Here is a 121,896-nt window from a genome sequence, read left to right as displayed (position 1 = left end):
TCCTCTGTAACTACAATCTCTTTAACTCCACCCCACTAAAATCCCACCACCCTGAAGGCTAGACGTGAGGCCCAATCTATCCCAGAAAGGTGTGTTAATCTCACTCCTGGGAATCCAACAATATCACCTCAAACTAAACACAGACTGAGGTGGAAACTTTCCCAACTCATTCATTTTTAAATGTGATACCAAAATGTGACGGCCCACCAAAAAAAGCGATAAACTCAGAAATGGCAAATAGATTTAATGCAGAGTGTCAACTTCAATTGATTGATAGTGGCTGCCTAGAGTGCTGTGTTGAGTAGGTTTCTGAGGATGCACCCTGGCTTGAAGAGAAAGACTGGCAGGATTAACAATATCTGAAAACACAAGTAAGAGAAAATAAAAGGGTCAATTGACATCCAGCAAACACGAACGAATAAAATGCCAAAAGCAGTGTCTTGGCACACTCTCCACATCATTCTCCAGCTTGCGCCTTCCTAGAATCATCCAGCTCCTCATCCCAGCCCCATAAGCCCCAGATGTCCCCACTGAAACCAAGGCAGATACCTGAAATCTCACTTGTAGGAGAAACCACAGGCACCAGAGCTGCCACTGGTGCTGGCACCAGCTCCACCAAGGCCAGCGAAGAGCCCAAATGTGAGAGTGGCGGTCAGGCTGGCACCAGCACTGAAGCCACCACTGGTGCTGGCACTGGCACTGGCACTGTTATTGGTACTGGTACTGGCACCGGAGCTGGCACTGCCACTCTCTTGGGCTTTGGCTTTAGCTTCTGCTCCCGCCTGGATCCGGGCTTTGGCCCAGGGTCCAATATCAGCTTCATCCCAGTTGCAGGGCCCGGCAGCATTCTCCGAGCCAAGCCCAATGCCCATTCGAGCTCTAATCTCAGCCCTCGCCTTGGCTTCAGCTGCAGCCTCAGCTGCAGCCTTCAAATCCGCTTCCATCGCCTCTCGGTACTGAGCTGCCCATTCCTTGGGATCCTTCTTTTGTACCTGAAACAAAAATAACCATCAGAAGGACCACAGAGGGATTAAGCCATAGTAATAATACAGTATTACTATGTAAATAACCATCAGAAGGAGCATAAGAGGATTAAGCATCTACTCTTTATGCTAGGCGCTATGCTACATGCTTAGTGTAAAAAGGTAAGAGTAATAATACAGTATTACCAGTAATTATGCACCTAATATTCCATCCCTGCTCTGACATTTACTAGCTCCATGACTTTGGACATGTCACCTACCAACCTCTCTGGGCCTCAGTTTTCTCATCTCATCTGTAACAGGGCAATGACATATCAGGTTTTAAGGCTTAAATGATTCAGATAAAGTACCTGTTACAGTGTTTTGACAATTAACAGAAGCACCAAAACATTCAGATTTGAACTTCAGACTGCTCTGCACACAGCCTGCCCCAGCCAGGGGCACCCCATGCTCTTGACTTGCCGAGCTCAGGCAGCTCTCCAATTACCTTGCAGGCAAACTTGAGGACTTTCATCTTGCTGGTCTCATAGTAAGAGCGCAGGCCCCAGAAGAACTCATATTCAGGGGGATTGCTATTGGGGACTCTGGCATAGTCCAGGTACCTTGGAAAGAGAGGTTCAAAGCCTTTATTTCTAAGACCATTCATGGCCTACCCATGCATAGACTGGACAGGCTCCAGATGGCAACATTATCCACTAATTACTGCAGTCTTTCTTCCAATATTGAGCCCTGTCCCACTGGTCTTGACCAGAAGCCACACAAAGGTGTGGGGGGACATTTGTTCATAGGGAAGCCACAAGTTTGAGGCCCTCATCACAATGACCCCAGACTCCTGTTGGGTGTGTTGTAAACAGAGGAGCCATTCTTTGGGCCCCCTGCTCTGAGCACACCCCACTGCAAGTGTCTTGACCTCAGACTGGCCAAGCCCGGAAAGGCCACCACAGAAAATGACCGGAAAGACTACAGAGGAAGAATCGCCAATAGCAGCATGCTTCACAAACGTTGAATTCCTGACCCTTTGTGTGTGTGTGTATGTTTCTGTGTGCACATGCGTGTGGCTGTGTGAGTGCTCACATGTCCTCCAAGGACCAAGGATAGGTGAGCCTTGGCCAGAAATTCAAGAGGACTGGACTCCAGGCCCATACCAGTTGTGGGCCATGCTCAGATCTCCTCTCTCGGAGCCCCAGGTCTCCCAACTGTAAAACGGGGAAGGGATGATAGCTGCAGGGTAATTATGAAAATGAAATGAGATGTACAAGTCAACTCCCCAGCATGGTACCTGGTTGCCTGAAGCTACCATTCTATGTCATTTCTTTATGGAAATTAATTTCTATGAAGCTCTAGTTAGCAGAGTAAAAAGAACTAAGGCTTTGGAGCTAAGTTCTAAACACAACTCTTCTACTTGCTACCTGTGTATCCCTGACCAAATGACTTCGTCTCTCTAAGCCTCAGTTTCTGCATACATACAGTGATGGTAATGATAATCCCTCCCTTGCAGAACTGGTCTCAAGACAAATGTTGAGGTATATGTAACAGATCAGGAAACATGTGCTGCTTCTGTTTCCCATCACCACCCAAGGAATAATCCACCACCTGCATACACACAAATATGCAAATACATACACACATAGACACATGCATGCAGGCACCATGGCTTTATCACTCAGTTCTGAAATAGGCCAAATGCATGGAACACATGAACACCAGACAGATACTTACTTCTGCTTCACAAACTCATCAGTGATGAGTTTCTTCACGTCCCCAAAGAGTGAATGATGTATCCTGAGAGAAGAAAAAGAAAAATAAATAAACAAATACATTCACTCAAGGTTGTGACACTTCCCAGATGTGGGCAGAGGCATTTCCAAGATAGAAAAGAGGTTTCCAGCACAAGAGGGAAGCTCCATAGAAGCCCAAGAGACACTGACAGAGGGAGCAGAGAGTTCAGGACCATTTGCCCATCATCCACCCAGGTCAGAACCCTGGGCCCTCTACCCAGTCCAGCACCCCACCCACTCCACCAGACCACCAGACTGATGCAATCCTAGGACCATCCTCTCTTGCCAAAGGACAACACGGACAGCAAGCGCTGAGAGAGCCCAATCATACCCAGGGCGCAGCCCCAACTTGCGCAGCACCTCCCAGATGACAGCTGCGAGGGGAGGCAAGAGGAGACAGGGACAGAAATTGAACACATGGAATCCAGACCATGGCCACCCATTCAGCTGCATGCCCAGCCACTCACCCTCACTGGACCGATTTCCATTCATGAAGATGATGCTAAGAAGCACCATGAGCAGACCCAGCTTGGGTGAGTCCTTAGTCCTAGAGAAATAACAGGACAGAGAGGTTTACGTCCAGCAGCCACCACAGACACACCAGCCAGCTCACTAGGCTAACCTCTCCCAGATGCCTCAGATACAGAATTCTGCCCAGTCTCTGCTTCCAGCTCTATGCCACCCTGGGCAAGGCACTTAGACTTGCAAGCCTCAGTTTACTATTCAGTAAAATAGAAAAATCATATTCTCCCTTCCCTGGGTTTCCAAGAAGACGGAAGAATGGCTGTCAACCTGGTACAACACAAGCACTCAGTCCATGTGAATCCCTTCTTTCTCTCCCAGAACCTTCAGCCCCACTGACACTCCTGCGCTTCATGCATCCTGATCCACCCACACCAGGAAGCCCTCCTTGAGAACCACTCTGCCAAGGCCAGGCCAGGCACCCAGTAGGAAGAGGCAAGCAATGACAGGCCTGCTTTCCTGGGAAGCTTCTACAGAAACAGCAAAGCTGACAGCAGGAATGTCCCACCCCAGGCTCCTACACCCTTCAGTCAATCATAATCAGGCATCACTCCTGTGAGCAGGGCTCCAACTATGCATGGAAACTGGGACGGGGCTTTTGAGTCCCTGCCTTTCCTGACTCTCTAAGAGGATGGGGGAAGTAGGACAAAGAAGGGGTAGCAGCACATGGCCAAAGCAGAAGCCCCCCACACCTCAGCCCTTTCCCAGCTTACGTTCCCAGTATGCCCGCATCAGTGGGCTCTAAGGTGCTGAGAAGAATGTACAAGTGGTCATTCTTATCAATTTCCTTCAATTGAATCCCAAATACCTGTGGATGGGAAGAACAGCTTGTGAGATGACAAAATTCAGCTTCTGGGGCATGCTGCAGCTCCCTATGTACCGAGGAGTTTTGCATGTGTGAGAAATCAGTGAGATAATGCACACAAAGTACATAGCTAAGTGCCTGGCACCCAGTAAACATGCAGCAAATGTACTATTGTCATCATCATCTTTGCGATGAGTGGGAATCTAGGGAGACAGAGAATGGGGAATGAAAGGGAGAGGTGAAATCTGAAATACATGGCATGAGCTGTGGACAGAAGCCAGGACTAAGTTGGGTGTCTTGGGTCCTAACTGTACTTTTACCATTGACTTGCTGTGTGACCCATCGCTCATCTACACCCCTCCCTAGGCCACTGTCTGCCCCTCAGCATAGTGATGGAGCTAGATTAGCAGGTCTCTCTGGTTCCCCTGAGAAGGAACTTGCACATTTTTGTTCAATTCAAGGCTTCCCCACTGTGCCCATCCCCCAGGGCTGTCCCTTCACCTTCTCCAAGGAATAGCCTGCTCGTTCAATGATTTCAGGGTACACATCAGTGTATTCTTTGATGATGTCCTTCAGCATGTCTGCAAGGGGAAAGTGGTGTAAGCACCTGACTGAAGAGATGCCAGGTGGCCCTGATGCCCAAGCTATAGACTCTTTGCCAACCACACCAAGGGTGGCATAACCAGGTTCTGCGCTTATCAACAGAGATGCTAGCACTGCCAAATTAGAACTTTGGGAGGACAGAGATACAAGCATAAGAGCAGCAGATATCCCCAGCACAATGATGCAAGGGCAATGGAGGGCAGAGCTCAGGGTAGAGGGAGGATTGGTAGGACTTTACCTGAGCGCTTGATGGGAATCTTCGTCTGGTCTTTAGCCAAAAGGTACTTCACCAAATCATTTGCCTGGCAGAGTAGAAAAAGATGGAAAGACCAAAACAAGTTTGCTGAAAACTTGAGACGATGGCAAAGAAAAGGGCAGCCAAGGCAGTAGAAAAGGCAGAGTAAAAAGGACAGAGTTCTTACCCTCCCTTGCAAAAGGGCCACATCCCGAGGTGGTGGTGCTTCAGGCTCTTGGGATGACTGGAGCTTGGCAGCTCTACGGCGAGCCTTGCCCCTACGGGCTTTAGGTGATCTCAGGGAGAGCAAGGCTCTCCGGGCCCAAGCAGCCAACCGAGTCCTTGATGCCCTGCGGGCCCAAAAAGCTATGGGACCCCTTGAAGCCCTGCGGGCCATTGAGGCCATTAGGGCCTTTGAGACCCTTCGGCCACCTGTGGTTCCAGAAGCCTGACTCTGATCACTGCTGCCATCCTCTTCCCCATCCAGATGCTTCACCTGCATCAACAGAAGCTCAACATCACCAGATGAAACAGGTGGTCCTTTTCCTCTCCCTATCTCTTCCAGGAAGCACCCGCCAATCCCATCCCTGTAGTAACAGCCTGACTTAATAGATGTTGGCTATGCTGAACCCTGGGTTTGTTTCTCACTGACTTCCAAGCAAGTGTTTCATCTGCCTAGCAGGCCAGGAGCAAACCAAGGGTGGGCGGAGGCTGAGTCTTCTTCTCTTTCTGTGCCCACTACTGGCTCTGCTTGAACCATCCCTAGAAAAACTGCTTCACCTCTCTGGAACTCAGCTTCCTTCTCTATAAAATTGGGGCTATGAGAATTACTTTCAGGATTTAATGAGATAACCTGCATAAATGTGCTTAGCTCAAGGCCTAACACAGGGCAGCTACTATGTAAATATAAACTGCATTATATTCAGATTGCAGCTATGTGTATTCCTGTCTCATCTCCCCATCAGTCTGCAAGCTCTCTGAAGACAAGAATTACATCACATTACTTTCAGTGCCCCCCACAGCCCTGATGAGCACAGGGATCTTTCTAAATGTTTGTAGAACAAATGAACCAACTGAGAGGAGAGGAGTAGAAAACGAAGGGTGGTGACTGCAGAGGTCTTACCTTTCGGGCTTTCTTGGCTTTGACCTTGGGCCGAGTATCCTGATTCTCCTGAGACTGGGCAGCTGCACTCTCAGGCTCAGGTTCATCTGCTGGGGCCTGAGAGGCAGCAGCCTCAGTCTCCTGGGCCTTAGTATTGACCTTCGTATCAGCCACACAGCTGACCTTTTTGGTCTCGGTGGCAGGCATTGTCACAGCCTGCGGGTCAGCATTCTGTTTCTTGGTGTCAGCTGCTAGACTCTTGTTTTCAGCTGCCAGAACCTGGGTATCAGTCAGCTGAGTAGTAGATGAGGCCTGGGTGGCAGGTGCCTCCTGAGCCTCTGGGGTCTTTGAGACCTCTGTGGCCTTTGAGACCCCAGAGGTTTTTGAGACCTTCACATCCTCTGAGACCTCCGGTGCCTTTGAGGCCTTCGGTGTCTCTGGGACCTCCACATTCTGGGTCACTGTCAATAGAGTCTGCATCATCGAGCTACTGTCCTTTTCTGAAGCTTCAGCCTGCAAGAGGAAGCAGGGAAGTTCACAGACCTTCTCCCCACCCCCAACTAAGCAAATGGTTCCAAAATTCCAAGGCCACACTTCTCTGACCTGTACTCGTACCTGCGGTGTGCTCTGACCACCTCAGCCGAACAAGGCCTCCCTTTCCTCTGAGCAAGAACTGAAGGCAGAAGAGGGGCCCGCCCACCTTCTCTCCCTCCCTCCACTGGGCAGGGGGACACCCAGGCAGGAAAGTAGGTGGAGAAGGACAAGGATGGGAGGGGAAGAGCCAAGGGACTTGGGGCAGCAACAAGGGCTGGAGAGGAAAAGCAGCTGGGGAGAGGACAGAAAGAGGCCTTACCTGGAAGCTAGTTAGACCCGCACCACTCTCGCTTGTGTCAGACATGTCTCAATTTGGCCTGGCAAGAGCTGAGCCTGAAGAGGAGAAGGCCTGGGTCAAGTTGAAGCCCACTGAACGTCCTCTCCCCTGTTGTGCCTGGAGGCTGATCCTTACCTTCCGTAGGTCCCCAATTCCAACCCCCTCCACCACCCACAACGACTCCGTTCTCAGATACAGGAATCCAAAGCTTCTAAGTCTCAATTCTCTGCAGCCGCACCCTCCCCTTCTCCAGGAAGATGTGCCAGCGCGGCAGCTCTGAGGACCCCGCCCCTTTTCCCAGTGCACCCCCCACCCAGCCGCAGGTCGATAGAGCGCATGCGCGTCGGCTGCAGGGCCGTTCTCAGCCCCGCCCGCTTTCCCAGCACGAGCCCTTTCTTTGATGTCCACCGTGCACATGCGCATTCAGCAGCTGGCTCGTCTCAGTGCTGGCCCTTCTCAACACGCCCCTTTCAGCGACACATAGTGCGCATGCGCAATGATCGTGGTCTCAGTCTGGCACTCTGCCCCGACACACGCCCCTCTCCAGGTCCGCAGTACCATTCGGTCCCGCCCCCTGCCCAAGAAGCCTTCCTCCAAAATTGTCGCAGTGTCTGGTGGGCCCGGCCCCTCCCCTACTCACGCCCTACCGAGTCCAGTGTCTCTTGGCCCCGCCCTTCTTCCTAACACGCCCCCCTCCAAACAGGCGCATCTTGGTTCCGCCCCTTCCCTATTACACCCCCTCCTCAAATAAATATTGAGCTAGTGATTCCATCTTGGGCCCGGTCAAACCGGGTCCAGTCCCCTCCCTTCCCAGCCGGATGGATCCGGTACGATCCGATCCTCATGACAGGTTTTCTCCAGATCCCAGAGGGTGCGGCCGACCCCTAGCGGGGCTCTCATCCAAAAGCCCGCCCGGCTGCTCACCTCGTCCTCCTACAATTCCCGAGAACGTCCACTCACTCCAAGCCCCTCCGAAACTCAGACACTGCCCTCCCTTCTCTAGGCCGGAAGTGGTCCCGCCCCTTTCCGCCTCCCTAGGGGGCCTCCGTCCCAGCCTGTCTGCCCCTCCCCCGCTCCCTGCTCCTCATTCCTTATGCCCCCCTCCGTATTCCCTTAGCCTGGCTCCTTACTCCCTATTCCCACCTCACATTTTCTATTTACTCCAGAATTCCCTCTTCCCATTCCTTACATCCTCCTCCGTGTTACGATTGCACACCCTGCCCCTCAGTATTCCTTAACCCCTCTCTGCATCCCCATTCTCTTCTCTGGATCACTCCCCCTTAGTGTTCCCCTCCCTCCTTGTATTCCTCGTCCCCCTCCCAACATTCCTGGTTCCCCGTTTTTCTCCCCTCCTCCTCCGCTCGTCTCTGCTCCCAGTCTATACAGCCTACCACTTTCTCAGTCGTCCTCATTGCCTACACACCACTCCAGGTCACCTCTGCTTCAGCTGCAGTGGTGCAGTAAGAATTGCTCATCTGCCTGGCTATGGGTTCGAGGGGTCTGGAACCACTGTATGACCTCCATAAAACCCCAGTCTCAACGCACCTCACCTTGTCCTCCAGCGAGTTCGGGATGCGTCTGCCTTCTCTAAGTCCCTCTCGAAGTCTCAGCCTCCTGGACTAGAGCTGCAGACAGCCCAACCCAGCCCAGCCCCTTTCCGCAGCCCCCTGCCACCCCCCCTCGCCTTCCTCGGGGGTGGGGCAATGGGGCCCTGCTCAGGGCTGTCTGACGCCAAAGCCCATGTTTATGCCACTGTACCAGGCTCAGTCTGAAACTCTTCCAACCCAAACCGCCCCCGAAAGAAAGTCATTCATTGAATTTATTTTTATATCTTCATTTTTTCTTATTACAAAGGTAATATGTTGTTGTTTTGTTGTTGTTGTTGTTGTAAAAATTAAAACAATGCAGTAATATATAACATACCAATGAAAGGCCACTCTTATCTTCCAGAAATAACCACTATTAACATTTTGCTATCCAGATTTTTTTTCTATTCGTATACTAATTATTCAGGTTCTCTCTCCGACAAATGGTACACTATACATACCTTCTGTTCTGCGACCTGTTTTTTTCCAGTTATATATAAAAAATCTTTCCGTTAGTGCACATTTTTCTAAACAGTTGCATGATCTTTTCTTGTATAGATGTCCCATAATTTATTGAACCAGTCCAGTACACATGTACATTTAGATTGTTTGCGGCCCATTTTTTTTATTTAGGGTATTTTTTGCTAGCTCAAATGCTACAAAAAAGTCTTCCATTTTGATAACAAAAGATACAAAATTTGTCAACTTACTCCTAAAAAGTACATGGAATAACGTTCCCACCAACAATGTCTCTCGTGTACGTGTCACATATTACAAATATTTTTCATGTTATTTATGATAATTTTTGCCAAACAAAAATGTTTAATTATTATGTAGTCAAATATATCCATTTTTCCTTCATCACAACTGGATCCTGCTGCTTGCTTAAAGATGCTTTTCATGTTCCTATAACAATCCCTGTTTTTTTTTTTCTTGAAGCACTTTTGTGGCTTTATTATTTACATTTAGATGTTTGATCATTTCAAAATTTATTTTCTATACGGATTCAGCTTGATTACTCTCCAAAATCATAGTCTCTTACCCCTACATCATGTGCAAACTAATCCATCTTTTCCCTCTCTGCTTTGAAATGGCACCTCTATCACATAATAAATTCACATAAGCAATTGGATCTATTCAAGAGAACAAAATAAGATGTAAAATAATAGGAAGTAGATAAATCATCATTAATTACTGGATATATAAATGCAGACCTGGAAAACCCAAGAGCATCAACTAAAAAGTGATTAGAAACCATAATAAAATTCAGCACAACGGTTAGTTGTGGAAATAATATTCAATGCCTTTCCACATATAAATGTAATTCAAATGGACACAAGTCTCCTGCTTTATGTGGTCACCTTTTACTGTGTAAATAACATATCATGAATCCCTATGTTCTATGGATAATTCAAGATAGACACACACACAAATTTCTTGCATATTCAAGGCAGGCTTCTGTTTTCCTGTCTTTTCTCTTTCTCTGAATTGTTGCTTTCTCCAAGTGTGTGATATCAGTTCACCATGTTCTTGCCTCCCAGATTTTCTCCCTTATCCACACTAGACATAGCGCCTCCTTTTCTTCTATTTCTGGCATCTCAAATTCCCAATCCCTTCCAAATCGTGGCAAGTTGGCAAGTTTTGAATGCCAAGATAAGGACTTTGGTCTTGATCCTGAGAGCACCCAGGAGTTATTAAAGGATTCTAGGCAAGGATACAGCATAGGTTTGTGTTTTAGAAAGAACACCTAGCTGCTATATGGAGTATGGAATAGGTGTTGTCTTGGAAACAGGGAGAGTACTTATGCCTTTTGTAGTCATCTAGGTAAGCAATGATTGTGCTTTGACCTAGAGTGGTGGCAGGTAGTGAGAAGTGATTGAATCGAGGAGATAGTAAAGAAGTAAAAAGTAATTGGACTTGAGTAACTGAAGACGAGTAGAGTGTCAAAGGGAACTCTTGGCGATCTGATTTGAGAGATTGTGTGAATGGTAACTCCTCTCACTGAGATCAGGAATACTGAAGGAAGAGCGGGTTTGAGGAGCAGGTTAGAGGAGAACTGAACATTGCTTTTAAGGCACCTGTGGCATGTCCATATGGAAATGTACCACAGGCAGTTGAATATACATGTCTGAAGCTCAGAGAAGTGGTCTAGGCTGAGGCTATAGATCTAGGAGTCATCAGTACATAAATAGTTCTTTAATTCATGAGAAAGGGCAACAGCACCCTGGTGAATGCACAGTGCTAGAAGAGACATGGGCCCACGGAAGAGCCCTGCAGCCCAAAAGCACCTTTGGTATAGGTGGAGGAAAAGGAACTTATGAAAGAGATTGATAAGGAGTGACCAAAAAGGCACAGAGAAAAACAGGAGAGGGCTGGGCGTGGTGGCTCACACCTGTAATCCCAGCACTTTGGGAGGCCAAGGTGGGAAGATCACCTGAGGTCAGGAGTTCAAGACCAGCCTGGTCAACATGGTGAAACCCCATCTCAACTAAAAACACAAAAAATTAGCTGGGTGTGGGGGAGCACACCTGTAGTCTCAACTACTCGGGAAGCTGAGGCAGGAGAATCGCTTGAACCTGGGAGATAGAGGTTGCAGTGAGCCGAGATTGTGCCATTGCACTCCAGCCTGGGTGATAGAGCAAGACACCATTAAAAAAAAAAAAAAAAAACGGAGAAAGGAGTGTCACAAAAGTAAGGAAAGAGATTGTTTCAAAAGGAGGGAGGAGTCAAGGTCAATAGTGATGAATGTTGCCAAGAATCAAGAAAAGTAAGACCTGAAAAAATGTCTGGGGATTTTGACGATCAAGTGGTGGTCTCTGGTGACCTTGGAAGGAATAGCTTCAGTGCACATGTTTGTGGCATAGATTGCTAATTGCTTACCCTGATATCCATGCTCTTCTTCTTCCTTAGTAATAAGCCATCTGATTTTTAGCTAGATACATAGCCTCCCAGAATAAAGGCCATGAGGACTAGGGTCACACTCTAAAGATACTGGGTTAATAAACTAAAAAGAACCTGGATCCATAACAATTTCATGAAGCCAACGTGAACTGCCTACCTCTGGGTTTCTTTTAGGTGAGGCAAATAGATATATGTCTTATTTAAGCCATTGTTATTTCAGAGTCTATTCCATGCAGCAGTTTCCTGATTACAGTGAGTTGAGATATGAATAGCAGGTGAGGTATTCATGACAATGGGTATGGAATGCTTTCCCAAGAAACGCTTGAGTTTGATTTCAAGGCTCTCCCAAAATCCAGCCCTGACTGAGTTTCCAGCCTTTTTCCTGCTGTTTTTCTGAAAGTACTAGATATAGTTGCCTATATTCCACCTAAACAGAACACTTCACTATTACCAGATATGCCCTGCCTTCTCTTGCCTAGCAGCCTTTGTTAAGCAATTTTGTCCCCATGGGGAAGACCCTCTGTTACAACTACACTTCTGGTATATCTACGCTAGGTTACAACCTCCAACATTTTAAGTTTCACAATGTTTTCGGTCCCACTTGTGGTCTTTGGGATCCTGGGGTAACTTAAAGGAATACAGAGTCAGAACCTTAGGAGATATTATTGGATTCAGGAAGTCAGGAAAAATCTCAGTCCAAATCTATCAGAGAGGCATTCCCAAAGATTGTCAAACCCAAACTTCCCCAGACCCCTCTCAATTCCACCACCTTCATAACATAATACCATTAACACCCTTATCTTATGACCTGGGGATCAGAGGGCAGGAGGCAACCTCATCAGGGGAGAAAAGACAAATTAGTTCATAATCTTTACCCTTTGACCAGAGAGATTTCCTCCCACCTTCTCCTTGTGAACTCTTGGAATCTTGATCTTCATCATCCACCCATAAACTCTGAAGAACCTAGGTCACTGGGTCTCAGGCCCATTTCTAGCACCCATAGATCAGTATAGAAATATCTGAGATCATATAGATCCTACATATCAACTAAGAGGAAAGATGAAAGGCTGTTATCAGGCAGCTCTGTTCTGGAGATAAGGAAAGGCAGGCTAAGGATTGCTTAATGCGGAATGTCGAGACGGAACTGTCTAATCCCACAGGCATCCAAGACTCCAGATTCCTAAGCTCAAATGGAAAGCCCAGAATATCCCCACCACCAATCCTATCCTAGCACATTTACCTTCTCCCAAACTATACAGAATCCATATCTCTGAATTTTGGAAAATTTGGGAGAGGGTAGCAAAGGTTTCCTTTTAAGGCTGCCCATCACTTCTTTAGTCATTTAAACCATGCAGCTCAGCATAGAAATCAACTTTAAATTGGACATCGAACTTTCTTGTTCTTCAGAGTTCCATAGCCATTCATTCCTACCATTGGGAAAGGCCTAATAATTGTTCCTTCTCCTAGGCCCCGTGCCCCACCCCTGTTGGACCCTTTCTGTCCCCCAACAGGCTGGCAACTTCTCTCCTTTCCATTTCCAGGCTCCTATGTCCTCTCTCTCTCTCTCTCTCTTCCCCCCACCTTCCCCAGGGTCTCACTCTGTCACCCTGGTTGAAGTGCAGTGGTGTGATCCTGGCTCACTGCAACCTCCACCTCCTGGGCTCAAGTGATCCTCCCACCTCAGCCTCCAGAAGTAGCTGGGACTACAGGCACATGCCACCATGCCCTACTAATTTTTAGGTTCTTTGTTTGTTTGTTTGTTTGTTTGTATTTTTGGTAGAGACAGGGTTTCACCATGTTGCGTGGGCTAGTCCCAAATTCTTGGGCTCAAGTGATTCGCCCGCCTCAGCCTCCCAAATTGTTGGGATTACAGGCATGAGCCACCGTACCTGGCCATGTCTTCTTTCTTGAGCTGCTGGTGAAATCTCATTTTTCCCCTTTTATATGTAGGGCAATTTAGTTAACTTCGTTTCACTCTAAGCCCTAAGGGCTACCTTTCCACAGCAAAAATGACATTTTGTTTAACAAAAGACAAATTTCCCATAGATGAGGAAACCTGCTACCTACTTTTGGACTAACCCTCATTCTCCCCTATTCTCTGTATATTGAGTCCTTCCTCAGCACAAGCTTGTGAGCTATGATTAGGCCATTCAACAGAAAATGAGCACCAACTATGTATTAGACACCTCTACAGAGGTGGCCCTTACTCTTAAGGGGTTTATTTTTATACTGTGTGAACATTAGCCCCATTTCACAGATGGCAATATTAAAAGTGAGAGAAGTAAACTGCCCAAGGCAAGGCGACCAATGAGTGGCACAGAGAGGACTTGAACCCAAGTCAGTGGAATATCAAATACCAAAGCCTTAACTACACTATACTTTGTCCAATGATTTAAGTCCCAGAATACCCTTTCCAACACTCTTCACAGACATATGCTAGGCACATTATAGTATGTTTTTCATCTGTGGAGGCACATCTCACTGAATATCCATATGCCCATTTAGATATTGTCATAAGGTGTCATAGAAAATATAATTATTTCATTGTTATGAGATCAACATGCAGTTTTTAACATTTGATTTTTATGAATTCCATGCTTGTACATGACAACAAATGAAATAGGACAGAAGATCATATGACAAAAACTAATAGTCCCCTGCCTCAACCCTCCCCATCTCCATCCCACCCCTTCAAAGCCAACCTTTAACAGTTTTTAGTTTTAGCTCTACTGTTGGTTCCCTTTACAACTCTAGATAATGTGTATGTAATGGTTCTTTAAAAAAAAATTAGACAATATCCCAGAGATGGCAATAAGGATTTTGTTTATGTACAGTGCCTCACTTTTCCCTCTACTCCCCTGCAATGGTTAACACTGATGTTCCTTTTTTGTTTTTGGTTAATTTTGTAACTTGAAAAAGATATACTCAGACCTCTATTTGTATTCCATCCATTTCTGACAGACAATTTTGACTCCCCACTTTTTAAGACAAGGATATTGTAGCTACAACCCTCCCCCTGCCCATTCAATGTCCCACATTGTCAGTTTTATCTTTCCTTTTACATTGCCCTGGCTATTAACATTTACATTCTGTTCTACAGCCACAATCAGATCTTCCCTGCTTTGTCTCTCCAGGTTGACTCTATGACCTGAAACCCAATAAACAGCATTCACATTATCATGGCTATGTAAATATTTTTCAAAATCTAGCCAAGCAGTGAGCCTGGAATACACTTCCTTCTCTTCAAGTTCATGGTCACAATCTTTGGGCCTCTCAGAGGAGAATGTTTCTAGCATCGAAGTCAAATGGAATCTTTCTTTTACTCTTATCAGCTGCTCATAATCATATTACATTTTATTTTGCTTTGTATTTGGCCAAGACTTTCTTGAATAATCACACACACACACACACACACACACACTTTCTAAAAGCCTTCCTTTTTTCCTTGAATTTTTTTGTATTCACTCATTCAACAAGTATTTTTTGAGTATCTACCATGTGCCAGGTACTGTTCTGGGAGATTAGGCTAGGGCAGTGAAGAAGACAGATAGCAATCCTTGGCCCCCATGGAGCTGATTCTAGTAAGGGAGAGAGAAAAGATAATAAGATAAATCAGTAAAATGTATTCAAATTAAAATGTGTTGTAAGTGCTATGGAGAAAAATCTCAGTTTTAAGTAGGCTGGTCATAACAATGTGTTGTATATTTCAAAATAGCTAGAAAAGATAAGTTGAAATGTTCCCAACACATAGAAATGATAAATACTCAAGGCAACGGACACCCTAAATACCCTGACTTGATTATTACACATTCTATGCATGTAACGAAATATCGATGTATCCCATGAATTTGTACAAATATTATGTATCAATAACAAAAAAATTTAAAAATAAGTCAATAGGTTGGTCAGGGAAATACTCACTGAAAAGGTAGCATGTGGGCAAAGACTTGCATAAGGTGAGAGAACTAACCAAGTGGATGCTTGGTGAGAAAACATTCCAAGCACAAAAAACAGTCATTGCAAAGGCCATGGAACAGGATCATGCCTGGCATTTTTTTCCCCATGTCTGGCATTTTTTAAGAACATAATGGCCAGAGTTGCTAGAGTGATGGAGGAAGGCAGGAAGGGAAGTAATAGGAAATGGGGTCAAATGGGTAATGAGGGCTTGCCTCACTGACCCCTCTCACATAGGACCATGTAAGCCACAGGTGGGATCCACAGGAGAGTTTTAAGCAGAAAGGGGACAGGATCTGACTTGGGTTTCAAAAGGATCCCTCTGGTTGTTGTAAAAACATACTGGTGGGAGGCAGAAAAGGGGAGGATGAAGGCTGAAGGAGGAGGACCAGTAAGGAGGCTGCTGCAGTCTTTGCTTGAATTGGATTCACTGCTTCCTGGATTTGCTGTTCTGGGCACCTGTGTGGAGATCCTTCTTCAGGTGTAGGAAATTATTGTAACTTCTAATATATCTATTTTTTGAGACAGGGTCTCACTCTGTCTCCCAAGCTGGAGTATAGTGGCACAATCATGGCTCACTGTAACCTTGAACTCCTGGGCTCAAGCAATCCTCCCGCCTCTGCTTTCCAAGCAGCTGGGATTTACAGATGAGAGCCATCACGACTGGCTATTTCTTTTCACCTTTTTTGTTTGTTTGTTTGTTTGTTTGTTTTTTGTTTTTTGTTTTTTGTAGAGTCAGAGTCTCACTATGTTAGCCAGCCTGATCTCAAAACTCCTGGCCTCAAGCAATCCTCCCGCCTCAACCTCCCAAAGTGCTGGGATTACAGATGTGAGCCACCACATCTGGCCTAATACATTTTCATTAAAGTTTCCTTCATTGTTTTGTTTTCTCTGTCTAGAAAACAAAATTATTCCTATTATTCAAATGTTTAATTTGCTAGATTAATCCATCTCTCTTAAATTTTCTCTCACATTTTCTGTTGCCTTGGCTTTTTTGCCCTACATTCTGGGAGATTTCCTCATTTCCTGGTCCTGGGAAATTTATTACTTCAGTAACTTATTTTTAATTTCTAAGGAATCTCTGTTTTCTCTGATTGTTCCTGTTTTATGGCATCTAGTTCTTGTTTTATGCATGTTGTATCTTCTTGAATCTTACTGAGAATAGCATCAATTTTTCCCCTGAAGTTCTCTTTTGTTTCCCAGATCCTCAAACTGCTCTAGGGTCAGTTGTTCTATTTGTTTCTTTTAGTATTTTGCTTTCATGCTACAGGCTTCCTTAATTTGCTTGAGGCTCCTTGGCTACTCATTCATATTTAAGAGAAAAGGACTGGGCAGTTGATGGGAGTTTTCTCTGTTGCAGAGCTGTTCTCTAGCTAAGAGCTGTTCTCTAGCAGACCTGTTCTCTAGCTAAGGCTCTCCCTCATGAGGAAATCCTGAGAGGAAACTTGGTGTGGACTTGTGGGAGGTAGCAACCGACAGGTTTGGGGACCCACAGGTGCCAGAATGAGAAGACTTTGTTGTGATGCCAAATGGCCTAGGACAAATCTGAGTGTTCCTGGGGTAGTTTGTAAAATGTCGTCAGATATTTTGCCCCCGAGAGTAAGTACTGGAGTTGTCCGTGCTCCCTGTATGGATGGGTGGAGGCGGGAGGGCCAGAGTGGCAGGATTCTGACTGAGGCTGATAGTCCTTGTGTAGACCTTCAAGTACTTTCCTTTTTCTCAGCCCCATTTCTCACCCCTACCCTCCACAGGACCTGCAGATCCTGAGTCCAGAGCACCTCAGTTCCTCCTTTCTCCCTCCACTCAGATCTCCGAGGGCAGGGAGGTTTCCACACTTTTGAACTCTGTCATGCCTCATCCTGCCCTCCTCCTAGCAGCTATTTACTGATCACTTACCATGTGCCAAGCATTCTAAAAGTACAAACTCAACCTTCATAAGAACTTTATGAAGTAGATGCTATTACTATTCTTATTTTATAGATGAAGAAACTGAAGCTACAGTGAGGTTAAATAACATGCTCAATATTATACAGTCAGTAAGTGGCAGAACTGAGATTCAAACCCAGGTGGTCTGAGTCCAAAGCCTGTTTTGAAACCACTGTGTTATATTCTTTCTCAGTCCTGCTCCAGCCTGTCTTGGCCTCTAGCTATTCTAGAGATTGTAAGTCTTATTATGTCTGTGGGACCCCTAAATTGTTATGGGATCCTGAGTAAGTCCCTCCAGGCACTAGGCTAAAGTCAATACCAGGGAAGACCAGTATTGGGGGCTTGCCTTGCCAATCCCTCTCTCATCGCAGCTACCTTTTTAAGATGATCAATGCTAAGTGACCTTTCTCTGGCCCCAGTTACTGGGCTCCTGTGGATGTTTATAGGAAAGAAAAACCCCACCCTGAGCCAACACAGCAAACAGACAGACCCAGGGCTCTGGTATGTTTAGTTTCCATTCATCTTACAGCTGGATGAGGGAAAAAAAGGAAGCATGGAACTGGCCCTTCTCCAGGCAAGATGCCAGCCCCAGCTCCTGGACAATCCTGGCTTGTGTGAGCCTCAATGCCACATTCAGAGCCTTCCCCACCCTTCAGGATGGTCCCTCCCTCTCAAGAGAAGGGATACCTGGAGGTTTAAAAGAGCAAGGGTTTGGAGATCGGGCTCAGATCTTCTGGATGTGAACAACAGATCTAGGCCAGAGGTGGCATCATGTCTGGGTGGAGGTACCTCATCTGTGTCAGCTTTTTGCTGACCATTCTTCTTGAACTGACATACCAGGGACCCCCTGTCCCTGCTTCATCAAGCACAAAGGTCAGTTCTGGGATGAGGGAACAAAGCTTGGGGATTTGTGATAAAATTAGCTTCTTGGGGGGAATTTGGGAAGGTTATTCAGTGTGTTTCTTCAGTCCTATGACTGAGAAGCTAGAGCCAGAGAAAAGAGGTACTATTTGCTAAGCACATGTCAGGTGCTGCACCAGGGGTCCCAGAATTATTATTTCATTTAGTCTTCACAGCATCTCTGTGAGCTGGGCTATATTATTATCCCCGTTATAGAGAAGAGAAAACAGGTTCCAAAGTTAAGATACAGGAAGAGGCAGAACCAGAATTTGAACCTAGGTCCGTCTGATCTCAAATTGTCCCCATTTCCCACTGTCCCATACTGGGAAGGAACTAGCTGTGCATCACGTGTGGGTAGATAGAGGGACCATTACCTCAAGAAAGGAGAGGAAGAAGATAGATATTGTACTTGCTGTGTGCCCTCATCATGGATGCCAGATACTTACCATGCTTGCAGTGCATGATTGTTCTTATAAGTGCGACTCTTTACACCTGAGATCCTAAAGAAGAAAAAAATCAATATTTATCACAGTGCCTTGGACAGAGTAGGATTCAATGAATGGCGGCTGCTCTGCTATATTCTAAAGCCTTGCTACTCAAAGTGAAATCTGTGGACTAGCATCAGCATCATCCCGTGGGAGCTTTTGAGAAAGATAAAATCTCAGTCCTCACCCCAGTCTTGCTGAATCAGAATCTTCATTTTAACAAGATTTCCAGGAGATTCACGTGCACATCAAAGTTAGAGAAGTCCAGAGAGGTCCCTTGATCTCTAATCTTCTGTGAGTCTTGGGTTCTGAGACTTGATAAAGCTTGCTGAAGTAATCAGGCAGTTCCACCAAATGGATGACAGAGGCTGTTTTCCCTCTCTAGGCCTCAGTTTATCCACCTATATACTTTGAGTCCTGTGTAGGAATCTTGGGTTCCCAAGTACTAGCCCATCTAGGCTGAAGACACAGTCTACCTAAAACACCTCCTCCTGTCTTCTCTCTCAGTTGTTAATGACAAGCTATTCCATGCACTCCACGGTGGTGTCTCGCTACGCCCACACCTTGGTCACCTCTGTCCTGTTTAATCCATATGCTGAAGCCCATGAAGCCATCTTTGACCTGGATCTGCCTCATCTCGCCTTTATCTCCAATTTCACTATGTAAGTCTGCTTCCAAAGTCACCACTTCATTCATTTGTGCATATATTTGTTCATTCGTGTGCGTATTCTGTCAGCTGAGCATAGTGATTAAAAGAATGCACTCTGGGCCGGGCGCGGTGGCTCACGCCTGTAATCCCTGCACTTTGGGAGGCCGAGGCGGGCGGATCACGAGGTCAGGAGATCGAGACCATCCTGGCTAACAAGGTGAAACCCCGTCTCTACTAAAATACAAAAAAAAAATTAGCCGGGCGCGGTGGTGGGCGCCTGTAGTCCCAGCTACTCGGGAGGCTGAGGCAGGAGAATGGCGCGAACCCGGGAGGCGGAGCTTGCAGTGAGCCGAGATGGTGCCACTGCACTCCAGCCTGGGGGACAGAGTGAAGACTCCGCCTCAAAAAAAAAAAAAAAAAAAGAATGCACTCTGAGATCAGACTTCTTGAGTCTGAATCCTGGCTCTGCCAGTTTGGGACCCAGGGCAAATTACTTCATTTCTGGGAGTCTCATTTTACACATCTACAAAATGGGGATAAAATTAGAATACAGTTTCTTTTTTTCCTTTTGTTTTTTGTTTGTTTGTTTGTTTTTTTAACATGGAGTCTCGCTCTATTGCCCAGGCTGCAGTGCAGTGGCGCAATCTTGGCTCACTGCAACCTCCGCCTCCCAGGTTCAAGTGATTCTCCTGCCTCAGCCTCCCGAGTAGCTGGGACTACAAGCGCATGCCACTACGCTCGGCTAATTTTTTGTACTTTTAGTAGGGACGGGTTTCATCGTGTTAGCCAGGATGGTCTCAATCTCTGACTTTGTGATCCACCCACCTCAGCCTCCCAAAGTGCTGGGATTGCCAACGTGAGCCACTGCACCCGGCCAGAACCCACTTTCAAGGATTAAATGAATTAATATACGTGGAAACGTATGCTAAAATTAGCTCCAGGCACATATTAAGTAGTTGATAATATTAGCTTTATTGCTTTTTAAACAAACATTTCCTGGTGCTGACTGTGTGACTTACACTGTGCTGAGTCCAACAGAAAAAGGAAGGTGAACTGCATATAGTCCCTAGTCTCAAAGAGTTCACAGTTTAAGGGGGGATATTAAAAAGGAAACTGGCCCAGCACAGTGACTCACACTTGTAATCCCAGAGCTTCGGGAGGCTGAAGTGGGAGGATTGCTTGAAGCCAGGAGTTCAAGACTACCCTGGGCAATATAGCAAGAACCCATCTCTAGAAAAAAAAAAAAATTAGCAGGGCATGGTGGCGCATGCCTATAGTCTCAGCTACTCAGAAGGCTGAGGCAGGAGGATTGCTTGAACATGGGAGGTTGAGGCTGCAGTGCACTTTGATATCTGTACTCCAGCCTGGGTGACAGAGTGAGACTGTCTCTAAAAAAGAGCGTTGGGTTGGGGAGCAGTGAGTAGATTGCTTTAATAAAGTATGCTGGGGAGAAAAAGAAGTCTGAATGTGGAATGGTTAGAATGGTGAAGTGGATCAGAAGACAATGGTGCGTTTCCTATTCCCAGGCTGGTGGAAAAAACCTCAGAGAGATAACACCTAAACTGAGGCTTGAAATAAGACATCTTCACCAGGCAACCAGGGTGAGGGCAGGACTGGAGGAATCCAGGAAAAAGGAATAAAGGCATAAATGTTCCCTCAATTAGGGGAACTGCAAGTACTTCCGTGTCGCTGTACTGTCAGGGACAGACAAGAGGTAGAAGAGTGGTAAAAAAATGAGATGTAAGAGACAGAGAAAGACTAGGTTGTGGAGGACTTCCAATGTTAGAACACCTACTTGGGTCTCACTTAATGGTCTCCAAACCATCTTATGTGTTTGCACACCTATCAGGAAAAACTTGATCATATACTCCCAAAACATATATACTTATTCATTTACGCATTATATAAATATTCTGCTGAGCAAATATATTAGGTATATTATGAAGCATATAAAATATTAATCCCTAAAAGATGAGGAAAAAGCCCTAAAATAGAGTGTGAATATTATTTTCCCACTCCCTCTCGATTTGTCTCCAGCATCCCCTGGGACATGTGCACCCGTCTTTAGAAATAAGCGTGGGCCATAATAAGGAGACATGGCAAGGTTTTAAGCAAGGAGAGGTGATTGTGAAATGGTAGTGGACTGGAGGGGCCAGCTAGGTGGCCAAGAGCTGAGTAGGCGAACAGAGGCAGAATCCACGTAGGGGATGCTGAAGGTGGGAGCAGGACAGTGGTAGTGGATGTGAGAGACCATCGAGGGAGAAACAACCTGACTGTAGTGGAGAGTAAGTAAATATAGATGGTGTTTACCTTTTTTCAGCTTATTAGACCTGGTAGATGATAGTACCCTGTTGAGGTGATAAACAAGGGAGCTGGAGCAGATAAAGAGAAAGCTTAGTGGGGCCTCATTAGCCAGTATCACACTTTAGTGTGAATTACAAAAAGGCCCCTGGATTTGGGTAGAGGGACTATCAGATTTACCAGATTAGTGAGCCCAGCACAAGCAGAATATCCGCCCTTGTTCAGCCCCGCTTGTCCCTGTTAGTTGGGAGGAGGTTCTTGTGCCATCAATAATCTGTACAACCTCAAATGCAGCCCTAGGGTGGGCCTAGGTTGTGCCATCAAGAACCTCCCAGCACTTCCCCTGGAGAAGGATTGGGTTAGAGGAGGGAACTGGTATGGAGTCAGAGTCAGGGAGTTTGGGGGAGAAGTGCTGAGGCAGTCAAGGAGGGCTCCCTGAAAGCAGGATTTCCATATGGGTAAGATTTGAAGGGACCAAGATCATTGCATGTTGGGACCCAGGTGAATCGAGGACTGAAAAGAGCAGGCATGGGTCTGGAGTATGGGGGGCTAACCAGAGAAGCTGGCAGTCAAATGATGTAACAGCCAAGTAGTCAGGCAGAATTTCGATTTTTGCTTCAATTGAAAAAAACACCAAAAGAATTTTTTAAAAAAATTAAGCAAAGCAGGCTGGAGGAAATGTTCTTGGGCAGACTCTGTGGAAAGTATGCTGGCTGGAGGCAGCACACACACAGAGGCCCCAGTGTCCTGCTGCCAGACCAGCTCCACCCTACCCCCCTCACACCCCAGGAGACCTTGGGAAGGTGCCAGCTCGGCCCACCCCCCACACTAGCCCAGCCACAGCAATACTCTGTTTCAGTTGCCTAGAAACACTTCTTCCCTGAGTGGTCTCTTCTGCCACCTGCCTATCCTCCCCCAGTGTTTCTGGAAGCTGCTGCCTTGGTCAAGCAACTTTACTGATACCTGTGCCTCAGTTACTCCACTTATAAAATGGAAACCGTTGTACTCGCCTCCTACAGAGTTGCACTAACTTTCTCTAGGACACCCAACTATCACTCCTCAAAGGCCAGCTCTGAGCCATCTCTCCCCTTTTCAAGATTTGTCCAAGACTCTCCATTCTTCATGGCAAAAAGTCTTTGCTGCTGTGTGAGCTCATTGAGTCTTGTGTTCAAAGCCCCCTATTCTCTAGGCCCACTCAACCACTCCAACTTTCTCTCCATACTTCCCTTTCCTGCCCCTCCACTCCAGCCAAATTTAACTACTTGCTGTCCCCTGAAACACTTTCTGTGTTTTCTTGCTGTCTGTCCAGGATGTCCACTCCACAAATAATTGTTGAGCACCTCCTCTGTTCCAAGCCATATTCCAGGCACCAGGGGTACAGCAGCAAATAAAGTGGTAAGAAGTCAGACAGATTGTGGATGTCTTCTAAAGATGGAGTTGAAAATCTCTGATGGATTGGATGTGGATTGTGAAACAAAGAGGAGAATCCAACATGACTCTAAGATTTTTAGCTGAGCAACTATGTCCTGAAACAAAGATACCAGAGGAGGAGCAGATTTTGGAGGGGAGAGTTATCAGGAGCTCAGTTTTGGATATGTTCAGCTTGAGGTGTCTATGGAACATTCTAGTGGAGATGTCAAGTAAGAAATTGCATGTATGGGTCTGGAGTTCAGGGCACAAGTCCACACTGGAGATACAGATTTGGGAGTCATCTGTATATAAATGGTATTTAAGGCCATGGTGCTAAATGACATCTCCTAGAGAGCCAATGTAGAAAGAATAGAGGACAGAAGGGGAGAGGGAGGGAGGGGAGAGGATAAAAGGTTGACAGCAGAGCCTTGGAGTGTTCCAAAGGTTTAGAGGTTAGGAAGAGAACGAGCCAACAGAGGAAACTGAGAAGGCATGGCCAGTGAAGATTATTTATCCATATCCTCCCTGTCTTTCAGGCCTAGCTTCAAGGCCACCTTCTCTAGGACCCTTTCCTGAAGACTTGGCCAAAAATGTTCTCTCCCTTCTTTGAGCTTCTTTTCCCTTTATTACCTTCCTTCGAGAAATGAGGAAAATGGGGGTAAGCAAGTCTGCTTGTAACTCATCAGTCTCTGAGCTCCCTGAGGACAAGTCCTCCTCCCTAGTCAGACCCTGAAGCCTTTGCAACAATTTGCACACTTCTTTCACAATTTTTACCACTTTTACCACCCATAGTATTTACTTAATATATTTTTATATTAATATGGCCATATTATTTACCCAATATATTTTTTCAACAGTTATACTTTCTGAGATGATCTGAGTTAGTCTTATTCTGAGCAATAATATCTATGAGATCATGGGTTTAATGTGCTAGTTGTATTTTAATAAACATTACTGTAAATGCATAACAATTATAACAAAAATATTCGATTATATCATACCTAAAATTATGTTGTGTGCCAAAAGGTAGAATTTATTCAACACTTTGGGAAACACAAAACTCTAATACCAGATCCACCATATGCTGTGTGGCCTCTATTTCCCCATATGACAAATGGAGATAATGATAACTACTTCACTCTGTATCTCCCTCTCCTTTCCTCTTCTTCTCTTCTTGCCACTCACACTGGGGCTTTATGGCACTGTGTTGTTCTTTCTCTTTCCCTGTCTCTATCCTCCTCCTCTTTCTACCTCATGTGTCTCTTTCTCTGCCTCTGACCAACTCTTTATTTTCTCTGTCTCTGCTGTCCCTCCTCTTTCCTGCCCCATTAGGACCATCAACAATAAAGTCTACATTGCAGAAGTCAAAGAGAAGCACCAGGCAAAGAAAATCTATGAAGAAGCCCATCAGCAAGGAAAGACAGCTGCTCACGTAGGCATCAGGTAAGGCCCCATCCAGTCCAAAACATGACTTAATAATCTTAGCTGTGTGATAAGGGGAGATGCACGTTCTCTCTGGTCCTCAGTCTCCATCTCTGCAGAGTGGGGACATGACCTCTACTTCATAGGATCATGTGAAGAATATGTGAGTTAATGAATATCAAAGCCTGTAACAGGGTGGGTGTTCAATAAATGGAAATTTATTTCCCCATTTCCACTTTTCTACTGTCAGCAGATTGTGGCTTATTTAAGAATTGGCACCTTCCGGGAAGGTTATATGCAAGTGAGATTTTTCTAAATTGAATTTTGTTTCCTGAGTTCCATTCAGCAGGCAGAAATGTATTGTCTTCCTTCAGTGTTCCCTCCCAGCTTCCAAGAGAGTTTCATGGAGCGAAAACTTTAGCTTTGGCTCCAGCAAACTGAGTTACTGCCATATAAACAAGCTCCTTCAAAAGCATAGGGGAGGGGATAGTGGGAGGGTCTATTTGAAGGGGATGAGGCATTGTATGTAAATTGAAAACTCTTTTGTAAAATGAATCATTAGACCCTAGTTGGTCTGTTCTATATTCAGATCTTCATGGACTAAGTTCCCTTGAGGGTGGACCACCTGTGAGATAATTTAGCAAGCAGAATATTTAGGAGGCTGAATGAGGGAGGGAGAGAGAGATTGATAAGTGGATGCATGGATGACGGACGATGGCCAGTGACTCAGTTGAACCAGAAGCCTAGTCAGGTCTGCTGGGACCAGGGTTGGGGGGAGCAAATCTAGGTCATCTAACAGCCCCTGTACTCCTCAGAAGATCCCTTTCTCTTCCCACCCTCCTCCTTTTCCTGCCTAGGGACCGGGAATCAGAGAAGTTCCGCATCTCCACCAGCCTGGCAGCAGGCACAGAGGTGACTTTTTCCCTGGCCTATGAGGAACTGCTTCAGCGTCACCAGGGCCACTACCAGCTGGTGGTGAGCCTGAGGCCCGGCCAGTTGGTGAAGAGGCTGAGCGTAGAGGTTACAGTGTCAGAAAGGACAGGCATCTCCTATGTGCACATACCACCCCTGAGGACCAGCCGCCTGCGCACCAATGCCCATGCAAGTATGTGGGCAGCACTATAGGTCACCCATCAGACTGGCCTTCACTGAATGAAAACCTTCCCGATTCCACTGGGTTTCCCTCTAGTGCCACTTCTGCTCCGTACTCACTGCCAAGTTCTTTCCTGATTCAGTGAGAAGAGGGCATGTTTGAAGGTGAAAATATTTGGATTTTAACCTTGGCCTGGTCCTTACAAGCTGTATGACCTGGCACATTACAAACTTCCCAGACTCTTGATTTCCCTAAAAAAAAAATCAGTGATAAGGGAGGGTTTGCTGGGTGGGCTAATGAAATTAAATCGTGTGTTAACCATGCTGAAGGCTGTAGAAGCCACACTGGCCAAATCATGCTTTTCCCTGGATCCCCACTGAGAATGGCAGGACAGTGGGCGCACAGCAACTGCAGGCTCCCTGGAGGACACCATCTCAGGCCCTGAAGGGAAGAGAAGCATCTTGCCTCAGAGACTTGCTTCAAATATCACCTAGAGGTTTTGGAAGGCCAGACTGGCTACATCAGAATCACAACATGGGCTTCTAGAAATGCAGATTCCTGGAGCCAAACCTTCAGGGTCTGGTTCAGTAGCATGGGGGTGGGGCCCAGGAAGCTGTGTCATCAACTAGTCTCAGGCGACCTTGATGTCCAGTCAGGTTGGAGAATCACAGAGCTTGCCTGCTCACCTCATCTGAGATGAGAGGACAGACGCAGAGAAATCCCTGGCTCATGTGGCTGCCCCTCCAAAGCTGCTTAGCATAGGAGGTCCCAACTCATTCAACTGTTGACCCAGAGAGGCACTGGGGTGGACAGTGGATGTAGCAGACACAGACAGACAGAGACTGGATCCAAATCCCAGTGTTGACACTCCCTTGATGTGGGACCATCAAAGCCAGTCACTCCACTGCTCGACTTCACTTTTCCCATCTGTAAAATGGACAAGATGCCATCTACAGCTCAGGACCATTGTGAGACTTTGAGAGAATTCCTCCCTCCCAATTACGTGGTGAAGAGAAGATTGCATGATCATTGTACCCGTTAGGACTAGGTGGCACTCACTGAGATGCAGGTATGGCTCCAAATGCTTTACATGAATGGCCTCATTTATTTCCAACAGCACTGCCTATGAAGTAGGAGCTGTGGTCATGCCTGCGCTGTAGATGAGGAGCCAGAGGCCTAGAGAGAATGAGTCGCTTGTCCAGGGACACACAGCAGCAGCCGGGAGCTGGGCCCACAGGCCATTTGAGTTCCTGCAGTCTGCATTCTTCAGCCCTAAGCTATAAATGGCAGGTCCCTCCCCCATTCGCCTTAAAGGTTAAAACAGAGGGTAGAACCAATCCTGTGGGGGAGAAAACAGAACAAAGAGCTCTGAGAGGAAGGAAGCCAAGGGAATGTATGTGAGCAGGCGCCTCAGAGAGTATGGGGCTCAGTGTGCCCCTGAGCTTCCTGACAGCTGTAGCAGGAAGGGGGGGGCAGAATTCCCAAGTTTCCATTTTCTGGAAAAAAGGAGGCACAGTGACATTTCTAAATGGACATTTGTCTTGGATTCCAGAGGACTTGCTCTTGTGGCCAGCTCAGCAAACATCCGGGACTAGAGATTCATCTGTTATTTCATGAGACTCTAAAAGGCTTGTTCACACACGTGATGCCCAAAGTCAGAAGGAAGAGAGGGAAGAAGAAATATTAAATCAGATCCAGAGGACAACCTTGCTAGGCTGCTGTTTCCCACAGCAGTGGGGGGATGGGAGGAGACCTAGACCTTGTCTGTGTGTCTGTCTGTCTCTCTCCTGGACACACTCTTACTGCACTGCCTCTCTGGGAGGAGATGTGGGCTGCTGGTCTCTGGACATGCCATGCCTCCAAAGACTTGGCCCCAGGTTGCATGGAAAATGAGGCAGGGTGAGGTTGCCAGCGAGGGCCACATTGCCAGGGCCTGGGAGCTGAGGGCCAGGCTGGGTCTGTCCAGCTGGGCTCGATGGAGGAGGCAGAGAGGAGCTGGCTGTGGGACTGGGAGAGGAGCCTGGGGCAGGTGGAAAGATGTTGTAGGCAGGAGGCACCAGAAGTTTTGGTACCTCCCCAGATAGTGCCCCTTGTGCTGCCCTTTCACTGGTTCTTCTGTCTAGCGAGTCCTTCGTACCATGCCGTCCCAATCCTCCCCACCCATACAGGTGAGGTGGATTCACCCCCATCTACCAGGATCGAGAGGGGAGAGACCTGTGTCCGAATCACCTACAGCCCGACATTGCAAGACCAGTCGGCCATCTCTGGCTCAGGCATCATGGCTGACTTCCTGGTTCAGTACGATGTGGTCATGGAAGACATCATTGGAGATGTGCAGGTGAGGGGGCCTGGGAAAGGGGAGAGAGGATGGGCTCTGGAGTCAGACAGGCCTGAGCAATGCTCGGGCCTCTCCAGCTGTTCACTCCAGTTTCCCTAGGGATAAGCGAGAGCTAGCAAACAAGGATAGGCTGACGTGAAAAGACACATGGCTTCAACCTGGAGAGGCACATCGAATCCCCCAAAGGATTGTAGACCTGGAACTGTCTCCAGTGAATCTAGTGCCCAAAGGACCCATCCCTGACAGAATCAAGTCATAGCCTACTCAAAAACAGTCCTTCTGCAAAGTAAACCCTTGGCCACTAATTGGGCATCTGTTTTCATGGGCTCTCATGCATTCTGCAGCTCCTATACTCTTCTGTGTTCTCTTGGGCTTCCTTGCTCTCTGTCGCCTTTTAACAATCCTTATTGCTTCAGTGAAGCCATCTGCCTAAACAGGGAGCCCTTCAACTGTGAGCCTCCACATTCATGAAGAAAGAGCAGAGGTCCCACGCTCTTTCAGATGAGAAAGCACAGAGCACTGATCCCAGGGCCCCGGCATGAGCACAAAGATGGTGGGGCAGCCTGAGACATCTGGTCCCACTCTGCCTCTCCCACCACAGAACCCTCAACCCCAGCACACAAACCACCCTCCAGTTGCCCCACACCACACCACACCACACCACACCACACCTTTCTCCAAAACACCCGAGCCTGCCTCTCATCTGTGTGAGCATTTGCTCATGGTGGCCTCTGCCCTGAGAATGACTTCTTCCTCCCTGCTCCACTGCTCGGCATCCTCGTGTTCCTGAAACACTGCCGAAACACCTCCTCCTTGATGACTCCATTCCACCAACAATTCATTTGTCTACCCTGGACTAAAAGTGTCCTATCGTTAAACCTCTTCTCGTGCAACATTCATTCATTCATATGTTGAATGAATATGTGGACTAGGCCAGTCCTGTACTCATTGACTCTGACAACTCACAAGGGAGTCGGACACAGCCACTCATCTCCCTCTGCCATCACCCCATCCTGAAGCACCCAGATACACAGAGCCTTGACAGTCATCAGATGTTCTAGTGTGTGTGTAAGTATGTCATGGGTTCTGTGGGGGTGCCAGTAGAGGGGGGTTTCAGGACCATCATCCTAAAGGAGTTGGAATTTAAGTAAGCATGGGAAACATGAATTGGATGTATCCGCAAGTCGGTCAATAAGGTGAAGGGAAAGGCATGCAGAGAGAAGGAACAGCATGTGCAGAGGCAGAGAGGTGTGGCTCAGTCTGTTGTGTAGGGGGAATAAAAGTTATTCTCCTGCCAGGATAGGAGCTGAGGGTACCTTGCCAGCAGGTGGCAGCAGGGCCTTTAACCTGGTGTTTTGTCATGTGGGTGTGTTTAGTTCTTGGAGGTACCCCTCTGCTCGCTCAAGCTTTACCATCACCACAGCTGCTTGCAGTTGAAATATAGATGGAAGGCATTGACCAGTACAACCAGGAACTTCCATACACTGTGAGCTCTTACCCCTCCTGACACCTGCCAGGAACACTCAGTTCATCTCCTACTTCCTATTTGAGTGTGCCCTTTGTTCAAAGCCCAGCACATCATCAGATCATCCACCCGGCTGGGGCTCACTGGGCACCTAATCTGTGTCATACCTTGTGTTGGCCGACATTGGGAACCCAGAAGGGTATCACATACACAGCCTACTTATCGTTTCTGAGTGAGACACAAAAACCCAATACTGACACTAAGGTAGACGTGTCCTTCCCATGACACACAAGGTAGGATAGAAGCCATAATGAAGAGGAAAGGCAGTTCCAGAAGGTTCCCTGAAGGCGACTAAGGCTGACCTGTGTGTTATGGAATGAATAAAAGTGGGCCATGGGACGGGGCCTGTGGGAGGGAAAGGCATTCCAGCAAAGTGGGGGCGGCACAAGAAAAGAAACAGGCTGAAACTCACCAAACCTGTGTAGGGAATTGCAAATAGCTTGGCGTTCTGGAGCAGAAATTTGAGATGAAAAATCCAAAGAGCCACATAGAAAGCTGGAGAGTCCTGCAGGGCAACAAAAGGAACATGGGATTTGTCCTGTAGGTGAGCAGGGAGCCATGAGAGAAAATGACATTGTGAGGTCGTGTTTACAGGGTCTCAGCCACTGCCTCCAAGCAGCATGAATGGGAGAGGTCACAGTAGAAGAGGGAAACCTGAGAGAAATGAGACCTGAGCTTGGGCTTTGTCAGTTAGGGATGAAGACGAGGGTGGCCTGGAGAAGTATCCAGCAGAGAAAAGCAACAGGAGGCTGATTGGCTGCAGGGAATGGGGGCCACCCAAGGACTGAAGGCAACACTCAGATTTGTCTCCAGAGTGATCATGTGGATGATGGTGCCCCTGACCAGGAAGACATAAAAGGGCCACGTCGGGGCAGGACAATGAATTCATTGCTTGGGCAGGATGCATCAGAGGTTTCTTGAAACATCCTGGGGCACAGGTCCAACAGTGAGTGTGCACCCACTGGTAAGGGCCAACTGTGGGAGCTCTAGACGGGAGAAGCGATGTGGATTGATTGGTAGGGGTCCTGTGGTGGAAGCCAAGTGACAGAGGGAGGTCACCCAGGGAGCATGTGTGGAGCCAGAAGGGAAAATCCCTGAAGGTGAAGCGGCCCAATGCAGCAGCTATGGATACCCTCATCAACTGCACACAGCCTGCCCCGAGCCCCAGTCCCCAGCAGTTCACTCCATTGAGCTGCACCAGCATAATATTTTCTTTTCATGCTTCGACCTGACAAATATTGGGAAGCACTGCGAAGGGAGTGGGCAGACAGAGGCGGTAGGAGAATAAGGAGAGTTCACTGTCACAGATCGCAGGGAAAACTACTTTTGAAGATAGCAGAAGTCATCCATGTTCAGCTGTGATGTTCATGGGTGGGGAAGGCAGTCCCAAGAGACTCAAAATACAGACATTGGGTTTGTTTTTTAGTAAAGTTGTTACTTTTAATTTTTGAGGGTACACAGTAGATGTACATGTTTATGGGGTAAGTGAGATGTTTTGGTACAGGCATGCAATCCGTAATAATCGCATCACAGGGTACCCATTCCCTCAAGCATTTGTCCCTGTGTTACAGACAATCCATTCATACTCTTTTACTTATTTTTAAATGTACAATTAAATTATTATTGACTATAGTCACCCTGTCGTGCTATCAAATACTAAGTCTTATCCATTATTTCTCACTTTTCTTTGTACCCATTAACCATCCCTGCCTTCTCACCATCTCCCCACTACCCCACTACCCCCAGTCTCTGGTAACCACTCTTCTACTCTCTATCTCCATGAGTTCAACTCTTTTATTTTTTAGATCCCACTAATGAGTGACAACATGCGAGATGTGTCTTTCTGTGCCTGACTTATTTCATGTAACATCATGATCTCCAGTTCCATTCATGTTGTTGCAAATGACAGAATTTCATTCTTTTTTGTAGCTAAATAGTACTCCATTGTGTATCTGTACCACCTTTTCTTTATCCTCTCATCTGTTGATGGACACTTAGGTTGTTTCCAAGTCTTGGCTATTGTGAACAGCACTGTAACAAAAAGGAGGGTACAGATATCTCTTGGATACACTGATTTTCTTTCTTTTGGGTACATACCCAGAAGTGGAATGGCCGGATTGTATGATAAAGCTCTAATTTTTAGTTTATTGAGGAGCCTCCAAACTGTTCTCCATATGGTTGAACTAATTGACATTCCCACCAGCAGTGTATGGGAGTCCCTTTTCTACACATCCTCGCCAGCATTTCTTATGGCCTGTCTCTGGGATAGAAGCCATTTTAGCTGGGGTGAAATGATATCTCATTGTAGTTTTTGATTTTCACTTCTCTGATGATCAGTGATGTTGAGCACCTTTTCATATGTCTGTTTGCCATTCGTATGTCTTCTTTTGAGAAATACCTGTTCAAATCTTTTGCCCTTTTTTGATTAGATTTTTAGACTTTTTTTCCTATGGAGTTGTTTGAGCTCCTTATGTATTCTGGTTATTAATCCCTTGTGAAATGGGTAGTTTGCAAATATTTTGTCCCATTCTATGGGTTGTCTCTTCACTTTGTTGATCATTTCCCTTGCAGTGTGGAAGCTTTTTAACTTGATGTGATCCCATTTGTCCGCTTTTACTGTGGTTGCTTGTGCTTACTGGGTATTATTGAAGAAATTTTTGCCCAAACCAATGCCCTGGAGATTTTCCCAAGGTTTTCTTGTAGTATCAATAGTATCATAGTTTGAGGTCTGAGATTTAAGTCTTTAATCAATTTTGATTTGATTTTTGTATATGGTGAGAGAGAGGTCTAGTTTCATTATTCTGCATATGGATATCCAGTTTTCCCAGCACCATTTATTGAAGAGACTGTTCTGTCCCCAATGTATGTTCTTGGCTTCTGTGTTGAAAATCAGTTCACTATAGGTTAGTGTATTTGTTTCTGGGGTCTCTATTGTTTTCCCTCGGTCTATGTGTCTGTTTCTATCCCAGTACCAGTCTGTTTTTGTTGCTATAGCTCTCCAGTATAATTTGAGGTCAGATAATGTGATTCCTCCAGTTTTGTTCTTCTGGCTTAGGATAGCTTTGGTTATTCTGGGTCTTTTCTGGTTCCATTTAGATTTTAGGATTGTTTTTTCAATGTCTGTGAAGAATCTCTTTGCGATTTTGATAGGGATTGCTTTGAATCTGTAGATTGCTTTGGGTAGTATGGACATTTTAGCAATATTGATTCTTCCAATCCATGAACATGGAACATCTTTCCATTTTTTAGTGTCCTCTTCGATTTTCTCTAACAGTGTTTTATACTTTTCATTATAGAGATGTTTCACTTCTTTGGTCAAGTTAATTCCTAGTATTTAATTTTGTTTGTGGCTATTGTAAATGGGGTTTCTTTTTAATTTTCTTTTTCAGATTTTTCACTGTTGGCATTTAGAAATGCTACTGATTTTGTTTTGTTGATTTTGTATCCCGCAACTTTCCTGCATTTGTTTATCAGTTCTAATATATTTTGTGGGATCTTTAGGGTTTTCCAAGTATAAGATCAGATGATCTGCAAACAAGGATAATTTGACTTTTTCCTTTCCAATTCGGATGCCCTTTATTTCTTTCTCTTGTCTGATTGGTCTAGGTAGGCCTTCCAGTACTTTGTTGAATAACAGTGGTGAAAGTAAGCATCCATATCATGCTCCAGCCCTTAGGGGAAAGGCTTTCAGTTTCTCCCCATTCAGTATAATACTAGCTGTGGGTCTGTCATATATGGCTTTTATTATGTTGAGGTATGTTCCTTCTATCCCCAGTGTTTTGAAGGTTTTTGTCATGAAGAAATGTTGAGTTTTATTAAATGCTTTTTCAGCATCAGTTGAAATGATCGCATGGTTTCTGTCCTTCATTCAGTTGATACAATGTATCACATTGATTGCTTTGCATATGTTGACCCATCCTTGCATCCCAGGGATAAATCCCACTTGGTCATGATGATCTTTTGAGTGTGTTATTGAGTTCAGTTTGTTAGTATTTTGTTGAGGACACTCACATCCATATTCATCAGAGTCATTGACCTATAGTTTTCATTTTTTGATGTGTCTTTGGTTTTGGTATCTGGGCAATACCGACCATGTAGAATGAGTTTGGAAGTATTCCATCCGCCTCTATTTTTTGTAATAATTTGAGTAGGATTTGTATTGGTTCTTCTTTAACTGTTTGGTAGAATTCAGCGGTGAAGTCATCAGGTCCTGGTCCTTTCTTTACTGGGAGATTTTTTTTTTATCATGGCTTTGATCTTGTTGCATGTTATTGTTCTGTTCATGTTTGAATTTCTTCATGCTTCAGTCATGGTTAGGTTGTATGTGTCTAGGAATTTGTCCATTTCTTCTCGATTTTCTTTTTGTTAATTTAACTTTTAAGTTCAGGGGTACACATACAGGTTTGTTATATAGGTAAATGTGGGTCATGGGGGTTTGTTGTACAGATTATTTTGTCACCCCAGTATTAAGCCTAGTACCCATTAGTTATTTCTATTTTATTATTATTATTATTATCATTATTATTATTTTGAGACAGAGTTTCACTATTGTTGCCCAGGCTGGAGTGCAATGGCACAATCTCGGCTCACCACAACCTCGGTCTCCTGCGTTCAAGCGATTCTCCTGCCTCAGCCTCTTGAGTAGCTGGGATTACAGGCGTGTGCCACCATGCCCAGATAATTTTGTATTTTTAGTGGAGATGGGGTTTCTCCGTGTTGGTCAGGCTGATCTCGAACTCCCGACCTCAGGTGATCTGCCCGCCTCCAGTTTTGAAAGTGCTGGGATTACAGACATGAGCCACTGCGCCCAATCCCGTTAGTTATTTTTCCTGATTCTCGCTCTCCTACCACACTCTACCCTCTGACAGGCCCCAGTGTGTGTTGTTCCCCTCTATGTGTCTATGTGTTCTCATTATTTAGTTCCCACTCATAATTGAGGACATGCAGTATTTGTTTTTCTGTTCCTGTGTTAGTTTGCTAAGGCTAATGGCCTCCAGCTTCTTCTCTGTTCCTGTTAAAAACATAATCTCATTGTTTTTAACGGTTGCATACTATTTCATGGTGTATATGTACCATATTTTCTTATCCAGTCTATCACTGATGGACATTTAGGTTGATTCCATGTCTTTGCTATTGTATATAGTGCTGCAATGGACATACGTATGCATGTGTCTTTATAATAGAAAAACTTACACTCCTTTGATTATATACCCAGTAATGGGATTGCTGGGTCAAATGCTATTTCCGATTTTAGGTTTTTGAGGAATTGCCACACTGTCTTCCATAGTGGTTGAATTAATTTATGCTCTCACCAACAGAATTTAAGCATTCCCTTTTCTCTGCAACCTTGCCTGCATCTGTTGCTTTTGGACTTTTTAATAGTAGCCATTCTGACTGGTTGTGAGATGGTATCTCATTGTGGTTTTGATTTGTGTTTCTCTAATGATCAACGATGTTGAGCTTTTTTTCATATAATTGTTAGCCGCATGTATGTCTTCTTTTGAGAAGTGTCTGTTCATGCTTTTTCTTACTTTTTAATGTGGCTGCTTGTTTTTTTTCTTGTAAATTTGTTTAAGTTCCTTATAGATGCTGCATAATAGACCTTTGTCAGATGCATAGTTTGCAAACATTTTCTTATGTCTGTTCACTCTGTTGATGGTTTTCCTTGCTATGTAGAAGCTGTTTAGTTTAATTGGATCCCACTTGTCCATTTTTGCTTTTGTTGCAACTGCTTTTGGCGTCTTCATCATGAAATCTTTGCCCTTTCCTGTGTCCAAAATGGTATTGCCTAGATTGTCTTCCAGGGTTTTTATAGTTTGGGGCTTTACATTTAAGTTTTTAAACATCTTGAGTTAATTTTTGTATATGGTATGAGGAAGGGGTCCAGTTTCACTTTTCTGCAAAAGATTTGCCTGTTATCCCACCACCATTTACTGAATAGGAAACCCTTTCCTCATTGCTTGTTTTTATCAGGTTTGTTGAAGATCAGATAGTTGTAGATGTGTGGCCTTATCCTGGGTTCTCTAGCCTCTTCTAGATTTTCTAACTTATTGGCATATAATCGCTCATAGTAGGCATTAATGATCCTTTGAATTTCTGCAGTATCACTTTGTAATGTCTACTTTTTCATCTCCGATTTTATTTATTTGGATCTTCTCTTTTTTTAACTAGTCTGGGTAAAGGTTTGCCAATTTTGTTAAACTTTAAACAAAAGAAATCCTTTTAGTTTCCTTGATCTTTTATATTGTTTTCTTCATTTCAATTTCTTTATTTGTATTCTCATCTTTATTTTTTGTTTCCTTCTACTAATTTAGGGTTTGGTTTGCTCTTGCTTTTCTGGTTCCTTAAGATGCATCGTTATGTTGCTTACATTTTTCTTCTTCTTTGATGTAGGCACTTATAGCTATAAAGTTCCCTCTGAGAACTGCTTTTGCTGTATCTCATAGGTTTTGGTATGTTGTCTTTACATTGTCATCTGTTTCAAGAAATTTTTCAATTTCTTCATTGACCCACTGTTCATTTAGGAGCATGTTGTTTAATTTCCGTGTATTTCTATATCTTCCAAAGTTCCTTTTGTTATTGATTTCTAGTGTTATTCCATTGTGGTCAGAGAAGATGTTTGATGGTATTTGAATTGTTTTAAATTTTCAGTCTTGCTTTGTGACCTGATATATGGTCTATCTTTGAGAATGAATCATGTGCTGAAGAAAAGAATGCATATTCTGCAGCCATTGGATGAAATGTTCTGTAAATATCTATTAGGTTTCTGAACTATAGTGCAAATGAAGTCCAATGTTTCCTTGTTGATTTTCTGTCTGGAAGATGTCCAGTGCTGAATGTGTGGTCTTGAGGACTCTAGTGATTGTCATGTTGGAGTCCATCTCTCCCTTTAGCTCTAATAATATTTACTTTATATATCTTTGTTCTCCAGTGTTGGGTACATATATTTTCACAATTGTTATATCCTCTTGCTAAATCGACCCCTTTATCATTATATTGTTACCTTCTTTGTCTCTTCTTGTAGATTTTGTCTCTGTATGGCTCCTCCTCATCTTTTTTGTTTGTTTGTTTCCATTGGCATGGAATACCATCTTCCATCCCTTTATTTGTAGTCTATGTGTGTCTTTATAGATGAAATGTTTTTCTTATAGGCAATAGATCAGTGAGTCTTATTTTTTTAATCCATTCAGCCACTCTATGTCTTTTGATTGGAGAGGTAAGCCCATTTACATTTGATGTTATTATTGACAAGTAAGAATTTATTCTTGCCATTTTGTTATTGGTTTTCCTATTTTGTTTTTTTGTTTTGTTTTGTGGTCTGCTCGTCCTTCTTTTTTCCCTTCCTGTCTTCCTTTTAGCAAGATTATTTTCTTTGGTAATATGATTTAGTTTCTTACTTTTTTATTTTCTGTGTATCCTTTGTATGTTTTTTGTTTTGAGGTTACCATGAGGCCTGTCAATACTATCTTATTAACCATTATTTTAAGCTGATAACAACTTAACACTGTTTGCACTAACAAACAAGCAAAAAGAAAACTAATAAAAACTCTATGCCTTAACTTCATCCTCTTGCTTTTTATTTCTTTGTTGTTTCTATTTGTAATTTCTTGTACTGTGTCTTGAAAAGTTGTTTACTTAGTACTTTTGATTAGGTTATCATTTAATCTTTCTACTTACCATGAGAGTGGTTTATATGCCACTGTTACATTGTTATAATATTTTGTGTTTTTCTGTGTACTTACTATTACCAGTGAGTTTTGTACCTTCAGGTGATTATTTATTGCTCAGTAATGTCCTTTTCTTTCTGATTCAAGTACTCCCTTTAGCATGTCTTGTAGGACAGGTCTGGCAATGATGAAATCCCTCAGCTCTTTTTTGTCTGGGAAATTCTTTATTTCTCTTTCACTTTTGAGGGATATTTTCTCCAGATATACTATTCTAGGGTAACAGTAGTTTATTCCTTCAGTGTTTTAAATATGTAATGACACTCTCTCAGCCTTAAAGATTTCCAATGAAAAGTCTGCTGACAGAAATATTGGAGATGTATTGTCTGTTGTTTCTCTTCTCTTGCTGCTTTTAGGATCCTTTCTTTATCCTTGACCTTTGGGAGTTTGATTATTAAATTCCTCAAAGTAGTCTTTTTTGGGTAAAATCTGCTTGGTGTTCTGTCACCTTCTTGTATCTGGATATTGATATCTTTCTCTTGGTTTGGAAAGTTCTCTGTTATTATCCCTCTGAATAAACTTTCTACCCCTATCTCTTTCTCTATCTCCTCATTAGGGCCACTAACTCTTAGATTTGCCCGTCTGTGGCTATTTTCTAGATCGTGTAGGCATGCTTCATTGCTTCTTATTTTTTTTTCTTTTGTCTCCTCTGACTGTTTATTTTCAAATAGCCTATCTTGTAATTCACTAATTGTTTTTTCTGCTTGAGCAATTCTGCTTTTAAAAAACTCAGGTACAGGCCGGGTGCAGTGGCTCACACCTTTAATCCCAGCACTTTGGGATGCTGAGACAGGTGGATCACTTGAGGTCAGGACTTTGAGACCAGCCTGGACAACATAGTGAAACCTTGTCTCTACTAAAAATACAAAAATTAGCTGGGCATGGTGGCACATTCCTGTAATCCCAGCTACTCGGGAGGCTGAGGTGGGAGAATCACTTGAACCCAGGAGGCAGAGGTTGCAGTGAGCCAACATCGTGCCACTGCACTCCAGCCTGGGTGACAGAGGGAGACTCTGTCTCAAAAAAAAAAAAAAAAAAAAAAAGACTCTGGTGCATTTTTCAGTATGTCAATTGCATTTTCCAGAATTTCTGCTTGATTATTTTAAATTATTGCAATCTCATTGCAATCTCTTTGTTACTTTCATCTGATAGAATTCTGAATGCCTTCTCTGTGTTATCTCAAATTTCTTGGAGTTTCCTCAACACAGCTATTTTGAATTCTCTGTCTGAAAGGTCACATATCTCTATTTCTTCAGAATTGGTCCCTGGTGACTTATTTAGTTTATTTGGTAATGTCATGTATTTTCCTGGATTGTCTTGATACTTTTAGATGTTCTTCTGTGTCTGGGCATTGAAGAGTTAAGTATTTATTACAGTCTTCACAGTCTGGGCTTGCTTGTACCTGTCCTTCTTGGGAAGGCTTTCCAGATATTCGAATGTATGTATATGTTGTGATCTAAGCTGTATCTGCTTTAGGGGCACCCCAAGCCTCGTAATGCTGTGGTTCTTGCAGACTCATAGAAGTATTGTCTTGATGGTCTTGGACAATATCTGGGAGAATTCTTTCCATTACCAGGCAGACTAATTCGCTTTCCTCACTTTCTCCCAAAGTCTCTCTCTCTCTCTCTCTCTCTCTCTCTCTTTCTCTCTTTCTCTCTCTCTCTCTCTTTCTCTCTTTCTCTCTCTCTCTCTCTCTCTCTGTTGTGAGCCACGTGAAGCTGGGGGTGGATTGACACAAGCACTCCTGTGGCCACCACCTATGACTGCGTTGGGTCAGACTTGAAGCCAGCGCAGTACTGGGTCTCACCCAGGCCTGCTGTAACATGTCCCGGCTTCTGCCTATGTTCACTCAAGACCCTGAGGCTGTACAATCAGAAAGTGTCAAAAACAACCGGGCCTGTGTCCTTCACTTTGGGATAGTGAGTTCCCTCAGGCCCTGGGTGGATCCAGAGGTGCCATCCAGGAGCCAGAGACTAGAGTCAATCACCTTAGAATTCTACCTGGTTTTCTATTGTCCTGCTGGTAAACTGGCAGTCAAACCACAAAATACACTTCTTCTCACTCTTCCTTCCCCTTTTCAAAGGCAGAAGAGCCTCACCTCATGGCCACTGCCACCACAACTCACAAGGAATACTGACAGATAACCACCGATGTTCCCTTAAGGCCCCAAGGTTCTTCAGTCAGCTTGTGCTATATGCTGCCTATCCTTAGCCTCACCTTTCAGGGCAGTAGGCTCTTCTCTGGCCTAGGGGAGGACCGGAAGTTGGATTCTAGGCCATCCAAGAGCCAATGCCTAGAATCTAGGACCTTAAGAGCCTACTTGGTGCTCTACACCCTTGTGGCCAAACTGGTACTTAAGCTTCAAGACAATGTCCCATTTACTTTATCCTCTGCTTTTGTAAAACATAAGCACTCTCTCCTAATAGCCACTGCAGCTTGGAATGTGCATCACCTAAAGCCAGCAAGTCTCAGAGTCTCACCCAAGGCCCTCAATGTAGTACCTGGGCATTATTGTTGGCTATTCAGGGTCCAAGCGCTCTTCATTTAGCAGGTGAAGAATGCAGCCAGAACTGGGTCCTTCCCTTCAAGGCAGCAGGTTTCCTTCTAGCCCCGAGTGTGTCTAGAAATGTGTTTTGGGAGTTAGGGCCTGAAAAAGGAGCCTCACGACTCTTACTGGTGCTCTATCCTGCTGCGGCTGAGCTGGTATACAAGATGCAAGACAAAGTCTTTTCCACTCTTCCCTCTCCTGTCTTCAAGCAGAATGAAGGGGTCTCTTTTGGAGCCACAAGCTGTGGAGCCTGGGGTTAGAGGAGGGGTGATGCTAGCACTCACTTAACTGCCCCAGCTGGTGTCTCAGTAGGTTGTGTGCCCCCTAAGTCCACTGTCTCTGGGCCCAGTTCAGCACTAGGCCCCTACTAGGAGTTGCTGTCCTTGTGTCTAGGCTGTCTTTCAAGTTTATTTGGAGCCCTAAAGCACTTTAGCCCATGGTGGCAAGGCTTGCAGGAGCTCAAGTGCCAACTGCTGACATGCTGACATGGGTAATTCATGTGTAGCTAGGACTGTTTTGAATGCTTCCTCCATATGCAGGCATCAGCCGAGTTTGGTTCAGTTTTTTTTTTTGTTGTTTTTTTTTGTTTGTTTGTTTTTTAGTGCTCTAAGAGGGCAACACTGAGGTCAATGCCTCACAATAGCTGCGCTCTCCCTCCCCTAACACAAAGAAATGCTCTTGCACACCGTGCCTCCTCTGCTGGGGGCAGACTTGGAGGGTGGAATAGGGGTGGTGTCAGCAATTCAAGACTGTTCTTTCAGTGCCTCTTTCATTGATATGAACTTAAAACCAGGTACAGAGCTTTTGGTTCTTTTGAAGGTGCTTATTTGTGTGTAGATGGTTGTTAAATTGGTGTCCTTCCTAGGGGTACGATTGGTGGAGCTTTTTATTCCACCATCTTGCTTCACCCCTCTTCCAGCCACTGAGTTTGGAGGCAAGCTAGTCACGGTTGCCTTTAGTGAGGGAAGTGTCTATGCGGGGTGGGCACAGTAGCTAGTCTGTGGTGGTCCCCGGGAGTGATCTTCATTTGAGCCCATTGAGGGTGCCCACTTTCTCAGCCTGTGATGCTCCAGGGAAAAAAGAGGCTAGAGAGAAGTTTGGGAGTGGACTGGGACAAGAGCTAGTCTTAGTGCATGGAAAAGACAAAACAATTCTATATTTCAAGGAAGACCCAGTGGGGTACATGTTAAAGGGGGTTGGAGAGAGTGGACCTGAGGAGTACTGGAGGGGCTGGGCACTTGGAGTGCATGGGGTCCAAGGCAGGACCACCTTTCCTTAGGCTGAGGGAGGAGGTGTATGGGGATGTGGACCCTGTAGAAGGGTGGGGTGGGCAGTCAAAGTGTCCCTGGCTCTGTGCTCTTAATTCTCTCCTTGAGTCAGGTAGGTAGGATGGAATGACTGCTGAGGTGACTGGGAGAGGTTGGTGAGCAAGGTCCTGCCCGTGGGTTATGTGATAGGAAGTGGGGGCCCCGGTGGGCATGGGATCAGGGAAAGGTAGGCATGAATTTCCTGGGAGCTCTCACCAGCCCAGGTGTGGGAGGTGTGCAGAAGCCACTGGGTTCCGCTCTTGGATTGGGCAGTTGTAGTGTGGGTGACACAGGCCTTTTTGAACTGTACCAGAGTGCCAGCATTAGTGGAGACAGAGAATGCAATTGCACATGTGAATTAATTCAAAGGCTGGAATGGAGGGGAAGAACAGGATGTCCTCCCATCTCCTCTTTCCCCCTGAGAAGGAAGAGGCAATGTCCAGCCTTGTGGTCAGAGAGTGCCTGAAGGGCAGAGAGGAGCAAAAGCCTGTGACCCTGGGCAGAGCCTCCTTCAGCTTCAGGGGAGCACAGACCCTCAGCCAGCGCAGACATCCCTGAGCTGAGCTGAGACTGGTCCTGAGGGACCTTCCTAGCCTCCCTCCCCTTCCCTCAGCTGTCCCAGCCCGGAGGCTCAGCAGAGGGAGGAATGGAGTGGGGGAGGGGAGTCAGCAGCCAATCACATCCAGGACAGCCCAAGGCATCTGTACCTGGTGTAACCAATCCCCTCTGAATAAACAACTCACTCTGCTTAGGCTCCCTCCTCCTCTCCCTGCTCTGCCCAGCAACAGCAGAAAGGTTTTAGGAGGAGAGGGAGGCCCTGCAACTCCCAGCCCCTGGCAGCAAAGAGCTGGGCCCCAGGCTCACTCTATACAGGGAGGTTAAAACAATACTTGAAGTTCCTGCAGCCCAGGCAAAATATCCCTAGGGACCCTTAAGGCTGTGCAAGCCCAACTCTCTCACAGACAGGAACTCACATATTGCAGAGATCCTGATCCTTGGAGTGCTGGGCTACAAGCCTGTCTCATTCCCTCCACAGCTCTGGGGCAGGCCCCGGGATGAAGGTCTGAATGGCAGAGACGTGGTTCTGGTGAAGGAGATGGACAGTGAGCAAACAGTCACACACATGCCTGTTTAGAAACAGTGAGAAGTCCTGGAGTCCTGGGAAACAAAGCACAGTGTTATGCAGGAAAATAAGAGGGGACCTGATTTAGATTGGCTTTCACAGTCCTTCTTGGTTTTACTTTTTTTTTTTTTTTGTCCAGATTTACGATGGCTATTTCATTCACTATTTTGCCCCCAGAGGCCTTCCACCTATGGAGAAGAATGTGGTTTTTGTTATTGATGTAAGCGGCTCCATGTTTGGTACCAAGATGGAACAGGTAACAAGGATCCTGGAAGCCTTTCTTAGTCCTAGTATCAGAAGACCCAGAAAGCAGAGAGTGTGGTAACAATGGGACCCTGGGAGGAGAGATTCCACCATCCCATGACCCTTGAGTCTTACAGGCTTGGGCCTACCCTACGGTCCTGGTATCTTACCTAACAGGAGCCTGTGGACCTGGAGCCACAGAGTCCTAAGAACATTGACACATTGGTCAATGTGAAACCATTGAGACCCTCAACCACAAAAGCCCAGGGTCATATAGGACCCTCAAGCTAGAGCACCCTAGGATCCCAGAATCCAGAAGCAAGAAAACCTTAGGTCACAGAGACTCTGAGTCTTCCTGAGGCCACAAGGTTTTGGGTCTTTGCTATTTTTTTTTTTTTACTTTAAAGGCCTAATAGTATAGAGTAGTGGCATTATAGAGTTAGAAACTATAGAGTCAGGAGCAATATCAATTTTAATCTTGTTGCACTTCTACCACTGTGCCCATGGGTCAGAGTTCTGAGGCCGTAGACCAAGCACGCTTTGACTTTAGCCCTTGAATCCATAAAGTTCTGCAAGCAGCATTTCATACCATAATACCCTGGAGCTTTTTGTTCTGGTGTCTTGCAATTATATAACTTTTGCTCCTTAATCTTTCAATCACATAGCCCTTGGGACCTAAGGCTGAGTTTGTTTTACCAGAGTCGAGCAACCTGGGGAAAAATGGGTAGTACCCCAAGCCAGCTCCCCAGCCCCAGTGTAGCAGGAGGGATCTCCCCAAATCCAGCCCTTTCTTGCCTTTTTGTCTCAATCAAGAGGGGTAAAATCTCAGAAACACTTGTAAAGTTTCTATATCAGGGACATCAATTCACTAAAAGACTGAGACCTCCTCATAAGAGTATAGAATGCTTCCTCTCACTCCACACATTATCACCACATCAACTGGGCTCCTCGACAATAATGGAAAGTTACAGCTGATAGAACTACAAGCCCAAACCCTATTTAAGAAAATGTTACTAGGGAAAACCAAAGACAACAGAAGCAACAAAAATACGGACACTAGAAGTAATTTTGGCCAGGCACGGTGGCTCCTGCTTGTAATCCTAGCACTTTGGGAAGCTGAGGTAGGCAGATCACTTGAGCCCAGGAGTTTGAGACCAGCCTGGGCAACATGGCAAAACCCTGTCTCTACTAAAAATACAAAAATTAACAAGGTGTGGTGGTGCACACCTGTAGTCCCAGCTACTCAGGAGGCTGCCTTTGGAAAATGGCTTGAGCCCAGCGAGTGGAGCTTGCAGTGAGCCAAGATCGCACCACTGCTCTCAGGCTGGGGCAACAGAGCAAGACCCTGTCAAAAAAAAAAAAAAAAGTAGTAATTTTAGCCTCTGACACCTAAAACTGCTCCAAACAGGAAACATTACCTAACTCATAGCCAGATAAACTTAAAACCCCACACTAAATGCCATTTAATTTCCTTTTACCTGATATATCATGTCTGGCTTTCAACCTAAAATGAGAAGGCATGCTAAAAGGAAAAAAAAACACTGTCTGAAGAGAGTAAACAAACATCACAGCCAGACTTCAATATGTTAGAGATGTTGAAATTATCAAACAATTTTATTTTTTATTGAAATTTTTTTTCCAACTTTTATTTTAGGTTCAGTGGATACACGTGCAGGTTTGTTACATGGGTAAATTCAGTATTGCAGGTGTTTGGTGTACAGATTATTTTGTCACCCAGGTAATAAGCACAGTATGTAATATATCATTTTTCAATCTTCACCCTTCTCCAACCTTCCACCCTCAAGGAGGCCTCAGTGTCTGTTGTCCCCTTCTTTGTGTACATGTGTGTTCAATGTTTAGCTCCCACTGATAAGTGAGTACATGTAACATTGGTTTTCTGCTCCTGCATTACCTCACTTAGGATGATTGCCTCCAGTTCCCATCCCTGTTCCCACAAAGGACAGGATTTCATTCTTTTTTATGGCTGCATAGTATTTCATGGTGTATATGTACCACATTTTCTTTATCAAGTCCACTATTGATGGGCATTTAGGTTGATTCCATGTCTCTGCTATTGTGAATTGTGCTGCAGAACGACTTATATTCCTTTGGATATATACCCAGTAATGGGATTGCTGGGTCAAATGGTATTTCTGTTTTTAGATCTTTGAGGAATCGCCACACTATCTTCCACAATGGTTGAACTAATTTACCCTCCCACTGACAGTATATAAGCACTCCCTTTTCTACACAACCTTGCCAGCATCTGTTGTTGTTGTTTTTTAACTATTTAATAGCCATTCTGACTGGTGTGAGATGGTATCTCATTGTGGTTTTGATTTCCATTTCTCTAATGATCAGTGATGTTAAGCATTTTTTTCATATGATTGTTGTCCACATGTATGTCTTCTTTTCAGAAGTATCTGTTCATATCCTTTGCCAATTTTTTAATGGGTCAAACCAAGAATTTTTAAACCCATGATTAATATGCTGTGGAAACTAATGATAGAGTGCACCACAAATAAGGACAACACATGGTAATGTAAGCAGAGACATGAAAACCCTAGGAAAATAAAAAGGAAATACTGGATATCAGAAATACTGTAACAGGAATGAAGAATCCCTTTGATTCACACATCAGTAGACTGGACATGGTTGGGTAAAGAATCAATGAGCTTGAAGATACATTCATAGAAATTCCTGAAGCTAAAAAACAAAAATAAAAAAGAATTTTAAGAAACACCCTAGAATATTCAAGAATTGTGGAACAATTTTAAAAGTGTTACATATGCATCATGGAAATAATAGAAGGAGAAGAAAGAGAGAAAGGAACAGAAGAAATACTTGAAGTAATAATAGATACAAATTTTCCAAAATGAATTATGCACACCAACCTCAGGTCCAAGAAGCTTAGGAGAACACAAAGCAGGATAAATACTAAACAATCTACACCTAGGCATATCATATTCAGACAGCAGAAAAATCTTTTAAAAAGCCAGAGTAAAAAGTACCTTACCTATAGAAGAGCAAAGATGGGAACTATATCAGACTTTTCTTCAGAAACCATGGGAGCAAGAAGAAAGTAGAGTGAAATACTACAAGTGTTGAAGGGAAAAACCCACCAGCCTAGAATTCTGTATACATCAAAATGATTATTCCAAAGTAAAGAAAAATAAAGACTTTCTCAAACAAACAAAAATTTTGGGAATTGTCACCAACAAACTTGCTTTGCAAGAAATGTTAAAAGAAGTTCTACATAGAGGAAGAAAATGATATATCTCAGATACTTGGATCTACATAAAGAAAGGAAAAGTGTTAGAGAAGGAATAAAGGAAGGTAAAATAAAATACTTTAGTTTTCTTATTAGCTGACCTAACAGATAATATTTTTCAAAATAATAATAAACAATAATGTATTTAGTGAATGTAGCTTATGAATAAGTGAAATTGGTTAATGAGAGTAATATTGTATAGGATGGGAGGGAATAATTGGGAATACTCTGTTACAAGGTACTTGCACTATGCATAAAGCTGTATAGTGTTATTTGAAAGTGGATTTGGATTGGTTGTAAATGTATACTGTAAACTCTAGGGGAACTGCTAAAATGTTTGAAGTCTAATGCATATGCTAAGAGAGAAGATAAAACAGGATCATGTAAAATGTCCAATTAAAACTAGAGAAGCCAGAAAATAAGTGGAAGACATAAGAATAAAGAATTTTAAAAGAAGAGAAAACATTTACAACTATGGCAAATATTAAACCAACTATGTCAGTAACGACTGTAATCATAAATGGTTTAAATATACCAATTAAAAGACAGAGACTCTCAGTGTGGATAATAAAATAAGACCCAATTGTAGGTTGTTTATAAGAAAACCACTTTAAATATAAAGACACAGAGACAGACCAACGAAACAGAAAGTTAACAAGGATATCCGGGAATTGAACTCATCTCTGCAGCAAGCAGACCTAATAAGACATCTATAGAACTCTCCACCCCAAATCAACAGAATATACATTCTTCTCAGCACCACATCACACTTATTCCAAAATTGACCACATAAGGTGGAAGTAAAGCACTCCTCAGCAAATGTGCAAAGACAGAAATTATGGCAAACTGTCTCTCAGACCACAGTGCAATCAAACTAGAACTAAGAACTAAAACTCAATCAAAACTGCTCAACTACATGGAAACTGAACAACCTGCTCCTGAATGACTACTGGAGTACATAACAGAAATGAAGGCAGAAATAAGATGTTCTTTCAAGAACCAATGAGAACAAAGGGCTGTACACCAGAATCTCTGGGACACATTTAAACAGTGTGTGGGGAGTGTGGCACTAAGTACAAGAAAGCTTAGGAAAAGATCTAAAATTGACACTCTAAACCACAATTAAAAAGAACTAGAAGCAAAACAAACACATTCAGAAAGCTAGCAGAAGGCAAAGAAATAACTAAGATCAAAGAGCAGAACTAGAAGGAGATAGAGACGCAAAAACCCTCCAAAAAAATCAATGAATCAGGAGTTGGTTTTGAAAAGATCAACAAAATTGACAGACCGCTAGCAAGACTAATAAAAGAAAGAAAGAGAAGAATCAAATAGATGCAATAAAAATGATAAAGGGATATCACCACCGACCCACAAATACAAACTACCATCAGAGAATACTATAAACACCTCTCATAAATAAACTGGAGAAAATCTAGAAAGGAAATGGATAATTTCCTGGGCCTTACACTCTTCAAGACTAAACCAGGAAAGTTGAATCCCTGAATAGACCAATAGCAGGCTCTGAAATTGAGGCAATAATTAATAGCCTACCAACCAAAAAAGTCCAGGACCCAGATGGATTCACAGCTGAATTCTACCAGAGTACAAGGAGGAGCTGGTACCATTCAGCCCTGAAACTATTCAATCAATAGAAAAAGAATCCTCCTAACTCATTTTATAAGGCCAACATCATCCCTATTAAAAGCCTGACAGAGATACAACAAAAATTTTAGAATAATATCCTAGTGAACATGATGCAAAATCCTCAATAAAATGCTGGCAAACCAGTTCAGGAGCACATCAGCTTATCCACCATGATCAAGTGGGCTTCATATAGGATGCAAGAGGCTGGTTCAACATTGTAATCAATAAACATAATCCAGCATACTTAATAGAACCGAGGCCGAACTACATGATTATCTCCAATAGATGCAGAAAACTTTGACAAATTCAACGGCTTCATACTAAGCGGCTCAATAAATTGGTATTGATGGGCATTACCTCAAAATAATAAGAGCTATTTGTAATAAAGCCACAGTAGTCATACTGAATGGGCAAAACTGGAAAAATTCCCTTTAGAAAACTGGCATAAGACAGGGATGCCTCTCTGCCCTCCTATTCAACATAGTGTTGGAAGTTCTGGCTAAGGCAATCAGGCAAGAAAGAAATCAGGGGTATTCGATTAAGAGGAAGAATATCAAATTGTCCCTCTTACTTGAATTAGCATGATTGTATATTTTGGTATTGTCTCAACCCAAAATCTCCTTAAAGCTGTTAACAACTTCAGCAAAGTCTCAGGATACAAAATCAATGTGCAAAATCACAAGCATTCTTATACACAGTAACAGACAAACAGAGAGCCAAATCATGAATGAACTTCCATTCACAATGCTTCAAAGAGAATAAAATGCCTAGAATCAGCACAGGGATGAAAGGACCTCTCAAGAGGGAACTACAAGAGCCACTGCTCAGTGGGAAATATAAAGAGGACCTAAAACAAATGGAAGAACATACCATGCTCATGGATAGGAAGAATGTATCATGAAAGTATTTTTACCCAAAGGTTATAGATTCAATGCCATCCCCATCAAGCTACCAATGAAGGAGTTTCTTTACAGAATTGGAAAAAGAAACCTTTAAAGCTCATATGGAACCAAAAACCCCAGCATCTCCATGACAATCCTAAGGTAAGGACAAAGCTGGAGGCATCAACACCTGACTGGGCTATACTACAAGAGGCTACAGTAACTAAAACAGCATGGTACTGGTACCAAAACAGAGATATAGAGCAATGGAACAGAACAAGAGTCCTCAGAAATAATACCACACATCTACAGCCATCTGATCTTTGACAAACCTGGGAAGAGAAACAAGAAATGGAAAGGATTCCCCACAATAAATGGTGCTGGGAAAACTGGCTAGCCATAAGTAGAAAGCTGAAACTGGATCCTTTTCCTTACTCCTTATCTGAAAATTAATTCAAGATGGATTAGAGACTTAAATGTTAGACTGAAAACCATAAAATCCTAGAAGACAACCTAGGTAATTGCCATTCAGGACATAGGCATGGCGAGGCTTCATGTCTAAAACACCAAAAAGCTTAATGGCAGCAGCCAAAATTGACAAATGGGATCTCATTAAACTAAAGGCTAAGCAAAAGAAACTACCATCAGAGTGGTGGGCAACCTACAGAATGGGAGAACATTTTTGCAATCCCTATTCATCCCCTGACAAAGAGATAATATCAGGGAATACAAAGAACTCGAAACGGAATTTATAAGAAAAACAAACAGCCATCAAAAAGTGGGCAAAAGGATATGAACAGACATTTCTCAAAAGAAGACATTCATACAATAGCAACAGACACATGAAAAATGCTCATCATCATGGCCATCAAATGGAAATCAAGGCACGTGGAGATGCCATCTCACGGAATTAGAATGGCGATCATTAAAAGTCAGGAAATAACCAGGTGCTGGAGAGGATGTGGAGAAATACAAGACACTTTACACTGTTGGTGGGATTGTAAACTAGTTCAACATTATGGAAAACCGTGGCGATTCCTCAAGGATCTAGAACTAGATGTACCATATGACCCAACCATCCCATTACTGGGTATATACCCAAAGGATTATAAATTATGCTGCTATAAAGACCACATGCACCCGTATGTTTGTTGCTTGCTATTCTAATAGCAAAGACTTGGGAGTCCTTTAAATGTCCATCAGTGACAGGGTGGATTAAAATGTGGCACATATACACCCATGGAATACTGGCCATAAAAAGGATGAGTTTGGAGTCCTTTGTAGGGACATGGATACGGCTTCAAGGCTCATCATTCTTGTAAATATCACAAGAACAGAAACCCAAACACGCATGTTCTCACTCATAGGTGGGAACTGAACAATGAATCACTTGGACTCAGGAAGAGAACATCACACACACGGGGGAGGGCCTATCACGGGGGAGGGAGGGGAGGGATTGCATTGGGAGTTATACCTGATGTAAAATGGCAGTTGATAGGTGCAGCGAAGACCAACATGGCACAAATATACATGTCTTAACAAACTCCACACGTTATGCACATGTACCTACAACTTAGAAGTATAATAATAATAAAATAAATTAAAAATAATAATAAATAAAAAAAAAATAGTAAAATAAGAGAAATAAGAATTCCCCTTTTAATAGAAAACTCCTATCAGCTAGAAACAGATGGAATGACCCAAATTGTTTCTCCTTTAAAACAGATGCTAAGAAAATTTGTCATCACTGAACCATGTTAGAATAAATTGATGCTTTTGTCTAAAGAAAGAACAGTAAAGATGTGAATAAATAAAGGGAAGTTGGAGAGGAGTATGTTATCTAAAGAGCACAAAAGAGCAAGGTTTATGGAGTTAAACTGGAATCTGAGTTTTCTAGGGGCTGGTGAGACTAGCCTGGAAGAAATGGACAGTGAGGCAGAAGAGCAGATTACAGCAGAACTAAAGCATGGAAAGTCATTGAAAGGCAGCTATAAAGACCTGGGATCATAAAGGTCCTAAACATTAGAATTCTGGAATCATTGAATCCTGGGTCATGGAGCCCAGGAACCATATAGCAAATGAATTCTAGAGCTCTAAAAACATGGAGCTTGAACCTTTTAGACCATCAGCGTCCAATATGACTTTTGTGATGACAGAAATGACCTAAAATTCTGTGCTATCTCATATAGTAGCCACTGGCAACATGTGGCTATTGAACACTTGAAATGTGGCTACTGCAAGTAAAGAATTAAATGTTTAAATTTTTCTTTAATTTTAGCTAGTTTATATTCAAATATAAGTAGCTACATGTGACTATTATTAGCTACCATATTAAACAGTGCAGTTCAATGCCTTGGAACCCATATTTTCACCTGAGAATCCTAGATTCACAGAGTCCTGCAGTCAGAGGGTCTTAAAACCATATAACACTTAGATTTTAATGCCTTGTGTAGAAAAAGCCTTTCAATCTCATAGACCTCAAGTCTTGTCCCATTCCCTTCATTTCATCCATATCCCACAGACTAAAAAGGCCATGAATGTGATCCTCAGTGACCTTCGAGCCAATGACTACTTCAACATCATATCCTTTTCTGACACAATTAATGTCTGGAAAGCTGGAGGCTCTATCCAGGCCACCATCCAGAATGTCCACAGTGCCAAGGACTACCTGCATCGCATGGAAGCTGATGGTTGTAAGTGTTAGATCTACCCACTCAAATGGGCAGGCTGTGGTGATATGGGAAATTCCTGAAATCCTCTCTTCATTTCCCCATCCTCCTCAACTCTCACAGTGCCTGAAATATCAAGACTACATTTCACACAAATGTGGTCCTTGGTCCTCTGTGTTCTCCCATCACCCTTTCCTTGTAGAAAGAGCACAGCTGATTCTCCATGTGTCTTAGGACACATTTCTTTTTGGCCTCAGTTTCCTCCTCTTTAAAGCAAACACTTGAAAGAATTTGCTAAACTTTCTTTAAATCAATAATCTAGATATTTATTTCCAAGCATTTGAGGAAGCTGCTGCCCTGATTCTAGCTTTTGAGCAATCATCTCTGACAACTACTGAATTCTCCTCTATCCACTGCCTCCTGTCAACTCTGTCCTTTCTTCCCCTGTAGCAAGAAGAAGGCGGGGGGGTGCTATCCTTGGGAACCTGCCAGTCTCACTGGGGAATGAGACATCTCCCCCCTCGACCCTGCACCACCAAGGAAACAGACAAAGAACAGTGTGAGACAGAGAGTGATAAAAGCCAAGGACATGTGGGCCTCAATGTCAGATCTCAGCAAGTCTGGGTGGGAGTGGAGAAGTTGGGAAGGAGAAACAGTGGATACTGCCTGAGCAAAGATAAGGAGCTGCGAGCCTGGGAGGTTGGTGAGGTGCCCAGTTTGTCTGCAATGGGGGTAGAAGTGACCAGAGAAGATGGTCTCACAATCTATTCCCCAATTAGGGACCGACATCAACTCAGCTCTGCTGGCAGCTGCTTCAGTGCTGAACCATAGCAACCAGGAGCCTGGGAGGGGCCCCAGTGTGGGGAGGATCCCTCTTATCATCTTCCTGACAGATGGGGAGCCCACGGCTGGCGTGACGACCCCCAGTGTGATCCTCTCCAATGTCCGTCAGGCAGTAGGCCACAGGGTATCCCTTTTCACCTTGGCCTTTGGGGATGATGCTGACTTTACACTGCTGCGCCGCCTGTCCCTGGAAAACCGGGGAATAGCCCGGCGCATATATGAGGACACTGATGCGGCCTTACAGTTGGAGGGCCTCTATGAGGAGATCTCCATGCCTCTGCTGGCAGATGTGCGTCTGAACTACCTGGGTGGCTTGGTTGGGGCCTCCCCTTGGGCTGTTTTCCCCAATTACTTTGGTGGCTCAGAGCTGGTTGTGGCAGGACAGGTACAGCCAGGCAAACAGGAACTGGGCATCCACCTGGCAGCCCGTGGCCCCAAGGATCAGCTTCTTGTGGCCCGCCACAGTGAAGGGGCCACCAACAACAGCCAGAAGACCTTTGGTTGCCCAGGGGAGCCAGCCCCCAATGTGGCCCACTTCATCCGCCGCCTCTGGGCCTACGTCACCATTGGAGAGCTGCTGGATGCACGCTTCCAAGCTCGTGACACCACCATTCGCCACCTGCTGGCTGCCAAAGTCCTCAACCTGTCCCTTGAATACAACTTTGTCACACCTCTGACTTCGCTGGTCATGGTGCAACCCAAGGAGGCCAGTGAGGAGACCAGGAGACAGACCTCCACCTCTGCTGGGCCAGACACCATAATGCCCTCATCCAGCAGCAGGCATGGCCTAGGGATAAGCACGGCTCAGCCAGCCTTGGTGCCCAAGGTCATTTCCCCCAAATCAAGGCCTGTGAAACCAAAGTTCTACTTATCCTCAACTACTACTGCCTCTACCAAGAAGATGCTAAGTTCCAAAGAGTTGGAGCCATTGGGAGAGAGCCTTCATACCCTATCAACGCCTACATACCCAAAGGCCAAAACTCCAGCACAACAGGATTCTGGCACCTTGGCCCAGGCAACTCTCAGGACAAAACCTACCGTTCTTGTGCCCTCAAATTCTGGTACTCTGTTGCCTCTGAAGCTCAGCACTCTATCACACCAGAATCTTGATATATTACCCATGAACTCCAAGACACAAGTCTCACCTCTGAAACCTGGCATCCCAGCCTTGCCCAAAGCTGACACTGTGAAACATGTTACTCCACTGCATTGCAGACCTGGTGCTCCATCACACCCCCAACTTGGGGCACTCACATCACAGTCACCTAAAGGCCTGCCACAGTCAAGACCTGGAGTCTCTACACTTCAGGTTCCCAAGTACCCACCACACAGCAGACTTAGGGTTCCTGCTCCCAAGACCCGAAACAACATGCCACACCCCAGGCCTGGAATCCTCTTGCCCAAGACCCCTAAAGTCTCATTATCTCTTAAACCAAGTGCCCCACCACACCAAATTTCCACAAGCATATCAATTTCCAAGCCTGAGACCCCAAATCCCCATATGCCCCAAACCCCACTACCTCCTAGACCTGACAGACCAAGGCCCCCACTTCCTGAGAGCCTAAGCACATTTCCAAATACAATCTCAAGTTCCACAGGTCCCAGCAGTACCACAACCACCTCTGTCCTTGGAGAACCCCTCCCCACGCCTTTTACTCCCACTCTGCCCCCTGGAAGGTTCTGGCATCAGCATGATCTGCTCCCGGGTCCCCAGAGGACCAGACAAGTTCTGGGACCATCTAGGCCAGGAGTTCCAACAATGAGCCTACCCAACAGCTCCAGGCCTACACCAGAAGGCAGCCCTCCAAACCTGCCAATCTTGCTGCCTTCTAGCATCCTCCCTGAGGCCATCAGTCTGCTCCTTCTCCCCGAGGAGCTACAGCTGCTGTCTGAATCAATGGTGGAATCCAAGTTCGTGGAGTCCTTGAACCCACCAGTTTTCTATACCCTCCTCACTCCTGATGAAGATGGTGAGTGCCATGGGTGAGGGGTCGAGCCATGAGGGTGAGCTATGAATGGACAGTACTAGGAGCTGGGAATCTACAAGGCTTATGTAGACTCCAGTGATGGGACAGCTGCTTCCTTGCTTGATTGCTTGCTTGCTTTGGGACTTTGGACCAGTTACTTAACTTATCTGGGCCTCAGTATACATGCACGGAATTAGAGGCCTTGGGAGAGGAGGAGTGTTGAGGCTGGGAAGGCTGAACAGAAACAAATTGGCCAAGGGTTAGCTTTGACATTTGCTTTGTTCGACAAGAGAATTGTTGATGCTTCCCAAGCAGGGGAGGAATGCATCATTGGACAAGGCAGGTCTTATTGGTTTTTCTGTGCTCTGTGAATAGTCCTGCTTAATGACAGGGGTAGAAGAATTGGGGAAGATAATTAAAATTATCTTTAATTTCCAAAAAAACTATGAAATAATAAGTTAACATTTGTCAGCTCTTCCTATGCACAAGTACTGCTCTGCATATTGTACTTGTCCCTCATTTAATCCTCACAAGAAACTGTTGACATCTTCATTTTACACGTGAGGAGAATGAAGCACAGAGAGGTAAAATAAATTTCTCAATGTCACACAGCTAGTCAGAGAGTTGAACTCATACAATCTGGTCACAGAATGAATGTGATTCACCACTCCAGTATCCTGCCTTCCTAAGAGAAGGAGTGACATTTCCTAGGTGACCTTATAGGGCAGGATTAGAACACATTGAGGGTGCCTAAATCACAGGGATGCAAATTTGGGTATGACATCCTCTACATGCCTCTCTCCTCAGGCACCCCTCCAATATCCTATCCACCCTGAGTTATTGACAATGCTACCTCTAATATATTTACCAAATCCATCCACTTCCCACCACCCCAAATGTCACTGTGCTACAGCAAACCACCATTGTGTCTCACCTAGAAAACTGTTCCAGCCTCCTCACTGGTTTCCCTGCTTCCTCTCCTGTCCTGCTACAGGCCAATCTCTCCCAGCAGCCAAAGGGATCCTTTAAAGACACAAATCATGTCATGCCCTTTCCCTACTTAAAATCCCTCAAGGGTTTCCCATCATACTTAGAATGAAGTTAAAAGTCCTCTTCATGGCCAACAGGCTCTGCGTGATCTGCTGCCTACCCCCCTTCCTCTATGACCTCACCCTCTCCCACCCATTCTCTGAACTCCAGCCCCACTGGTCTCTACTTTGCTCCTCCAATGAACACCCTACCCCATCTTCACCCAGGGACTTTTTTCAAGCTACTCTCTCTGCTTCATAATCACCTGACCAGCTTTGTCCTACCCCTTCCTGCTGCCCTCATCCCTTCCATTACCCTTCAAACTCCAGCTCATGCCTTAGATCTCAGCTCAGATCTCCTTACCCACCCTCCCCCAAGCAGGCTACTTCAGGTCTCTGTTTAACTCCTTCGGTCACCCCATTATTTTTTTCTAATAACATTTATCACCATTTGTGATAAATTATGATTTCATTCATGTCTGCCACCCCCTACTAAATTATGAGCTTCACCAGGTCAGAAACTATGTCTCTAGTTTTCACCACCATATACCTGATACCTAAGCAATGCCTGAATGAATGAATGGACAAATGAATGTACAAATTCTATAAGGAAGAACTTTGAACATATCTGAGCTTGAAAGATTAAGAGGCTGTGGAGAGCATAAGGTCCCAGTCCTGGAGATGGGCAGGTCAGCCTGCAGAGCCAGTGAGGGCTCTCCTTGTCAGAGGATTGTGAGCTTTTGCCCTGGGAATTTGAAGAGTTTTCTTATTTCTTTTGTGCTTGGCAGGAAGTCCAAACTGGGATGGCAATTCTGAGGAGATCCTGGGAGGAGCTGGAGGCAGCATGGAATCTCAAGGAAGTTCTGTGGGGTTAGCAAAAGGTGAGCAAGGAGCTCCCCTGACACAGATCCCCTGGGCCTTCATTTCCATTCCATTAGAATTCTTATTGACATTGTGGGAGCCCAGAGGGAGGTAATGTATTAGTTTTCTATTGTTGTGTAACATTTACCACAAATTTAGTGGCTTAAAACAACACCAATTAATAATCTCACAGTTCTGTAAGTCAGTAGTCTAGAAATAGCTTAGTTAGATTCTCTGCTCAGGGACTCACAAGACTGAAATCATGGTGTCTGTCACACTGAGCTCTCATCCTCTTCCACACTCATTCACTTTGTTAGCAGAATTTAGTTATTTGTGTTGCTGGGACTGAGGTCCCTGTTTACTTGCTGGCTGTTGGCTGGAGGATCACTGTCAGCTGCTAGAGGTTACCTGGGGCCACTCTCAGTACCTAAAAATCTCCTGCATTCCTTGCCATGTAGTCCCCCTCCATCTTCAAAGGCAGCCATGGAGCATTCCCCTAATGCCAAACCCTTCTCACATTTTAAATTTCTCTGACACCTCTGTCTCTGACCTCTAGATGCAAATTTTAAGGGCTTACATGATTAGGTCAGGCCCACCTGGATAATATACTCTTCATAAGGTCAATAGGGTCACATGAAATAACCTATTTCTGGGAGGATATTTCATGATATTCACAGCTCTGGGGATTTTACAGAGTGTGTACACCAAGGGATCCTGGGGGCCATCTTAGAATTCTATCTACCACAGGCAGAGAGCAAGAGAAAATAGCATTTGGGCTGGCCTTGAAGGATAACTAGAAATTCATCCTTGGTAGTTAAGGGAAAGGAAAACATTCCAGGTGGCAGGAAAAACAGGAGTAAAGGGTCCCTAGGAAGAGAAGGTAGGACACTCATAACAATAGTTTGGTTGGGCTAGAGCCTAAAGACTGGAGAGCTAGGCAGGGACTAGATTTCAGAAAAGCCTTAAATGCTGAACACAGGAATTTGGCCTTTATCTGGGAGGAGGTCCCAGAATTCCTAGGGATGTGATAGATTAGTCCCTTCCCAACACAGTCTCTCTCTCCTTTGCAGGCACATTGCCTAGCATCTTCACCTTCTCCTCCTCAGGTAAGCCAGTCACCCCCATGGCTTCCCTCTTTGAGTACAGGGCAGCTTGTGCACTGGGACTGGGGCTGGGGAAATAGACATAACCTCTTCCCTTTCCCTACTCTCTCTTCCCCTCTCCCTTCCATTTATTCCTTTAACTTTAGACTTGTATCTTCTGCCTTGCAGTGGACGGGGACCCCCACTTTGTGATCCAAATCCCACACTCAGAAGAGAAGATCTGCTTCACACTGAATGGGCACCCTGGGGACTTGCTGCAGCTCATAGAGGACCCAAAGGCAGGTACGAGCCCTAAGAACTCCATCCCCATACACCACAGCTGGATATATCCATGTCAATAACCCTAGACATTTGTGGGCTAATACCCCAGACACATAGCAATGCACCTCACTAACACATGGTAACACACAAGAACACACCAAGACACACATGAAAACACACGTGAATACACTCAAACACCAAGATACTCACAGATAAACACACAAAAGGGCATAGAGTAAACTCACACAAATATGATGGAACTTCAAAAAGTTTGTGGTAAAATGGAATTAAACGATAAAAAATTAAAAACATAAACATTATTTCTCAACATAAGCTCCATCAAATACAAGATAAGCAAGGATAGCAGTCATTTAGTCCATCCATAAAGAACTGAGGGTCCTGGGAATTTAACCATGTTAATGTAGTATTTTATACATTATTTAAAAATGAAGAAAACTGGGTGCCCTTTAAAGACTGTTTAAGATCAGGAACCAAAAATAAGTCAGAAGGAGCCAAATCAGGACTGTAAGGTTGATGCCTAATGATTTCCCATCAAAACTCTTGAAAAATTGCCCTTGTTTGATGAGAGAAATGAGCAGAAGCATTGTCATGGTGGAGAAGAATTCTCTGGTGAGGCTTTCCCAGGCATTTTTCTACTAAAGTTTTGGCTAACTTTCTCAAAACATTCTCATAATAAGCAGATATTATCATGCTTTGGCCCTCCAGAATGTCAACTAGCAAAATGTCTTCAGCATCTCCAAAAACCAGTTGCCATGACCTTTGCTCTTGACAAGTCTGCTTTTGCTTTGACTGAACCACTTCTACCTCTTGGTAGCCATTGCTTTGATTGTGCTTTTGTCTTCAGGATCATACCAATCATACCGATAAAGCCACGTTTCATCTTCTGTTATACTTCTTTAAGGGAATGCTTTAGGATCTTGATCCCACTTGTTTAAAGTTTTCATTGAAAGCTCTGCTCTTGTCTGCAGGTGATCTGGGTGCATCTGGTGATGGTTGTGGCACCTGTCGAGTTGAAAGTTTACTCAACTTTAATTTTTCAGTCAGAATTGTGTAAGCTGAACCAACTGAGATGTCTATGGTGTTGGCTATTGTTTCCACTGTTAATTGCCAGTTCTCTTCAATTAGAGCATGAACAAGATGAATTTTTCCTCGGAAATTGATGTAGATGGTCTGCCGCTGCAGGCTTCTTCATCTTCAACATTGTCTCATCCCTTCTTAAAACGAGTTATCCATTTGTAAAGTGCTGCTTTCTTTAGGACATTGTCCTTATAAACTTTTCATAAAACACCAATAATTTTACCATTCTTGCACCCAAGCTTCACCATAAATTGTTCTTCCTTCAATTTTAGCAGAGTTCATGCTGCTCTGATAGGCGCTCTTTTCAAACTGATGTCTTGTCCTTCTCAATGCTTCAAACTAGATCTGGTTCATCTGTGTTGTAACAAATTAGTTTATTTTGGTGCAAAAAATTTTGAAATCCATGCATAGTTTTTCATAAAATGCATTTTCCATGAACTTTTTGAAGACTCCTCATACACACTGTGGTGTGCATATTTTGACACTCCTTCCACCCACAAATATGCAAATATGCACCTAGACACATGGTGACACACAGGACATGCCCAGATATACACAATGGCATGCACATCAACACACTTGGGCATACAAGCACTGAATACCCCCGGGTTAATCCCAATTTCCAGGAATTCAACACATAACAGGCAGCAAACACACTCTGTTACTTTAGTTATATGAAAAACACTGATGCATAGAAATACCCACCAAGTCAAACAATGACACAAATCCAGATGCACACACACTGACACTCCAGATACACATCAGTACACACCAACACATAACCAGGTACACACAACATACACTATTGCACAAAGACATATAACACCAACATATCCAGAGGCACATACATAAATGTACAACCAAATATATGCACTCTAACATACCACCTTCTCCAAACATGCAGATGTACTGATATGCCCAGAGTTACTCATATGAACATAACCAAACACACACATTACACACTCAGAGGCAAACACACATATATATGCAAACAACCACACTGGGGTAAGCATGTGCACACATACTATATGCCCCCACCCCACACACTGCTCAGGAAGCAGCAGCCAGGTGGACCATGGTAAAAGTAGTTCTATCAGGAGCTGGCCCTCTAGCTACAAATCTGCACTACTTCATCTGCCTATGCCGTGGGTGACCATGTAAACGACCATGCAAAAGCCCCCGCTCCAGGCCCACACTCCTCTCCCTCCAGGGCTGCACGTGAGTGGGAAGCTGCTTGGCGCACCACCAAGGCCGGGCCACAAGGACCAGACTCGCACCTACTTCCAGATCATCACAGTCACTACAGACAAACCCCGGGCCTACACTATCACCATCAGCCGCAGTTCTATATCTTTGCGAGGTGAGGGTACCTTGCGCCTGTCCTGGGACCGACCTGCCCTACTGAAGAGGCCCCAGCTGGAGCTCTATGTGGCTGCTGCAGCCCGCCTTACCCTCCGCCTTGGGCCCTACCTTGAGTTCCTAGTCCTCCGGCACCGCTACAGACATCCCAGTACCCTGCAACTACCCCACCTGGGGTTCTATGTGGCCAATGGCTCAGGCCTCAGCCCCTCAGCCCGTGGCCTGATAGGTAAGTGCAGCTGAGGCTGAGAGGGGCCAGGGAGCACCAGCCCCCAAAAAGACTCTGTCAGGGTGAAAGGCACCTATACCCCCAACCAGGAAGAGGAATCAGAGACAGGCTCTTCCCTCGGGGAGCTCCTCATCTTGACAGAGGATAGACCCAGATATGGATACTGAACACAGGAGGGGATCATTGCTGGACAGAAAGCTGCCCAGGGAGCTAGAGAAAACCAGAATGGGGGAACTTGCCCAGCCTCAGAGCTCAAGAAAGACCTCCTGGAAGAGGTAGACACACCCACACTGAGTCTGAAAGGCTAAACAAGAGTGGAGGAAAGGAACAGAAGTTGGAGGAAATGGAGTTGAGTTGTCAGAGTTGAATGCTAGGATGAGGAATTGGGCTTTATCCTGAAAGCAATGAGGAGCCATGAAGGGTTATAAGCAGAAGAGAGACACAGTCATATCTGGGTGTTACAAAGATCCCTCTGGAGACAGCTATGAAGGGAGGTTGCAGAATGCCAGGCTATAGGTCAGGAGACACTGGCAGAACCTAAAGCAGAGGCTCACATCAAAGAGCGACAGTGGGTTGAACAGATATTTTTACCTCCTCTAGGTCTCCTCCCTCCTCTTGTCTCCTTTCTAATCTTCCCTGTCTTCTCCTCCAAGCCTGGCTGTCCCCCTTTCTCTGCCATCTCATCCACTTTGGCTCCCTACTTCCATATTACACTCCAGCCCCATCTGGCTCCTGCACAGTTCCCATAATGCCCAGCCTCTTCCCTCCTCTGGTCCTTTGCTGCCCCTCCTTCTTCCTCCTTTAAATCCCTCTGGATTTCCTGCTGAGCTTCCTTGCAGATCTCTGAGCAGGGACTCAGGCCACCTCCCTGACTAGCACTGCATCTCTCTCCCTCAGGGCAGTTCCAGCATGCAGACATCCGACTGGTGACAGGACCTATGGGGCCATGCTTACGAAGGCACCATGGCCCAGATGTGCCTGTGATTCTAGGCAAGAGGCTGCTGAAGGATTCACCAAGGCTGCTGCCCCGCTGGGCTTCCTGCTGGCTGGTGAAGCGCTCTCATGTAGAGCTGCTTCTGGGCCACCCCTACCTCTCCTATGTCCTGTGATGGCTTCTGAATTCCAGAGCCAGGAGACCCGAATTTGGGAGATCTGGAAACCAGGGCATGGGGTGAGCCAGGGACAGAGACCCAAGGACATGGAAGCACACACAGGGACACACAGACTCACGCATGTTCTAAGGAACACATATACCAGCGTATAAAAATACATAGGCATGCAGAGACATAGAGTCAGGGACTCCTGAATCTTCATTGTCCTTTCCCTGACTCCTATGGCATATTTGAGGTTCTCAGAGTTTCCCTAACAAACCGTGCTCACTCCTACCACTGGACCATTGCATGTGTTTTTCCTTCTGCATGAGACACTCTTCCTTTGTTCCTGTAGGTGAATGTAATTCATCCTTCAAGTCCTTGTTGTTACCTCTTCTAGGAGGCCTTTCCTGATGCCTGCCCTAGATTGAGTTTGGTCCTGTCCTCTGGGTTCTTATAGCCCACCCCCACCCCTCCACGCTCACAGCACTTATACTGTGTAGTAATCATCTGTTTACTTGTCTGGATCCCTGACTTAGACTGTGAGCTCTTTGAGGGCAAGGACATTTTCTGAATCATCTATGTAACCCCAGTGCCTCTCACATAATAGGTGCTTAGTAAATATTCGTTAAAAGAATGAATTAATTAACAAAAAAGGATCCCATAACATAGCAATAGACAGACATATATACATACTCACAACCAAAGACACAGGATCTCACCCAGAAAAACTGTGACAAGGACACAGATATGGATAGAGAATAGAGGGACAGATAAACTTATGGAAACGCAGGAATCACAAGACAAACATGGACATAGGAGTATAGAGACATTAAAAGATGGGGAGAGGGAGCCAGGGTGGCAGCATCAGGGACATAAACTCAGAGAAAAAGGAACAGATGTTCTCTGGCTGCATCTCTGTTTCTTCATGGTTTTCAGTTACTGTCCCTGTTACAAAGAGGCAAAGAGTAAAAAAGGTCACTTAGGTACAGACACAAAATGAGTAATGTAAAGACACTGATATATAACTATATACAAAGAGATAGATAAACACAGAGATTCAGACACAGAAGCAGAGGTATCAAGACACACAGAGACATGGGGACATAGGTAACCAGGGAGACATGGACCAGGACCACTGTCCAAGATGCCAAGGTCAGAGGGGTAGAAACTCAGAGATACACTGACATACTGATTTGCAGACATGAGGCAGAGAATAGGAGAAGAACACAGAAACACAGGGCCAGAGACATATAAAGATGTAGAAACAGAGACGTTACACAGACCCAGGCTTGGTAACAAAGATAGGGATATAGGCAAAGGGATACACTAAGAGTGAGACAGGAACACAGACTTATATGTACACAGATCCATAGATAAAGACATGGAGACTCAGACACTTGAACAGTTACAAGAAAAGAGATAAGGTTCAGGACAGAGACATAAGGACAGGCATGATGCAGATCCAGGTAAAATGGGGACATTGTGACATAGTGAGACAGACATTGGGAATTCAGAGACAGAGAACCCAGAACAAGTAGATATAGGGATGTGAGCCCACAAACACAGTCATATGGACACAGGCTAGACACAGACAGAAACACAGGGACATGTCTAGTAAGATAGAAACAGGAACAAGAAAACCTAAACACATAGATCAGACAGACAGAATATCAGCAAATGGGCATAAACATGTGACAACGAAGTATATCCAGAGAAGCAAGGATGCAAAGTCACAGAACCAAAATGCACCTGGCAACACCAGAAAAAGTTACACACAAATCGACAACCACAGCCACAACAGAAAGCATGGGAACAGGGAATCAGACCCAGGTACACAGAGATAGTGGCTTAAAGATAAAAAAATGTGGAATCAGACACCAGACGCAAACAGAGAGGCAGGAACACAGAGGAGGTGAGCCAGGCCAAAACAAAACCAGGGGCAGAGTGACACAGAAAGAGAAACAGATACAGAAAGACATGCTGACAAACAGACTCATAGAAATGTCCACAGCCATGGGAACCCAGAGAAAGAGACACAGGAACTGAAAAAGAGAGGGACTGAATCACAGAACAACTTAAAACACAACCACAGTAACATAAAGAAACAATAATACAGAGATATTGACAAAAGCTGGGGAAAATAGATGGAGAAGAGGATACAGAAATACAGAGACACAGACATGGAAAGCAAAGTTCCAGAAATGCACAGACTCGGGGACTCACTAACACAGGGCATATGGAAAGAGGCATATGCAGATTTATGAATACACAGGCCCTGGAATACAGAGCCTCAGAGACACCCAGACAGAAGAACACAGAGGGAGACAGTGTAAGATGGCGGAATAGAAGGCTCCACCTATCATTCCCCGCCTTCCCTGCAAGGACACCAATTAAACAACTATCTACACACACACAAAAAGCAGCTTCATAAGAACAAAAAATCAGGTGAGCACTCACAGTACCTGGTCTTAAACTTCATATCACTGAAAGAGGCACTGAAGAGGTAGGAAAAACAGTCTTGACTCACCAACACCACCTCCCCATCCCCTAGCAGTGGCTGAGGGGTGTGGAGAGAGAATCTGACTACTTGGGAGAGGGAAAGCACAGCAATTGAAGTGAGGCATTGAACTCAGTGCTGCCCTGTCATAGCAGAAAGCAAAATAACGAACTCAGCTGACGCCTGCATGCAGAGGGAACATTTAAACCAGCCCTAGCCAGAGGGGAATTGCCCATCCCAGCAGTTGAAATTTGAATTCCCACAAGACACACCACCTTGGGCCAAAGTGTTTTGGGGCCCCAAGTAAACAGGAAAGGCAGTCTAGGACACAAGGACTGCAACTCCTAAGCAAGTCCTAGTGCTAAACTGGGCTCTGAGACAGTGGACTGGGGAGGGGAGGGCACTCAACCAACAGAGACATTAGGCAGGGTGGCAAAAGGAGTACTGGCACAACACTTCCCCTAACCCCAGGCTGCACAGCTGACAGCTCCAAAAGGGACTTCTTCCTTCCACTTGAGGAGAGAAGAGGGAAGAGTGGGGAGGACTTTGTCTTGCATCTTGGATATCACCTAAGCTACAATGGGACAGGGTACTGGTCAGAGTTGTGAGGCCCCCTTTCTAGGCCCCAGTTCCCAGACAACATTTCTAGACACACCCTGGGCCAGAAGGGAATCTGCTGCATTGAAGGGAAGGACCCAGTTGTGGCAGGATTCCTTGCCTGCTAACTGAAGAGCCCTTGGTCCCTGTATAACTAACAGTGATATCCAGGTACCATGTCAAGAGCCTTGGGTGAGACTCTGAGACTTGCTGGCTTCAGATGAGACTCAACACATTCCCAGCTGTGATGGCTATGAGGCAAGACTCCTTCCACTAAAGTAGAAGGAAAAGTAAAGGGGACTTTGTCTTGCACCTTAGGGGTACCAGCTCAACCTTGCAGGGTAGAGCACGAAGAGGTCTCTTAGGGTTACCAATTCCAGGTATTGGATCTTGGATGGCAATTCTGGACCTGCCTTAGACCAGAGGGGAGCCCACTGCCCCAAATGGTGAGTCCTAGGCCAGGCAATATCCAACACAAGCTGACTGAAGAACCCTTGATTCTTAAGGGAACATCAGCGGTAGCCTGGCAGTACTCCCTGTGAGCCTGTGGTGGCAGTGGGCATGGGGCAAGGCTCCTCTGCCTTTAGAAAAGTGAGGGAAGATTGGGAAGGACTGTGTCTTATGGATTGAGGATCATCTTAGCTACAGTACAATAGAAAGCCAGGTAGATTTCTAAGGTTTTTGACTTCAGTACGTGGTACCTGGGTGACATCTCTGGACCTGCTCAGGGCCTGAGGGAACTCACTGCCCTGAAGGGAAGGACATAAGCCTGACTGACTTTGCCACCAGCTGATTATAGAGCCCCAGGGTCTTGAGCAAACATAGGTGGTAGCCAGAGAGTGGTTATGCCAAGACTTGGGTGAGGCCCAGTGCTGTGCTGGCTTCAAGTCTGACACAGTGCAGTTTTAATAGTGGTGGCCACAGAAGTGCTTGTTTCACTCCACCCAGAATTCCCGGTGGCTCATAACAGAAAGACTTGTTTGTTTCGGAGAAAGACAGAGAAAAGAAAAAAGAGTCTCTGCCTGGAAATCCAAAGTATTCTTCCAGATCTTGTCCAAGACCATCAAGATAATACTTCTACAAGTCTGCAAGAACCACAGAATTACTGGACTTTGGTTGCCCCTAATGCAGATAGAGCTTAGATCACAACACCCAAGTCTTTTCTAATATCTGGAAAGCCTTCCCAAGAAGGATGGGTACAAACAGGCCCAGACAGTGAAGCCTAAACTAAATACCTAACTCTTCAATGCCCAAACACAGGTGAACATTCACAAGTCTCAAGACCATCGAGAAAAGCATGACCTCACCAAATGAACTAAATAAGGCACCAGGGACCAATCCTGGAGAAATAGAGATATGTGACCTTTCACATATTAAAGAAATGCAATATCAAAGAGAATTCAAAATATCTGTGTTAAGGAAACTCAAAGAAATTCAAGCTAACACAAAGAAGGAATTCAGAATTCTAAGAGATTGAAATAATTTAAAAGAATGAAACAAATTCTGGGACTGAAAATGCAATTGATATACTGAAGAATGCATCAGAGTCTTTTAATAGCAGAAATGATCAAGTAGAAGACAGAATTAATGAGCTTCAAGACAAGCTATTTGAAAATTCACAGACACAAAAGAAAAAAGAATAAAAAACAATGAAGCATGCCTGGAGGATCTAGAAAATAGCCTCTATAGGGCAAATCTAAGAGTTATTAGCCTTAAAGAGGAGGTAGAGAAAGAGATAGGGGTAGAAAGTTTATTCAAAGGGATAATAACAGAGAACTTCCCAAACCTAGAAAAAGATATCAACATTCAAGTACAAAAAGGTTATAGAACACCAAGCAGATTTCACCCCAAAAATACTACAGCAAGGTATTTAATAATCAAATTCCCAAAGGTCAAGGTTAAAGAAAGCATCCTAAAAGCAGTGAAACAAATAACAGATGATGAATCTCCAATGTGTCTGACAACAGACTTTTCAGTGGAAACCATAAAGGCCAAGAGAGAGTGGCATGGCATATTTAAAATGCGAAAGGAAAAATACTTTTACCCTAGAAAAGTAAATCTCATGAAAACAACCTTCAAACATGTAGGAGAAATAAAGACTTTCCCAGACAAAAGCCGAAGGATTTCATCAATACCAGACACGTCCTACAAGAAGTGCTAACAGGAGTACTTCAATCAGAAAGACAAGGATATGACTGAGGGATAAATAATCACCTGAAGGTACACAGAAAAACACAGAATATAACACTGTAACTCTGGTGTGTAAACTACTCTTATCCTAAGTAGAAAGACTAAATGATGAACGCATCAAAAATACTAACTATAACAACTTTCCAAGACATAGTACAATAGGACCTAAATAGTAACAACCAAAAATTAGAAAATAAGGAGATGAAGTTAAGGCATAAAGTCTTTAATAATTTTCTTTATGCCTGTTTGTTTGTGCAAACAGTGTTGTTATCAGCTTAAAATAATGGATTATAAGAAAGTATTTGAAAGCCTCATGGTAACCACAAAATGAAAAACACACAACAGACACACAAAAAATAAAAAAGCAAGAGACTAAATCATATCATTATGGAAAATCATCTTCACTAAAAGGAAGACAGGAAGGAGAAAAAAGAGATGACTGAGGGGGCAGAGCAAGATGGCCGAATAGGAACAGCTCCAGTCTCCAGCTCCCAGAGCCAGCGACACAGAAGACGGGTGATTTCTGCATTTTCAACTGAGGTACCAGGTTCATCTCACTAGGGAGTGCCGGACAATTGGTGCTGGTCAGCTGCTGCAGCCCGACCAGTGAGAGTTGAAGCAAGGCGAGGCATCGCCTCACCTGGGAAGTGCAAGGGGGAAGGGAATCCCTTTTCCTAACCAGGGGAACTGAGACACACAATACCTGGAAAATTAGGTAACTCCCACCCCAATACTACGCTTTACCAAGGGTCTTACCAAACAGCACACCAGGAGATTATATCCCACACCTGGCCGGGAGATTCCCACGCCCGCTGAGCCTCCCTCATTGCTAGCACAGCAGTCTGCGATCTAAGGGCAAGGCAGCAGCGAGGCTGGGGGAGGGGTGCCCACCATTGCTGAGGCTTAAGTAGGTAAACAAAGCCACTGGGAAGCTCGAACTGGGTGGAGCCCACAGCAGCTCAAGGAGGCCTGCCTGGCTCTGTAGACTCCACCTCTGGGGACAGGGCACAGCTAAACAAAAGAAAAGGCAGCAGACCTCTGCAGATGCAGACGACCCTGTCTGACAGCTTTGAAGAGAGCAGTGGATCTCCCAACACAGAGGTTGAGATCTGAGAAGGGACAGACTGCCTGCTCAAGTGGGTCCCTGACCCCTGAGTAGCCTAACTGGGAGACATCCCCCACTAGGAGCAGACTGACACCCCTCACCTCACACGGTGGGGTACACCCCTGAGACGAAGCTTCCAAAGCAAGAATCAGAGAGGTACACTCGCTGTTCAGCAATAATCTATCTTCTGCAGCCTCCGCTGCTGATACCCAGGCAAACAGGGTCTGGAGTGGACCTCAAGCAATCTCCAACAGACCTACAGCTGAGGGTCCTGACTGTTAGAAGGAAAACTAACAAACAGGAAGGACACCCACACCAAAACCCCATCAGTACGTCACCATCATCAAAGACCAAAGGCAGATAAAACCACAAAGATAGGGAAAAAGCAGGGCAGAAAAGCTGGAAATTAAAAAAAAAAAAAAAAAAAGAGCACATCTCCCCCTCCAAAGGAACGCAGCTCATTGCCAGCAACGGATCAAAGCTGGATGGAGAATGACTTTGACGAGTTGAGAGAAGAAGACTTCAGTCCATCAAACTTCTCAGAGCTAAAGGAAGAGTTACGTACCCAGTGCAAAGAAACTAAAACTCTTGGGGAAAAAAATGGAAAAATGGATAACGAGAATAATCAATGCAGAGAAGGTCATAAACGAACTGACAGAGAGAAAAACCATGACACGAGAAATATGTGACAAATGTACAAGCTTCAGTAACCGACTCGATCAACTGGAAGAAAGAGTATCAGTGATTGAGGATCAAATGAATGAAATGAAGCTAGAAGAGAAGTGTAGAGAAAAAATGGTAAAAAGAAATGAACAAAGCCTGCAAGAAGTATGGGATTATGTGAAAAGACCAAATCTACGTCTGATTGGGGTGCCTGAAAGTGACGGGGAAAATGGAAACAAGTTGGAAAACACTCTGCAGGATATCATCCAGGAGAACTTCCCCAACCTAGTAAGGCAGGCCAACATTCGAATTCAGGAAATACAGAGAATGCCACAAAGATACTCCTCAAGAAGAGCAACTCCAAGACACATAATTGTCAGATTCACCAAAGTTGAAATGAAGGAAAAACTGTTAAGGGCAGCCAGAGAGAAAGGTCGGGTTACCCACAAAGGGAAGCCCATCAGACTAACAGCAGATCTCTCAGCAGAAACTCTACAAGCCAGAAGAGAGTGGGGGCCAATATTCAACATTCTGAAAGAAAAGAATTTTCAACCCAGAATTTCATATCCAGCCAAACTAAGTTTCATAAGTGAAGGAGAAATAAAATCCTTTACAGATAAGCAAATGCTTAGAGATTTGGTCACCACCAGGCCTGCCTTACAAGAGACTCTGAAGGAAGCACTAAACATGGAAAAGAACAACCGGTACCAGCCATTGCAAAAACATGCCAAAATGTAAAGACCACCGATGCTAGGAAGAAACTGCATCAACTAATGAGCAAAATAACCAGTTAATATCATAATGGCAGGATCAAGTTCACACATAACAATATTAACCTTAAATGTAAATGGACCAAATGCTCCAATTAAAAGATACAGACTGGCAAACTGGATAAAGAGTCAAGATCCATGAGTTTGCTGTATTCAGGAGACCCATCTCACATGCAGAGATGCAAATAGGCTCAAAATAAAGGGATGGAGGAAGATCTACCAAGCAAATGGAGAACAAAAAAAAGCAGGGGTTGCAATACTAGTCTCTAATAAAACAGACTTTAAACCATCAAAGATCAAAAGAGACAAAGAAGGCCATTATATAATGGTAAAGGGATCAATTCAACAGGAAGAGATAACTATCCTAAATATATATGCACCCAATACAGGAGCACCCAGATTCATAAAGCATGTCCTTTGAGACTTACAAAGACACTTAGACTCCCATACAATAATAATGGGAGACTTCAACACCCCACTGTCAACATTAGACAGATCAAAGAGACAGAAAGTTAACAAGGGTAGCCAGGGTGAACTCATCTCTGCAGCAAGCCTAATGAACATCTACAGAACTTTCTCACCTAAATCCAACAGAATATACATTCTTCTCAGACCCACATCTTATTCCAAAATTGGCCACATAGGTAGAGTAAAAGCACTCCTCCAGCAAATGTACCAAAGGGAGCAGAAATTCATAACAAACTATCTCTCCAGACCACAGCTCAAATCAAAACTAGAACTCAGGACTAAAGAAACTCAATCAAAACGCTCAATGGATTTCTTCACAGAATTGGAAAAACTGCTTTAAAGTTCATATGGAACCAAAAGAGTACATCTCCAAGACAATCCTATAGATCAAAAGAACAAAGCTGGAGCATCTTGTTCTGACTGTGACATATACTACAAGGCTACAGTAACCAAAACAGCATAGGTATTGGTACCAAAGAGCAGAGATATAGACCAATGGAACAGAACAGAGCCCTCAGAAATAATACCACATATCTACAGCCATCTGATCTTTGACAAACCTGACAAAAACAAGAAATGGGGAAAGATTCCCTATTTAATAAGGTGCTAGGAAAATTGTATTAGCCATAGAAGTAAAAGTAGCTAAGCAGGGATCCCTTTCCTTACTCTTGCTCTGAAATTAATTCAAGATGGATTAGAACTTAAATGTTAGACCTAATACCATAAAACCTAGAAAACCTAGGTAATACCATTCAGGACATAGGCATGAGCAAGGGCGTCACATTTAAAGTACCAAGCAAACTATCACAGAACAGAAACAAACTACCGCGTATTTCTCACTCATGGGTGAGACTGAATGAGAATCTTGGACTCAGGAAGGGAACATCACACACAGGGCTACTCATTGGGGAGGGGGAGGGAGGATTGCATTGGGAGTTATACCTGATGTAAATGGCAGGTGAAGTGGGTGCAACACACCAACATGACACAAAGTATACATATGTAACAAACCAAGTTGTGCATGCCCTACAACTTAAAGTGGCAATAATAAATAAATTTTTTAAAAATATGAAAATAAAAAAAACTGCACCAAAGCATTGTAACAAAAGTGACAAAATGGGATCTCTGACATTAAACTACATAAGAGCTGCAGCAGAAACTCTATCAAATTAAAGAACAGGTGACCTACAGGAATGGAAAAGATTTTGCCAATCTACTCATGACAAAATTTGTATGTCAGAACCTACCATAAGGCTCAAACAAATTTACAAAAAGAAAAACAAGCGATCCATCAAAGTGGGCAAAGGGATATGAACAGACATTTCTCAAAGAGACATGCATACAACCAACAGACACATGAAAAATGCCCACCCATCATCACACTGACCACCGGAAATGCAAATCAAAACACAAATGAGATACGATACCGTTAGAATACCCAATCATTAAAAGTCGGAAGCAACAGATTGCTGGAAGGTCTTGGAGAAATAGGAACACTTTTACACTGTTGAATTTGGGATTGTAAACTAGTTTAACCATTATGGAAAACAGTATGGCTGATTCCTCAAGGATCTAGAACTATAAGAAGTACCATATATTTGGCCATCATTACTTTGGAGGACCATAATTCATGCTATATAAAGGCCATGCAATACGTTCATTGCGGCACTATTCACAAGGATTATAATTCTTGCTGGTTATAATTCCATGCTACTATAAAGACACTTACATGCATGAGTTCATTGCGGCCACTATACCAATAGCAAAGACTTGGAATCAACCCAAAATGTGTCCATCAGTGACAGACTGGATTAAGAAAATGTGGCACATATACACCATGGAATACTATGCAGCCATAAAAGCGGATGAGTTTGTCCCTTTGTGTGGGAGGACATGGATGCAAGCTGGAAACCATCATTCTCAACAAACCCATCACAAGAACAGAGAAAACCAAACCTGCATTCTCACTCATTGGGGTGGGGCAGACAGAGATCACGCTGGACATGGTAGGAACATCACTGGCATTTCGCCGAGGGAGGGAGGGAGGAGGGATTGCATTGAGGTGCTCACCACCTGATGTAAAAAGGGGCGAGGTTGATGGGTGCTGAAAGCGAGTTGATGGTTACAACCTGCTGCATAACAAACCTGCATTCCTGCATGTACCCTAGAACTTAAAGTATAATAATAATTTAAAAAAAGAAAAAAAAAGGCTGGGAGCGGTGGCTCAAGCCTGTAATCCCAGCACTTTGGGAGGCCGAGACGGGTGGATCACGAGGTCAGGAGATCGAGACCATCCTGGCTAACATGGTGAAACCCCGTCTCTACTAAAAATAGAAAAAATTAGCCAGACATGGTTGCGGCACCTGTGGTCCCAGCTACTCCGGCGGCTGAGGCAGGAGAATGGCAGGAACCTGGGAGGCAGAGCTTGCAGTGAGCCGAGATCATGCCACTGCACTCCAGCCTGGGCGACAGAGCGAGACTCTGGCTCAAAAAAAAAAAAAAAAAAGAGAAGACCACACACACACACACACACACAAAACCCAGGGTTATAAGATAGTATTTTCAAGCTTCATGGTAACCTGCAAGGCTGGTTCAACATATGCAAATCAATAAATGTAAACCAGCATATAAACAGAACCAAAGACAAAAACCACATGATTATCTCAATAGCTGCAGAAAAGGCCTTTGACAAAATTCAGCAGCCCTTCATGCTAAAAACTCTCAATAAATTCAGTATTGATGGAACGTATCTCAAAATAATAAGAGCCATTTATGACAAACCCACAGCCAATATCATACTGAATGGGCAATAACTGGAAGCATTTCCTTTGAAAACTGGCAAAAGACAGGGATGCCCTCTCTCACCACTCCTATTCAACATAGTGTTGGAAGTTCTGGCTAGGGCAATCAGGCAAGAGAAAGAATCAAGAGTATTCAGTCAGGAAAAGAAGAAGTCAAATTGTCCCTCTTTGCAGATGACATGATTGTATATTTAGAAAACCCCATTGTCTCAGCCCAAAATCTCCTTAAGCTGATAAGCAACTTCAGCAAAGTCTCAGGATACAAAATTAATGTGCAAAAATCACAAGCATTCTTATACACCAGTAACAGACAAACAGAGAGCCAAATCATGAATGAACTCCCATTCACAATAGCTTCAAAGAGAATTAAATACCTAGGAATCCAACTTACAAAGTATGTAAAGGATCTCTTCAGGGCGAACTATAAGCCATGGTAACCTCAAAGCAAAAAATGTATGACAGATACACAAAAAAACCACAAGAAAATAAGAAACTAAATAATATCACCAAAGAAAATCACCTTTGCTAAAAGGAAGACAGAACGGAAAAAAGAAGGAAAAGCAGACCACAAAAAAATAGGAAAACCAATAACAAAATGCCAGGAGTAATTCTTTACTTATCAATAATAACGTTGAATGCAAATGGCCTAAATGTTCCAATCAAAAGACATAGAGTGGCTGAATAGATTTAAAAAAAAAAAAAGATCCATTAATCTGGTGCCTACAAGAAACATGTTTCACCTATAAAGACATACATAGACTGCAAATAAAGGGATGGAAAAAGATATTCCATGACAATGGAAACCATAAAAGAGTGGGAGTAGTTGTACTTGTATCAGAAGAAAATAGATTTCAAGGCAAAAACTATAAGAAGAGTCAAAGAGTTTCGCTATATAGTGAAAAAGGGATCAATAAGCAAGAGGATATGACAATTTTAAATATATACGCACCCAACAATGGAATACCCAGATATATAAAGTAAATATTATTACAACCAAAGAGAGAGATAGACCCCCATAGAATAATAGGTGGAGACTTCAACATCCCACTTTTAATATTGGACAGATCTTCCAGACAGAAAATTAACAAACTCAGACTTAATCTGCACTATAGAGTAAGTGGACCTGATACATATTTACAGAATATTTCATCCAATGGCTGCAGAATACACATTATTTTCCTTAACTCCTGGATCATTTTCAAGGAAAGACCATATGTTAGGTCACAAAACAAGTCCTGAAACATTCAAAAAACTGAAATAACCTCAAGGATCTTATTTGACTACAATGAAGTAAAATTATTCATTTCTAAATCAATAACAAGATAAATTTTGGCAACTATAGAAATACATGGAAATTAAACAATATGCTCCTGAATGACCAATGGGTCAATGAAGAAATTAAGAAGGAAATTTAAAATTTTATTGAAAGAAAAGATAATGGGAACACAAAATCCCAAAACCTACGGGATACAGCAAAAGAAGTACTCAGAGTTATAAATGTCTACATTAAAGATGAAGAAAAGCTTAAACAACCTAATGACTCATCTGAAGGAACTAGAAAAGCAAGAGCAAACCAAACCCAAAATTAGTAAAAGAAAATAAATAATGAAGATCGGAGAAGAAATAAGGGAAATTGAAATGAAGAAAACAATACAAAACATCAATGACACAAAAAGTTGTTTTTTTGAAAAGTTCAACAAAATTAACAAACCTTTAGCCAGACTAAGAAAAAAGAGAGATAATTCAAATAAATAAAATAAGAGGAGAAAAAAGAGACATTACAAAATGATACTGGAGAAATTCAAAGAATCATTAGTGGATACTATGAGCAACTGTATGCCAATAAATTAGAAAATCTAGAAGAAATGGACAAATTCCTAGGCACATACCACCTACCAAGATTGAACCATGAAGAAATCCAAAACATGAACAAACCGGTAACTATTAACAGGATCAAACAAAAAGTCTCCCAGAAAAGAAAAACCCAGCCGGGCGTGGTGGCTCACACCTGTAATCCCGGCACTTTGGGAGGCCGAGGTGGGCAGATCATGAGGTCAGTAGATCAAGGCCATCCTGGCTAACAAGGTGAAACGCTGTCTCTACTAAAACTACAAAAATTAGCCAGGCATGGTGGTGGGCACCTGTAGTCCCAGCTACTCAGGAGACTGAGGCAGGAGAATGTCGTGAACCCAGGAGGCAGAGCTTGCAGTGAGCCAAGATTGCACCACTGCACTCCAGCCTGGGCAACACAGCAAGACTCCATCTAAAAATAAATAAATAAATAAAAGAAAGAAAAGAAAAGCCCAGGACCTGATGGCTTCACTGCTGAATTCTACCAAACATTCAAAAAACTAATATAAATCCTACTCAAATTATTCCAAAAAAATAGAGAAGGAGGGAGTACTTCCAAACTCATTCTACGAGGCCAGTATTGCCCTGATATCAAAACCAGACAAAGACACATCAAAAAAAGAAAAGAAAAGAATACTATAGGCCAACAACTCTGATGAGCATGGATGCAAAAATCCTCAGTAAAATATTAGTAAACTGCCAGGTGCAGTGGCTCACACCTATAATCTTGCACTTTGGAAGGCCAAGGCAGGTGCATCACAAGGTCAGTAGATCAAGACCATCCTGGCTAACACAGTGAAACCCCATCTCTACTAAAAATACAAAAAATTAGCCAGTCATGGTGGTGGGCGCCTGTAGTCCCAGCTACTCAGGAGGCTGAGGCAGGAGAATGGTGTGAACCTGGGAGGCAGAGCTTGCAGTGAGCTGCGATTGTGCCATCGCACTCCAGCCTGGGCAACAGAGCAAGACTCTGTCTCAAAAACAAAAAAATAGTAAACTGAATTCAGCAACACATTGAAAAGATCATCATCACCAAGTAGGGTTTATCTTAGGGATGCAAGTGTGGTTCAATGTATGCAAATCAATCAATGTGATACACTATTATCAACCAAATGAAGGACAAAACCATATGATCATTTCAATTGATGTTGAAAAAGTACTTGATAAAATTCAACATTCCTTCATGATAAAAACCCACCAAAAATTGGTTATAGAAGGAACATACTTCAACATAATAAAAGCCATATATGGCAGACCCACAGCTAGTATCATACTAAATGGGGAAAAACTGAAAACCTTTCCTCTAAACTATGGAACACAACAAGCATGCCCACTTTCACCACTGTTACACAATGTAGTATTGGAAGTCTCAGCTAGAGCAATTAGACAGGAGAGAGAAATAAAACGTATCCAAATGGGAAAGGAAGAAGTGAAATTATCGTTGTTTGCAGAAGATAGGATTTTATATTTGGAGAAACCTAAAGTCTCCACAAGAAAAGTATTAGAAATGATAAATTCTGTAAATTTTCAGAATACAAAGCCAACACACAAAAATTAGTAGCATTTTTATATGGCAATTATAAACAATCTGAAAAAGAAATTAGGATAGTAATCCCATTTACAGTAGCTACAAATAAAATACCCAGGAATTAAGTTAACTAAAGAAGTGAAAGATCTCTGCAATGAAAACTATAAAACACTGATGTAAGATATTGAAGAAGTTATTTAAAAATGGAAAGATATTCTATGTTAATGGATTGGAAGACTCTATATTTTTTAAATGTCCATACTACTCAAAGCAATCTACAGATTTAATGCAATCCCTATCAAAATCTCAATGACATTCTTCACAGAAATAGAAAAAAAATAATTCTAAAATTTGTATGGAACCACAAAAGACCCAGAAAAGCCAAAGCTATCCTAAGCCAGAAGAACAAAACTGGAGGAATCGCATTACCTGACTTTTAATTATACTACAAGGGTATAGTAACCAAAACATCATGGCACTCACATAAAACATACATATAGACCAATGGAACAGAACAGAGAACCCAGAAACTAATTCACACAACTACAGTGAACTCCTTTTCAACAAAGATGCCAAGAACACACATTGGGAAAGGAGAGTCTCTTCAATAAGTGGTGCTGGGAAAACTAGATACACATATGCAGAAGAATAAAACTAGACCTCTATCTCTCAGCACATATAAAAATCGAATCACAATGGACTAAAGACTTAAATCAAAGACCTCACACTATGAAACTACTACAAAAAAATTTGGGGAAAATCTTCAAGGCATTGGTCTGGTCAAAAATTTCTTGAGCAATATCCCACAAGCACAGGCAACCAAAGCAAAAATGGACAACTGGGATCGAATTAAGTTTAAAAGCTTCTGCACAGCAAAAGGCACAATCAGCAAAGTGAAGAGACAACCCACAGAATGGGACAAAATATTTGCAAACTACATATCTGACAAGGCATTAATAACCAGAATGTATACAGAGCTGAAACAACTCTATAGGAAAAAAATCTAATAATCCAGTCTAAAAAGACAAAAGATTTGAATAGACATTTCTCAAAAGAAGACATACAAATGACTAATAGACATATGAAAAGGTGCTCAACATCACTGATCATCAAAGAAATGCAAATCAAAACTATAATACTTCAATATGATATCATCTCACTCCAGTTAATATGGCTTTTATCCAAAAGACAGGCAATAACACATGCTGATGTGGATGTAGAGAAAAGGGAACCCTCATACCCTGTTGGTAGGAATGTAAATTAGTACAACTACTATGGGGAACAGTTTTGAGATTCCTCAAAAAAATAAATATATAGCTACCTTATGATCCAGCAATCCCACTGTTGGGTATATACCCAAAGGAAAAGAAATCAGTACATCAGGGGTGCGTCCAAGATGGACGAATAGGAACAGCTCCACCCTCCAGCTCCCAACATGAGTGACACAGAAGATGGGTGATTTCTGCATTTTCAACTGAGGTACCGGGTTCATCTCACTGGGGCATGTCAGACAGTTGGTGCTAGTCCACAGGTGCAGCCCAACCAGCGAGAGCTGAAGCAGGGTGAGGCATCACCTCACCTGGGAAGCGCAAGGGGGAAGAGAATACCTTTTCCTAGTCAAAGGAAATTGAGAAACACAACACCTGGAAAATCGGGTAACTCCCACCCTAATACTGCACTTTACCAAGGGTCTTACCAAACAGCACACGAGGAGATTATATCCCACACCTAGCCCAGAGGGTGCCATGCCCACGGAGCCTCCCTCATTGCTAGCACAGCATTCTGAGATCTAACTGCAAGGCAGCAGTGACGCTGCGGGAGGGGTGCCCGCCATTGCTGAGGCTTAAGTAGGTAAACAAAGCCACCGGGAAACTCGAATTGGGTGGAGTCCACCACAGCTCAAGGAGGCCAACCTGCCTCTATAGACTCCTCCTCTGGGGACGGGGCATAGCTAAACAAAAAGCAGCAGAAACCTCGGCAGAGGTAAATGCCCCGTCAGACAGCTTTGAACAGAAGAGTCGATCTCCCAGCATGGAGGTTGAGATCTGAGAACAGACAGACTGCCTGCTCAAGTGGGTCCCTGACCCCTGAGTAGCCTAAATGGGAGACATCCCCCACTAGGTGTAGACCGACAACTCACACCTCACACGGTGGAGTACACCGCTGAGATGAAGCTTCCAGAGCAAGAATCAGACAGCAACACTCACTGTTCAGCAATATTCTATCTTCTGCAGCCTCCGCTGCTGATACCCAGGGAAACAGGGTCTGGAGTGGACCTCAAGCAAACTCCAACAGACCTACAGCTGAGGGTCCTGACTGTTAGAAGGAAAACTAACAAAGAGGAAGGACACCCACACCAACACTCCATCAGTACGTCACCATCATCAAAGACCAAAGGCAGATAAAACCACAAAGATGGGGGAAAAGCAGGGCAGAAAAGCTGGAAATTTAAAAAATAAGACTGCATCTCCCCTCCAAAGGAACACAGCTCATCGCCAGCAATGGAACAAAGCTGGATGCAGAATGACTTTGACGAGTTGAGAGAAGAAGGTTTCAGTCCATCAAACTTCTCAGAGCTAAAGGAGGAATTACGTAACCAGCACAAAGAAACTAAAAATCTTCAAAAAAAAATGGATGAATGGATAACTAGAATAATCAATGCAGAGAAGACCTTAAAAGAACTGAGAGAGATGAAAACCATAACCTGAGAACTATGTAACAAATGCACAAGCTTCAGTAACCGACTCGATCAACTGGAAGAAAGAGTATCAGCAATTGAAGATCAAATGAATGAAATGAAGCTAGAAGAGAAGTGTAGAAAAAAAATGGTAAAAAGAAATGACCAAAGCCTGCAAGAGGTATGGGATTATGTGAAAAGACCAAATCTACGTCTGATTGGGGTGCCTGAAAGTGACGGGGAAAATGGAAACAAGTTGGAAAACACTCTGCAGGATATCATCCAGGAGAACTTCCCCAACCTAGTAAGGCAGGCCAACATTCGAATTCAGGAAATACAGAGAATGCCACAAAGATACTCCTCAAGAAGAGCAACTCCAAGACACATAATTGTCAGATTCACCAAAGTTGAAATGAAGGAAAAACTGTTAAGGGCAGCCAGAGAGAAAGGTCAGGTTACCCACAAAGGGAAGCCCATCAGACTAACAGCAGATCTCTCGGCAGAAACTCTACAAGCCAGAAGAGAGTGGGGGCCAATATTCAACATTCTGAAAGAAAAGAATTTTCAACCCAGAATTTCATATCCAGTCAAACTAGGCTTCATAAGTGAAGGAGATATAAAATCCTTTACAGATAAGCAAATGCTTAGAGATTTTGTCATCACCACACTTGCCCTACAAGAGATCCTGAAGGAAGCACTAAACATGGAAAGGAACAACAGGTACCAGCCATTGCAAAAACATGTCAAAATGTAAAGTCCATCAATGCTAGGAAGAAACTGCATCAACTAGCGAACAAAATAACCAGTTATTATCATAATGACAGGATCAAGTTCACACATAACAATATTAACCTTAAATGTAAATGGACTAAATGGTCCAACTAAAAGACACAGACTGGCAAATTGGATACAGAGTAAAGGCCCACCAGTTTGCTGTATTCAGGAGACTCATCTCACATGCAGAGACACACATAGGCTCAAAATAAAGGGTGGGGAAAGATCTACAAAGAAAATGAAAAACAAAGAAAAGCAGCAGTTGCAATCCTAGTCTCTGATAAAACAGACTTTAAACCATCAAAGATCAAGAGACACAAAGAAGGCCATTACATAATAGTAAAGGGATCAATTCAACAGGAAGAGATAACTATCCTAAATATATATGCACCCAATACAGGAGCACCCAGATTCATAAAGCATGTCCTTAGAGACTTACAAAGACACTTAGATTCCGATACAATAATAATGGGAGACTTCAACACCCCACTGCCAACATTAGACAGATCAAAGAGACAGAAAGTTAACAAGGATATCCAGGAATTGAACTCATCTCTGCACCAAGTGGACCTAATAGACATCTACAGAACTCTCCACCCCAAATCAACAGAATATACATTCTTCTCAGCACCACATCACACTTATTCCAAAATTGACCACATAATTGGAAGTAAAGCACTCCTCAGCAAATGTACAAGAACAGAAATTATAACAAACTATCTCTCAGACCACAGTGCAATCAAACTAGAACTCAGGACTAAGAAACTCAATCAAAACCACTCAACTACATGGAAACTGAACAACCTGCTCCTGAATGACTACTGGGTACATAACGAAATGAAGGCAGAAACAAAGATGTTCTTTGAAACCAATGAGAACAAAGACACAACATACCAGAATCTCTGGGACACATTTAAAGCAGTGTGTAGAGGGAAAATAGAGCACTAAATACCCACAAGAGAAAGCTGTAAAGATCTAAAATTGACACTCTAACATCACAATTAAAAGAACTAGAGAAGCAAGAGTAAACACATTCAAAAGCTAGCAGAAGGCAAAAAATAACTAAGATCAGAGCAGAAATGAAAGAGATAGAGACACAAAAATCCCTCCAAAAAATCAAAGAATCCAGGAGTTGGTTTTTTGAAAAGATCAACAAAATTGATAGACTGCTAGCAAGACTAATAAGGAAGAAAAGAGAGAAGAGGCTGGGCACGGTGGCTCAAGCCTGTAATCCCAGCACTTTGGGAGGCCGAGACGGGCAAATCACGAGGTCAGGAGATCGAGACCATCCTGGCTAACACGGTGAAACCTCGTCTCTACTAAAAAAAATACAAAAAACTAGCCGGGCAAGGTGGCAGGCGCCTGTAATCCCAGCTACTCCGGAGGCTGAGGCAGGAGAATGGCGTGAACCCAGGAGGTGGAGCCTGCAGTGAGCCGAGATCGCGCCACTGCACTCCAGCCTGGGTGACAGAGGGAGATTCCGTCTCAAAAAAAAGAAAAAGAAAAGAGAGAAGAATCAAATAGATGCAATAAAAAAATGATAAAGGGGATATCACCACCGACCCCACAGAAATACAAACTACCATCAGATAATACTATAAACACCTCTACGCAAATAAACTAGAAAACCTAGAAGAAATGGATAATTTCCTGGACACTTACACTCTTCCAAGACTAAACCAGGAAGAAGTTGAATCCCTGAATAGACCAATAGCAGGCTCTGAAATTGAGGCAATAATTAATAGCCTACCAACCAAAAAAAGTCCAGGACCAGACGGATTCACAGCCGAATTCCACCAGAGGTACAAGAAGGAGTTGGTACCATTCCTTCTGAAACTATTCCAATCAATAGAAAAAGAGGGAATCCTCCCTAACTCATTTTATGAGGCCAACATCATCCTGATACCAAAGCCTGACAGAGATACAACAAAAAGAGACAATTTTAGACCAATATCCCTGATGAACAACGATGCAAAAATCCTCAATAAAATACTGGCAAACCGGATCCAGCAGCACATCAAAAAGCTTACCCACCATGATCAAGTGGGCTTCATCCCTGGGATGCAAGGCTGCTTCAACATATGCAAATCAATAAATGTAAACCAGCATATAAACAGAACCAAAGACAAAAACCACATGTTTATCTCAATAGATGCAGAAAAAGCCTTTCACATAATTCAACAGCCCTTCATGCTAAAAACTCTCAATAAATTCCGTACTGATGGAACATATCTCAAAATAATAAGAGCTATTTAGGACAAACCCACAGCCAATATCATACTGAATGGGCAAAAACTGGAAAAATTCCCTTTGAAAACTGGCACAAGACAGGATGCCTTCTCACCACTCCTATTCAAATATAGAGGTTGGAAGTTCTGGCTAGGGCAATCAGGCAAGAGAAAGAATCAAGGGGCATTCAGTTAGAAAGAAGAAGTCAAATTTGTCCCTCTTTGCAGATGACATGATTGTATATATTTAGAAAAACCCCATTGTCTCAGCCCAAAATCTCCTTAAGCTGATAAGCAACAAGTCTCAGGATACAAAAATCAATGTGCAAAAATCACAAGCATTCTTATACACCAGTAACAGAAACAGAGAGCCAACTAAGGACTGAACTTCCTTCCATCTGCCACTGTTTCCAAAGAGAATAAAATAACAACCAAACTTATGATGTAAAGGACCTCTTCAAGGAGAACGCTACAAACCACTGCTCAGTGAAATAAAAAGAGGACACAAACAAATGGAAGAAAAATACTAGTGCTCATGGATAGGAAGAATCAATATCATGAAATGGCCATACTCGCCCAAGGCAATTTATAGATCCAAAGCCATCCCCATCAAGTGCCACCAATGAGTTTCTTCACAGAATTGGAAAAAAACTGCTTGAAAGCTCATATGGAACCAAAAAGACCCTGCAACAAGCTGTAAGACAATCCTAAGTCAAAAAGAACAAAGCTGAGGCATCACGCCACCTGACTTCCAAACTATACTTCACAAAGCTACAGTAACTAAAAACAGCATGGTACTGGTACCAAACAGATATAGACCAATGGAACAGAACAGAGCCCTCAGAAATAATAATACTCACACATCTACAGCCATCTTGACCCTTTACAAACCTGACAAAAACAAGAAATGGGGAAAGGATTCTTATTTAATAAACAGCTAGAAAATCGGCTAGCCATAAGCAGCTGAAACTGATCCTTCTCACTCCTTATATGAAAATTAATTCAAGATGGATTAGAGACTTAAAATGTTAGACCTAACAAAACCTTAGAAGAAAACCCTAGGTAATACTATTCAGACATAGGCATGGGCAAGGACTCTTTGCATGTCTAAAACACCAAACCAAATAAAAGCAACAAAAGCCAAAATTGACAAATGGGACCTAATTAAACTAAAGAGCTTCCACAGCAGCAAAAGGAAACCACCATCAGAGTGAACAGGCAACCTACAGAATGGGAGTAGTACCTTTTGCAATCTACTCATCTGACAAAATGGCTAATATCCAGAACCTATAAAGAACTCAATCAGATTTACAAGATAAAAACAAACAACCCCATCAAAAAGGGCAAAGGATACGAACAGACAATTCTCAAAAAGAAGATGCATACAGCCAATGGCACACATGAAAAAATGCTCATCATCACTGCCATCAGAGAAATGCAAATCAAAAAACTTCATTAATGAGACACCATCTCACACCCAAAGAATGAAAATCATTAAAAACTAGAACAATGAAAGCGAGGATGGGAGGAAATAGGAACATCTCTTTATAACTACAGGGAATTAAAACCAGTTCAACCATTGTGGAAAATAATATGTATACCGGATCTAGAACTAGAAGTACCATATGACTCCAGCCATCCCACTACTGGGAATATACCCAATGATTAGGAAGCTCATGCTGCTATAAAACACCTGCACACTATGTTTATTGCAGCACTATTCACAATAGCAAAGAGACTTGAATCAACCCAAATGTCCATCAGTGACTGATTAAGAAAACAGCACATATACACCATGGAATACTATGCAGCCATAAAAAGGATGAGCTTGTGTCCTTTGTAGGGACATGGATGCAGCTGGAAACCATCATTCCTGTGCAAACCATCAGCAAGAACAGAACACCACACACATATTCCCACCTCATAGGTGGAATTGAACAATGAGATCACTTGGACACAGGAAGGGGATCATCACACACTGGGTCCTATTGTGGGGAGGGTGGAGGGGAGGGATAGCATTAGCAGATATACCTAATGTAAATGACGAGTTAATGGGTGCAGCACACCAACATGGCACAAGTATACATATGTAACAAACCTGCACGTTGTGCACATGTACCCTAGAACTTAAAGTATTAAAAAAAAGAAAGAAAGAAATCAGTACATCAAAGAGATATCTGCACTCCCATGTTTGTTGCAGCACTATATTCTCAGTAGCTAAGATTTGGAAGCTATGTGTCCATCAATAGATGAATGGATAAAGAAAATGTTGTGCATATACACAATGAAATATGATTCAGCCATTAAAAAGAATGAGATCCTGTCATTTGCAATAACGTGGATGGAACTGGAGGTCATTGTGTTAAGTGAAATAAGCCAGGCACAGAAAGACAAACATCACATGTTCTCAATTATCTGTGGGTGCTAAAAATTAAAACAATTAAACTTGGAGATAGAGAGTAGAAGGATGGTTACCAGAGGTTGGGAAGGGTAGTGGGGGGTTTGGGTGGTAAGTGGGAATGGTTAATGGGTACCAAAAATAGTTAGAGAGCCTGAATAAGACCTACTATTTGATAGCACAATAGGGTGACTATAGTCAATAATAACTTAATTGTGCATTTTAGAATAATTAAGAGTACAATTAGATCGTTTGTAACTCAAAGGATAAATGCTTGAGAGGTTGGATACCTCACTCTCCATGATGTGTTTATTTCACATTGCATGCCTGTATCGAAATATTTCATGTACCTGATAAATACATACACCTACAATGTACCCACAAAAATTAAAAATTAAAGAATACAGAGACTCATGGATACACAATAGACTGCAGAGATTCAGGGGCATGCAAAGACTTGGCGATGCCTAGAGACAGAAACACACAAACTGGAACACAGAGCTTCATGGACATCCAGACACAGACAGACACTGGATCAGACGCAAAGACTCAGGGACATGTAAAGGTTCAGGGATATGCAGACTCAGGGATGTGCAAAGATTCAGAGACATGTAAAGAATCAGGAAGACACAAAAATTCAATGATATACAGAGAAAGGGTGCACAAACATTTGAATACAGGGGCTCATTGGATTCCCAGATACTGAGACAGAGATTCACAAGCACACAGAGACAAGGAGACACAGACACTAGAACAGAGGCTCAGGATATACAAAAACTCAAGTACGTTCAAGGACAAGGATGCACATACATGAAAACATAGAGGTCAGGGACGTGCAGAGAAAATGGCAAAATCAAGGGACTACAGAGATCCAAGGACATCCAGAAATGAGGATGTACAGACCCTGAAACACACAGATTAATAGAATGTATAACATAGGAATGCATAAGGAATGGGACACGGGAACTCACAGATTTACAAAGAACCAAGGACATGCAGGTACTGGACAATGATATACAGAAGAAACAGAAGACACCAGAACACAGAAACATTGGGACACATAGACCTTGGGAAACTAGAATATGTAAACATTGGAACACTGCCAGACACTTGCCATACAGATATTAAGATGCATACAGCCGGCTGGGCACAGTGACTCATGCCTGTAATCCCAGCATTTTGGGAGGCCAAGGAGGGCAGATCACCTGAGGTCAGGATTTCAAGACCAGCCTGGCCAACATGGCGAAACCCTGTATCTACTAAAAAAATATATAAAAATTAGCTGGGCATGGTGGCAGGCGCCCGTAATCCCAACTACTCAGGAGGCTGAGGCAGGAGAATCGCTTGAACCCAGGAGGCGGAGGTTGCAGTGAGCCTAGATCGTGACATTGCACTCCAGCCTGGGCAACAAGAGCGAGACTCTGTCTCAGAAAAAAAAAAAAAGATGCATACAGCCATTGGAAAACATAGACACCCACTAAAACACATAGAGGCGCTGGCATGCACTAATATTTAACACACATAGACATTAGAACACATGTCAGAACACACAGGGACACTGACATACAAAGATAGTTGGACCATACACTAGTACACAGGTACAGGTATACACAGACACTGCGATACACAGACAGAGGAATATACAGAACCTGAGACACACATGCCACTGGGATGCCAGAAACTGAGGTACAGAGACTGAAGCACACAAAAACTGGAACTCAGAGACACAACTACATGCTGACGCAGAGACACACAGAAACTGAGTCCCACAGTGAGAAGGGCATGGAAAAAAACACTGAGATACACAGACACTGGGGCTCACAAAGAGTGGAACGAGCAAATACTGGGATATACATACAGTGAGGTACACTGGCGCTGGGGCACAGAGAAACTGGGACGTACAGTCATTGAGGCATATGCAAACAGTTATGCATGCAGACTTGGGACTACATAGAAACGTGCTATACAGATACTGGGGCAAACATACATTCTGACGCAGACACTGGGATACAAATACAGAGGAACACAGAAACACTGATACTAAGAAACACAATGCAACATGCAATGGTCACTAGGGTATACAAACACTGGGACATACAGACACTGAGGAACATAAATACTGGGGCAGACACAGACATCAAGACCCACAGACACTGAAACATATAGTCATTAGGACATAAACATACTGGGACACCCAGGTATTAGAATACAGAGAGGCTGTGATCTGCAGACACTAGGAAATATATAGACATTGTGACACACAGGCACTGAGACCCATAGACACTAGGACACACAGACACTGGACACATACACTGAGACTCATAGATGCTGGGACACACAGACACTGCGACACATACACTGAGACTCATAGATGCTGGGACACACAGACACTGCGACACATGGGCACCGAGAGCAGATACTGGGACACACAGACATTGGGAAACATAGACACTGGGACTCATAGACACTGAGACACACAGACACTGGTGCACAGTCAGGGACAAAGACAGAAGCTAGAACTGATAGACATCAGGGTATACAGACAATGGGATACATAAACATTGGAACATATAGGTGCTTGGGTATATAGACACTGAGACACATGGAGACTTGAATGTACAGAAACACTGGAGTATGCAGTCATTGGGACACTCGGACAGTGGGAGAAAAAGACACTGGTGCACCAACACTGAGACAGTCACTGGGATGTGCAGACACTGAGACACGTAGACGGACACATACTGACATTGCAGCACATGGATACTGGAACATGCAAATACTGGAGTACTAAGAAACTAAGACATACAGACACTGGAAAATATTCAAACGCTGTAATACACAGTCACTAGAATACATAGACACTGGAGACACAAACACTGGGACATAAAGACACTGGGGATATGCAGAAACAAACATACAGAAACTGGGGTACAGGCAGCAAGACACACAAAAACACTGAAAATACAGACACATGCTTACTCTGGAACACCCACTCACTGAAACACACAAGCACTGGGACCTATTGAAATAAAAGTAAACAGGAAATGGGACACATACAAAATCTAAGAAACACAGATACTGGGACATACACAGATGCTGAGATACACAGACATTGGCATTCCAGACACTGAGACATACAGATGCTGGGGTCAAAATTACTGGATACACAGACACTGAGACATACAGACAGTTGGACATAGACACAGGTACACACATGTACCACTGATACTGGTACACAGTATCAGTGACACAGGCATACAAACAGTGAAGCACACAGAATTACTGAAACTAGAAACAACGCAACATGCTGCCGCTAGAATGCACAGACAGTGGGACACACTGACACTGAGAAACACAGACACTGAAACATACACAGACCCAGAAACACAGACACTGAAACATACACAGACCCAGAAACACAGACACTGAAACATACACAGACCCAGAAACACAGACACTGGGACATGAGAGAGACACCTAAGACACAGACACTGGGGTACACCGACACTGATATATAGAGGCACTGGGACACAGACACTTAGCAACATTGACACTGAGACATACACAGACACTGGGACATGGAGTTAAATCAACATTGGGAGATATACATCTGGTACACATAGACCTTGGGACACACAGATACTGGAATACACAGATATGGAAACACACAGACACTAAGATGCAGAGATGGAGACATACAGAAACTGAAGCTGAGACTTCAGTTGCAACATGCTGACACTGGGGCACACTGATAATGAAAAATACAGATACTGTGACATACACAAGCTCAGAGACACATAGGCACTGGGACACACAGATGCAGGCACAAATGGTCTCTGAGAAATACACAGACACTGTGACTCACAGCCAGTGGAACATGTAGACACTGGGCCATACATACACTGAGGTACATGCACAGGCACTGGGACACATGTAATCTAAGGAACACAGACGCTTTGACACACACACCAAGAAATGCAAGCACAGGGATATACATTCATTGGGAAGCATATAGATTCTGAAACATAAAGACACTGTCATATATACATATAAAGATATGCAGGCCAGGTGCAGTGACTCATGCCTGTAATCCCAGTGCTTTGGGAGGCTGAGGCAGGTGGATCACCTGAGGTCAGGAGTTAGAGACCAGCCTGGCCAACGTGGCAAAACCCCATCTCTACTGAAAATACAAAAATTAGCCAGGAGTGGTAGTGCATGCATGTAATCCTAACTACTCAGGAGGCAAGAGAATTGCTTGAACCTGAGAGGTGGAGGTTGCCGTGAGCCTAGATCATGCCATTGCACTCCAGCCTGGGGGACAGAGTGAGACTCCATCTCAAAAAAAAAAAAGATATACACACTCTTGGGCACAAAGATGCTAGGATATATAGACACTGAGATACAAAGACCCAGAGACACACAGACAGTAGGGCACACAAACATGGGATGTACAGATATTGACACAGGCACTAACTGGAACAGTCATTGGGACATGCACAGATTCCAGGACACATAGACACTGGAAGTTACAAACATGGGAATACACAGACATTGGGACATACAGACACTAGGACACACAGACTAAGATACAGATGCTGAGGTATACAGAAACACTGAAACTCAGATCCACAGCCCAAATGCTGCCACTATGACACACAGATACTGGGGGCACACAAACTCTAGTGCACTCATCTACATAAAGAGAAATTGGTATACACAGACACTGAGACACATACATAGCCCTTAAGACAGATAGGCACTGGAATATACAGAGACATGGGGATCTATAGTCACTGAGACACTCAGACACTAGGACACAGGTACTGGGATATACAGGCTCTGGGACACACAGATAATGGTGCACACACACGGGTTCCACAGGCATTGGGACACACCAACATAGGGACATTCACAGACTCTGTGACACACAAACACTAGGAAACACGGGCATTGGGATGCACAAATAATGGGGCATACAGACACTAGGGCACACAGGCTCTGGGACACGGAAACTCACACACACAGACACACACACTTGGACTTGCACAGACACCAAGACACTCAGACACGTGGACATGCAGTCACTGGGAAATAACAACACTGTCACATACAGAAAATTGCATGTACAGACTCTGGGAAACAGGCATTAGGAGATACAGACAACGGCACATATTGACTGGAACATACAAACCTCACCACACGTAGTTAACAGACACACACAGACACTGTAACACACACAAACACTGGGGCACACAGACACTGAGATATGCAAACACTGGAACACACAGACTGGGACAGTTATTGAAACACACCCAGACCCTACAATACACAAACACTCAGAAACAGACACTGAGATGCACAGTCACTGGGACATACTGAAACTGGAAAAACAAAGACACTGAGATATATACACAGACATTGAGACACCGGAACACTGTCCAGTACAGTCACTGGGACATCACAGACACTGGGGCACAGAGACATTGCCACCTACACATAGAGGTAAATATACAGACACTAACCTGACCCTAAGACACATAGACACTTTGGCATAGAGAAAAGCTAGATCATACAGTCACTGGGACACTGAGACGCTAGAACACAAAGACACTAGGATGCACAGAAGCAGAAACATGCTGACACTTGGACACACAGTCACTGGGATATACTCATTGTGATACTCAGACATTGGAACACAAAGACACTGGGATACACAAACAATGGGACATACAGACAGTAGGGTGCACAGACAGTGGAACACAAAGAATCTGAAATACTCTTGATGCCAAGCCTGACAGAACCAGAGTGCTCTACCATTATCAAAGAGGAGAAAAGGAGAGAATAGGGAAGAAAGGGGTCTCATCCTGAGTCCTGAAACAGGAGGGCATGAGAGTGTTCTGTGTGAGGAGAGTGCTGGCTGAAGAGGAAGACGGATGACAGGGAGAAACAAGTGAAGTGGAAGGAGGGAGTATCGATGAGAATGTGAGCTTTCTTCCAGTTCCAGTAGAACCAGTAAAGCCTGAGGCAAGAAGTGGATGTATTTGGAACTAGACTTGAAGAAAAAAAGATAAGGGAGAAGGCTGGGCTTTGCTGAGGAGTCAGTGGTTAGGAATGAATCAACACAAAGCCTCCATTCTTGACTCACATGTACACCTTTCATTCAATAAACTTTCACCAAAGGCTCTCTGTGCCTGACCTTATGCTGGGCCCTAGGAATAAAACAGATAATGTGACCTAGCTTCTGACTTCCAGGAAAACCGTACCTACATGGTGATACAGATGTTGAAGCAATGACAATACAATGTGACCAATGCTAGCACAAAAGTGAGCACAGGGATCTGTAGGAGCCCCAGATATTCAAGGAATCCAGCCTGGGAGTTAGAGGGCAGGCTTTCCAGAGAGGGTAATATCCAAGCCTAGTCTAAAAGGACAAAGAATTAGTCAAAGAGGAGACAGCATCAGAGAAGAGCATCTCAGACATAGGGGTTATCTTGAGCAAGGGCTGAAAGATTCATTCTTTTATTCATTCATTAATTCTACTAACATTGTTGAGCTCCTAGCATGTACCAAGCACTTTTGTTGCAGGCTGGGAATTCAGAAGGGAACACCTGGACATGGTTCCTTCACTCATAGAGCTGACCTGCTACAAGGGAATAAATAAAACTGCCAAATTTTGTGCAGGAAACAGTTCAGCATAGCGAGAGTAGAGAATTCAAGGGCAGGAGAGGAGGATGAGATGTGAGGGGAGCAGGAGCCAGATCACGGAGGTTCTTGTGAACCATGGTATTAGGACTAGAACAGTGGCAATGAATTGGAGAGATGAGGGCAGACTGCAGAGATAACAAAGAGGTAAAAAGCAGATGTTACGATAACTGATTTGATTAGAGGTAAGGGAGAGAAAGGAGTCTAGCATGACTTCCATGTTTATTTCTGGCTTGGGCTGCTGAGTGAATGTTGGAGCCATTTCCTAAGATGGAGGAACACAGGAGAAGAAGCAAGCTTTGGTAGGGAACATATATTAGTGTAAGATGTCTGTGGGCCTCCCAAAACATTTATTCATTAATTAATCTCACCTCTTTCTCCAAACATCTTGAGATTTTATAGATCTTTTTGTTAGGATGCTTTTGATTGCAAGTAACAGAAAATCCAATTCAAATTGCTTTAGTAACGAGAATGTATCAGCTTGTGTAACTGAAAAGGAATCCAGAAGTACAGTGGGCTTCAGATGAATGCTAAACAAGTCGAGCTGCTTAATCATGTCATCAAGGATCCAGCTTCTTTCCATCTCTCCATTCTCCCTTCCACAAAGCCACTCTATATTAAGCTTGACACTCCTGATCACAGGGTGACTACCATTAGCAACAACCACTGAAGAAAAGTTGATGTTCACTCTAATTTGGGTGCATGTCCATTTCAAAACCAATCATTGTGTCCTAGGATATGAGTTTGTGCTAACTGGCTTAGGACAAATATGGGCCCATTCTTGGATGTAAGGGTTATGTCAACCCCACCTAACTGCATAGCTGCTGTATATTGGATGAGGGGTAAAATTGATGCTGGATAGACCACCAAGCATGTCACTACATTAGAATAAATGGTTTCGCTATAATAAACACTGTAAACCAGTTCAAAGGAATAAGTACCCAATAATAATGGAGTAGCACTTGTACCAGAAGATCAAGTCAAGATAAAGCTATTGCAATGCAGCCAAAAATCTTGACCTTCCTAGAAGCCATGGCACAAAATGACAACACAGTGATGAGCTCTGACAGATCCTCATGTAGCTGTTTCTTCACAACAATCAATGATAGATGTCAAAACAATCACATCCCCTTCGCCTTTATGTAAGTCAGGTGGAATCTGCAATTTGGCAACGCCATTGTGAACAGACGATAAAAATGAGGCCGGCCGGGCACGGTGGCTCACGCCTGTAATCCCAGCACTTTGGGAGGCTGAGGTGGGCGGATCATGAGGTCAGGAGATCGAGACCATCCTGGCTAACACTGTGAAACCCCGTCTCTACTAAAAATACAAAAAAAAAATTAGCCAGGCGTGGCGGCGGGTGCCTGTAGTCCCAGCTACTCGGCAGGCTGAGGCCGGAGAATGGTGTGAACCTGGGAGGTGGAGCTTGCAGTGAGCTGAAATCCGGCCACTGCACTCCAGCCTGGGCAGCAGAGCGAGAAAAAAAAAAAAAAAAAAAGGCCAAGAAAGTGTGCACAATTTAATTTGGAGGACAGAACAAGTCAATGGCAGAACCAGGACTAGAATCCCCAATGTGTCAGTTCTTGGTTATAAGCAATAGAAATAAGCTCTGACTGATTTAAGTAGAAAGGAATTTGCAAAACAGGTATTAGATAGCTCACAGAGTCTGAAAGAGCTGGAGAACCAGGTACAGAAGCAACATAGCCAGGAATGATGCCCAAAATCTCACCTCAGAAGTTTCCAAGAGGAAACATTGTTCACAACACCGCTAGAAACTGGATGCCACCATTTGTAGTGGTGGACTGGACACTTCCATTGCCTCTGGAAACCAGATTGTCCCATCTTCAGCTGCATTCACCCATCACCAGAATAGATTCCATGCATTCCCTCCTTCCTTCAGCATCAACTCCTGATTCCAAGGGATATATTAATGTAACTGGTGGAGTCTGGTCATGTGCCGAAGCCCTACTTTCAAAGAAGTTTGAGTAGTGAGTAGGTGGCTTTTTCAGCTTCTCTGGTGGCAGATAGGCTCTACCTCATAAGATAGTGTATTACCAAGCACAAGAAAAGAATTGGTGACCAAAAATAGAAGTAAAATACCCACTATATCTGGCCTTAGTATCACTCTATCCAGGGCTTCTACAGTGGAACCACATACTCTGCGACCAGTTGCTCAATAAGCATTTCCCAAGTATGGTAAACTAGCAACACTAGGAGAAAAGTGTGGAGATTACAAGAGAGATGTCCTCCTCCCTGTTCTCCTTCAAGGCTGATTGGAGTGAGTGCTTCACCCACATAGGAATGCTTAGGAAAATAGCACGAAATCCTCTGGAACAAGTTTTAATATTGGGAGGGATTCCAGAGGAAGTGAAGCTTCTGGACCTTCAGAGATGGATAGACTTCAAAAAGCAAGAGAAGAGGAAGAGAGCATTGCATTCAGTCTCTACCCTTAATCCTCTTCTTTCTTATCTGGTCCCTACCTAGTCACTAACTGTCTGTTTACATTAGACCCAGAAAATTCTTAGGATGCATAGGAGATGGTTAAACCTGTGCCTCCAGGGTTCCAGGGCTACAGCTCAAGGACCACTAGGGCTAAGAGCAAACAGATATATGGTACAAAAGACTGATGGTACAGAACAGAGTGTCCAGTCTCCTCTACTGTCATCCACTTGAGTAGGTGTGGGCACACATCATTTCCTTCTCCCCTGCTGTGTGACTCAGTCAGCTCTCCCCGCTAAGTCTGTCTCTGCTTTGTAAAATGGAGAGAATCAGTCCTATTTTGCAGGGTTTTAAGGATGAAATATATGTATTTATATGCACATATACATATTCATAGTACCCAACTCAAGTTCCAATACATAAATGGTATTTAATGTTATTATTATTCCTTACAGACAAGCAGAGGTAGGAGGTACCTTAAAGACTCTCCACTCCAATACTCTCCTTTCTCAGATGCAGTAGCTGAGGCCTAGAGAGGGAAAAGACTTTGCCTGGGATCTCACAGTAAGTTAATGGCAGACAAACTTGCCAAGTCCTTCTCCAAGGCTGTTATTCACCCTGTCTAGCTGAGTCATGTTGGGGATAATCCACACTGTGGGGGTAATGTCAGTGGGTCACACCTCCAGTGGGTCTCTTCCCCAGTTGGTGGATTCATTCATCTTAACATTTACAGAAAAATTCTCTGTGCTAGGTTATTGCTGGAGAAGTTTGGGAACCAGAGAGCACTCAGACCTCGTCCCTAGGCCTGAGACATTCCAAGACCTGAGAGGAGATGGATATAAACAGACAATAGAAAACAAAAAAGAGAGATTTGTGTGTATACCAGGTAATATAGGGGCTTAGGGGTGGCTTTGTGGAATATTAGCCTTTCCCAGTATAAGCTCCATCAACTGCTCATCCATCCCATATAAATTGAATGATAATTAATTAAATTCTTCAACATAAATAACTGCAGTTTCTCAATTTTATGTAGTGTGACTAAAATAATCCTGAGAAATTTCCTGCTATGGCTAAATAGGGAGATCAGCAAATCTTGCTACCAAAAAAAAGTAACTATAAAGCTAGACAAAATTGATAAAACACAACTTTTTCAGAGCCCAAAGGCATACGACAATCTAAGAAGTGTTTATACTTTAAAAACTGCTGAACTTGGAACAAGAACAGTGAGAATCTATGGCATTCTGACCTTGGGTTGCTCCTATCCCCATCCCTTAGCTAGACAAGTGAAGAAGTTCTGCAAGGGTGGTACAGGCAATGAGCACCTGCAGTTTCCCTACCACTGTCAATGGGAGCTCACTTGACTTGGAGCAGTAGACAATGCCCATGATGAGCATCATTGTCAGTGGAAGTGACTGCTTGACAGTGGGCAAGTGGGTGAGAACCTAACAATTCAGGCTCTACTATCCTGAGGTTGTAGTCATGGTTGGGACAAGCATATTCCTGGGTGGAACCTGAGAGGTCACAAGCCTCCTGCCCTGTCCTGAGGCTGTGTGCATGTGCCTAGGTGACTCAAAAGAGAAATTAAAACCTGGAGCAGCTTTGGAAACAGTCTGAACTTTGCTTTATCTAATTAGTTTTTAAATGTATAATTGACACGTAATAATTGTACATATTCTGGCATACAGTGTGATGTTTCAATGCATGTATACATTGTATAATGATCAAATGGGAGTAATTATTGGGGTAATTACTATATCCATGACTTTGAACATATATCATTTCTTTGTGGTGACAACATTCAAAATCTTCTCTTCCAGCTATCTTGAAATACATACTACATTGTTATTTGCTATAGTCACCCTACTGTGTTATAGAACACCAGAACTTATTCTTCCTGTCTAACTGTAAATTTGTACCCATTGACCAACTTCTCCCGTCCCCGCTCTCTACACTTCCCAGCCTTTGGTAATCACTAGTCTACTCTCTACTTCTATGAAATCAGCTGTTTTAGGTTTCACATATGAGTGGAATCATGCAGTGTTTGTCTTCCCATGCCTGGCTTATTTCACTTAACATAGTGTCCTCCAGGCTCATCCATGTTGCTGCACGTGACAGGATTTCATTCTGCTTTATGGCTTAATAGTATTCCATTGTGTGTGTGTGTGTGTGTGAGAGAGAGAGAGAGAGTGTGTGTGTGTGTGTGTGTGTGATATTTTATCCATTCACTTCTAGATGGGGATTTGGGTTGATTTCTTATCTTGGCTATTGCAAATAGTGCTGCAATAAACATGGGAGTACAAATGTCTCTGAAATACTGATTTCATTTCCTTTGGATACACACCCAGTAATGGGACTGCTGGGTCAAATGGTGGTTCTATTTTTAATTTTTTGAGAAACCTACATACTGTTTTCCATAATGGTTGTACACATTTACATTCCTACCAACAGCGTGTAAGAGTTCCCTTTTCTCTGCATCCTCACCAGCATTCATTACTTTTTGTCTTTTTGATAATAACCATTCTAATGAGGGTAAGGTAGTATCTCATTGTGGTTTTGATTTGCATTTCCCTGATGATTACGGATGTTAAACATTTTTCACATAGCTCTTGATGATTTGCATGTTTTCTTTAGAGAAATGTATATTCAGGTATTTTGACCATTTTTTATTTAACTTTTAAGTTCAATGGTACATGTGCAGGTTTGTTACATAAGTAAATGTGTGTCCTGGAGGTGTGTTTTACAGATTATTTTATCACCCAGGTACTAAGCTTAGTACCTAACAGTTATTTTCTGCTCCTCTATCTCCTCCCACCCTCAAGTAGACCCCAGTGTCTGTTGTCATCTTCTTTGTGTTCATGAGTTCTCATCATTTAACTCCCACTCATAAGTGAGAACATGCTGTATTTGGTTTTCTGTTCCTACATTGGTTTGCTAAGGATAATGACCTCCAGCTTCATCCATGTCCCTACAAATAACATAATCTCATTCTTTTTTATGGCTGAATAGTATTCAATGGTATATATGTACCACATTTTCTTTATCCAGTCTATCACTGATGGGCATTTAGGTTGATTCCACGTCTTTGCTATTGTAAAAAGTGCTGCAGTGACATACATATGCATGTGTCTTTATAACAGAAAAATCTATATTCCTTTGGGTATATACCCAGTAACGGGATTGCTGGATCAAGTGGTATTTCTGTTTTTAGGTCTTTGAGGAATGGCCACACTGTCTTCCATAGTGGTTGAGCTAATTTACATACTCACCAACAGTGTATAAGCGTTCCTTTTTCTCTGCAAACTTGCAAGCATCTGTTGTTTTTGGACTTTTTAATAGTAGACATTCTGATTGGTGTGAGATGGTATCTCATTGTGGTTTTGATTTGTTTCTCTAATGATCAGTGATGTTGAGCTTTTTTTTCCCATATAATTGTTGGCTGCATGTATGTCTTCTTTTGAAAAGTGTTGGTTCATGTCCTTTGCCCACTATATAATGGGGTTGTTTGCTTTTTCTTGTAAATTTGTTCAAGTTCCTTGTAAATTCTGGATACTAGACATTTGTCAAACGGGTAGATTGCAAAAATTTACTCCCATTCTGTAGGTTGTCTGTTTACTATGTTGATAGTTTATTTTGCTGTGCAGAAGCTCTTTATTTTAATTAGATCCCATTTGTCAATTTTTGCTTTTGTTGCAATTTCTTTTGGCATCTTCGTCATGAAATCTTTGCCTGTGCCTATGTCCTGAATGGTATTGCCTAGGTTTTCTTCTAGGCTTTTTATAGTTTTGGGTTTTACATTTAAGTCTTTAATTCATCTTGAGTTAAATTTTGTATATGGTATAAGGAAGCAGTCCAGTTTCAATTTTCTGCATATGGCTAGCCAGTTATCCCAGCACCATTTATTGAATAGGGAATCCTTTCCCCATTGCTTGTTTTTGTCAAGTTTGTCAAATATCAGATAGTTGTAGGTGTGAGGTGTGAGGTCTTATTTCTGCGTTCTCTATTCTGTTCCATTGGTCTATATTTGACCACTTTAAATTTGATTATTTGGTTTTTGTGCTATTGAAATGAGTTTCTTATATATTCTGGATATTAACTCCTTGTCAGAGGCATAGTTTGCAAATACTTTCTCTCATTCTGTAGGTTGTCTCTTCCCTTTATTCATTGTTTCCTTAGCTGTGCAGAAGCTTTTCAGCTTGATGTAATCACATTTGTCCATTGTCTATTTTTTGCTTTCATTGCTTGAGATCTTACTCAAAAAATCCTTGCCCAGTACAGCAATTCCACTGCTTGATATACTGAAAAGAAGCTAAAGCAGGTTCTTGGAAAGATATTTGACAGCCATGTTCACAGCAGCATTATTCACAATAGCCAAAAGATGAAAGTAACCAAACTGTTCACTGACAAATGAATGGATTAACAAAATGTGATATATACATACAATGAAATGCTATTCAGTGGCTAGCCATATGCAGGAGAATAAAAGTGGACTCCTACTTTTCACCATATACAAAAATTAAGTCAAGATGGATTAAAGACTGAAATATAAGGCCTCAAACTGTGAAAATCCTAGAAGAAAACCTAAGAAATACCCTTCTTGACCTCAAGCTTGGCAAGGAATTTTTGGCTAAGGTCCCAAAAGCAATTGCAACAAAACCAAAAATTGACAAGTGGGTTCTAATTAAATTGAAGAGCTTCTGCACAGCAACAGAGTAAACAGACAACCTACAGAATCGGGGGAAAATATTCACAAACTATGCATCCAACAAAGGTCGAATATCCAGAATCTATAAGGAATGTAAACAAATCACCAAGCAAAAAACAAATAACCCCATTAAAAAATGGGCAAAGGACATGAAAAGACACTTCTCAAAAGAAGGCAACCAAGTAGCCAACAAACGTATGAAAAAATACTCATCATCTTCATGTCCTTTGCAGGGACATGGATGAAGCTGGAAACCATCATTCTCAGCAAAATATCACAAGGACAGAAAACCAAACACCACATATTCTCACTCATAAGTGAGAGTTGAACAATGAGAACACATGGACACAGGGAGGGGAACATCACACACCAGGGCCCGTTGTGGGGTGGGGGCTGGGGGATTGATAACATTAGGAGAAATACCTAATGTAAAAGACGAGTTAATGGGTGCAGCAAACCAACATGGCACATGCATACCTACGTAACAAACCTGCACGTTGTGCACATGTACCCTAGAACTTAAAGTATAATAATAAAATAAATACTCATTATCACTAATAATCAGTGAAATGCAAATGAAAACACAATGAGATACCATCTCACAGCAATCAGAATGGCTATTACGAAAAAGTTAAAAAATAACAGATGCTGTTGAGGCTGTGGCAAAAAAGGAACACTTACACACTGTTGGTGGGAATGTAAATTAGTTCAGCCAATGCGGAAAGCAGTTTGGAGATTTCTCAAAGAACTTAAAACAGAGTTACCTTTAGACCCAGCAATTCTGTTACTGGGTATAAATCCAAAAGAAAATAAACCATCCTACAAAACAGACATATGCACTCATATGTTCATTGCAGCTCTATTCACAATAGCAAAAACATGGAATCAACCTAGATGTTCATCAATCGTGGATTGGAAAAAGAAAATGTGGTACATATATACCATGGAATACTATGCAGCCATAAAAAAGAATAAAATCATGTCCTTTGCAGCAACATGGATGGAGCTGGAGGCCATCATCCTAAGTGAATTAAAAAAGGAACAGAAAACCAAATACCACATATTCTCACTTATAAGTGAGAGCTAAACATTAGGTATTCGTGGGCATAAAGATAGCAGCAATAGACACTGGGGACTACTGGAACAGGGAGGGAGGGAGAGGGGTAAGGGTTGAAAAACTGACTATTGGGTATTATACTCATTACCTGAGTGATTGGATCATTCACATCCTAAACCTCAGGATCATACAATACACCCATGTGACAAGCCTACACCTGTACCCACTGAATCTAAAATAAAAGTTGAAATTATAAAAAGGAAATACTATTCATCAATAAAATAAATAAAGTACTGATACACACAAAAGATTACATATTATATGATTTATACAAAATTCAGAGAAAGGGCAAATTTATAGAGATGAAAATCAGATCAATCATTGCCTTGAGCTGGAGGTGGGAGTTCAGATTAAATGTAAACAGACAGGAGGGAATTTTTGGAGGTGATGCAAATGTTCTGAAACTGGATTGCAGTAATAATTATACAACCCTATAAATTTACTAAAATTTTTGCACTGTACATGTATAACGTGAATTTTATGGCATGTAAATTATACCTCAATATAGCTACTTCTTAAAAGTCATCCTAAGAAGACTTGGCTGAATTTTCAAGTCAGTAATATCCCAGATGAGTAAATCTAGTGGCTTTGGTGTACATATACAACTATAAGAAAGTCTTAACACACTCCTCCTGCCAACTAGATTGCTGTTCATAAACCACACGGTTCTCTACAGTCAGGAAGGAGTAAGGGTTTTCTCAGTGCCAAGGCAAAGGAATGGTATCCCAGGCAATGGAAACAACATGAATGAAAGTATGTGGGCTTTCAAAAGCCTGGAGGATCCAAGAACTGTATGCATTTTAGTACATCTGAATTAGAGGGTTCAAGTTGGGGAGAGGGGAAGGGAAGTCAAAAACAAGCTGTGGACTGTCCATACCCACAGTTCCTGGAGAGCCTTGAACACTGGACTGAGAAGCTTTGACTTTATCCCAGGAACAGTAAGAGAGCCTGTAAAGATTTTAGGCAGAAGATTGATATCAGATTTGCAGATTAGGAACAGCTCTTTGGAGGCTGCTGTAGGTGGATTGGAGGGGACTAGCCTGGAAGCTCCTAGTATGTTCTGTGCATTGTGCTAGCCTCTGGGGTTAGAATAGTGAACCAGACAAACAAAAGTCCTGTGCTTATGAAGCTAGTGGCAGGGAGAACAGTAAATAACCACATAAGAAAAATAAAGATAATTAATTTCAGAAAGCAATAGATGTTATGGAGAAAATGAAATAGGGTAAAAGAAGAGTGACTGCTGGGGCTTCTTTGGATTGGTAAGTCAGGGAAAGCCTCCCTGAGGAGGTGATATTTCAGTTGAGACCCGAATGAAACAATGGGCCCACCCACAACTAGATCTGGGGACAGAATGTTCTAAGCAAGAGGGAATAAATAACTAAAGCAAAAACCCTGAAGCTAGAACCAAATTGGAGCATGATGAGTTTGATCTGTTTTAACAGTCAATGCTTTAGAGGTATTAAGGCCTAATCTGGAACAAGGACAATGGGATTTAAAGAAGAGAGGAATACAAGAGGTATTAAGGAGGTCGGATTGCCAGGATAAACAGCTCAAAATTACAGAGTGGAACCTAAGCCGTATTTACATTTAAACGACAGGTCAAACCCTGTTAATAGGACACCTGGCAGAGTAAGTGATCGCCAGTAGCCATGACAGGTAGTAAGTCCTCCAAGCCTTGGAGTTCAGCAATTTTTTAAAAAACAACAATGTCTCAAGCTTTCTAGAAGCAAACTGGACGAATGTTAGGCAACAGTAGGTATCGATTGCTTGTTATGTATCAGGTACTGTTCTATGTGTTAGGGATATATTAGTGACAAGACAGAAAAAATTCCACCTTCATAGAGCTTACATTGCAGCCAGGGAGACTGAAAATAAGCAAACAAACAGAGCTGAAATGGAAAAATAAAGTAAGGTAAAACAAAAGAGATTGTGGGGAAGGCAGTGTGCATTATTTTAGATAGAGTGGCTGGTCAGGAGAAGCCCTCCATTAAGTAGACAATTGAGCAACTAGAGTGATCAACCATCTAGTTTTCCCAGCATTGTCTTGGTTTTGGCACTGAAAATCTCATGCCCTGGGAAATCCCTTGGTTCTAGGCAAACCAGGGCAGTCACTCACTCTAGGAAAGAAAGGAGCTAAGGAGGGGAATCGCTCAATTATCTGAGAAAAAAATGACCCAGATAAAAGGAATAGCCCCATTCCACCTCACACTTTCCCTCTTCCACTGCAGCAGGATGTGGAGGTAGCTTTTCCCTCACAGCACTTCTACCTACATACAGCTAAAAGGGAAGGAAATTGGAAGGAGTGAGTCTGAAAAGATCGGTGAACACAAATGGTGCCTAAGCTCAATGTAATGTGTTTGTGCCCCCTCTCCTTACACTGGTGCTAGAATAGCTCAGAATTGAATAAATGCATAGCAAAACAAGAGTGCATTCATACACCTGATGTTCAGCAAATCTATAGATAATTATTCAATGCAATGTTGAAATAAATTATTGGCTGGCATCTTTGTGGCACTTTTGCAAACTTGCATCCATGGACCTATGTTCTCCCTTTGCTATGCCCTTGCATGAATGCCAGGTTAAAGAATGCGGATATTACTCTGTCAGCAATGAGTCACCACTAAATGGTTCCGAACAGGGGCAGGCTGTGATGGCAGAGAAGAGTTTTCAAGGGAATCAGGTGGTTTTGTGGATGACAGGATAAGGACTTTAAAGCTCAAAGAAGACAGATCAATCAGGAAAAATCATAGATGGGAGTTCTCAGTTGGCAGTCTGTATTACTGGATCTAACCGAACACAAATCTGGAAGCCAACTCCGTGTCAGCCTAAGGCCCTGACCCCTAGAATGATGGTTTCCATCCACGGAGCTATATAGAAGTATGGATTATTCCTTGACTGGAACCTTGCGGGAGGAGTGGAAGGCAGTCCTTCTTTGGGTAGGCAGTTGGTTTCACATAAATTCCAAGGTCTTTTCCAGTCTTGAGATGCTGGACTGACGATGTTGTCAATTGGTCTTTCCTCCTGTCTGCCCCTAAAAAAAGATTGGAAGCTCTGTTATTGATCTTGATGGGGTCTGTTAACCTACAGGACCTGGCAGAGGTTTTGAGTTGTTACTCCTACTGGGCTATACCCTACCTGGGACCTGGGCTCATCTTACTACACCATCTGCTACCCTTCTAACCTCTGATGCCTTTCAACTTCCTTGAGGAGCCCCTGGAGCAAGAGAGGGAAATGCAACTGCATGACTGCTGAATACCCAGAAGATACTCTATGATTCATGACTCTGACATGGGGGATGGGGAGGGGCAGCTCAAGGAATGGATTAATTAATATATTTGGAGCTTGCTTTCCCTGGTACCTAAGTTGGAAGGGACCTCAACAAGTAACTGAATATTCTCGTTATCCCCACTCCAGAAACAGAACAACTGGGAAAGAAATGATAGGCTATATCCAAGGCCAAGAGAAAAGGAAAGGAAGTTGTAGATGATGCCTCTGGATGCAAAAACTTGGAAAATGATTCTCAGCTATAAAAGGGAGACTTAATATAAATTATAAATAGTGCATTGGATCAACCAGTGCTATTGACTCCAATAAATTATTTGCATTTATTCACAAGATTTGCAGTTACTCAAGCATCATGCATTCACTCAGATTTCATACACTCTGATCTTACACACACTCCTTCAGATGTCACACACACACATTCTTACATATTACTCACACTTACTTAGACATCACACACATTCATTCAGACTTAGTCGTGCTTAATCAAATGTCATGTCATTTCTCCCTTATCTGGTTGTCACCAATGATCACTTAAATGCCACATATACAGACCTTATCAGATGCCACACAGTTACACAGATGGTGCCACATCCAAATGCTACCTGTTCTTCATCATGTATCATAAACACTCATCCAGGCATCCTCCAATCCCTTGCTATTCAAAGTGAGGTCCCTAGCCCAGCAACATCGGCATACCTGGGAACTTGTAAGAAATGCAGAATCTCAGATCCCACCCAGACCTGATGAATTAAAAGTCTGCATTTTAACAAAATTCCTAGGTGATTCATATGCACATTGACATTGAGAAGCACTGACACCAGGACTGAATCCCATTAACTGTCATATTCCCGGTGCCTAGACAGCAGCTAGGCATATTAGGTGCTCAATAAATGTGTTTTGTTTTGTTTTGTTTTGTTTTTGAGATGGAATCTTGCTCTGTCGCCCAGGCTGGAGTGCAGTGGGTGACACATCCTGACATCTTTCATGCTCATCAAAATGTTTCTTCATGCAATACCACTCTGAAGTACATTTTCTAAAGAAACCCTTGCTCATATATACAGGTGGAAAGGTAAAGGAATGCTCAATACAGCAATAGTTGATACGGGGAAAATTGAAAACAACCTAAATAAGCCAGGGCATTAACAAATAGAATGTGATCCATGCATTCAGTAAACAGCAGTGAAAAATAACAAATGAAGGCTACAGGCACTGTTATAGATAAAACAAAACTATAGATGACACAAACAAATGGAGAAACACCCCATGCTCAAGGATTGGAAGAATGAAAATCATTAAAATGACCCTACTGCCAAAGCAATCTATAGATTGAATGCAAGGAATGGAGAATTCCATTTTCCCTATCAAAATACTAATACATTTTAATGATTTTCCCTATCAAAATACTAATGTCATTTTTTTACATAATTAGAAAGAACAACCCTAAAATTCATATGGAACCAAAAAGCCCAAATAGCCAAAACAATTCTAAGCAAAAAGAACAAAACTGGAGGCATCACATTACCTGACTTCAAATTATATTACAAAACTATGGTAACTAAAACAGTATGGTATTGGTATAAAAATAGGCACACTGATCAATGGAACAGAATATAGAACCCAGAAATAAAGCTGCATATGTACAGCCAACTGATCTTTTACAAAGTTGACAAAAATATATGCTGTGGAAAGGACATCCTATTCCATAAATGGTCCTTGGAAAATTGGCTTGTCATATGCAGAAGGATAAAATTGGGCCCCTATATCTCACCACATAGAACAATTAACTCAAGATGGATTAAAGACTTAAATGTAAGACCTGTAACTGTAAAAATACTAGAAGAAAACCTAGGAAAAACTCTTCTGGATGTTGGTCTAGGCATCTACTCATCTGACAAAGGGCTAATATCCAGAACCTACAAAGAGCTCAAACACATTTACAAAGAAAAAACAAACAACCCCATCAAAAGTGGGCAAAGGATATGAACAGACATTTCTCAAAGAGGCATTCATACACCCAACAGACACATGAAAAAATGCTCATCATCACTGTGCATCAGAGAAATGGAAATCAAAACCACAATGAGACACCATCTCACACCAGTTAGAATGAGTGATCATTAAGAATCAGGAAACAACAGGTGCTGGAGGATGTGGAGAAAATAGGAACACTTTTATTTGGTGGGATTGCTCGTAGTTCAACCATTGTGGAGACGGTATGGCGATTCCTCAAGGAACTAGAACTAGAAGTACCATATATTCCAGCCACATCCATTACACAGGTATATACCCAAAAGGATTACCAAAATCATGCTGCTATAAAGACACACATGCACAAGCCATGTTTATTGCGGCACTATTCACAATAGCAAAGACTTGGAATCAACCCAAATGTCCATCAGTGACAGGCTGGATTAAGAAAATGTGGCACATATACACCATGGAATGCTATGCAGTATAAAAGGATAGGTTTGTGTCCCTTTGTAGGGACATGGATGCAGCTGGAAACTTTCATCATTCTCATCAAACTATCACAAGAACAGAAAACCAAACACCACATGTTCTCACTCATAGGTGGGAACTGAACAATGAGATCACTTGGACTCAGGAAGGGGGACATCACACACTGGGGCCTATCATGGGGAGGGGGGAGGTGGGAGGGATTGCATTGGGAGTTATACCTGATGTAAATGACGAGTTGATGGGTGCTGACGAGTTGATGGGTGCAGCACACCAACATGGCACAAGTATACATATGTAACAAACCTGCACGTTATGCACATGTACCCTAGAACTTAAAGTATAATAATAATAAATAAATAAATAAATAGATAAAAATAAAAAAAAAGAATTCATAACTAAGAACTCAAAAGCAAATGCAATAAAACCAAAAATAAGTAAATAGGACTTAATTAAACTAAAAAGCTTCTGCACAGCAAAAGAAATAATCAACAGAGTGAACAGACAACCTGCAGAATGAGAGAAAATATTTGCAACCTATGCATAGGACAAAGGACTCATATCCAGAATCTACACAGAACTCAAACAACCCAATAACAACAAAAAACGCCAAATAACCCCATTAAAAATTTGCAAATGACAGGAACAGATATTTTCCAAAAGAAGACATACAAATGGCCAACAAGCATATGAAAAAATCAGCATCACTAATCATCAGGGAAATGCAAATTAAAGCCACAATGGGATATCATCTCACACAAGTCAGATTGGCTATGATTTAAAAGACAAAAAATAACAGATGTTGGCGAGGATGTGAAGAAAAGGGAATGCTTATCCACTTTTGGTAGAGATATAAAGTAGTACATCCTCTATGGAAAACAGTATGGAGATTTCTCAAGCAACTAAAATTAGAGCTACCATTTGATCCAGCAATTCTACTACTGGATATCTACCCAAAGGAAAATAAATCATTATATCAAAAACATACCTGCACTTATGTATGTTCATAGCAGCACTATGGAATCAACAAGCAAAGATATGGAATCAACCGAAATGTCCATCAATGGATGGTTGGATAAAGAAAATGTGACATATATACACCATGGAATACTATTCAGCCGTAAAAAGCATGAAATTTTATATCTATATGTATATATTATATACGTGTATATATATTATATATACATATATATACACACACATTTTTTTTTTTTTTTTTTTTGAGATGGAGTCTAACTCTGTCGCCCAGGCTGGAGTGCAGTGGCGTGATCTCAGCTCACTGCAAGCTCCGCCTCCCGGGTTCAAGCCATTCTCCTGTCTCAGCCTCCCGAGTAGCTGGGTCTACATGGTCTTGATCTCCTGACCTCGTGATCCGCCCGCCTCGGCCTCCCAAAGTGCAGGGATTACAGGCGTGAGTCACCGCGCCTGGCTGAAGTTATATCTTTTGCAGCAACTTGGATAGAACTGGAAGCCATTATCATAAGTAAAATAATGCAGACACAGAAAATCAAATGCCGCATGTTCTTACTCATATATGAGAACTAAATAATGTGTACATATGGACATAGAGAGTGGAATAATAGACATTGGAGACTCAGAAGGGCCGGTGGGTAGAAGGGAGTGGATGATGAGAAATTACTTAATGGGTACAATGTACATTATTCAGCTGATAGGTACACTAAAAGCCTAGACTTCACCACTACACAATATACTCATGTAACAAAACTGCACTTGTACTCCCTACATTTATATTAAAAAGGCAAAAATCCTCAAAACTATAATCTTGTTTATAAGCAAGTTACAGAGTGATATATTTACTATGATACTATTTATACTTAATTATAAAACCTATAAAACAATACTCTATGTTGTCAATGAATAGGTTAATATGTAGTAAAAGTATAAGAACTTCCAAGGAAATAACAAACAACAAATTCAGAATAGTGGTGACCACTGGACAGAGAGAAAGAGAAGAGAGGAAAAGGATTGGGAGGAGTACACAGAGATTTTAACTGTATCTGTAATATTTTATTTCCTAAAAAGAAAGATATCTGAATCAAATTAGGCAAAATTCCAAGATTTGACAAATCTGAGTGGGGAGTGTAGCATTATTCCCTGTGCTTTTGAATGCTCGAAATATTTTATTGAACAAAGGAAAAACATGAACAAGGAGATAAAAGAATTTGCTACTCTTGGAAGCTTCATCTTCTCAACAAGGCAGCATTTCTTTTTCCTCTATCTTTACCAGGAACATTTCATTTTCTCAAACTAGTTTCATGGTAGGTCTTTCTTCATTTACAGGTCAGCACAAGCTCCCACAAACACTTGACCCATCTGGCTTTGAGCTTAATCCTTGGTGGGAGTAGTGGTGAGCCCTTTTGTCTCCTATTGACCCCTGATAGGCTAGCATCAACCAGGACACTGTCACGTAATTGCTAAATAAAACAGATTTCAGAAGATGTTGGTTTACAGATCACTATTTCATGACTAATAATTCATACTCACATTCAGGTCTCACATACTTATGTACAAGGCAAAGCACATAAGTTTTTATTGAACTCTTCTTTATTTTACATTTATCTTAGAGCCCTATTTGACACAACTCCTTTTTGCTAACTGCCTTTCAGCTATTAAAAAGCTGCATATCAGAAATGTTATGCTCCTTCCTTGGTGGCATCTCATATGCTGCAAGCCGAACAGCTTTACCTCCACTTTTCAATATACACTTTTCAGTGAACAAACATCTGAAGCTTGTCCTTAAAAGCTGTTAATACAAACAAAGCTCATTTTATACTGGGATGCATTTCTCTTTGTACAGTTACAAATCTCTAAATATTCCTCAGAGGTGGAGGATCAGTCTATTGGTTGGTTCCTTTGATGCCATGCTCTAGTCATCTTGCATTCCTCTGCCCTCCCAATCTAAGTCCATTAATGAGGTCAGACTTACATCATGTAGTGCCATTACCCAAATTGATTTGTGTCAGAATGGTCTTAAATTATTCCCTATTATATGGTTGAGGCGAGAGAAGAAGACCTCAGTGCAAAGCTAAGAAAGACTAGTATGTTACAGTGGTTTCCATTTTCCAATTCTGTTCATCTGAGTCCTGAAAATCTTAGCTCTAAAGCTCACTGTCAGCCTATGTTATCAATATAAGCTCATGGATTATGTAGCACAACCTGAAGCTTGAAAAGCATTTCCATTTAAATGCCAACTTTCAGTCACTTGTTTCCGATAATTCTAGTTAATATTCCAATGATCCTAGTTAATATTATCTGGTTAATATTATCCCACATACTACAACTTTCCTGGTATTAAATGTTTACGGTTGTTGATATATTTTTGAGCCAATGCATCTACATTTTCATGGCTCCTGAACTTATCTATTTTAATCAATTTATTGGTATCTAGTACATTTAGAATAGCAGAACCAGTGCAATTTTCATCCAATGTCTTCGTTTTCATCCAAGAAGTTCGGATTTTGACCCAATGGCTCATAAAGCTGTACTTTATTGAGTTGATAACAGAAACATGTACATTTTTAAATTAGCATTAAGTATCATTTTTCACAGAATGCAAACAACATATCAATATAATTATAGAAGGTAAAACTTGTATTGCCTGCTAAGATCTATGCTTTTGGGAATAACTATGATATATCAGTTGTGTTCTTGGCAGAGCAGAGTGTATCTGATCAAGGACAAGTTTGAACAGTTATCTCTAGGAAGTCTTCATTGTCTGGACTTTTGTCTGCATTAAAATTGACTCTTCATCTTGAATTTATACAGATGTTCCCTATTTGTGGCAGTTAGTTCCCATACCTTATGTTCTTTTTTCTAGTCAGGCCAATTGATAAATCCACTACAGAAACTCCTTTTGAATATAATCACTGTCAACAGAGAACAAGCGAGGATCTTCTAGGGTTGTTGGATCAAGCCTGAAATTCTACCACTTGGCAATTCTCCATCCTGTCATCTGCTTACTGGATAAAATGCTGAATGTATCCAATTTCCAGTGGAAATTAGAGGAAAGAGCCAAATAGGCTAGCTTAAGAAATTAAATCTGCCCTAGATAGCATAAAGTTGTTTACCAGTAATATGTCTCAATATAACAAAGTTATTTCTGTTCATCACAAATATTGATGATATATCCAAACTCTTCTTTAGTTAAACAAAATGCCCACATGCATCACATGCTCAGGACTCTTCACACACTATTCCTCAGACAATTGCTTGCACAATAAGTAACACTTGCATAACAAAAGTACTCCATGAGAAGCTCCCAGCAGATAAAGTTGAACCCAATTAAACCTGATAAACAATATTATACACTTTTTTTAATAGTTTGATGTACAGCCTGACTTTTTTATCATGCTTACACCAACCAGATGTGAGAAAACAAATTCTGATAGAACTTACAGAGAGTTTAATAACTGCTAAATTCAGAGAAACAAATTCACAATTCAGCCTTTTCCCCAATATGCTGTTATTCTTTTTTCCCAACATTTTTGTGATCTCTTGGAACATTCGTTTCCTTCTTTGATCCAACAAACCTTAGTCACCCATCCATGCCAGCCACTCTGCTAGGCACTACAGTTGCAGATGCTGATTGGACCCACTTCCTACCCAAGCCAACTGGCCCACTGGGAATGACAAACATCATGCCAAGGGCTGCTTGAGCTCTTCAAAGGGCTCTGAAAGTGTTTGAGACCTAAAAATAAATGTGCTCACTCCAACATATGAAAAAGAAAACTGGAAAGTCAAAAGTAGTAAATGTGAAACCAAATGTTTTCAAATGTAATATTAGGTCAGTTTTATTGTTTACTTTAGAATTAATAAAATTCAGAGTATCCATTACATTTGAAAACTATTTGTAGATTAAATTTTCTCACATCACAAAAGTTCCCAAGCAAGCAGCATTTTGTATTGCTACGAAATCTTAGCCACTTGTAAGTTGAATGAGGTACTTGTAGGCAAGTATTTTCAAAAAGCAAAGTTATAACAATCCCCTTCCAATGTTTTGCAGCAAGAAGCTTATATTTAATGAGAGATGTGAAAGCATTTTAATTTGTTTGAAAAGTTGTGGGGTGGAGGTTTCCAAAAGCAAGACAGCCTAGGATCCTCTATATAGATTTTAGTGTGGTCCTGGCTCTAACTTTTAAGAGACTCATAGGCCTCAGGCAAGCATGATGCCCTGCTGACATTTTGCTTACATATGCTCCAAAATGATTTTGAAAAACTGTGTATGACTTTGCATATTTTAAAATTGACACCTGAAATTTTTCATTATGTTTAATTAGTTTCAAAAGATGTCACTTTCAGATCACTGTAAGCATCATTCTTCCAAATCTACCCAATGCAATCTAAATAGCATAGTCATGTGACTATCAGAAATTTTGAACTTGATTTACTTTTCATTTCTCCAAAGAATTTTGTCTTAATGAATTTTTTATATTTGACATCATTTCTTTTTAAATTTTTAATTTTTATGGGCACACAGTAGGTACATATATTTATGGGGTATATGAGATATTTTGATACAGGTATGTAATGTAATAATCACATCAGGCTAAATGGGTGTCTGTCACCTCAAGCATTTATCCTTTGTGTTACAGACAATTCAATTATACTCCTTTAGTTATTTTTAAATGTACAATTAAATTATTTCTTACTACAGTCAACCTGTTGCACTATCAAACATTAGATCTTAATCATCTTAATCATTCTATTTTTTGTGTGTCCATTAGCCATCTCCATGTCCCCATCACCCCACAATTACCCTTACCATCCTCTGGTAACCATTCTACTCTCTAACTCCATGAGTTCAGTTGTTTTAATTTTCAGCTCCCACAAATAAGTGAGGACATGTGATGTTTGCCTTTCTGTGCCTGGATTATTTAATGACCCCAGTTCCATCCATGTTGTTGCAAATGACAGGATCTCATTCTTTTTATGGCTGAGTAGTACTCCACTGTGTATATGTACCACATTTTTTTATCCACTTATCTATTGATGGACACTTAGGTTGCTTTCAAATCTTGGCTATTGGGAATAGTGCTGCAATAAATATGAGAGTGTAGATACCTTTTTGATACTTTTTTGGTATTCTTTTTCCTTTCTTTTGGGTACATACCTCGCAGTGGATTGCTGGATCAGTGGCTCTATTTTTATTTTTCAAGGAACCTCCAAACTGTTTTCCATAGTGGTTGTACTAATTTACATTCCTACCAACAATGTACAAGGGTTCCCTTTTCTCCACACCCTCACCAGCATTTGTGATTGCCTGTCTTTTGGATAAAAGTCATTTTAACTGGAGTGAGATGATATTTCATTGTAGTTTTGATTTTTACTTCTCTGATAATCAATTATGTTGAGCACCTTTTCATATACCGGTTTGCCATTTGTATGTTGTTTGAGAAACTGGCATCTTTTCTTGATTACCTTGTCATACTTCTCGCAATAAAAATCTATATATAGACTGAAATTAAACATTTTTATCTCTCAGAGCTATAAGGATCTAAGTATTAAAGTTTTCTTCAAGATTGAGTTATAATTATTAGTATGCAATTGATAAAAAACATAAATTACATATTTGAAAAAACACAGAAGGTAAAATTTTATTGGAAACATATCCCCTAATGAGATCAATGGAGCTTCTAAAATTGGCTGATGTATCCACAGATCAATATAATTTACCGTTCAAATGAGACAGCATTAAGAGACACTGCTCTTCCTGTTTTTCATTTATATAGATTTAAGCACTGGGAAATAAATAAGTAGATAAGAATGAATGAACGTTTTGTTATAACAAAGTCACTCAGTTCTTTGAACTCCTTATGAATTACATGCTAAAAGTCACGTACTGATTCATCATCAAAATTATTCTTAAAGATTTACCAGCTGCCAACTCCATTACATTCTTCTTACCCATTTTGTTGAAAGCAAAGAATTAGAAAGCATCTGGTTCACAAAAGGATTTATTTCCCAGTAACACAATCACTCACTTTCTCAACAACAGAACCAGTATTTGGAATTTCCCCATTGTCAAATGTCTGGAGGTTTTTGACACTCTGTGACTAGTGCTCTAGGGTAGTATGAGGCTTGCCTTTCTTTTGTAAACAGAAAGGATTGTAAAAGTAGAGGTGGTGAGGGAGAATGGGTACTTGGGCAGGTCGGTTTTAGAAAAGAGTAAATATTGAAGCTGAGGATCTGGAAATTGATTCCCTTAAAATGACATGTTCCTATATAATCTCTTTGTGTGCCACCAGGAGTAACTATCCCCCAGTTCAAAGGCTGTGTGCCTAATAGACTTAGTGTAACTCCTAGATGATCAATATACTGTTAAAGAAAATGCATTTGGTTTTCCAAAGTGTTCTCTCATACATTTCCTTCTTGCCACTGCCCAGGGAGCTATTTATGGCTGGCAGGATTGACATTGCCTGTGGTAGATAAAGAACTTGTGGGCCAGAGAGAGGGAAGAGTGATTTGTCCAAAAAGTCACAGCCAATGTTTCTGATCCCTTGTCTCCAGGGTCTGAGCTTTTGGGACCACTCCACATTGCCTTGCAAGCTCCCGTCCTAATCAGTCAGACACCAGCAAGTACTTACTGAAGACTTCTTGGCTTCCCAACATCATGCCAAGCAGCCCCATCCCCCATCCTCTGTCCTTTCCTTTTCCACTAAACTTCTCACTCACTATACTTGTCTAACTCCCGCTAATTTGCTGACATTTACTGAGCACTCATTGCCAGTCAATAGTGCTTTATATATCTTACTTAACCCTTACAAAACCACAATGGGGTTGGTACTATGTTCACACTGTTTTAAGGGTCTGCCCTTAAAATTAAGGATGACAGTCCACCATAGATGAAACACAATTTTTATTTTTTCACCACAGTGAAATAGAAATTACAGGACACCAGGACACCAAGTCTAGGTAGTGGATTTCACTTTGCCTTTTGTTTTCTAATTTTGGCAACTCCAGCTATTACCCTTACTCTTTGCCTTGAGATACTCAGTCTCAGGCCCTAGACCAGGTTGGTGTAGGTCATTCCGGATTGAATACAGAGAGCTCAGTTTCAGAGTCAACCTGTGTCTGAGCACCAGCTGACCTGAGGGGGAAACATTCAGGGTGGCCTCAGGTCAAGTTTGTTATAGGGTTGTGAAATTTGTGCAGGGCACAAAGTTGCAGAGTCAAAAGTACAAATTGGGGCTGAAATCCAGGCTATGCTCTACTTGTCAAGTGTCACCCACACAGGGCTGCAGTCATCCAAAAAGGAGGCTTTTTCCATATTCATCTGTCTAAAATGGGTCACCTTTCTCTTAGGTACACAAGAGCATCATATAGGCTGTCAGATATCCTGGTAATGTTCTCAGTCTCTGTTGATTCATTTTGCCAATAATGTAAATGATGTGCACTGGTTTTCAGCTTTAGAATCAATCCGTATACAAGGCCTGGTAGACCTAGTTATATTTACAGAACAGAATAGAAATGTTATCAGCATTGAAAATGTAACAGCAAAAGAATGACTGTCAGAAAGTGATAGGTTAAAAAAAAAAAAAAAAACCTCTAATATCTTCATCTTATGTAGATACTGATTCCCAGCGATGAAACAAACATAAATGAATTATGCTTTTAAATCAATAAGTTAGAAAACAGTTAAACCGCTGGGCGCGGTGGCTCACGCCTGTAATCCCAGCACTTTGGGAGGCCGAGGTGGGTGGATCACGAGGTCAGCAGTTCAAGACCAGCCTGGCCAATATGGTGAAACCCTGTCTCTACTAAAAATACAAAAAAATTAGCTGGGCGTGGTGGTGCATGCCTGTAATCCCAGTTACTCGAGAGGCTGAGGCAGGAGAACTGCTTGAACCCGGGAGGTGGAGGTTGCAGTGAGCCAAGATCACACCACTGCACTCCAGTCTGGGCAACAGAGCAAGACTCCATCTCAAAAAAAAAAAAAAAAAGGAAAAAAGAAAACAAAAGAAAAAGAAAACAGTTAAACATGAGAAAGCAGGACAGAATGCTAAAGATTACAACATAAATTAATTAGATGAAAAATTAAGGAAAAAAGGCATAGAATTCATAGTTACAAAGGCAACAAGAAGAAAAACAAAATAATAATATATGTACGTTACAGCTTTGCCTTTGTCCAGTGTAGAGCCCAGGGCACATCCCTTCATAAGCTCTTTTGACACCCGCTTACCCTCCACTCAGTCTCCCCTGCCCCCTTCCCTGAAGCAGCCAAACAATGCAGACTGGGCCTTCTCCCTATTTTTCGCTATCGTTATCTTCATTCTCTGTATCTTTATTTTCTGTCCCTTCATTATCTCTTTATTCTCTGGGTCATTATTTTCCATCTTTCTAAATATTTATATCACTCTACATCTCTGTTGCTTTTTCAATTTCTCTCTGTGTCTTTCTGCAATTTTGGCTCTACCTTTCTGGCTCCTTCCCCATCGGTTCCAAAACTGCACCATGCTGTTTGGATAAACCAAATACCTGTTCCTGGACTATGCATACCTTGCCAGCATATTACCCTCACCCAATCTCAACCCAGAGCATAGCCAAATTTCCCACAGGAGAGATGTACACTCTGGAGATTGGACTCATCTCATCTCTGCTTCAACCCTTGAAACCTCCCCTATAAACGTCATAAAATTAGGGAAGAAGGGAGGGGAAAAAGTAAAATAAACCAAGCTTGCAGCATATTCAGCTTTAATCAAGTCAACTTACTCTCTGGCCTGCTTCCACATAGTTGTTTGTGCCTACTGTCTTAGAATCATGTAGACCCTGTTACATGATTACAGTTCCTCTTAACTGCTCTACAGATAACAATTTGAACATTGTGAAATGTTGTTTTCCCTTTGAGATATTCCTTCATGTTCTGCATACTGAAGAAACTACTATTTCAGCTGGTCTGAAGGACCCCACTGACGCCAGCTGACTTGAATGACTCCATGAAAAGCTGACTCACCAAAGTATGCAGTTTCCATTTCCTGATGATTTCATCCCCCTTACCCTGACAAAAACAACCCCTCATCTTCCATGATCACCTTAATAAATAACTCCAGCCCGGAACTCCTTGGGGAGATGGATTTGAGGTTCTCCTCCCACCTCCTTGCTTGATGTGGTGCCCTGTGATGATTACATTCTTTTTTGCTGCATTTTTGCTGTCTTAGTGTAATTGCTTAGTTACTGTGCATTGGGCATATGAGCCTGTTGGTCCTATAACATCTTCATCCCACTGCCAGCAGCCTCTCCCTGATTCCTCTGCTCAATCTACTCCAGGACAGGTAGTAAGGGCTCCTTGATCTCATACCCATTAATTCTTTCTTCCTGAGGGACTCTCTCATTCCACGCTTTTCCTTTTTCTCTCATTCTCTCTCCTTCTTTCTTCTCCCATCCCTTTTTCTCCCCCTTCTTCTCCCCCCAGCATTCTCTCCCCAGCCCCTCACCTCTGCCCAATCCCACCACTGAAGTTCCTCAGGGCCATGCCAGAGCTTCTTTTTCTTCTCTCCTCTCCCCACTCTGCACAATTCCCCTGGGTAACCTCATTTGCCCTTGTTGTCTCAACCACCAGCCTCAGCCATATTCTTACTCCTTCAAACTCCGAGGAAGTTGCAGCCCCAACCCTCTTCATCCTAAAAAACACACCTCAGGGCATTCTGCCCTCAATTTGGGTGAATCATGACCCCTGATGTTTGTTCATGGACATAGGACCACCTATCCAGCTCCTCCCTTGAAACCCTGTCTTCCTCTGCTTGCCAGAACACCCTTTGCTCCTGCCTTTCTTTTACTTCTTTGGCAGCTCCTTCTCAGGCTCCTTGCTGGCATTCTTCTTTGCTTGTTTCCTCCTTAAACATCCACATTCTCAGGGCCCTGACCTCTTCCTCTCCAAACACCCTCTGAGGGAGGTCTTAAAATTTATAGCCATGGCTTGGGAAAGGAGGAGCCACGGAGTGGGTCTTGAAAGATGCACAGGAAATTTCTGTGGCAGCTGTAAAGTTCATAGGCATGAAGCAGATGACCTCGCTGAGATAAGGCCAGGCCACAGCCTCCTGGACCCAGAGAGACGTTGGAGAACTTGGCAGGGCTGCAGACAGAGGACTTTAAATACATATCCTGCCTTCAGTGATTCTATTCTGCATGCTGTATTGACTATCAAGATCTTCTAAATGTGCCAGATTCAGTTTTTTTATAAATAAATTACTAAAAACTTGGTAGTTGGAGTTACTTTTCAGCCATAGTAATTGGCTCTTAAATTGTTTAAAGGGTAATACTACTTTTTGCAATAAAAAAAAAAAAAAAAAAAAAAAAAAAATCCTACCTCTCCAAATAAAGACAATCTATAAATTGTTCAGACAGTCCCATATGGTCTTTCTGCAGGTTTGGCTGAAGGAAGACCAAAAGGAGTGAAAGAATTAAAAGTACTTTTAAAAAATTTTTTTGATGGAGTTTCGCTCTGCCGCCCGAGCTGGAGTGCAGTGGTGCAATCTTGGCTCACTGCAACCCCTGCCTCCTGGGTTCCAGTGATTCTCGTGTCTCAGCCCCTGAGTAGCTGGGATTACAGGCATGTGCCACCTCGCCCGGCTAATTTTGCATTTTTAGTAGGTACGGGGTTGCACCATGTTGACCAGGCTGGTCTCGAACTCCTGGCTCAAGTGATCCTCCCACCTCGGCCTCCCAAAGTTCTGTGATTACAGGCGTGAGCCACCGCACCTGGCCTAAAAGTATTATTTGTCATATTCAAGAAAGGAAAAGACTGTTCTTTGGCCAAAGTCTTTTTTTTTTTTTTTTTTTTTTTTTAGACAGAGTCTTGCTCTGTCACCCAGGCTGGAGTGCAGTGGCATGATCTCAGCTCACTGCAAGCTCCGCCTCCCAGGTTCACGCCATTCTCCTGCCTCAGCCTCCCAAGAAGCTGGGACTATAGGTGCCCACCACCACGCCTGGCTAATTTTTTGTATTTTTAGTAGAGACGGGGTTTCACCGTATTAGCCAGGATGGTCTCGATCTCCTGACCTCGTGATCCACCCGCCTCGGCCTCCCAAAGTGCTGGGATTACAGGCGTGAGCCACCGCGCCCAGCTTCTTCGGCCAAAGTCTTAAGCTGTGGACAGTATTAATTAGTGATAACTCTGTGTGTGTGTGTGTGTGTGTGTGTGTGTGCGTGCGTGTACACTAAAAGTCAGTCAATCAGCAAGTGATAGCCTCACTTCAGTAACTGCAGTTCTGAGAGCAAATCACTGACAGCCCCAAACTTCTGAAAGTCTATCAGAAATGCCCAGTCCTACAACTCAGTCAATCAGTGATAACCCCCCAAAGTCAGCCAATCTGAGACAGCCCCACACTTCCAGACATCAGCCAATCATTGAGCACTCGATCCAGCTGCCATGTTCTAAAAGCCACTCCTTGACAGCAGCTTTAGTCCAGTGAGCACAGCAATGCACCGAAAGTCTGTCAGGCCCTCCACACTCCTGCTTATCAATGCTAGTCAGTCCATAAACTCCAGGCTTCCCATAATGTTCCGAAAGCTCTGGCTTTGTTCTGGAAGACTGTGACTTACGATCTGTTGTAGGCATACAGGAAGTTAATCTTTTTTGCATCAGATATCGAGTTCAATTTATTGTTGGTTCACAAGTTCACATCCCATTCAACAGCCCAACCTCTATTTACAGTTGGTTATAAGTTACAACTTCCTAGTGACAGACCTACTTTTCAATTCTTATAGTGGTTGCTTTATCTATTTTTAAAATTTGTGTATATTTGAATCTCAAAATGGCAAAACACAAGCTGAAATTCCATGATATATTTAAGAGTGTACATTTGTTAAATGAGGGAAAAGTCATTTTGAAGATCTTGGTTTAGTATACAATTGTTCATTCAATATCAAAAATGGTAGAAAATCAGATATAAACCAGCATATAACAGCTAAGCACAAGATGTATGATTTCGTGAACTGGTACCAAAGAAAATAATGAAATAGCAGACATTTGTTAAGAAAAAATCAGGTGAAAAAAATAAAGCAGAAGCTGTAATGGTCTTCTACTCTGTTTATTACCATCAATCTTGCATCTCAAATGACAATTTGAACATACTGCTACCAGTGTGTTCAAATTTTCTGATTCCAAAATTAAAAGCAAATTTTCAAGTGCCAAGATGAAATCTACTGCAATAATCTAAAATGTAATAACTCCATTTAATATTACAGAGATGATCAAGATCTCAATGTCTCATCATTCTTACAGCAAAGCTACTGAAGCACCTGTTCTCAATACAGAATAAAAGCCTTTACCTTTGCTTATGCAATATTTTTCTTGGGGTAAAGTCTTGTGAGTATAATTCCTTCCAGATCAAACTTCAGAAATAAGGGCAAATTTTTGCCGAGACTCTCTTATTGAGTTAGGAGTTAATGAGAAAAATGTTCCACTTTTGGTGGAAATGATACAAACTTTAGTGGATGTTTGCATAAAGGTGCAGACTATATTTATTCAAGGTTGGAAAAAAGCCTGCATGATTCTAGGGAAGACATCCTGCCCATATTTTGCATAATGACACTCTACTAGCATCTGATGTCCTTTCTGTTAACATTGAAGTAATTGTCATGAAATTCTTCTCTTACTTTGGCATTTACACTGTTCAAATTTAGCAAGTACAAGATTTTAATTTTTTATTATATTTTATTTTATTTTATTTTATTTTATTTTTAGACAGGGTCTTGTTCTGTCGCCCGTGCTGGAGAGCAGTGGTGCAATCCTGGCTTACTGCAGCCTAGACCTCCCAGGCTCAAGCGATCTTCCCACCTCAGCCTCCTGAGAAGCTGGGACTACAGGTGCATGCCACTGCGCTCAGCTAAGTTTTGTATTTTTTGTAGAGATGGGGTTTCATCAAGTTGCCCAGGCTAGTCTCCAACTCCTGGGCTCAAGGGATCCGCCTGCCTCAGCCTCCCAAAGTGCTGGGATTACAGGCATGAGCCTCTGCACCTGGCCATGATTTTTTTTTTTTTAATTAAAAAGAAATTATTGGCATCCAGTATTCTTCAACTATCATTGCATTCAAAAATCTGTTGGCTCGCTTTTACAAATACAGTTGAGAAAATCTTCAGTTTATTTGAAGCCCTTAAACCATACTTTAATTTTGAAGAAGAGCCCTCCCCCAAATTCTTGATGCCAACTTACTTTGTGTTCATAGTTGTCAATATCTCTATAACAATAGAATTGCAAATTGAAAGAAGAGCAGATAGTGTTATTGAAGTCATACATTGCTTAAGGGATTTGATTTCATTAAACAAAAATTAATCAAATTAATCAAAAACTTTTCCATTTATGTTTCAAGGTTATTCTTGAAAGGGATAATGTTATCTATAAACAGGAAAAAATATGACTTGAAGGGGATAATTATTATAGTACTTGCCATGACTATCTTTTGAGATTAATTTCATCCCCTGAAGAATCTGATTCTTTTATATGGATATTACCAAATACTCTTCCAGCACAGGAACAAGTGGAGTCATCATATGTAGTCTTGAGGAAGGGAATAAAAATTGATGATAATGCTATTTTTATCAATGGACAACATTTTAAAAAATTGTTGATTAACACATGCCCTTTAATCCTGAAAAATGGAAAAACAAATTATGCTGTGAAAGATGGTATTATGCACTTCATACATCTTCATTATGCATGAAGTACATAATACTTCAACAAATGAAATTTGAAGAAAAATTATCAGAGTTGTTAACTTTATGCCAGTCCATGCTCAGTATACTGGTTCACAATGCTAACATCTAGTGTGTTTTCTCATTAAAGAATGTTCAATTAACAAAAGAACAAAATAAATTAGATGTGATCAGTGTAGAAGCCATTTTACAACACATACACATTTGACAAACATTGGTATAAATGTAGCTCTAAGGAATCCTTTCTAACACTATCATGGAATTATGAAAATCAATTAGGGTTACAATAAGCCTACTGTTACTAATGTAGTAGTCTCAACTTTAAGGCAGTGAGGAGTCTACTTGAATTGAAAGGAATTACTCAGGTTGGAGCAGAGATATGTGGAAAGGTTTGCGTGAAGTAATGAGTAAACTCTAGTGTGATGAAGGCTGAGAAGACACTAGTCTGGGGAGGGGTGAGAATGATGTTGACTCTATGCACTGGCAAGAGGGCATAAAGAACAGAGTCAAAGAGAAGCAAGTTTGAGTGAAGATGAGTTGTTATACTCCTACTAAATTAAAGATGTCTGTGGGACATTCAAGCAGAGATGTGCAGCAGGCAGTTGCAGTTGGATACATGGATTTGGAGCTAGAGAAGAGAAAGGTCTTGTGTTAAGAGAACTAGCGAGAGAGGTATTCCAGGGAAGATAACTGGCATAGTCAACACTGAATAGATAACTGTCCGTATAGACTAGAAAGACTCTTGCTTCTGATGCTTTAAGTCTTACTATGTAGTTGCCTATATGTTGGGAAGGACGCTGGCCTGAGCATGGAAGATTCTAGGCGGGCTTTTAGGAATGGAATGTATCTTGATGTGGACTCAGGTTACTATATTTGTGTCTGTTCTGCCTGTGAGGCAGAAAAGGACCTCAGCCAGAGCTTCACTGACTAGAAGCTTGAAAGTAATGAAGAGGACCCTGGGGTATGGGTAGGGGTTTCTGCTTAAATATGTGAAGAGTGGCAGGTTGTGTCAAGCAGGGTCAGGTTAAGTGTTGTCCTTATGTGTACTGGGTGAAGTAAGGGCTTTGGTATGTAACGGTCCTGAACAAAGAGTGTGTGTCTCTGGGTGTGACTGGGATAGTCATAGATATGAGCAGAAAAGAAGTAAAGGACCCTTGATATGACTAGAGGCTGTCCTGATGCATGTGAAGAACACTTCAGGGCCAGGTTTGTATGGAAGACTAGCTCCAGGACTGAGGGGCAAGGAGGAGGATCCTGTGCTGGGCAAGGGATATTTACAAACTTCTACTGGAGATTTTTCAGAAATATCTGTGGATTGATGATGTGGTGTGAGCCACAGTAGTATCCAAAACTAAGAAATTTATCTCCATCAGGTTTCACCTCGACTACACATAAATGTGTGAATTTTTATCGCCACTAATCTGCTAAAGTTCATGGCTTGACAGGGAGAGACACTTCTTACTATCTGTAGTGCTGAGCTCTTATAAGTCAATGGTTTTCAAATTATCTGAGGTAAAAGACTCATTGTGATAGGATTCAACAAATATTACATAATATTTTGCAAAGAGTATAAACATTTTTTGTGCATGCTGTGTTTTCATAAAAGAGTGAATGCTGTTTTTTATGGATAATCATATTACTATGGTACCAAGGCTATCGTGTGTGAAACTTCTGTTTCTGTGTCATCCAATCTGGCGGAGAGTAAGAAACCGTATCTCCCCCAGCCTTAGTCATATGCAGCTCAAAGACACACTATAAAACAAATCATGAAAATTGTCACAGTGTAGCCAGTTTAACTTCTGTGTAAAGGAGGTTGATATCAACATAGACACATCATCAGTTTCCATAGAAACACAGAATGTCAGAGTTACAAAGAACCCACAAGTTGAAACCCCTCACTTTTCAGATGAAGAGACAGGCCCAACTTCACATGTTCTTACTTAATTGTGAGAGTTAAAAATTAAAGTAATTGAACTCATGGAGATAGAGACTAGAAGGATAATTACTAGAGGCTGGGAGGGCGTTGTTGGGGGTGGTGGAAAAGTGGGGATGGTTAATGGGTACAAAATAGAAAGAATGAATAAGATCTGGTGTTTGATAACACAACAGGGTGACTATAATAAAAAATAATTTAAGTGTACATTTTAAAATAACTAAAAGAATGAAATTGAATTGTTTGTAACACAAAGGATAATAAATGCTTGAGTAGATGGATACCCTATTTACCCTGATGTGATTATTATGCATTGCATGACTCTATCAAAATTTATCATGTAACCCATAAATATATACACCTACTGTGTACCCACAAAAATTTTAAAAAGAGACAGGCCTGGTTTAGCTTTGCTTCACAAGCATTTACTGACATCTGTTATGTTCTGGGTGGTATTCAGGATGTATGGGCGACACAGATGATGCAGAGTCCCTGCCCTTGAGCAGCTAGTTCATAATATTGAGGGGGAAACACGTGGACAGATGATTTCAATCATAGCCTTGATCAAATCTCTAACTGGTGCTGGACTCTTTACATATGTCATCCCACAAAGATCCTGAGAGGTAGGTTTTGACCTTGTACAGATGTAGACACAGCTGATGGTGGTTTGGTTATGATCTAGTAGGAGGTAGAGCTTGGAATATACACTCAGTTCTGTCCCACTCCAAAGCCAGTCTCTTACCACTTATCATGGCAACATTTCACTCGTTTTACAGATGCTGAGCTGTAGATGTCATTTCTGTTTACACAGCCACCCTGTCCCAACATGATTCACAGCAGGACAATCCAGCGCTCAGCAAGGCAGAACATCCTTGTGAAGTACTAAGTCAGAGCACGGAATCAGATCTCAGAGGATCTGTACTGACGCCAACAGGACTGGGCTCCTGTTGTCTGGCTCTTTACGATGCTATAAGGACAGGCAGCTTGGAAAATGACAGCTTCAAGGAAGATAGGATCTTTCATAGCCTGAAGGGGTTTTTAAGCTGGGGCTACCCCTACTGTTCTGGCCCTTTAAGTGGGATCTATTTCTAAGAGACAGTAGCTCCCCAGAAACTGATGTTTACTAGGAAAGAGGAAGTGAAAGGCCTGCCTCCAAGCCATGTACCTCTCTCAACTGGGCAGAGATTCACCTGCAGAGTTCCCCCGTGGGGAGAAAAATATCAAGAGACTTCGAGTAATCTTTCCGTGGAACTTGTCTCCTAATGACAGTCTAAACATTATTTTGCAGATTTTAAGAAAATAGGGGCAAGTAGAGCCACAAGAAAAGAAGGTGGAGCCTGTGAAATAAAATATACAACATTATTATGAAAGAATGTGGTTTAATGGAAAGAGTGTGGGGCTG

The 121,896-nt window shown here is 42.6% G+C and overlaps 2 protein-coding genes and 1 non-coding gene across 6 annotated transcripts; 1 reads left to right on the top strand and 2 right to left on the bottom strand.

Moving 5' to 3' along the window:
• Positions 1-224: 224 nt before the first annotated feature.
• On the bottom strand, positions 225-8,648 carry MAGED2 (MAGE family member D2). Of its 4 annotated transcripts, none has more exons than XM_003917766.2 (13): positions 8,450-8,648; positions 6,882-6,955; positions 6,050-6,541; positions 5,114-5,422; positions 4,930-4,993; positions 4,590-4,669; positions 3,997-4,091; positions 3,229-3,308; positions 3,093-3,135; positions 2,703-2,765; positions 1,471-1,585; positions 550-992; positions 225-359 (listed from the first exon to the last, which is right to left on the bottom strand). In XM_003917766.2, the coding sequence occupies exons 2-12, from the start codon at positions 6,924-6,926 to the stop codon at positions 558-560; spliced, it is 1,821 nt and encodes a 606-aa protein (XP_003917815.1). In that variant the 5' UTR covers positions 6,927-6,955; positions 8,450-8,648; the 3' UTR covers positions 225-359; positions 550-557. The 4 variants fall into 4 exon arrangements, with proteins under 4 accessions (XP_003917815.1, XP_017809580.1, XP_003917816.1 ...); XM_017954091.2 differs by having other exon boundaries at positions 8,445-8,556; XM_003917767.2 differs by lacking the exon at positions 8,450-8,648 and adding an exon at positions 7,824-7,927.
• LOC116272269 lies at positions 1,749-1,876 on the bottom strand. The gene has a single exon (XR_004180986.1). It is a non-coding gene; the product is annotated as a small nucleolar RNA SNORA11 (small nucleolar RNA).
• A 9,296-nt stretch (positions 8,649-17,944) lies between the features above and the next one.
• On the top strand, positions 17,945-60,840 carry ITIH6 (inter-alpha-trypsin inhibitor heavy chain family member 6). The gene is made up of 13 exons (XM_003917765.3): positions 17,945-18,139; positions 19,159-19,313; positions 24,344-24,454; positions 25,291-25,538; positions 27,695-27,864; positions 42,231-42,347; positions 50,652-50,823; positions 51,579-53,612; positions 55,426-55,518; positions 56,569-56,604; positions 56,770-56,883; positions 59,171-59,548; positions 60,446-60,840. The coding sequence occupies exons 1-13, from the start codon at positions 18,038-18,040 to the stop codon at positions 60,655-60,657; spliced, it is 3,942 nt and encodes a 1,313-aa protein (XP_003917814.2). The 5' UTR covers positions 17,945-18,037; the 3' UTR covers positions 60,658-60,840.
• Positions 60,841-121,896: the final 61,056 nt, after the last annotated feature.

This window comes from Papio anubis, chromosome X (assembly GCF_008728515.1).
Source record: "Papio anubis isolate 15944 chromosome X, Panubis1.0, whole genome shotgun sequence".
Taxonomy (NCBI): Eukaryota; Metazoa; Chordata; class Mammalia; order Primates; family Cercopithecidae; genus Papio; species Papio anubis.
The sequence above is the reverse complement of the archived record's forward strand: the minus strand, read 5'-3'. Positions and strand labels throughout refer to the sequence as shown.

Coding starts and splice junctions, on each gene's coding strand:
- MAGED2 (XM_003917766.2), bottom strand. CDS start 6,926: ATGTCTGACACAAGCGAGAGTGGTGCGGGTCTAACTAGCTTCCAG. Junction 5,423..6,049: donor AAGCCAAGAAAGCCCGAAAG/GTAAGACCTCTG, acceptor CTGTTGATGCAG/GTGAAGCATCTGGATGGGGA. Junction 4,092..4,589: donor CAGGCTATTCCTTGGAGAAG/GTGAAGGGACAG, acceptor TCCCATCCACAG/GTATTTGGGATTCAATTGAA.
- ITIH6 (XM_003917765.3), top strand. CDS start 18,038: ATGTCTGGGTGGAGGTACCTCATCTGTGTCAGCTTTTTGCTGACCATT. Junction 19,314..24,343: donor TTTATCTCCAATTTCACTAT/GTAAGTCTGCTT, acceptor CTGCCCCATTAG/GACCATCAACAATAAAGTCT. Junction 53,613..55,425: donor CCTCACTCCTGATGAAGATG/GTGAGTGCCATG, acceptor TGTGCTTGGCAG/GAAGTCCAAACTGGGATGGC.